The sequence below is a fragment of the Polyodon spathula genome, chromosome 1, assembly GCF_017654505.1.
Source record: "Polyodon spathula isolate WHYD16114869_AA chromosome 1, ASM1765450v1, whole genome shotgun sequence".
Classification (NCBI taxonomy): domain Eukaryota; kingdom Metazoa; phylum Chordata; class Actinopteri; order Acipenseriformes; family Polyodontidae; genus Polyodon; species Polyodon spathula.
This window is the reverse complement of record NC_054534.1, coordinates 39297276-39419814: the sequence shown is the minus strand read 5'-3', so window position 1 is coordinate 39419814 and position 122539 is coordinate 39297276. Positions and strand designations below refer to the sequence as shown.

The window sequence follows — 122539 nt, the reverse complement described above, 5'->3', positions numbered from 1 at the left end:
TATTATGAAATGAATGCCCATTGTGCAGATAATGATAATGTATCTGTACTGTACCCAAATCCTGTCCTATACTGACCAATGTGTCTTGTGAAACTGTTCCAAAACAAAAACACCTCACAACACATCCAGGCATGTGTCCTGCATGTCTTAACACGTACCTTGTCATGGGTTATTGCTTACATACAGTATATGGTGCAGAATGACGCTATTGAAATGAATGTATACCTTATACTAAAATAAATCAGAATCGTGTTCAAACATTGCTTATCATTATAATGTTTCATTATTATCTATAAAAACAAAGTAAACACACACCTGCATTATTATGTCATAAAAAACATTAATAAAACAGATGCTTGCTGGAATAGATGCTACCAGGCATGATACAACTTGCCCTTGGTTTTAGGTCATTTTTTTATTATTATTTTTTTTTTTTTATAGTAGCATACACTGATCATGCATTATGAAAGCTCAAGTTTAGTAGAGATGGGTGCCAAGAGGAAAAGAACCTGTAGCCCAGTTGGAGCACTGTTTCTTTTCTTATTTCACTGTGAAACAGGAGCTTTGAACAGCGCTTCCTTTGAACTGCAGCTAGAGTGATTCTGTAAAATTCCACACATCGGTAGATACTGATTGAATGAAAAATAAAATACCGGTAATAGACTGATTGACATGATGTCCTTAAAAATTTGGTCTCTGCTGTGGAATAATGCAGTAAGGAATCACTTGTACATGTTTAATTGTAAAATGTGGCTCTACCAGGCACATTGCGAATATGGTTACTTTCAGTGACTATGACCCATTAAACCACAGTAGACCTGTCCCTCAAGCTTGAATCCCAGCCTGAACTTTGCAAAGCTGACCCCGTCAAGGAACCAGCATCCACAGATTCATTAACTGATCATTTGCCTCTGCCACTTTCAGTCACAAACCAATGGCTTTTAAAACATTTGGACATCTAGTATGTGCTGTGCATCTAGGTTACCACAATTGTTCTGCATGTTATGTTTGTATATTATTTATTTGTGTGTGTGTGTGTGTGTGTGTGTGTGTGTGTATATATATATATATATATATATATATATATATATATATATATATATATATATATATATATTTATATTTACCCAAATATATTTAGTAATCCCCATTATTAGTATCTTATTACATCGTTCCCAGATTTTAGGGGTTCATTATTAGTTTCTTGTCAAACAGAGGTAGAATATAATAAAACAATTGTAATACTACCTAGCACCCAGGCATGTGCTGCATCCACTTTAAGTCCAGGGCCTGAGATATATATATATGATCGTTTTTATCAGACAGATTGTATAATATCACATTATTAGTTTAAATATTCTTATTTAAGTAAATATAATCAACAATATTCTGTATAAGACACAAGATGATTTTCACCCATTCAAGTTCAGGGTGAGCGTGCATCGTACAGCACTAGGTGGCATTCTGTAAGTACTGGCTGTTGTGCAAAGTCTTTCCCGTGGTTTGTGTCAGATCAACGCTAGACAGTTCTGAATATTTTGAAAAGCTGGTGAGGATCTTACGCAGTAAAATGTGTGATAAACCTTTTCCTTTATAAATCAATACATGCCATCAATACTACCGGTAAGTGATTGATATGAACAATAGAAGGTTTCACTGTGCTTTATTTTACAGTAAGATGTCGAGTGTGTGTTTCTTCTTATTTGCTACCATTGGATGGCAGCATCCGTCCATGTCCCTTAGGCAAGACCGGCAAGAAGGCAAATGTGTTAAGCCTCTGCAGTCCTGATTTTCCTTTAAACCTGCAATCCAGACAATTAAAAACACATTCCATAAAGAGCACTGCATACAGTAACACTATTAGGAAAACTGCAGAACAAAGCTTGATTCCTTCTCTGCCACAATATAAAAGATCCCTTCCACAAATGGCTTAAATAACTCGGAAGTGGAGACCCCACGAAAAAGATGAAGCTATGATTGTTCACTGCAGCCTCAGCACAGTTCATGACAAGTTACATATTTTATTATTTTTAGGGTAGCACAAACAGTTCTCAGGGTCGAAGATGAGTGTTATATTTATTAACTAATACACTGTACATAGTATTGTTCATTTTATCAAAAATGGTGAGGTTTTATATTCATAGCAATATCTTGTTTGGCTTATGAAATGCATATCTGAGAAGATTAACAATGTTCTGCCTGCTTTTAGGTGGAAGCTAGTAAGGAGGAATGGGAACTGAAATCGAAAGCAACATTTTTGCATCATCTAGAATTCTAGGATTGAGACATAATAAAAGAGAAAAAAAAACAATTTGAACCTAATTCTGATCTTTTATCTAACATCGTGTAATCAAGCAAGCTACAAAATGATATCGCAAAAGTCTACCGGAAGCCATAACAGTAGTACAGTATTTCAAGGTAGATTTCAAAATGTCACATTTTTCAATTTTGAATTTTTTTCATGAAGTATATGGAAAAATATGAGCTGCTCTGCTGCACGTAAAAACATTTAATTAATTACATTTGATAAGCAGGGTTTAAATCTTTAGCCCAGACAATGTACCTGAGCACTGGGGTTTAAAAAAGACTCGGTGTAAGCTTTTAAAAATGATTGAAACTTGCGAGAATAAGGCACGGAAAATGAAAGCTATGCATCTCAGTAGGATTTTGTGCTGCCAGGGTGAACTCTGTGTTAACAGCTGCAATGGGATGTGTCTGACTGCATGGTTGAGTGTGTGAGGGTGATGTTGGGAGGGTATAGGCAGGACGAAGGTGGAAAAAGTCTTGCAAGGACAATTCCAAGATTGGCATCACAGTTCAGTTAAATTAATTATGCTGTCGATATGTTTAAATTACTTAAACATTTCTTTGTTTAACAATTTCTTAAAATATGTGGAACCATTGAAAGCATTGTAAGTCTCTGAATTTAACTTATTTCAGCCGAACATATACAGAGCATTGAAAGAAACTTATCACTATTATAACACATTTATGTTCGAAAAAAAAGGTATATAAATGATGGACATTGACAATGTTTTTGGTTTCTTTTTAACCACTAGATCATTCATCCTTGACCATGACACTCTTGAGTAACTATGACTGAAGCATATGCACTTAATCACCTAACTAGTGAGATAGTTGAATGGACACTGGATATGGAGTGATTTCAGCTGCTGAATTGCAAGCTTGAATAAAAGCACTAAAGAAAATCACAGAAAAAAAACAATATGCCCGGTCTGTCAAGAGAGCAGCACCTTTGTGCAAACAGCATGTTGGAGGCTGGACTAGGGCACCATACTGGCGAGACAGTATAATCAGACACACTCTGCCAATGACAGGCCAGAAACTGGGAGACCAAGAGTCACAACACCTGCCCAAGACCAACAGATCATTTTGCAGCATCTTTGTAATGTCAATTGCTAATCAGCACAATAAAAAGTCACTGTACCTGCTCTAAAACAGAGTTTGTCATTTTTCGATCACATCTAGAGAATGTTATCCAGATATAACTGGTAAGTTTCTTTTGATGCTCAAATATAAGTGATACGTTTCTTTCTATGCTCAAACACAAGTGATAAGTTTCTTTTGATGCTCAATATATAACCACTTTCATACATTCAACTTTCCAATTGTGATTTATGTAAGATATATTCATTGTCATTTTCATTAAACTTAAACATCTATTTACATATATATTACCATAAACCATGCTCATCCTTTAATAACACTGTTCTCAGGACCCATAGAAACTGTGCTATCTGTGTTTGCCCTCATTTTGGGATTGCAAGTGCTGGTGAAATGGCACAATGGAGCAAATGGGAGTATCTGCAGAACAAACGCAGCCTTATAACAAGGAACACTGTATCTGATAATAGTTTTGTAACATCCAAAATTCAGAAAATGTGTACGGTCAGAATGTGCATTTCTCACAGTTTGCTACAAATATTGGTTTGCACATCAAGACTCGTCCCAGAGAACTGTTTGTGGAAGACTGTTCTTAACCTAGAAAATAAAAAGCCCCCACCGCAGAGCACATTGAAATAAAACAAAAGCAAAGGAAGTGACATCAACTGCTGCAGGCCTGCGTGTGAACCTGCAAGATGCCTCTGCTGTGCAAGTGCAGGAAATTAAATATCTCGTGAGGCATGGCGTGGAAGCCGGGCCGGGGCTTGACGTTGTCATAGTAATGGTGTGTCATGAAGATCCCATTGGGGTCCATAGGAAAACCCCAGAATCCGTAAAGGTGGACCTCTTCGCAGAGCTCCATGGCAGCTGTAACCAGCATCAGCCCAGTGCTCAGCCTCTTGGCCATCACCCCCTGCATCATCCAGAAGCGCTGTACGTTGAGCAGGTACTGCGGGTGGAAGTAGAAAACTGACTGTGGGGAGTCAAAGTCATCCAGGACATATTTGACCCTGAAGGAGACGTCTGTGTTGCGGGTGTTGTAGAAGGCGGGAAGAACCACGGACGAATTTTCATAGGTCTGCAGTACCTCATAAAAGGGCTTCCTCCATTTCTCCAGCTTCTGGAACCTGAAAATAAGAGCACAGCTTGGAATGGTCTATGCTAGACATGTATTAATTAATTTAATCATTTGTTTAATTCATTGCTTGTTTCTTTGGTATTTTTTCATTTATTTGGCATTTATGATTGATGACACCATCCAAAAAGGTAGCTCATCTAACCTTAATGCTTGAAATGGTAGAAGTCAACTTTTACACAGTGATAAATCTAGTTGTAGATACAGTCACGGAATTCAATTTTTTTTCTTCACTAGTACTGTAGTTAAAAATATCTGAGCCAAACAGGATAGGCGGACAGTTATGATGTTTGGAATAAGCACTCAGCCTTGAAGTGTAAGGAACTGTACATATATTAATGTATTAACACAATTCAATACATACACTATATACTCTGTAGATCTCAGTGCCCTGTGGTATGCCTTTTGCATTGTTACAGCCTACTTTATGTGGGAGAAATGCTTATTTTGTACTATTCATGGATTGCAATATGTCAAATTAATCATAAAAGAAGGAAATACAAATATGCTGACAGATACATTGATACACATATACTGTGGTACACAGTAGGTTGTATTTTTGATTAATGTGTTTTAAAAACCTATTTATTTCATTTTCAAAATGTTGCAAATGGTTTTCTTAATCATCTATACGGCACGATTAAGAATGTCCGAAAGTCATATACATGAAAAGGATGATACAGTATATATTTACATGCTGTATAGACACACTGGAGTATGTAAGACATACAAAGCTTGTATGTTTGTTTGTTTTTTTTTACTTGGGTAGTTCATGATGATTTCCCTTTAAGTACGATCCTATTGTTCATTTTGATCTAATGGGCTGTTCCGTGATGTGCAGAAGCTGGATTTGTTCAAGGATATTATAATATTCTAAGCCTGTAACGTCCTCAAGATAAACAGCTCAGAATAATTTTTCCACATTATATATATTGTGACAGGGCTGCGACACTGATAAATGGGTGTTTTGTTGCTATTTTCACACAGCCACATAATTTATTGTTTAATCAAGTCATTGTTTTATTGATCTAATAGAATGAGGGACACCTGCTTTTAATTTAATTTTAGACCAAGTCTAAAATGCCTGTCTGTGTCTGAAAGAAGGTATTATGACATTGGTTACCAGTAAATAGCTTAGCCGCAGGTTTGATGAGCTAGAACTTCATAATGTTTAGCTAAGCACTGTTTAGTGGAGTTAGGCTTTTGTTTTGTGTTCATGAATAAATAAACAAGCACCATCCTGCTTTTGAAAACTATCTGTGGCCATTTACACCAGAAGACAATGCGAAAGGTCCCGAAGAATGGCAAAGCATGCCCCATTTTGCCACAACATATACCTCCATTCTTTGCACAAAATGACACATATATTTATTTTTATTGTACTTCCTTATTTCTACAATATGCATTTACTGAAGCAATATAGAAACTGTGGTGATCACCTTCTAGATTACTGTCCATTCCCCTAGCAGTGAGCTTTTCTGGTCACTTGCCCTCTTGTAGGGGTATTTCAGTATCTACTCTGATGTAAACTTCAAAAATCACCAGCACTGGTTTAAGATGGCCAGAACTAGTGGTTTCCTGGTTCAGGAGACTTGATGCTGGTTGATAAGCTGTGGTTAAACTGACACAAGAAACATAGCTTTACTGTAAAGATCTAAAGACAACTTTACTTAAATAATCTATAGACTCACGTCCCAATGTGAACATCACTCTCCTGGCTGTGGCATTGCATCTATAGATTGGATGCTGAAAATTTTAATGGAAGGCTACTTTTAAAAATGCTTGCAGTGCATATCCATCTTACGTCATATGTCAATGTGGTCTATTTTTAGACCTTGGTTAATAATGTTAAAACCACTTCCAGGAAGCAGGGTTAATAAAGGATGTTGAAGTATTCCCACAACCAAATAAACACAAGGATTGTGCTAGCAGGAAGCAAGGCATGACATAAAGAAAGACCTATTCAAGGATGATATAAGGATAGGAATGGATTCCATGCATATATGAAATCCTTCCTGGTTCTTGTACAAACCCAGCATAGTTTTTGCTTTAACCTTGTACTGTATTTATACGCTGCATGTCTTGCTTGATCCTAGCATTTTTATTGGCATGGCATTGGATGAACTGCCATAATAATGTGTACGGCAATACATTAATAGACAGTTAATCAATTCAAGGCAATTGAAGGTAATTCTCTAAGTAAAGATTACAACGATGTAAATCTCTAATTTTAGTTGAGCTGTTGAGATAGATTTACATAGTTGTAATCTTGAGTATTGAAGTGATCTGAGCAAGTCTTTCTCCCTATCTCATATGCTATTATTGAATTCATTCTTCATACGTTACAATCATTGAGCCCTTCAAAGATCTCTCAATTAATTTCAGGTCTAGGAGAATCAAAAGAAATGTACTGTTGTGACAGAGAGCGAATGCATCCTAGTCAACAATCTCCCTCCCAACCTCTGAGGGGACAGTATAACCGGAGCAGAGTGCCCCGTAATGGATGGTTTGACAGTTCATTGAAGTGTCAGTCAGAAGATAGGGAGCGGGGCTACAATACCAGAAGTCATAGCCTTAATGTGGTGGGTATCAAATGCCCCCTGATAGTCTCCTGTCCATTTAATTGAATTTGGTGTGCTCTTTTTAGTGAGGTTTACTACAGGGTTGACCACATTGGCATACTCGGGGATAAATCATCGGAAATAACCGGCCAACCCCAAAAGAGACCTCATCTTGGATTTAGTTTATGGGATTGCCGCGTCCATCAAAGCCTGGACTTTGGTGGTGACGGATTTCACCTGCCCATGTCCCATAATAAATCCCAAATATTGCGTTTCTGCAAATGCACATTTACACAAGTTGGCTGTCAGCTGGGCTACCCTCAGAGACTGCAGGATGGCCACAAGCCTAGCCAGATGCTCTTACCAAGAGGAGTTGTAGATAACCACATCATCTACATACACACAATGTGGTTATTGATCCATTAGTCTCTGAAAGGCAGCAGGCGCACCATTTGGCCCAAACGGCATGTTTGTGAAATGAAACAGACCATCAGGGGTAGAAAATGCAGTTTTCTCACGTGATCTGTGGGCTAAGGGGATCTGCCAGTATCCCTTTGTTAAGTACAAAGTCGAGATGAACCTTGCCTTTCCCAGGCTGTTGAGAAGCTCGTCGACCCAAGGCATGGGGTAGGCATCGAACTTGGCAATAGCGTTTACCTTACGGAAATCAACACAGAAGCGGTTGGTGACGTCCTTTTTGGCAAGTGTCACAATTGGACTGCACGACTGCACCACTCACTTCTGGAAGGTTCAATCACCCCAAGTTTGAGCATCACCCATACCTCTTTGCTAACGCCACTTCGTCGACTATCGGGAGTCGGTAAGAACCGTGGTACCTGGGGAAGTGATAATGTCATATTCAACAATTTAGTCCTACAGGGCAAGTCAGAAAAAACATCCTTGAACATCTCAATTAACTTATACAGATCGCTCTGCTGATCTGGAAGTAATTGTTCCAACATCTGAATGCTCTGTGTACTATGGCCTCTATACAGAGTCCAAAATCATCCTCTACCTCGCTGACGGCTATAAATAAAGCCTTCCATGCCTGCCAGGGCTTCAATAAATTGGCACAGTAAATTTCCCGCTTATTGCGACGATTTGGCTGCCGAATTTCATAATTCACTTTCCCTATAGCCTGAATCACCTCATATTGCCCCTACTATGTAGCACACAGTTTGGATTCTGACGTGGGAAGAAGCAGCATTACCTTGTATCCTGGTCAAAAAGTCTGAATACATGCATTTTTATTACAATGCTGCTGTTGCCGGTGCTGAGCCGATTTGAGGTTGTCCTGGGCCAAACGAGTGACCAAATCCAGGCAATCACGGAGTAGGAGCACATGCTGCATTACATTTTTTGGACAAGCCTTTGTGCTCCTCCCACCCACCTCTCAACAGATTGAGAATGCCGCGAGACTGTCAGCCTTACAAGAGCTCGAAGGGGGAGAACCCTGTCAAACTCTGCAGCACCTTTCTCACTGCAAAAAGGACAAAGGGAAGGACCATTGCCCAATGTTTCCTCTCTTGGTTCACAAACTGTCTCAGCATCTGCTTCAATGTCTAATTAAAACGTTCCACATCCATTTGTGGATGATAAACATATGTCCGGATGGGATGTATTTTTAATATTTTATACACATGCTGTAACGTTTGAGACAAAAAGTTAGTTCCATGATCAGTCATTATCTCTTTGGGGCTCCCTCCTTTCGACATAATCTGCACTAGTTCTTTGGCTATTGCAGCTGCACTAGTGGACTGCAATGTAACTGCCTCCTAATATATACATATACAGTGCCGTGAAAAAGTACTTGCCCGCTGTCTGATTTTTTTGCATTTTTGCATGTTTCTGACACTGAATGTTAGCAGAGCTTCAACCAAAATCTAATATTAGATACAAGGAACCCTGAGTGAACAAATAACCCAAAATTTTGATACTTATTTCATTTATTTATTAAAGAAAGTTGTGAAACACCCAATGCCTTGTGTTAAAAAGTAATCGCCCCCTTAGACTCAATAACTGGTTACGCCACCTTTAGCAGCAATAACTGCAACCAAACGCTTCCTGTAGTTATTGACCAGTCTCTTACAGTGCTGTGGAGGAATTTTGGCCCACTCCTTCATGCAGAACTTCTTCAACTCAGTGACATTTGTGGATTTTCGAGTATAAAATGCTCGTTTCAGGTCCTGCCACAACATCTCAATGGGGTTTAGGTCTGGACTTTGACTAGGCCATTCCAAAACTTTAAATTTCTTGTTCTTCAACCATTCTGATATAGACTTGCTTGTGTGTTTCGGATCATTGCCTTGCTGCATGACCCAGCTGTGCTTCAGCTTCAGCTCACGGACGGATGGCTTGACATTCTCCTGTAGAATTCTCTGATACAGAGCAGAATTCATGGTTCCTTCAATGATGGCAAGTCATCCAGGTCTTAATGCAGCAAAGCATCCCCAAATAATGACACTACCACCACCATGCTTGACCGTTGGTATGAGGTTCTAACTCTGGAATGCAGTGTTTGGTTTTCACCAGACATAACGGGGCCCATGTTGGTCATAAAGTTCCATTTTTGTTCCAGAACTTTTGAGGATCATCCAGGTGCTTTTTGGCAAATCTGAGATGAGCATTCATGTTCTTCTTAGTGAGCAGTGGTTTCCGCCTTGCTACTCTGCCATGAATCTCATTTTTGCCAGTGTCTTTCTGATGGTGGAGTCATGAATACTGACCTTAGCCAAGGTGAGAGGCCTGCAGATCCCTAGATGTTGTTCTAGGGTTCTTTGTGACTTCCTGAATGATTTTACGCCTTGCTCTTGGAGAGATTTTGGCAGGACGGCCACTCCTGGGAAGATTCACTACTGTCCCAAGCTTTCTCCATTTGGACAATATGGCTCTGACTGTGGTTTGGTGGAGCCCCAGAGCCTAAGAAATGGCTTTGTAACCCTTTCTAGACTGATAGTCATCATGAACTTTTTTTCCAGAGGTCTTCAGGAATTTCTTTTGATCGTGGCATGATGTGCCTCTAGAACCTGTGTGCTGACAACTTCACTCTGATGGGAAGGGCCAAAGCTGTAAGGGCCAAAGTACATGATTGAATTTTTAATTAATTGTTTATACTGTGACCAGTCCCGGCAGTGGGTCAGGAGCATTGAATCTACCACAGCTGGGGGCCAGCTGTTGTCTTCATGGTAGGGAGGTTGGGCTGCCCTTTGCATTCAGTGATCTGGGCAGTCTGATTGCAGCGGGATGAGGGGTGACGGTGGAGGTGGAACCAATCCCCTGCAGCTTAGTGGAGAGGGAGGGGTCAGCAGGCTGATTGGAGAGGAGATCAGAGAGTCCTCGAAATCCTCCATCAGTCAGATTGTGGCTTCCAGGGTGGCTCGATTGTGGTGCCGTACCTAGGTTTGAGTCTAGGTGCCGACCACATGGCAGAAGTGCTCCAAGATGATGGCTTCGCCCATTTGTACCCCCGTGGGGCAAAGAGTGTGCACCATGTGGTCACACAACCGTAGGGCAACCACCCTAGGGCAGGTCTCTGGTGTCCACAGGTACTCCCTGAAACGCACCCAATGCGTTTCCCCCTTGATGTGAAGACTAGGTCATACTGGCTGGCCTCTTCATTGCTCATGGCCTGGTAAGCTACTTGGGCTTCCCAGATTAAGCAGGAGCCAAGCTGGCTAGTCCAGTATTCCCGAGGCCATGACATGGTAGTAGCCAGCCTCCTGGTCATCCTCTGTTGTCATCCTCTGTGCCCATGCTTTAGGGGGCGCCATCACAGGTCCTGCTGGTAGTTGGGGTGCATTTCTGATGCCGATCCTCTCGATCAGTGCCGCGTAGCTCTCCTCTCTCTTGCTCTCCGCCTCCTCTCGTCTCTGTTCCAGTGCTTCCAGCAGCATGGAGAGTGCTGTGATGTCCATAGTTCTGCTTCTGACAGCACATGTGGCAAAGAGGTTTGTCGTGCGCAAGTGTAGTTAGTGCAGTGTTCAGGAATAACACATACAAGACAGTGAAAGTTCAATAAAACAGCTCCTTTATTTGTCTGGGTTGCATGTCTTGCCTACATAATAAGCACGGGCAATGTGTATTGCTCCGTGCAAAACAAGGGTTTCTGTTCTGAAACAATAATTAACACACAACACCAACACCAACACGGTCACTTCTCCCAATAGCAAGCGCTCTTGTGCAGGTGTGGTGCAAGACAAACAGTTTGTGAAACAGTGGTGTAGTGTAGTCCAAGATTAGCAAAGACAAATGACAAACAGTTAGCACAACAAACAAAACACGAAACACTCAGTAAGAACATCAAAAGGAACAAATTACATCACCACATCCTGTTATACCCTTAGTCCCCTGTGATAGCTAGTTCAATCACGTCTCCTCCAATCCATGACTTACACATCGTGTACCGCATTAGGTCGATGACTTCGGGCATTGTGACTATGCCCCCTTCCTAGATGGCTGGCTTCGAACTGACACTGGAATGAACTGCCAAACCATCAAGTCCAGCACACACTGTTCCTGTTATGCAGCGCCCTCACAGGTCGGGAGGGAGACTGTTGACTAGGATTAATTCGCTCTCTGTCACACATCAGCACAAAACAATCCAGGTTTATTAGCCGTGAAATCATAAAAAGAAAATAAAATTGACAGATCTGGACAGTGCAAGCCATCGGGAGATGCGTCAAAAATCACACTGGGTATTTCCAGCAATGCATTTCATAAGTTTACCAAGCATCACCATTTTCTGTCAAATATTTACAATTAAGATTGTCGGCTAGGCGGTGTTTTAGCTGATGGACAGTACTGCAATAACCAATGGCTGTCCAGCAAAGCACAGCACTCTGACAAACTCATTAACACAGTCATTCTGCAAGCTTTTATTAAAGCATGTGTAACAGCTGCACAAATGGATTGCTTGTCTCTCAGTTCACTTTCTTGGTTTAGTTTAATGTGTCGCTTATTTTCTTTTATTCTGTCAGCATGAACATGAACAACTGAATATGCATGTGGATTTCTATTCTAATATCCTTGTGCACAAATGCTGCCCCTGACATTTTCACAAGACTGGGCACTTTACAACTAATAACAATGCTTTAATTATTCACAGTACTTTACTGCTCACGCAGTAATTCAGCAACTAAAACTGTACAGTTCCAGCTCACGCTCTCCTGTTTATTTGGAGACTGAAGGAAACCTAACTGAAACCATAAAAAAGAAAATATTATATGCAATAACAGCCACTGTACCTTTCAGTTATAATACTGGGATTTATAGTCACAATGTCTGTTTTGTACCCAACATCCGCTGCATACTCTTCAGAGATGGGAGGTAAGTTGCATCTATGGAAGAAAAGAAGAAAATGGAGTTACCACTTGGATCCCAAGAGATTAGGAATGGTGTGACAGGGCAGCAGTCCTGCACTTGTAAATAGTGGATTGGCTATTATCATTTCAGTTTGGCAGGGATGAGGTTAATTCCACATAAGCCCAGGGGTAACCACAGGGGTTAAATGGTACATCAGCGCTACATGAAAAATAAAACACAAACTATCCCACATTGCTGTTCCGTATGTATTTGGTCACTGCATAATAATCCATGTGCGCCCAAACATCTGCATAATGTCAAACTGCTATGTCCAAAATTACTATTCTCAAGCATCTCTTCTGAGCCAAAAAACATAACTTCCACATGTACCCTCACATGCGCTCTGAAACATACCAGTGCATGCCCAATGAAGTGTTGTATAAGCTATATTACCTCTGTGTTGAAACAAATTAGTCTGTGTGACAAACATGGTCCGGAAGGAAGGAAGGAATGTCTGTGTTGTGTAAGTGGTTGTGGGGAAAAGGAAACCCAAGATGGAGTTGCTCTCATTTTCAATTAATGAAGGGACCTACCCACAATTACAGCAGCACTGTTATTTTAATATACCTGCCCAAAGTCTTAGATATACTTCTAGCTGACTCAGGATGTTTGCAGAATGGACAGGTATCATATAAACTAGCAAATGAGATTCAGAAACGATGTATTTCCTTTTGGAATGAGGTCTTTGGGGACGATCTGACCTAAAAAAATAAATATTGCATTTTTTCATCCTTCGTATTTGGTTTTCATATGCTTTTCCTGACACAACACATGCACAATCATCTATACACCGTTGAGTTGGGAAGTCTCCCTATCAGTTTCTGAAAAATCTGATGTTGAAATATTGTCTTCCCTGTGTACAGTCACACTGTGTTGCTGAGGAAAATTTAAATTTAAACAATTAATGACACAACTTGGATATGGCAGTGGAACGGTATGTTTTTCTTTCTGTTTGTAGATTTTTGCTTGCCATTGTAACTGTGGTTGTTTGGGTGTTTTTGTTATTATACACCTTGGGGTATACAGAAATAACAAAAACACCCAAACAGACACAGTTACAATGGCAAGCAAAAATCTACAAACTGAAAGAAAAACATACCGTTCCACTGCCACAAGTTGCAGGGATTTACAGGCTGAATTGGAACCATGAATGTTATTATAATGGAACCTTATTATGCCGTATAGTAAATTATGCATCATGTGCGCTTTTATTGTTAAATATCAAAGTTGTGTCATTAACAGTTTGGAGAAAACTACAATCTTTAGTGAAGGTCATTGCCCAGGCTAAAGATACTTATTGTTTCTAAATTATGTTTTGTTTAACTCTTTATTTTGGCCCCCGTGCCTTGTTTATTTTTTTCTGTCCTCCACTACCAAACCCTGCTGACTTTTCTCCACCTAAAATACCTATCCCCTTCCCAATCCTCTTCCTTTAAACCTGATGACTTTGCCTCCTTAGTAGTGGACATTCAGAAGCTGCTCTCCTGATCTGACCCCCACCACCTCTCTCATTTTCAACTTTCATGCCACTATCCGACTCTGACCTTCGCTTCTTTCTCCTGAACTCTAGGCCAACTACTTGTGCCCTGGATCCCTTCCTACTTGTTTCTTCCAATCCATTGCCCCTGCTCTACTTCACATCTCTTTCTGCATCTCAAAATGCCTCTTAGCTATCTCAACTTGGACTCGTTCACACCACCTCAAACTCCACCTCTCCAAACCTAACCTCTTCTTTCCTTCTGCTTCCTCTCCCTCCTTTGACCTCTCCAGCTCAGTCTCCCTCGATTATCTCTTTTTCCATATCCTTCAGCTAAAAAAATAGTTACTCTTGACCCCTTCCTCTCCATCTCTCAACACATTTCTTCCCTGACACGCACTTACCGCTTCTTTCTTTGCAACATCAACCAAATTTTATATGAATAAATGCAATGTCTTGCACATAGAGTGCAAAGACATTAGAGGCCTGTACAATATGAACAGTAACAAAATAGAGGAAGTTATGTACGAGAAGGACTTGGGGGTATTAGTGGATGAAACTCTTAAGACAACTAGACAGTGCATAAAACACTATAAAAAGGCAAATAGAATGTTAGGTTATATAGCCAAGGCAGTTGAATTCAAATCTAGAGAAGTTCCAGGATTAAAAGGCATGTCATATGAAGAAAGACTGAAAAAGCTAAATCTATATAGCCTAGAAACTAAAAAGCTAAATCTATATAGCCTAGAAATCCTTCAGTCGTCAGCAAATTATAAAAGTATTTAAAATGGTCAAGGGAGTTAAATGGGGCATCCCCCTCACAAAAACCCTGGGGTAACTTCTGAGTTATTCGGGAACCCTCACAAAAGCCCTGGGGTAACTTCTGAGAATTATTTTCCACAGGTCACACAGAACAGAACCAGGGGCCACACGTGGAAGCTGAAGAAGGGCATATTCAGAACTAAGGGGAGAACGAGGTTTTTAACTGAAATGTTGGTGAACCATCGGAACAGGCTGCTGGACAGAGTTGCTGAAGCAGAAACTATTGGATCCTTCAAGAAAAGACTAGATGCTGTCATGAACAATACTGTATAACCCCCTCTGTGACTACAATAAGACCTTTAGCTAGCTGCCTGGAGGAGAGGTGGTCCGTCTAGCTACAGATTCCCACAGGTTTCATTTCCCCTACTAACCTGTTTACGTTTTTTAGTTTTTCCATTCCTGAGTGCTAACAGAAAACGCTGGCACCAAAGCGAGCGAGCACAGGTGGGCCAAATGCCCTTTTCTCATTCTTGAATTTCTCATGTTCTTATGTTCTTAAATCCATCCTTTTCTCGCTACTGTAAACTATACTGCATTTAAATGTTTATTTTGCATCATAACCCTGTACTGCCCTATAACACCTGTAAGTTGCCTTGGATACCCTGTACTGCCCTATAACACCTGTAAGTTGGCTTGGATAAAGGCGTTAAATAAATACATTGTTGCTATAACATGTTTCTTTCACAACTGCATGTTTGAGACCCATGTAGCAAATAGAAATGCAAAACAGGTATGACTTATGGAATTACTCTGGTTGCTACAATCACTATAAAAAATAAATAAAACAATTACAATATTTGGTCACAACCACAAAGCACTCTTATGATAATGAATGGTAAAAGTGCTAGACTCACTAATATTTAAGCTCTATTTAGTTCAGTCTGTTGTATCTCTGTGGTCAGTGAAACTGCATGTGGAAGACATAAAACACAATTAAATCAGGGCCTTTAGACTTTAGGTTTACAGATGTCATCACCTTTAAAAGCTAAACCTGTGAGTATGTATGTAAAAGGCTTACCTAAAAACAAAATCAGCTGAATCAATCGCCTTCCCACACTTGCTGTTCTTTAAGATTCCCCCATTGCCAATCACTGCACATTTCTTGAACTGGGACCGAGAGTATGGCATATCCTTAAGAAAGATGGATAAAATATACATCATTGTAAGGACAACCCTTTCACATAAACACTCTAACCATTGAGCCCCCACTCTTATTCATGTCACCATTTTTATTCACTCTTATTCATGTTTTGCTCAGTCACAGTATATCATTGAGTTGTCACCATTTGTCACGCCATATGTCACCATTTCTTCAAACATTTTTTTTTATTATACTTGCATTCAAGATAGGTAATACAGTAAGGAAGCCCCATATGTAATTGTGGCAAAGTGGTTAGCGGTGTGCAGGTGGTCAATAAACAGACAGACAATTATAATCGAGGTGCAATGTTGTTTTAATGTTTTTTTCTTTAAATCCAATGGCCTGATGGCAAAACAACAGTAAATAATAACATTGGTAATAAAGCAAAACAGTGGTGTGTATTGCTTATTTGTAATCCCCTGGTTGGCCACGAATGAATAACAGTCCCATTTTCAGTTCACCCACACGTAACACATAACAAACACAAACACCACTCCACAGTGTGTGCTCTAGTGCTCGTGGTGAATACAGTTCTTTAGTGTTAAACAAAAGTGTGACAGCTTCGGATCATGTTAGCCATCCAAATAACTACAAACAGTATTATTAACAACAAACAAAAACAAATAAAACACTCACGTTTCCCAATATAGGTTCTCCTTCTGGTCCTTTAATATATCCATTCACAAAGGAACAGATCACATCACTACGTCACCTTTTTATAACGTCACCTGTGACCGCTTTGTCAACGAGCGCATCCGCTCCTCCAATCCATGGAAGCCACGCCGTTTCTCTTCCGGGTCATTGGGTTCGTTTACCATAGCTTTGCCCCCTTTCTAGATCTAACACCAAGAATCATTCAATCTCTGTCACAATAATACATTCTGAAAATAAGAAAAAGATAATCTTTTGCTATTAGAACAAATAAGGTCTAAAATAAGTAATAAAGCAAAAAAAAAAGTAAATGAAAAACATATATCTGCGTCCCCAGTGGCCCATCCGGTAAAAGGAAAGCTGTTTGGAATATAGTGAAGCCAAGTAAGCAGGGTTTGATTCTTGCTCCTGCCAAGCTGCAGATTTTGTCTGGGCATCCGCAGGGAGCACTGCTGGGGTCTTGGTGCTCTCCTGCAAGGTTGTGGAGGAAATCAAATGGGGCTAGCTCTCCTGCTGCCTGCACTTCAGCAACCACCTGTGGTCAGGTGCCCAAATCAGTCCAGACGGACACTTCAGTAGGTGGCTTAGTATGATTTGCTTCTGTTGAAAGTCACATTTTGTTAGAAACTTTGGGCTGAACCTCAATAAAACAATGTTTTGTTATTCAGTCAGTGATCATTTACACTAGACCCGTTCACATCGGTTCACGTGAACCACTCAAAAAACAAATATCAGTCCACTTTCGACATTCAAGACTTCTTTATTTGTTTTAAATAAATAAGCTGAATGTGATGCATTCCTGAAAACAGCAATGTGCTGGTGATTTGTTTCACTTGTCACCTCTTGTTCCCGAGGTAGCTGACCTAGGGAATGTTTACGTCTCACTAGTATCACTCCTGATTGACTTGCTGTGGAAAAGGTCAATCTTCTATTGGTTACAAAAAACCCCAGAAAGGGCTGCCATACTGTTCTGGTATTATTTATGTTTTTTTTTTTTTTTTTTTTGTAAATTAGCAAATGCGTCATATTGCTTTCTTAATAAATTAACCTGACATTTAAATGCATAAATCTTGTAAAGTTAAAAAAAAAAAGAACACAGTTGCTAAGTTATTAGCTGATTACAAAAATCGTGTTGTGTAATTTATACGATAATTTCTGAATCTGCTTTGTGGTCAAGCGTGTACTTGTTTAGGTGTTTTTTTGTTTTGTTTTTGTTTAGAAGCACTTCAGGTCAAACTTTCCCTGGCAAAAACGTTTGTTTAAAATACACCTTTCCCTTTCGATTTAGTTTTGCAAACCTAGTTGCTACTTACCAAATGTACATTTTTTTGGAATATATACAAATTATTAAACTTTTTAACAAGATTTGAACAGAAGCAATATTAGTTATGTACTGGACATAAACGATCAATCGACTGAAAAACTATTAAAACAGGAAGATTGACAAATATGTTTATAATGATACAAACAAAATGATTATATATGAGATTAGCCTATCTGTAAAATAAAAATATTATTATTATTATTATTATTATTATTATTATTATTATTATTATTATTATTATTATTATTATTATTTTAAATACAGACTGTAAATCTCCTGGCATTGTGTTTATTTTATTTATTTATCTGTACATTTTTTAAGTGAGAGTGGTGTAGGAAAGGAATAGAAATAAGCAAAATAAAACAATTATTTTGTCTTTGCAGAATTAGATTCAGGTACTTCTACTGAGAACAGCCACCCAAATGACAGTGTACTGTATTGTAAGAACACACACTCTTTTTCAGATGCAAAGCGCTATGAGCTTTTCATGCAGCCATGGCAGCCTCATGAGAAATATGAATTCCCAAAGCAGAAGACATCAGACAGCAAAGCTGGGTCATTTAGGAGGGAATGGCTCACATGGTTTTCTTGGATGCTTTATTCAACAGTTGATGATGGAGCCTACTGTAAATACTGCATACTTTTTTTCGTAGAAAAACAGGATAAAATGCAGAAAAACTTGACAGATTATATACACGTCCTTTAAAAATATGGGGTTAAGCAGTTACACAACTGAAAGAATATCATGAATAATCAGAATTCCACAAAGAAGCAGTAATATTTGGAAATTACTTTGTATCTGTGATGCAACAAACTAAAACATTTGTACATCAGCAGTTTAATTCAGTTTATAGAGAAATAGTAAAAACAAAACAAAACATAAAAAAAGGAAGTTTTTACATTTTTTAAAACTATTTTCATATTTTAGTAACTCCAAGTATTGCTTATTATAGTTTTACTCTTTGGGCCTCATTTACTAAAGGGCACTAAATTTAGAGTTAGCGCGCACACAAAGTAGTGAGCCTAACGTGCATAATAAATCTAAATTTACTGCCCCATTTACTAACAGAATGCATTCATTTAATGCGCAGTGTTTGGCTAATTTACATACCATACCTTGCACAGTAAATGTATTGTGAGCAATAATTTAATGTGCATGATAATGTCAGAGACTTACCCATGCCCACCATGACATAAAAAGCCCCAGCAGTCCAGGCGTATCTTTTGGTCAGTACCTTATTGTGAAGGTGGAAGTGGCTTACACTGACCAAGACTGAGCGATCAATAAAAACAGCAGTCATCAGGGGGCAGGCAGAGGCAACATAAAGTGAAACTGCACTGCTTACCTTTCAATTTTAACATATATTCCTTGTCTGGTGTAAAAAAAAAGCCCTTTTACTTTCTCCTTTAATGCATACACAATAAAAGTCATGTTGTACAATGTCATCTTTTTCTTTTTCTTCTGCTTCATCGAGAAATATTAACTGATGAGATGTAGCCTCGATTTTCTTCCTTGTCGACATTGCCGCCCTGCAGAGGCTCCATGGATCGGGGTGACAGTGCTATGTGAGTCCTGTAAACCTGTCCTCTGTGGGAAATTTTATATAATTCCCTATGAGCGTTAGCAGGGCTTGTTTGTGTAAATCGCAGATTGTTAAATAGTTTGTAGTTCAAGCTGAATGACATAGTTTAAAATAAATAGTTAATAGCTAGCATACTCTAAAACAGGGGTGTCAAACATATGGCCCACGGGGCAATTTTTGGTGGCCCACCCATTACTTTATAAAATTGCGTTGTTGTATTGTATCGTTTCAGAATTCTTTAAAACAACCCACCTCTTTAATACAGGTGCACTGCACTTATATGGATCATGTTAGAGTGGAGTTCAGTTCATAACGTACTGAGGAGGCATGTCCCTGCCAAACAATATGGGTTTTAACATAGGTGGAGCACCAGGTAGTCTCCCCCTGGCAGTGAAGGCGGGAGCAGCAAGTAGTCTGCGGCAGGCGTGGCTCCTCTTCATGGGAGTAGAGATGAAGGGGCCTCTTTCAGATCTGCGCCCATGTAGTGGAATACCATGTCTGAAATGTCTGAGAGTGACACTGGGCGGTGTTGCTGTTCCCAGGCTTCCTATCGCTCCCCATCCCTGGCCCACAGCAGGTCAACCGCCCTTGGGAGAACCTCCCTAAGATCCACCTTAGGGTCCATTAGCCAGTCCCAGTTCTCCCTCGAGGGCGTTGGATGCTCGTGTTCCTAGTGCTCAGGATCCTCCATCGTGGCGCTGGATGCTTGGGCTCCTCCATCATGGGCATTGGAGCTTGTACTGACTTTTTCCCCTTCTTCCTGGGTCAGCCACTCCTCCCCTTCTTTTGGGCAGGTGGCTGGGATTGCGTTTTTTCCCAGAGGAATCAGTCCTCATCCGACTCCACCTCGCCCCAACTGCTAGCACCCCAGAAAAGAGGGTTTTCTTATGGGCACCCATCCCTGACATGCCTATACATTCTGCACCTCGCACCATGGACCCCCCCCCCCCCCCCCCCCCCAACCATCACCACCACCTCTCCAGGTTAGTTTCCGTTTCCTCTGGAAAGGGGCATTCGTTGGTGTAGTGTTCCACCACTTTGCAGTGCTGGCACCATGGACCCTCCCCCATCCTCTTCATTCAAAAAACAAACAAAAAAAAATTCTTCTTTGGAAGCACTGTTTCCCACTTCTTGACACCATATGTGACCCGGATGGCTTGTGGTGACGTCAAACCAGGAAGGATAATGGACACAGACAGAACTGGTGTATGAAAGCGCTGAAGCATGAGTTAATTTACAAATAAGATTTAAACACAAAACAAAACAAAGAACAAACAAAACGGCACTTTGGCCAAAACAAATAGACAAACAAATAATAACTAAAGCAAGTATTGTGCTGGTGTTGGACCAGCACGCGTAGCAATTATGTTTATTATTTTACCTCACCTTTCTCTCTCTTCCTCCCGTTATTCACTCCAGAACACTCCAACCTAGTATCAACTATGATCACACTATTTATACACCTATGGCTGGGGCCTTAATTTATCATTTAATCACTTATTCAATTCACGGCCACATTCCCACGTTTTTGCAGAGGGAATTATAACTTCCTCCCTGTCACCCATTACTCCACACACACACATCATACCTTTTTAATCTGCACATGAAGTGACTGTGAAATCCTTGTGCCTAAATACACATTTAAATCACCTGTGCTACATAACCCACACTCCCTGCACCACTACACCAATACATATAAACATAAAATACGCACAGGGACGGGACACCCCGCCACAGCATGTCTTTTGCATTTAAGATGTGCAGTTTAATACACACAGTACTGCTTTATTAGATACAGTTTTCTTGTTCCATAGGTAGATATTTTACGCAAATAAGGTACATCCGGGAGAGTAAATGACAATCACGGCAACATTTGTGAAAAACAGCTGCTGTTTAATTTTATTGTGTTTTTGTTGGCACAGCTGTTGTACAGTTTAAAACGTATAATGTATACAATTAATTACATTTAATAATAAACTTCAGTTGTTTGGCAGTTAAGCTTTCTCGTATTGTTTATATTTAAGGTAACTGTATGTTCACAGTTACCAGCAGCATTTCGAATTGTGTTTACTACATACTTTGCTTATAAAGTACTGATTTCCATGTCCCTTGGAGTCCGTTATAGTGGAGTGCACTTGAGTAACACACGTATTCAACATGTGCAGTCTGCACTGTATGAGTGACATTCCCATTAAGCCAATCACAGCTCACAGAGGTAGCAAAATAGCCAATCAAATAGCACACAGGACTGGTTTCCTCACGCACATAATTTTGATTAGGGTAGAGAAACAAAGGCTTGTTTAAACAATTTATTTTAATTTGTTTAAAATTTAAAATCAGTAGTGAAAAAAAGTAACTGGAGATGTCACGGAAGCGAAAGGTGGAGGCGGAACACAGAAGATTCCAAAATCGTTAATTTGATTTGCAGTGCAACGGCTGCAGTTATGAAAGATTAATATACCATACAACATCACTATGATACGCTGCACAAAGCAACGTATTTTGAGTTTACTCGAAATTAAAGAAGCTAGGAGTCTCATCAAAAGCAAAGGATTTTTTTTTTTTTTTTTTTTTTAACTCCAAGAAGCCATGGAAAGTGCAGAATTAAATTGTAAAAAAAAACTATCTGATGGGATTACAACAGAGGGTGCACCATGACTGAGCAAAAGGTTGGATTGGCTAGCAGAGTGCTGGAAAAAAGTTAAGAAAGAAATGACTTACACTGGATTCTGCATCAACAGGCATTGTGTGTAAAAGTTGCAGAATTAGAACACTTAATGAGCATTGTTATCAAGTGTGCGAGAAAAGAAGTCCTGACAGAAGTCATAAAATGGTACATTTCAAAGTGGTACTGTTTACTATTTCACATTTTCACAGCTTGTCATTAATGTTACATTTTGAATATAAATTAAATATTGAGACTTAGTATAATATACTCTAACATCTTTTTATTTTTACTGTTTGAGATTTCCAAAGAAAGTAAAATACTCTTCTATTTCCTCCATTGTATTACATTTGTGATATTGAGATTTTTTTATAAGTATTCTAGGAAAGCTACTTCTAGTTAATGTGTTTTGTATGAAGTAGTATACTTTAGTATATTTGAATTTATATAGACATTTTCACGTTCCTTATGATATAAATATATGTATATATTTTTCTACGGTGTGACGCACCAAGTGAACAGTCTTAACTCACCCTTGCTGCCAGAATTGTTCCGTTTAAATAAATTTTCATAACCAAGTAATTCAGCAAGATGTACTTATTTCGCGTTTGTGAGTCAGTGAATCAAACGAACAAATCTGTTGAACTGATTCACTAAACTGAATTAATTAAATAAATCGAGTTAGTAAAAAGAATCAAACTGCACATCACTGTTTTCAGGCTAGACAAATAGGTTTAAATAGCACGCCTATCCGTGGTTAAAGCCTGGTGTTCAAATGAACTAATTATCGCTCACTTTAATAAGCACAATACAGTTATTGACCTTTAGCAAATATGACGTGAACGAAGTTCATTTCATTACTCAAAGCAGGGTGCTCATTTAAATACAGTATCATGCATTACCATACAAATCACATATCACAATCTGATTACCATATAATTATATAATTATAAGAACTAAAAAGAAACATACTTATACTAAAGAAACATATTTATTATGGTTCGTTCAGCATTTCTAAATGTAGCATTATTGAGTGTATAATAGTTACGGATAATAATGAACTTAGTAAAATGCTTAGACAAAAAGTTATTATCAACAAGCACAAGGAGTCCTTGTTGGCAGCACAGACGCACAGCTTGGATAGCAACATATGTGTACATTAGCAAAGGAAAAACAAAATCACAAATGAGTCAATCTGACTTGGATTAGCTTTGATTAAATTAGAAGGAATTTGATTTCCTGCGGATTTTGAAGCGTCTCAGAATGGACTCTTTCTTCCATCCTTGATTAACCTCAGCAATCACCCATTCCTTTATAATTTTCAATGTGTAGTGACATATACAATAAGAGTACATTACCAATCCAGCTAGGATTATTGCCTAATGTAATTTATATGGACTTTCATTCCATGGCACCTAAAAACATTTGATATTATATTACTTTATTAAAAAAATAATTTTAAAAAAAGCCTGCATGTCAGGTTTGAGGTTTACAATTTGCACAAGGGGAATTCGGCATAAGAGAAGAGCACTGTGCATTGTTCAGAATGGAAACTAACCCCTCAGAGCATAAGGGGGCATTCAAGTATCACATCAAGTTTACATCAATCTCAGTCACCCCCTTCCCCCAGCTCTCATCATCCAATACCATCACAAGCTTAATCCCTCCACCAGCCCGCTTTGAGGCTCGCAACTTGTTTTTTCCATCTCTGATGTCAAAATAGCATTTTCCTACATCTTTACATCTTGGAAGACTCCCCTGACCCCCCCCCCCCCCCCCCCCCCCCCCCCCTAAAAGGGAAGAGTAGTAGTCAACCTTCATCATTACAGCCATCCCTGGAGTGATAATGCACTACTTTCAAAGACTTTGTACTATACTTGCATTCAATATATGTAATATAGTAAGTAAGCCTCAAATGTTATATACTCTGAAAAATATCATATTTTGTCATTACAACAAAGAAGGTATAAAGTAAGTAAAGTGGCTCACCCAGTAACATGCCAGCTATTTTGAATGCAGTGAAGCCATGTGAGCATGCTTTGATTCTTGCTCCTGCCAGGTTGCAGATTGTGCCAGGGCCTCCACAAGGAGCCCTGCATTGCTCTCCTGCTGGGTTATTTGTCACATCAAAATTTCATATTTCATCATTATTACAGCCTTGAACCCCTCGTAATGTATTACTTGAGAGTTCACTAACATGATTGCCTTGAGGGATTCTGACGTGAATATGGTCAGCAGAAAACATGAGAGAGGGAGCTTGGGGGTTCTTGTGTATCACTTTGAATGCAGTTTCTGTCATGTGACTGCACTCACTTTGGGAAACATTTTGAAGATTCCAGGGCTGATGTGCAGGATCCCGCTGGTGTCCACTTCGTAACGGAGCTTTGTTCCAAAGGGAGTGTTTCTCTGGGTGGTAAACATGAATGCCGGGGCATTGCAACATCGAGACAGAGAAGCTCTGAGGGAAACACACAATACAAACATGATTCTACAAGATAAACACATACCTTTTTGAGTTTACTAGTTTTTTTTTGTTTGTTTTTTTTTTGTGTGTGTGTTTATACGTTATAGAGATACAGCATCTGCCATACTGAGGTTTTTATGAAATGTTCAATTTTATATAAAAAAAAATAAATACAAGTAGAAATGTAACAATATCCTAGAAGAAAACACACCTAAACTTGTATAATGAAAAGTGATCATATTAAATACAAATATAATATTATTTCTGAGAAAGTACAATAATTAATGCAATAGAGGGTTAAATATCCTAAAAAGAATATATATTTTTTTCACTTTCAACGCCTCATACCCCATGATGCATACTGTATTTTATAAAATGGGTATTTAAAATACTCTATCCTCATTGGTCAAAACAGGTCACATGGGGGTGTTGATATTACAGCATATCACCATGGGTCCGCACTTTTTTCAAAAATGGGCAAATCACTGGCAGATATCAATATACTAGAATTTAAAAACAAAAACGGCAGACATATTGGAATTTATCCCAATAAACATGAAAGTTGAGATTTATGTAAATGTTGAACTTTTCGGAAACCGAAGTGTACATGAGATATTAAATGAACCTGAACCAGACACCAATGATTAATTAAATTAGTGAAAAAAAAAGCAAAAGTATTCAAATAAATTCAAAACTCGCCATTCTGATCGCTCTGTTCCTTCTCCCTGAACTACAGCGTTTCCCAATCCCATTTTGAAAATAAATAGTTTAAAAAATACCTCTTAAACTTTCAGCTTTTCACAAAATATTTAAATATATAAATAAAATATCCCTCTTAAAAGAGTCTTTGGTGTTGAAACATGTTTTGTTGTCGTTGCTCCCGTTGTCTGTTCTTCGGTATGTGTGCTTGCTGCCACTGGACCCACCCCCTTCGCAGCTGTGTGATCTGATGCTGAACATTTATAAATTCATCTCGACAGTTCCTGCCATGCCTTTTAAATGTGTCCAGGTACGATGGTATCATGTTTTCTGCTGTGCCCTGCATTGTTTAAAATTGTTCCTTAACACTGGCCCAGTAGTTCTCCACATTACCAAGCTGTAAATTGCAAAGTCAATTTGATAAGTAACCGGGTATCCCATGCAAATAATGTCTTTCTCGCCACTGTGAAGCTGTAGCACAAATCTGGTATGGATACATCCTGTTACTACCCCGGATAACAAAGGATTATTAAAAAAAAAAAAAAAAAAACGCACTCTCACCTGATACTACTGCAGGTCTTGTGAGGAAGGGTCTGCGTGATTTAAAGGCAGACTTATTTGTGCTGCATGATTTAAAGGCAGACTCATTTGTGCAGTTACTTTAAAATGTAATGAATAAACCAAGAATTACAAGAAGTGTAATGAATCAAAACTGTACTTTCAATGGCAATTTTCTATTCAACATCTGAAATTATTTTTTAATTAATGCATTTTTGTTTTTGTTTTTTTTATGTTTTGAGAGACTACTTTTCAGGCAGAGGTGGAAGAATATTTAATAAAAATACTTTTTTGTAAGTACTTTTTTTTGTAATGTTGGTTGATCCATTTTATAAGCGCAATAAAGCACTTCAGGGTGTGGGATAAACTCTAATATCCACACGCCCTGGGAGGTTAAAGCCACTCGGCTTCGCCTCATGACTTATAACGCTTATTAGAACATATTATATTATATTAGAGTGTATCCCACACCCTGTCGTGTCTTATTGCTTAAGTATTACATGCTGGATAACATGATAATGCCATTTAAGCTATAAAATGATGTACAGAAGGGTAGTGTAATAACGGCAAACTCAACCCTTTTTGCTGAATGTGCACAAAACTGGTCACTGTTTTAATGAAGCATTAGGCACTTAGTGTTATGATGTGGTAAATCACAGAATGATATGTGGACCACATGCATGTCCTGTAGCCATATCAGTTTACAGAACACATTTATAAAGGGGAAAAACCGACCACAAAAAGCCATGTAATGTGTGTGTGTTCAGTACGGCTACACACAGCATCAAAATAACGACCTATTTTATAAGACTAATTAGGTGAAGCAGATGATTCCGCAATCAAAAAATTTAAATACCCCTCACGCAATTAGCGGTGGAGAATTACACACCTCTCACAATAAATAGCGGGTTTGGGTCAACCCTGCGTGTGTAGGCTACACATTCCAAAAGAAAATGAATGGCACACAAAGACCTCAGCCTGGTACTAGCCATGGCGATGGGGATGCTCAGAAGTGAAAGCGGAAATTTACCAATATGGAAGTGGAGATTTTGGTACAAGCAGTACTTGTAACACATGAAGATGTGTTACAAGTTCAAAATACATCACCAGGACAAATGAACAAAACACAGAATGTGTGGGGGTTCTTAATAAACAAATGTACCACTTCAGAGTTTGTAGTCTAGGTTGCTTATACATTACGACACATCATCCAGTTACTGTGATTCGCATATTAGTTCAACTTCTTATTTCGTATAGAATAATTCTAGGCGTATAGACTTTTCAGACTTCAGAAACAATCAGTTTTATTTACTTACATTCATAGCAGTCAAACGGGTGGAAAATCCTTCCATTGTACAACATTATGTTCAACAACAAGAACACCATAGAGCTTCATACGAACAGTCTTCAGTTTAACTACAACTTATATCTTTTTAAATTCTTATGCAGTTACAACTCTCCAATTTCTTATGTATGCCTATATTTCTGACTCTATGTATCACTTTAAAGCATATCTGTATGGTCTATAATATAGCTATATTATTCAGATGTGCCTACAATCAGCTGTACTGTATTTGCTCTAGCTACAAAGTAACTGCGTCATCTGTCGCTGTCCTTTTTTTTACTGTTTCCTTTCAAACTCAAATTTAACACTACTGCCTAAACCATTACTGTTAAATACCAGAATGCCATATTACAAAACTTAAATTCTGTAGGCATTACTGAGATAACAGTGGAGGATGAGCCCTCATTGTATTACATGTATATAAGACTTTTTCTTCAGTATGCCTCAGAATATCATTCCATCTTTTCTTAATCTCCTACACTAAGAAGTAAAGGCTGTTGTTAGAACCTTGCTTTGCCATTGTGGAGAGACCTTTTTAGGTGTTTCTAAGAACCTTTTTTTACATGGATTCTATATTTTCTATTTGCAGACTTTCTTTTTTGTCATGTAAGCTATGAAACATGTATTGAAAACTGGAGTTTGCAAAACAATACGGTATAAAAAAATTAGCTCTTTGCAAAATGTTATTAAATGTTTCTTTGTCCTTGAAAGCAATGTCTCCTTGCTGCAGACACATCACCTTGCCTTTTATATAGCCTACTGTCTGACTGCGACAAATTAATGCCTGCTATTCAGTGTTCTTAAAATAATCAAGCAAATATGAGGCCCACATTACCGTCAGCTTTAACAAATTAGACAGAATATTTAATAGACCTCATTTGCAAAATCCCCTCCCAATTTTAGCGGTTTCGTTCAGAAATGCCCCAGAATTACATATGCATCAAGGGCTAAAGCGCATAGAGACATTGCCCCTGAAAATCACATATTTATTGCATGTTTATGCCATTGCATGTGTTATATAAATCCCATCCAAGAATTCAGATCCCTCATCGCCTGTTTTACGGTCATAAAACATGAGGAATCCTTTTATAAACCTGGGGCACAGAGTATAGATCATAAAGGCACAATTCTAATAATTGGTGAAGGCAAGCCTTTTACTCTGACTTACTTGAAGGCATTGGCCTCTGCCTTATTCATCTGCCACTTACAGGCCTGCAGACTCTTCCATCTGTCAAACAGTTCGGAATTCTTCACCCTGATTAGCATAGAAGGACAAAAACAAAGATCAGATTTGATAACACTGCCTTCATCAAGCAGTGGCATGTTGGGCTAAGAAACTAAGTCAAGAAGACATAGCTAACTAGTAGCACAGTTGCAATGTTAACTCTTGCAGTGGTCTTAGCTGAAGTGCTTATTTATCATTTTTAATTTCAGTGTTTTGGGTGAGAGAGGAATATTATAAATCAGAAAACAATGAATTACTCCTTTCACAAAATACAAGGTGGGATTGCTACCTGAACATCTATCTTGGTCATATTTGTTGTCACTATGTAACTTTAATGGTAAGTACACATTGAACTAAAGTGAGAACAATCTTAGTAATTCACATGAAATAACTCTGTACTTTTTCATAAGATTTTATTTATTTTAACTTACCTATTTAATATCATATAGTGTGTTTTTGTGAGTCTATTGTTGCTTCTATATTATTTACTAGGCTTAAGCCAATGCCCTTCTTTAACTAGGCTATTTCTGAAGAAATAAAAATACAACATTCTTATAAAAGCTGAATCTATGAGTTGGGGAGGTTTTGAAATGACCACTAGTGGTGTGCAACAATACATTTTACAAGCTCTTTCTTTTTTAATATTAATGATCCAGTATCACAGTTTAATCTTCATAGTGTTGTACATGTATTCTTTTTCAATTATAAACTATTTTATTTTACCTGCAAATGTTTTAGTGCTGTGTTTTGCTGTTCACTCGTTTTCCCATTACGGAGAGACCCGCTTACTTGTTAGGTTACCTGAGCAAATCATTCTTGCATTTCAATTTAAATCCTGAAAATAAAATTGCAGCCAACAAATTGCTACTTAAAAATAACACTGACTGTTCTTAAAATCATGTTTGTGACAAACATCTGCAAATTATTTAAGACATACATTTTAAAGGCCTCTGGTCCTGACCACAGTCAAGAATAAAAGGACAAATATGGACAAAATAAAAGAAACCTAAAAGATAATGTCTAGTCTACATGTACGCTTGTCAAAGAGATAGCTATTATAATGTTGTAGCACAAATATTAAAAATAACAATACACATTTATAACTAAAGAAACAACTGAAATGCTGTTGTTTCATTTCTTGCTGCCAAGTGACAGTTTGTGAATGACCAGGCTTCTGGTTAAGATAAGGGCACAAGATGACAGCTGAACACTGGTTTTAACCTTAATTCATTGTATACAATTACCTTTGCAGTAGGCGTTTTATGAAAATTTAAAAATGCCATTTTAATGGTGTCTAAGATAGTTCATTCATCACAGGGGTCACTGCGGCACATGACACCAAGGAGACTATCCAAGCAACTTGAGCAATTACTCCACTGTGCTACTGCCTGACCGGAAAGAATGAAGATGCTAATTCCAGGAATGCAGTCAATGATCCAGGAAGAGAGGAAATAGTACAGCAAGGTCCAATACATCTTACAGGCATTGTTGTAACTTATATTGCATTGTGATACTATCTATTTAAGTAAATACTCATGTATTTGTTAAATAGCACAGATGTATGATACATATAGAGGAATAGTATACAGGAACTTGTCACAGGATGGCTGAGCGATGACATCAGAACACATAGTACTGAGGGTGAAATGTGAATGCTTGCGCTGGTTTATTAAACAGAAAATAAAAGGCTGAACAGCCAAAACACTCAAAATAAAGGGCACAATGGCCAAACGAACAGGCAGGCAAACAAATAGTGGACAAACACTGCACAAACAGGTATCGTGCTGGCCCTCCCGCACGATAGCAATTGTTCATTCTTTTATTATAATTATTTCTCCTCTTTCTATCCCGTTCCTTCTTCCTGAACACACAACCCACAGTGAGTGAATTGTGCAACTATTTATACAGCTGTGCTAGGATTCAATTACTAAATAATTATTCACTTGAATCCCAGCACGTGAACTAATTTGTGCACTCCCCGTGTTCATATATTAATACACATTTTATCTGCATGTGAAGTGATTGTGCAATTCCTGTGCCTAAATACAACTATATATTTTAAAAACACTCTAAATGCTAAATATCCCACATTATATACAGACAGGGGCAGGGCACACTGCCACAGAATTATACACACCAAACTGCATGTCTCTATCTATTACAGGATATGCCTACTATTAACATTACTCTGGGACCTTATTGTAGCAGTGCTTACATTGAGAGGACCTTCACGTCCATGATTTCCTGCCTTAGCTCCTTGCATGATGTGGAGTTATACTCATAGGGCCCGTCAGAAAATTCAAAGTACCTGCAAAACAGAAAGAGATTACCTAACACTGTGAATTTCAACCTACAGCATTAGTGTACTATAGTAACAAGCATCCTAAACCAATGCAAATGCATCCAGAGTCAGCATGTTTTTACATTTAAATTGAAAGAATGCTTGACAAGTGTAGGTATATGCTTCAGATGCCTTGCTGGATGCCAAATGAATATTCAGTTCTCATATATGCAATCCCTGGTTGGAGGGTAGGAAGATAAAGCATTTGGATAAAGGGGAGTTGAGGGGGGACACTACCACTGCAGATAAGACAGTAACATTTTCTGTAGCAAAATGTTAGGACACTTAATGGAATTATATGACTTTCAATAATAAGACCACTGCAATTCAGTATTCACAGTTACTGTGACAGCAACATAGCACAACGTACAAAGTACAGCAGCCCAGATACACAACATGCATTTTAATACACAAATACATTCTGACACAAATAATGGTAAGCTAAATACGAATAATTCTAAATCCAATTTACGTAGGCATAAAAATCCTTCAGCTGTGTTTACATTTGTATCCTTTTAGCAACCATTTTCAATGATGTAATTCTTATGATTGGCTAGAATGTATTGCATAGTTTCTTTTCTTTGGCCTCTAGAAGTTACAAAACCACCTGACTAACTGCCATATTTCAATTATCTAAATAATGGTGTATCACATTAATGCAGTGTCAATATCCAATATCACCTCAAGGTCATGTAATTGTCAACACCACCCACTGATGTTTCTTATCACCACCGCAAAAGTGTTATCATCTACTTTTTTCTGACTCGAGGCCTATATAGTACACTTTAAAAAAGAACATACATCCAACTTTCATGGTAGACTGCGCAAAAAATTAATAGTTTCCATGTCAAACCTATGGCAACCTACCAAAGCACAACCCTGATTACTGTTCTATAGGCTGTTAAAGGGTTAAACAGACAAAGTTATTCAGCTTTGATGGCACACACAATAAAAAAACAGTAGTAGTAGCTATTTTCATAGTTTCTATCATCATCACAGATTAATATGCTTCCTGTTATTTAACACTACTGATTAAAAATAACTCTGTACTGCTGCACTGGTAAGACATATAGTATTTCAAGAGCATCTAACACAAGCTTTACTACCTCTAGACACCAGTAACTGACGGCCACTAAAGTTCATTTTGATTAATGACTTCCTTAGTTAAAAGATACCGAGTATAGGTCACATATCTGAGTAGTATTTTTGGAAGCTTTTTTAGTCATGGAACACATACTTTGGTGGTAATAATAAACACCATTGAGTGGTGTGAATAACACAGCCTGGCACTGATATTGGTTATTGAGAGTGCAGTACAAAGTTTGTCTTTATTTATTCAAAATACAATTAGACTGCAGTGGACACATATTATGCCATGTTTCTATCTGCACATTACCCCATTCAGTCTCATCTCATTCAAACTGGGGCTGGCGCCAGTTGCATCTGCAGTCTACAATCAAAGCCACAACGGGACTGTACAGAAAGGTCAAAGATGGCCTCTAAGGTTTTTGTTAATTTCTAATTTATAAATTAATTAACCTCCCACATTTCCCTTATATAATTAATTCACACCCCGCCTACATGTTTTTATGGGGGTTTTTTGTTTTCGTTTTTGCGTTCTCCAAATTAGACGCTCATGTGATATCTTCCTCCATCAGTGCGAGTTGGAGAGATTGATGAGAGATTTTTCTGCTGTGAGAAATTTAAAACCCACCTCTTGCATCCAGTGCATTGGATGCTCATTAGGTAACTTCCACAAATGTGGAGAGTGCAGTCATTAACAACATATTTAGTTTAGCAATACTGTAGTTTAGCAACACAGGACTAGTGAATTGATCTGTTAGGGTAACCTCAGGACATCTACTGTTACAGATTTTCACAACTATAGACCTTTGCTATAGGTCAAAATATCAGCTTAGTAAAACCATTTCGGGAGGCTGGAGTTGGGGCTCCTCCTTTATGTTATCCCACTAAAATACACTCAGGCAACCTTTAATTACTTGTCAGTCACCCTATTTAAACTGTAGCCAGCTTCCTAATTCTTGTCTTGCTTTTCGGTTTGCAGTTACCGCACAGACTTGCAGACCCAATTTTAAACAAAACTTTTTATATTTTCAATTGGTTTAAAATGGCTACTCACCTGAGGCAATTTTCATTTTCATTGGACTCAGAAGGCTGTCTTCCTTCAACAAATAATCCACAACAAAAAGTCCCATCAGGACATCTGATTATCATCCACTGATGGATGGTTTGGTAGAACTTTTCAATCAGACCTTAAAGCAGATGCTGAGACAATTTGTGAACCAAGAGCAAAAGCATTGGGCATCACCTCTCCCATACCTTCTTTTTGCAGTGAAAGAGGTGCCACAGAGTTCGACAGGGTTCTCCCCCTTCGAACTCTTGTATGGCCGACAACCTCATGACATCCTTGATCTGTTGAGAGAGGGGTGTGAGGAGCACAAAGGCTCATCCAAAAATTTATTGCAGCATGCGCTCCTACTGAGAGATCTCCTGGATTTGGTCGATCGTTTCGCACAGGACAATCTCAAATTGGCTCAGCACCGGGAACAGCAGCAACAAAAATGCACAAATTCAAACCTTTCGACCAGGAGACAAAGTAATGCTGCTGCTTTTCTCCTCCGAATCGAAACTATGTGCTAAATGGCAGGGGCCATATGAAGTGATCTGAGCTATAGGAAAGGTGAATTATGAAATAAGACAGCCCGATCACTGTAATGAAAGAGAAATTTATCATGTAAATTTATTAAAGCCATGGCAGGCAAGGGAGGCCTTATTTATAGCTTAGGCGAAGCAGAGGATGATTTAGGCCCCGGTCTAGAAGCCTCTACCACAAAGCACATTTTGATGGGGGAACAGTTACTTCCTGATCAGCAACGAGAGCTGCATAAGTTAATTGAGGAGTTCAATTATGTTTTTTCTAACGTGCCCAGTAGAACTAATTTTGTTGATATGCCATTAACACTCCCCCAGGTGTCACAGTGTAAGAGAGACCTTACCGGATCCCAGGAAGTCGATGAAGTGGCATTAGCAAAGAGGTATGGGTGATGCTCGAACTTGGAATGACTGAGCCTTCCACGAGCGTGTGGTGCAGTCTTATTGTGATAGTGGCCAAAAAGGACAGCACCAACTGCTTCTGCTTTGATTTCTGTAAGGTAAACGCTATTGCCAAGATCGATGTGTACCCCATGCCTCGGGTCGCTGAGCTTCTAGATAGACTGGGAATGGTTAGGTTTATCCCCACTCTGGACCTGACGAAGGTATACTGGCAGATCATATTAAACTGCAGTTCTAGAGAGAAAACTGCATTTTCAACATCAGAAGGGCTGTTCCATTTCACAACCATGCCATTTGGGCTTCACAGTGCGCCTGCTGCCTTTCAGAGACTGATGGACCCGGTTTTACACCCACATCGTGAATATGTGGCAGTGTATATTGACGATGTGGTTATTTACAGCTCCACCTAGCAAGAGCATTTGGCTAGGATCACGGCCGTCCTTCAATCTCTAAGGGTGGCCTGGCTGACAGCTAACTTGAGAAAATGTGCCTTTGCCAAAACAGAGACACAATATTTGGGATTTATAATGGGGAATGGACAGGTGAGTCCCATTGTCACCAAGGTCCAGGCTTTGGTGGACGCGGCATTGCAACAGTGGTCAATCCCTTAGTTGGCCGAAAAGAGTGCGCTAGCTTCATTTAAGTGATCAGTAGAACGTCAGGGGACTATGCCAGGCCCCCGCTTTCATTACACCAGACTTCACTAACAGCTTCATCCTCCACACCGATGCGTTGGATGTCGGTCTGGGTGCAGTCTTGTACCAAATGGTAAATGGAGTAGAACACCCCATCCTGTACCTCAGTAAAAAGATGCTCCCTCGGGAGCGCAACTACTCCGTAGTCAAAAAGAAGTGTTTGGCCATTAAATGGGCTACTCACTCTTTACGATACTACCTGGTGCGACATTCATTTGATCTCGTCACTGACCACGTCCCACTCAAGTGGTTAAGCACAATGAATGACAGCAATGCCCAGATAACTCGGTGGTATCTAGCATTGCAGCTCTTCAGGTATAATATGATCCACTGTGCAGGGAAAGAGCACCAAAATGTGGATTATTTTTCGCAGGAAGGGGCAGTAATGGGAAAGGTCCTTCGGCTCCACTGAGCAATGGGATATGTGACAGAGACAGGATGATTCATGGTGATAAATCTCCCTCCCAACCTGTGATGGCACTGTGTAAAGGGAACAGAGTGCTTTGGACTGGATGGCCAGACAATTAATTCCCAGGGTTAGGTGGAAGTCGACCATCTAGAAAGGGACCCCGAAGGGAAACGATGTGGCAGCCGCGGATTGGAAGGGTGGTTGCAATCGTTAACCCAGAGGGTGTGATTGACGGTACATAAGGGGACGTAGCTAAGTGATCTGCTCCTTTCTATGGTTAATGCTGAACTGGAAGGAGAATCGTATTATTATTGTGAGTGTTTTGTTTGTTTTGTCATGTCTAAAATCTACTTGTTTATTCTTATTAGTCTGCTAACAGGATCTGGAGCTGTTGCTACAGGCCAGCACTAAACCCGGACAACACTGCACTTGTTCATGATTAATTGTATTTTCACCACGAGCACTACAGCACTCACTTTGGACCGTTTTTGTGCTTATTCTTTCGGGACTGAACCCGTGGATTTAAATAGAGCAATACACATCGCTGTGTATTGCCTGTTCTCTTTATTGTTTACTGTTGTCATCAGACTTTGGATTATAAATAAACCATTATTTCACCAGTACTTTGTTCTTTTTCCTTGTCTTGAGCGCTGCACCTCTACGCCTGCGCACTGCAAACCACTTTGCCACAAGGAACCAGAAGTAGTCTATTCTCTCATCAATTCCGAGATCTCAAAGGGTTCACGTAGAGCCCATTTTCAACCCCTCCTTCCCTCAATTCCACATCAATCCTATTGAAGTAGCTACAAGGAAAATGTCCAGCAAGAAGCGCTCATCATTGACCTCTCTGCCCCTCGCAGCTTTTTTATCAGCAGCGTTAATTCTCTCATTCTATCGGATCAATTTTCTCTTCATTACATCACCATATCTGATGCTATCCATTCCATCAAAATATCTGGACAGGGTTCCTGCTTAGCTAAAGCAGACATTTCCAACACCTTCAAAGTCATGCCTTTACTCCTTTCTCTCTGTCATCTTTTTGACATCTGTTGGAATAGGCAATTTTAGTTCACAATAAAACTAACTTTTGGATGCTGTAGCAGTCCTAAGATCATTGATTCCCTCTCCAAAGCCATCTGCTGGATTCTACTCAATATTAATCGCATTCCTTTTCTGCTGGATTTACTGGATGACTTTCTCGTTATATGACCTCCATCAGACCCATCAGCCCCTCCAGCACTCTTAGAACTCAGGTTTCTCTTCTCAGCAGTCGGCGTCCCCCTCTCAGACAAGAAAACCATCGGTCCAGTTCACTGTCTTGAGTTCCTAGGAATAACTTTGGATGTATGACTTGAAGCCTGACTGCCTCCCGATAAACTGGAATGCATTTGCTCTCTCATTCAATCCTTTGAGATTAGCCATTCCATTTCTAAATGGAACTCCTTTCACTCCTGGGACATTTCAATTCCTAAAGGTAGGACATTTATTTCTCATCTTCTTGCTATCTCTACAACAGCTAAAAATCTCAACTCTCACATTAATATTAGCCCAGAAAGACATCAGGATGTAGTCCTCTCTCCTACAACCCTGGAATGGCCTTTCTATGTTTTACTTTGACTTCATTTCTGTTCCTCACTTCCTGGCCTTGGAGGTCGATCGGTTCAGCCTCACCTCAGCGAGGGTGGTTCTCAGAGTACTCAAAGGGAAACCCCCATTCTGTTGCTGAAGTCACAAGCACTTAGTCTTTATTCTAGTAGCCCCTTTACACAGGCCTGGCTCCTGCCTCATGAAATCTGCTTAATATCTTTTGAACATTGCACAGAAGTTTTTTAGTGTGCCCTCTCAAGCAAGTTATTTTTTGTCTGGCTCAGCAAAAGACCAAACTAATAATGGTAGAAAGCATAATTCATTTACAAACAAGTGTATGCAATATCACGTTCACATAGCAAAAATATCAGAAAACATTATGTTTAATAAGTTTAATAAGAAATGTGCAACTGTGTACACAGGCAGAGTTGTTGCCTTCCATAATAAGCAATATTAGTGGCACCTATCAAGCTGATTTTTATTTGAATATACAGCTCAAGTCAAAAGATCCTTACTAAACCAACTTTGAACAGTAAGAAATGGCAAGACACCAAACATGGCTGATCCATCTTTATAAAATAGTATAAGCAGACAAATAAAAACACAATAATGCACATAAAAACTTTGCAATGCTGAACTCTAGAACTAGAAAAACAGTTTATTTTTATGCAGGATGGTCATAATGATATGTACTGTCTATCAGTATTTTCATGTCTCCGTATTTGGCACGAAGCCAGATGGTTTATTACATCATTTTTGATGTACATACCCCCTGCACACATAACAAAAAGGTTACTGTGAGAAAGATATTTTTTTTCTTTGTATAAAGCTGTACTGGAGATATCTAAGTACTCATTTTCCCTAATGGATGACAAATTACGACCTGTATTTGGTGTTGCACACAGTGTATGGATCAGCACACAAAGACAGTTTGTGAGAGCTTTAGCAGCTGTTATGAATAGAGGCAGGGCAGAGGGCTCTTTCTTTTGTAGATATTCCACAGCTGAAAGGATGCCACTGTAGAGGCCCAACTCAGAAAACTTGGATTATTGGAGAATTATTGAAGTATTTCTTTGACCTGCACATCATAGCAGCGCTATTAAACATAAGCACTCTATAATTAACTTGCCTACACCATGAGCCACAATGACCAGTCCACTGGTTAGGGTGGAAGACAATATAAACTTCTCCCTTAAACAGAGGGTAAACCACAGAAAGCACACTTTGTTTTAAATGATTTATAATGTGATATTAACAATTCAATGTAATGTGTAAAGCTAAGGAATTCATTGAATTTTTCCTATTGTAACTGAATGTGTAATTGTGTGCTGCTGCTGTCTTCTGGGCTCCCCATTTTGAATGAGATGTAGATCTCAATGTGTTGTCCTCCTGGGTAATAAAAGATTTGAATTGAACAAACCAAGTGAGTGAAGGTGATGTACAGGATGGACTTCTATGTCAAGGCAGGCACAAATATTTATGTTCTATTTTTTTATAAGTTCAAAAGCAGATTATTAAGGTACAGTCCAATTTTAGGTAATTTTAAGTACCCTTTAATTAATTACACACTTGTATTATTTACAAATAATATACACATTAATAATGCATATGTTACAAAACAATGTCAAAAGAAATCCATTATAAATTTCAAATTTCTAAGCTTTGTTGCTGCTTGTGTCAATTTAGTGATATGCACTGTCAATATATCTGTCAGTGTTCCTGAATTTAACAATAACAAGTTTTGTTTTAATGTTTGAATTTAGCAAAAGTAGAGAATTGTTTTAAAGGTTGATTTTATCAACCAGTACCTTGCTGGGAAAAGCCACAGCAGGATTATATTGCAGCATTTTACAGAAGTGGCAAATCTCCTTGGGTTGCATCAATCTGAGGGGTTTCCCCAGTGCTGTAAAGTAATACAATCCAAGGGAGGTATATCCCAGTGGGTTACACATTGAGCAAATCAACTCCTTCAATCTTAAACTTAAATCTGACAAAAAAAAAGTTCTTGAAATCATAATTATTGGGCTGGAACAAGTGGCATCTATAAGCTAAGGGATGATACCACTTTATTTTTAACCATCTGCTATAAATCACAATCACACATCTATTAATGGGTTACAAATAGAACATGCAATTATTAATAAGAGGTTATCACAGTGCAACGTTACTGACCTAAGGCATTTTAAAAAAGCATGGGCCAGTTTCACAAAGCACTTCTAGTTAACAGTCTGCTCTTCTATAGAAGAAAGAAACTGAAGGACAGGAAAATGTTAATCATTCAATCATTTATACTAGCTGAACTGATTTGTTTAAAATATTGTTTTTTAATACAAGGAGAAACAAGATAGCTGGTTCACTGGCAGCATGCTAGCAAGTGATAAAACTAACCTATATTGTATGTTAATAAACTGTTATCAATTGCTAATATTTGTCAAATGCCTTTAATATGTGTATAGCTTATTAATGGATCCTAAAGTGTAACAGAAAGAATTGTATTTACAAATCCACTGATTTATCTCCCTCACTCTCCCTTCCCTTCTCTCTGCCTCAGCCTCTTTCTCTTCTACATTGCCATTCAGTTTGAAAATGTACCTGCTGTCCCCATCACTGGCAGGCTTCAGTGCTCCATCATCCGTGAAATTAAAGGTCCCGGTCCAATTTTCTGTTTCGTCTCCACTCTGCCAGCTAAACTGTAGCCCACTAATGAGAAAATGAGTCAGTTGGTATTTCATTAATTTACCTTTACTGCCCTTTTAAGAACCACACACATACAGTGTGACTCCGTGCCTTTCCTTTGCTATGTTTTCTTGCTTTCTTTGTTGAATCTTAATATGATTATTTGATACAATGTTAAAGACATTGTGTAACCCAAACTAAATGTAAAAAAAAATACACTGTAATCCCTTTGGCATTTGTAACTTGAATTACTATGAAACTTAAAAACATTTATTATTTATTTGTGTCCATTTATAATAATGCAACAAAATATTGTACTGTTTTTCTTAAATAGCAATGGGTGTGAAAATTCCATGGTGGGTTTTAGTGTTGTTTTCATTTTATTTTATTATTATTATTATTATTATTATTATTATTATTATTGTATAATGAATATAAGTAATAATATAATAATAATATTATTATTAGTACTGATACATGTCAAAAAGAATTCATCGTTACTCACACTTTTACCGTACTCCAAATAATATGAAATAATAATTATTATAATATTATTAATAATATAATAATATTATTAATGAATATTAAAGACGTCAATCCTTTAACTTCCTTCCTCCTTACTTCTGCAGTCAGGAAATTGAAGAAGGCTAAAAAGTTGTAAACATTAATGCTTGAAAAACAAACACCTGGGATGTGAAATAGGAACAAAATGGGAAACTTAAAGAAGAAAAATAAATAAATAAAATTACACAGCCGTAGCCACTAGTACAATAAATACAGTAAATACAGATGTGATTAAATCCATACACAATACTTCTAAGTATTTTGCAATATATTGCTATAAATGTAACCTGTATAATTTACATTGTTTTTAACCATGTGTTGCAAAGCAAAACTCCTAAATATTTGTCAGACATAGTAGACAGAGGTAGAGAGATGTTCAATAAGATAGAGTGAATGCAGTAAAGTGATTAAGTAATTAAAGCGGCTCCAAAGAGCCCCATTACATTTCTCCAACAACTACAATAAAACGAAGCAGCCAAACAATGGAGCTGCTAGGGAAGAGAAGCGTGATTTTAGACATCTGATTGCATCCCATATGCCACTAGCACAAGCATTTTAACTATGTTGCTATATATTACTACTACCATTTATAGCTGTGGGCTTGTAACCCTTATACTGTTCAATAACCTACCAACCTAGCTTTTAAGTAAGCATTGCATAGGTAAACAAAAAAACAACAAATCCCTTAAATCTTTTTTTTATTTATTTTTTTACTTCTATGTAAAAGGCGAATGTGCACTACAGTGGGCGCGGATACATATACATATACAGATATGCACATACATGTAAAAATATACTAGTAAATGCAGGCCTGGTAAACATAAAACAAATAAATAAATAAACAAATAAAAAACATGTAGTGACTTTGTTAATGGGAGTGTCAATTGGCGTCTCAAATGATCACATTCATCTGCTGCCAGTATAATGATTTTGTTAATGGATGCTGCCAATTCCACCCTTTCATTTGATTGACAGTGACTGCTGCTAATAATTGCTAAAGGGATCAATAACGGGTGAGGGGAGTGGCAGGATGGGTGCTATATATGTGCTATGCATAGAATGAAAGAACTAATGTCTGAACTTTACGAAACTACAGAATAGTAGAGCAAGGAAGTCTAGAAAGTGAATCTCCGCTAGAGTTGGATTTGTGGAACGCCGACTCTGATTTGATGAACTCTATTGCTGCTAAGCTGAAAGCTTGCCGAATCGCTTTATGTTCTATTGGTAACGTTGAACTTCATTATAACTCTACCTGCAGCGTCCTTAACAACCGTTCTGCAAAATCGTGTATCCTGTCCTATATTGCATGCTTGCTACCTGCGGGGAGGGGCTGGTTTTAGCTACATACGGGCGGATCACTAAGCTCTGGAGGGAGGGATAACTTGTACTACATTATAACCCTACACTACGTGTTTCAGTGAGAGGCTTTATGCTTTATTATCTGATTGTTGATTTGTTGAGTTTTGTTTATTATTTAACATATTATTTATTTATTGATGAGTTTTGTTGTCACATTTATTTTCTTTTATGCACTAGTCACTTTAATCGCCCCAATGAAAACACATACTCTAGGGAAATCTGGCTGAGCTCGAGTGCCCCCCTCCCCCATTGACAGCCAAGGACAAAAGATGGAGTGATCATTTTGCCTTCTTCCAAAACTGTTCATTTATTGGACATGGACATAACTGTATATGTCATCTCCTGAACAGTATTAGTAGTGGGTGTTTGGATATGTATGTACAGTCAGACTTGTAGGACTCCAGTCACATTTTTTGTGACTCGTACTCCAGTCACGGCCGCAAAAGACTGGGACGCAACTTGGACTCGACCTTCTTGGACTCGGACTCGAATATTAGGGCTCTGTAACTCGGAGATATTAACAACGAGTTAATATTTTCATTTTCTATTACACAAATAATATTACAGTTAATAGGAAACCTGTGCACAATGCAAACCCACCCAACAAAACATTATCCCATCATTGATTAGCCCTGTTGTCTTTGCAGCCGGTCATGGTAAGAAATTGGAAGTCAGGTAGGTTGCAGTATACACACACTGTGTCCCACTCAAATTCGACAATTGGGGTAGGGGGTTAACCCCATCCCCCACCCCCCACCCCCGCACCCCCCACAACTGTATGATGATATTGCAGACCAAGTTTTTTTTTTCCTCTTTTGCATTAAGTTCTATAAGGAATAAATGAGGTCAGCATGGTAAACAAGCAAGTACTTATTGCTATTTACAATTTAAAACTGTGTTCTAAGTTTTTTTTTTAAGCATTGTAGAAATACATTTCTAAAACTGCATTTAATTTTGAGTTTACTGAAAAAAAAACAAATGAAAAATAATAATCATATAAATTATAATCCTACTTTTAGAGCTTCTTAATTCATATCAGAAAGTCTCTGTGATTAAATATTCTACGCTTTGCTTCTAATCTCCAGTCGTTCCCAGTGCGCGCCATCACTGTTTGCAAGCAACGACAATGAATTCACCTGGCAAATTCAGTCGAAAATTGCTTACCGTCAGGCTTATAGGACAGGATGATTGATAGCAAAAAAAAGAATGACAGAATAAAAGAATAACACTTAATTTACCAAAATGAACATGATTTATTATGGATGCGTGAAAAACACATTAATACACTGTGCAGTGTCAGCTTAGAAATCTGTCTTGTGTGAACTTAATGTTTTTGCTCCATTATGAACCTACACAAAGGGGAAATACCAGGGGCGACAGGTTAAGCGGCGTTCATTTGCTCGCTGAACCCCTAGTCTCTTATTAATGAATTGCGCTTTCCTTTTCTGGGTGATGTGTGTTTCATTCCCTACTCTCACGTGACACTGGCACATCAGCAATGCCGTTCATCCCATCTGTTTAATGGTCTGAAGCTGGGCTGTGCTCCCTCAGAAATGCAAGTGCCCAAAACCTCCATGCACATGCGCAGTAGCAGCCAGCCATCAGCTAGGGCTGGCTAGAATTGGGTAAAAATGCCTGGATGGAAAGCAGCTGGTTGGCAAACACGGCGATCAGGCGATCAGAGTGCATGTGCCAAGACAACAAAAGCTATAACTTGCATCGTGGGTTAAATTTGTGGAAAGACAGAAAACGTTTCAGCTGTTTAAATATTAAAATAAAATTCTTAAGTCTAATTATCTTTGTCTAACTTTAATGTTATTTGTCTTATTTGTTCAACTTTGTTCTTTTCACCATTTTAATCTGCTTTATTTTGTGCCCTTTTTCTCTGCAGGCTGCTGCCCTCCAGCAGTGCTTTAAGCTCAGTATTATCTTGCTGTGTTTGGGAATTTTTATTTATTTTTTTGTTAGTTTACCGACCACTACTGCCTGTTTGAGATAATCAGTTATTAAATATACCTTACAGTAAATATGTATTTTAATATTATTTCTATAATATTTTATATTATTATTTTTTTCAAAAAAAATTGGCCATGAGCTGCCACTGTGAAAAACATAAACATAATGTTTTTGGTAAAAGATAAAAAATACATGATCTGAAAACAAATGAACTGAAACACAATCTTGTAAATGCATTATTGTATTACAGACTTAACAAAAGTGCTAATTCAATGAAAGTGAAACATAACGTTTCTGTTTTGCAAAACAAATAACACTATGTAACACCATTTTTGTTCCTGGGTATTAAGTGTTATTTCCTAATTGCTTACGCCTCATTATAGAAAATGGCTATTATTCCCCACAAACTTTGCTAATGTGACCAGGACAGTGATATTTCAAAATATCACTATTTCCAATGGGAAAAAGGGCAAATGTGTGTCTTTTCGTTCACATAAAGTCAGAAAAAAACAACATATGAATCCAAATTAACATGTATTTATACTAAAGTAATACAAAAATGACTACAAAAGATTTTAATCGTAAAGCTCGAAAAACTACTCACTTCTAAATCTTTTGTAGTCATTTTTGTATTACTTTAGTATAAATACATGTTAATTTGGATTCATATGTTGTTTTTTGTGAGGAATAATAGACATTTTCTATACTTTTGAGGCATAAGCAATTAGGATATAACACTTACTACCCAGGAAAAAAAAAAAAAAAAAAAAAGTTGTTACACGGTGTAATAGGACATTTACTGTTTAAGAACACAGTACAGTTCCAGCAATGTCTAAATCAGATTGGCAGATTTTACGTGAATTTAAATAGATGTTATAGTCAGAGGTGAAAGTAACTTTAATATCTTACTGGTGTAGTGTTATTTTCAGGTATGCATTAAAAAGTGGCACTCAGCACACTGCGCTTGCTCGCTCATGCCTAAACAACTTCCACTAAGAAAGCAGGGAAACGCCCATTCAAATCTGGTACGTTATGCTGTTTTCATTTGGTTACATTTTTAAAATTTTATTTATCATATTTTGACGTCATTTTTAAAGTATTTTTTCCATCATTAAGAAAACAGTATGTGAATATTTATCATATGCAATACATTACATTGGGTCTTGTACATTTTTTTTTTTTTACTTGTGCAACTTTGCAGTGGACTTCTCATGAATTGTTTTTTTCTTATTAGAGAAATTAATTGCCTCTTGCCAGTTTAAGTTTGCAAAAAAACTATGTATTATTAATGGTAAATGCACCTCCTTTGAACAATAGGAAACCACCCTTCAGATCGCAATTGACTGCACATGTACCAAAATATGACATTGCACAACTTGCAATCTGACATCGTACCACTTTCTGCTATTACACGAGTCAGGTTTGGTATGCATACTACATTCTGCCGATGTACAACTTTCTAACACTTCATCGGCGCTGTAGTACAGATCACAGCTTCTATCAAAGTGAGAAAAGCAACTTTGGCAGTAATTACAGCTGTGCGTCTGTTGGGATAGGTCTCTACCAACTTTACACATAGAGTTGGCAATATTTGACCATTCTTCTTTACAAAACTGTTCAAGCTCTGTCAAGTTCCTTGGGGAGTGTTGATGGACTGCAATCTTCAAGTCATGCCACAAATTTTTAATTGGATTTAAGTCGGGGCTCTGACCGGGCCACTCAAGGACATTTACCTTTTTGTTTCTTAACCACTCCAGTGTAGCTTTGGTTGTGTGCTTTGGGTCGATGTCATGCTGAAAGGTGAACTTCCATCCCAGTCTCAGCGTTCTTGCAAAGGGCAGCAGGTTTTCCTCAAGGACCTCTGGACTTTGCTCCATTCATTTTCCCTTCTATCCTGACAAGTGCCAGACTCCCTGCTGATGAGAAAAATCCCCATAACACGATGCTGCCACCACCATGTTTCACAGTATGGATGGTGTTCTTTGGGTTGTCACCTGCACACTTTGACCAGTCTTAGCCATAAAAGCCTGTAGCTCTTGCAATGTTGCCATTGGCTTCTTGGTAGCCTCTCTGATCAGTCTCCTTCTTGCTCGATCATCCAGGCAAGGTCTTGGTGGTGCCATACACCTTCCACTTCTTAATAATCGTCTTGACCGTGCTCCAAGGGATATTCAAGGCCTTTGATATTTTTTATACTCAACCCGATCTGTGCCTTTCAATACTTTGTCACGGCTGCCTTTTGAAAGGGCCTTCGTTCTCAAGGTTGAGTCTTTGCTTTGAAATGTACTACCCAACAGAGGGAGCCTACAGGAATTGCTGAAGGGGAGACAGGCTAAAGAAGGATTTTTAAGCCTTGACACAATAGAGACATGGATTGTGTATGTGTGCCATTCAGAGGGTAAATGGGCAAGACAAAAGATTTAAATGGCTTTGAACGGGGTATGGTAGTAGGTGCCAGGCGCGCCGGTTTGATTGTGTCAAGAACTGCAACACTGCTGGGTTTTTCACGCTCAACAGTTTCTCGTGTGTATCAAGGATGGTCCACCACCAAAAGGACATCCAGCCAACGGCAGGCCAGTGGTCGAAAACGGCTCATTGATGAAAGAGGCCAAAGGAGGCTGACACGCATTGTGCAGAGCAACAGACGGGCTACAATTAGTCAACTGACAATCCAGTACAACATTGGTGCCGAAAGACCCATAAAAGAATGCACAACTCATCGTACCTTGACACGAATGGGGTATGGCAGCCGACGACCTAACAGAGTTCCACTTCTTTCAGCAAAACACAAGAAACTGCGGTTGCAGTGGGTTAAGGAACAAAAACACTGGGCACTGGAAGATTGGAAAAACATTGCCTGGTCTGATGAATCTCAGTTCCTGCTGTTTCACACTGATCAGAGGACTATGGTATGGAGAAAACCACATGAGTACATGCATCCATCATGCCACGTGTCAACATTGCAGGCTGGTGGTGGTGGTGTGATGGTGTGGGGTGTGTTTTCATGGCACACATTGGGCCCCTTGATAAAAGTGGAGCAACGTTTGAATGCCACAGGATATCAACGTTTGAATGCCACAAGTGCATCCCTTCATGGCAGCAGTGTACCCATCTGCTAATGGATTTTTTCAGCAGGATAATGCCTCAAGCCACAAGGCTACGATTGTCCGGGAATGGTTCCACGAACATGACAGTGAATTCAGCTTACTGCAGTGGCCTGCCCAGTCACCAGATCTCAATCCAACTGAGCATCTGTGGGATGAGATGGAACGAGCTATTTGGAGTAGAGATCCCCTACCAGCCAACTTGACACAACTGTGGGAAGTATTGGAGTCAATATGGACCAGCATCCCTGTGGAACAATTTCGACACCTTGTAGAGTCCATGTCCCGACGAATTGAGACTGTTCTGATGTTTTGTACACTCAGTGTATATTTAAACCACTTTTAGTCAAGTACGTCAAGGTCATTGAAATCACAGTTGCAGCTAACACTTCCCTTGAGGAGATCAGATTTACTGAGGTACTACAATTAAACAGACTCATGAATAATGCATGTGGGAAACAGGTTAAAGTGCTTTTTCTCTTAGAGCCTTTCAAATGCATGTTTCAAAAGCAATGAGGCCTTTTAGGTAATTTCTGAAACAGCACAGGTGCTTTCTGCGGCTATGGGCTCAATCCGAGGTTCATGAGATTAGAGTCCTCAAGGAGTATTCAGGTGGTAAGATGGTCACCTGCCCAGGTGGATAAATTATTCTTTGCTTTCAATAAATTGCCACGTGGACCAAAGCCAGGCACCTTGTCCCATGATTAATGGCCAAGAGGATACAAGCTTCCCCAGTGTAACCCCTTTGATACCCTTGAGGCAGACCTTTAGTCGAGACCTTTATAATTCTTCTGTAGATTATATGTTGAATATACTGGCAGGCACATCTTCAGGGTGTTAAATTGTGCTGTTAATATTATTTGGTTTGTTAACACTTTTTCTTATAAAATCATGCTGTTTCTAATGAAGTAATATAAGTCACATTTTGAAGCTAACTTTGAAGCAAAATACATTTTCTCAGACGAATACAATGTAAAGGTAAAAAGTGTTTTGAGTTAATAGTGTTTTAAATCATTATATAATCTGTCACTGCCTTGAACCTTCTTTAGAGTAGAGGCCAGGCTGTTTTTAAAAAAAAAATATTTGTCATTTCTTGCTAAAGTTATTAAAAAAAAAAAAAGTTTTTTTTTGTATTTTTAAATAACATGAACAGTTATTTTTAATATGTATAAATTGCTGTATGCACATATACATCTGACACAGATTTTAAATGACCTCAGCACCATCACACGATCCATTATATTGATTACACTATGTCATGGAAACTGAGACATAGCTGTTTCCCTCATTCTACAGTATATCTGTTATGTGTCACACCCCTGTTACCCATTCCCTTAAAACTCAATCTTTCCTACTTTCACCTGAAGAAGAGCCCTTGAGGTCTCGAAAGCTTGTGATTAATTATTATTTAGTTAGTCCAATAAAATGTATCACATCTCCTTTCCTTTGTCTAACATCTCTGCACTAATTCATCTATCAACAACTAGACAGAATACAAATAGGTCACCAGAATTTAGGGTTGAATATGGAATAATAACTAAAGAGAAAATCCATGGGGTCAGTTCACAATGAGGTTCCATCATCTACCAGCTGCAGATCGCAAGAAAAACAGCTTCACCCAGCCAATGTGAAAAATTTGTATGCAGTGGGATCCAACACTGAATGGATAAAAGGTATGATAAGGGAAATAGAGAATAAATATGTCCAAGGCAGAAGTTGCAGAGGCTTTTCTTCAACCAGATATAGTAGCATCTAATGATGCTGTTCTGGCCTCTGAATATGTGGGCTCTGAATAAAGGCTTGTTTCAAACACTGTCAATGTGAAAATATGTAAATATTCTTCCAAATCCCAAAAGCTTGCTGGCCGTTTGACCTTTCAGACAAAATGTGCCCATGCTGCAAAATGCAACAGTGGAACTACTGGTCCCTAGCCTCTCACACACCACCCTTTCAGGTATGAAGATCGCCTTCTCCTGTCTGTATGAGGTGCAGAGTGGGCGACACCATGAAACAAACTAAAAAAGGAGTATATTTTAAAAGCATTTACTTCAGTCTTTAATTATTTGAAAAGACAAAAAAAAAAAATCAAACAATCGTAGAAAAACTAGGACACATATGTTTCAAGGCATCTTCAGCAAAGCTGTTTAATATTTGTATGCTGCTATGCTGTTTAAAACATGTACAATCATATTAGGACACAAGGGGACCACAACCACAGAACTGTACGGAGATCATGTAGCTCCTGCAGTGTCAAAATTAGTCCCTGACTGAAACAGCTACTGATCAGGATATCTGATGTTAGTGATTGTTCAGGTGAGATGCATGGGATGCATGGGATAATTTGATCATCTTGACCACCCTAATAAATCACCCTGCTCAAACAAATAAAACAAGCAATTTAGCAAGCAATTTCTGAACGGCACTGTCCAATACAAATTTCCACATAAGGTGAAATCATTAATAAAAAAACAACAACAACAAAATCTTCAACACATTGAACACCACAGGGCCTTGATGGCACATTAAACTGATAGTTCGGTTGTACTGACCTTCTTAAGGGCAACAAGCCAGGATATTTGAGTCAAGGTAACTGAACCACCAGTGCAAGTGCAAATATCCCTGTGGTTCTCAATGCGGTCTGTGATATTATAAATCCCTGCTACGGTACAAAGACTTAAATCATGCAAATGAAAAAGTGTCATGCTGTACAATGAATAAACATCAGTAACATAAATACAAAATATATGCAGAAACAACTGTCCTCCCTAGTAGCTCAGTATCTATACACAGATGTTCTGGCCTCAGTCTAGGAAAATGCTTGCCAGTACTGCTGATGTTAAACGTGATTACCCACACATACCTTATATATGCGATATTAATGCCACTAGCTGTTATGCAGTCATGCCTAATGAATACATCCTGTCAGGGGTGGCCAGAAATTAATTTAAAATTGAAACAGAAAGGTCAGCATGACCGTCAAGCCTGTAACCCCGTTACATGCACAAATCTGGTTTATATGTTACCCAGTTATATTAAAACAGTAATGCAGTATAATGAATAACTTGTGCGCCACGCATGTACTACACATAAACCTTAAATATACCAATGTACATTATTTATGTACATCCATGATACTCAATGCAAATTGATATGGTAATTTGTAAATTGAAAATTCGTTTTTCAGCGTGAGGGTTTTATACACATCAACGATGTATTTAAATTTATAATGATTTTAAGTAACTTTAAAAAAAAAAAAAAATCGCAGTAAATACGTATATACAATACCAGTCTATGATACTGAACATTATTTATACATTGTGCAATTAATTTAATTAAACACATGCTTACGAGTATGAAACTGTAAAATATACAGCAATACTGTGCACATGGTAAATTATTCTTTGTAAATATTCCAAAACAATAATGCTGTTCTTGTTAATGATCTTAAATCATTTTGGCAAGTACTTTGCAACTGTTAGTAACTAACCAGAAACTAACTTTTGTCAGAAGATACAAGGAGAGCTGTAACCACCTACCTCTTAATGTAGTTCTTCCCGTAGATGATCTGTTGCAACAAGGTTACGAGACCAAACGCACAAATAAAAAAAAAACAGAGAGATCTGTTGCCCAGCACATCTCTGCTCGAAGTGTCTGAGTACCCCATTATTCAGCCTATGGTTCAGACTTAAGTGTCCTTACTGTATTGAAAAGTCGAACGCATTGGATTCAGTCACGGGAACACGTGTTTAGCCAAGGTCGTCCTCTTAAAGGATTGCACTTTTAAAAACGCGATTTGTCAGTACAGAATCTGAGCATCTGTAAACTAGCATTGCTGTTTCTTCGTGTTCCAAAGCAGGTAGAGTGAAGCTGCGAAAATACTGCCAACCCCTTTCTTACGTCTCCTTGCCCTATAAGAGATTCGGGACGCGAAATCACGGCAATGGTATTACCGTCACACTAGCTGTTGAAAATCTTCTATGTCATCTCATCCAAGATAGACAGTAAAAACGGGCAAATGAGGAGCCTCAGTTACTGCATCACACTTGCAGCGATCTGCTTCAGGGACGCATCTCTCTCTCTCTCTCTCTCTCTCTCTCTCTCTCTCTCTCTCTCCTCTCTCTCTCTCTCTCTCTCTCTCTCTCTCTCTCTCTCTCTCTCTCTCTCTCTCTCTCTCTCTCTCTCTCTCTCTCTCTCTCTCTCTCTCTCTCTCTCTCTCTCTCTCTCTCTCTCTCATTCGGTTCAATGATCCAAATAGTAAGCATTTGGGATTTGCTATTACGTGTATGCATTATCGTGTGGGTGCATCACATACACGCCTTCCTAGAACAGTATGGCTGGTAATTTACATTTCACTGTCACTGTATTTTATATCAGGGTTTTAAACAGTTAGGAGGGCTGTAGCTTTTTAGGCTCACAAATGTCTTGTGAAGGTTTGGTCTATATTGTTCATTGGGTCTGTTCCTCTTTCCAATCTGTATAAACAAGGTCACAGTTGCATCTCTCCAAGGACAGCTGTTGGCACCTCCTGCATACTGATTTATTGCAGACCTAAGATATGTATGGCAGCGTGAAATCGTTGACTAATTTACATTATTCTGTGATCCTACTTACGTTTTCAAAGACTTTGATTGCATTTTCAAGTTGTCATCATCACAACAACAAGAACAGTAATAATAATAATAATAATAATAATAATAATAATAATATAATAATAATACGCTTGTACTATGTGTACTGTGTGTTTTTTTCATCATAATTAAGGTTTTCTTTATACTATACACAAGGCTTTTAACAAAGGTGGAGCGAGACAGCATTACAAGAATATACATCACAGAGCTGAGATTTGATCTATATTTTTTGTATTATCTTCTTAAGGTTAATATTAGGGTACAGTAAGCATTATACATGATTAATTACATCTCCAATCCATTTGAACAATAGAGAACTATGTTATACTATATTTCAGAGTTGATTTTTTGTATTTGTACTTAGAATGGGGTGTGAACTAAAATAAAGCATCTTCATACTGTAACAAAGCTGGAATCTTTGAATGGTCTGAAACATGGAGCACAGTGGATTGGTGCAAAGTAGTATTACCTGTAAGATGGTGGATATGTGAAGTATGAATCATTAATGGTTTCTTAGTTATAGCTGGAGATTTTAATGGCCACAAAATGATTCATTTCATTGGACAATAAACATTATGATGTCATCAAATCCTAAAGTGGTCTACCAAATGTGGATTACTGGAGAGACTGAACTGTTCCCTCATCAATGAAGCATTCTCTTGTTACTGCTTATGTTATGAACAGACTTCAGTCTCCAATGCTACCAGTCCAGCATTTATCATAAAAAGAGAAATTAATCACACATATTAACAATTCTATTTAATAAATACATAAACATAAATGAAGATGAGAGCCATTTATATAAATATCGATTCTTTCCTGTTCAAAAACTGCAAAAAACTAAATGGGCTAATCATTTCAACATGTGCTCCAATATTCAGATCATTAAAGTTAACTGATCTTGAGCTTACTTGAGACCACTGTTGTTTGATATTGTGTCTGTGTTTCCTGATTTCAGAGAAATCAGATGATTCTGACCTTTCATTCTATGCAGCGGAAAGGAATATCCACTAGAAACTGTCCTCAGGGCATCCAATGATTCTAGGGCATTTATCAAGCACTCCCACCTTTCACTTCCAGAGCTCGGCAACTCTACGAAATGAACCCACCCTGCCCCTAACCCAACCCCAACACCAACCCTAACCTAAAGCAAACCCATCTCTAAAGCCTAACCTTAACCCAATACCTAACCCTAACCCTAACCCGTAAGAATCGTCTGATGCCCTGAAGACACTTTCTGGTGGATATTCCTTTGTGCTGTGGGTAGAAGGGAACAGCATGGTGGCAATCATGCCATCTCTTCCCTAAAGTTTCCTTTTGCTACCTGCCAGCTTTTTGTGCTCTACAGTTCATACTTTATTCATGAACTAGTGAAGCTGTTTTTTCAACTACTTATCTTATTTAATCTGAGTGAGGTTGTATCAGGGTCAGTGCACTGGATTTTCTTTTCTACATCTGAAAAATGATATGAAATTGGGGGGGCTGTCTCATGTTAAATCTGGGCTGAGCTGAGTGGGGGATGGAGGGGGGTGATGCTGGGACATCAGTATCACTGTTGAGCCCTCTTGAGGTGTCGTGGGCTAGTCAACGAAACACTGAGGATGGAATGTGCCCACTTGAAGACCCCAGACATATATCCTACTTAGCTCAATCCAGACGGTTGTCATGCTGATGCGCTGGGGAGACCGCACTGAGTTGATCCCCTGAGACAGCATCGCAGCCGTTGTGTGTGCTGTTGCACTGGGGAGGCAAAATGAGCTGATCCTTGAAGCCAGCATTACACTTCAGCAATCAACACCAGACAGAAGGATATCTACATCATCAAATGGAAAACAACGCAAATGGATGGAGATGCAGATGGATCTCATTAGTTTACTGCAAAGCTATTTCTTACTTAGTGAGAGACGAGTTCAAATCAGCATGAAGTTCAACATCTACTCTCATGTAATGGATATCATGACTAACTGTGAATAGTGCAGCTGGCAACAAGGGAAAGACCTCATGACAGCATGGAGAGACAGCTGACAGGAGGAAAGAGACCCCATTGCGGCTGGCAAGGGTTAGCTAACCTTGTCGGCAGTATCCAGCTCTTTGTTTTCAAAGGTAAACAGGATGCTAGAGACACCCACCTAAGGCTTCTAAGAAATTAAAGAGAAAAATACCTCTAGAGTCTACGAGAGCGGGGGTGGAAGATGACTCAACGTTGGATAACACGGTTAATGACTTAGGAATGGAAATGGATATGAGAATGGAGAGCACTTCACAAAAGACTAGTTCAAGATCTGCAGTTAGAAAAGATATGGAACTCCAGGTTTGTGTCTGCAGCTGGAGCAAGGCAACAACGGTCAAGGGTTTGAAAATTCATCAAGGGAGAATGAAATGCTTGAAGGAGAAGGGACAAGGGCCTCGCATTGATCAGTACTTCTTATGAAGTCAGTCAAGTCAGTCGAATGAAATCCAACGACAGGAAGCAAATCACAGTTCGCAGGATATCAGCACCCCTGTCATAGATGTGAGGAGTTGCGAGGATACAACTAGTGATGAACCTAATAATCCTTGCGAACCTGGTCAGACAAATCAGAGAGAAAAGATTATTGGGCAAATTAACCAATAACATTAAATGAGCCCAAATGCAATTCAAGCCCACTAAATCAAGGAGCATCTCTATAATTAAAGGTAAAGTAGTGAATAAAAGGTTCTACATTAATGGTGAGGCAATACCAACAGTGTCCGAGAAGCCAGTGAAAAGTCTAGGGAGATGGTACGACGAGGATCTAAAGGACACAGTTTGTGTGGGAGAAGTTAGACAACAAGCAGTGGAAGGGTTGAAGAGCACAGACAGCGGTGCTTTACCAGGCAAACTGAAACTCTGGTGCTTTCAGTTTGGTCTACTGCCAAGACTGCCATGGCCACTGACTGTGTACGAGGTTTCCTTGACAACAGTTGAGAAGCTGGAAGCTTTAATCAGTTTATACGTCAGGAAATGGTTAGGAGTTCCACGCTGCCTCAGTAGAGTGGGACTTTATGGTAAAGGAATACTGCAGCTACCAATCTCTGCTCTAACTGAGGAGTTTAAGTGTGCCAAAGTCCGACTGGAAATGACATTAGTAGATTCACGCAACAGATGCGTAAGGGAGGCAACACCTGAGTTGAAAACTAGAAGAAAATGGACGGCAAAGAAAACTGTGGAAGATGCTAAGGCTGCCCTTCGAATCGGAGATATTATGAGGCAAGTTCAGCATGGAAAAGGAGGTTTTGGTCTCAGTTCAGCTCCTCCTACATCGCATAAGGCAACTCCAGCTCAACGGAGGAAGCTGGTAATCAATGAGGTGCAAAAGCAAGAGGGGATCAGGTGTGTAAAGGCCATTTCCCAGACCAAGCAGGGAGAATGGATGAGATGGGAAAGTGTGGAACAATGCAAGATTGGCTGGCAGGACCTATAGACAATGGAACAGAGCAGGATCAGTTTCAGATTAGCATATGATGTTCTCCCATCACCACAAAACCTAAACCTCTGGGTGGGTGAGGATCCCTCCTGTCACCTGCAACATTAAGGCACATTTTGACAGGATGTAAGATGGGACTTAGCCAAGGACGGTTTACTTGGCACCAAGACCAGGTGCTACAATGTTTGGCCTTAGCATTGGAATACAAGCGTAATCTGACCAATAAGTTGCCACCAGTTCCATCAAAGCATTACACACAAAAGACAATATTTCTCCATCCAGGAGAGCAACCACCAAGAAAAGGTGTTAAAATCAAGCCTCGCCCAGGACAACTGGAATCTGCTAGAGACTGGAAGATGCTGGCAGATGTTGGTCAATGGCTTATTTTTCCAACTGAGATTGCCACCACTAACCTTCGACCAGACATTGTCTTGTGGTCTGGATCAGCGCGCCTTGCTTATCTGGTAGAGTTAATGGTGCCATGGGAAGATGCTGTGGATGAGGCGTATGAGAGGAAGAAACTTTGGTATGCTCAACTAGCTGCTGAAGCGGAACAGCGAGGATGGAGAGGCTGAGTTTACCCATTGGAGGTGCGTTGTCGAGGATTTGTGGCACACTCTACAACTCGGTTTCTTAGAGAAGTCGGGTTCAGTGGCCAAGAGTTGCGTCGCACAGTGAAGAACTTATTTGAAGCAGCAGAAAGAAGCAGCAACTGGCTTTGGTTGAGATAGAAAGATTATGGATGGGGATCTCAAGCACAATAGAAAGAAAGCAACTCTGATGTACAGGTAAGTAAGCTGGGCTTAGATGAGTGGGGGATGGAGGGGGGTGATGCTGGGACACCAGAATCACTGTTGAGTCCTTTTGAGGTGTCGTGGACTAGTCAATGAAACACAGAGGATGGAAGGTGACTACTTGAAGACCCCAGAGATGTAATCTACTTAGCTCAATCCAGACAGTTGTCATGCTGATGTGCTGGGGAGACCGCACTGGGTTGATCCCCAGAACCAGCATTACACTTCAGCAATCAACAGCAGATAGGATATCTACATCATCAAATGGAAAACAACGCAAATGGATGGAGCTGCAGATGGATCACTGTTAGTTTACTGCAAAGCTACATCTTACTTGGTGAGAGCCGAGTTCAAATCAGAATGAAGTTCAACATCTACTCTCATGTAATGAAAATCATTACAGATGACACAAATGTGTGGGGAGTAGAGATGGAAACAAAAATATACAAAGGGATTTAAGTTTGCTAAGGAGTTGAGTACACATATGACATATTCAATTTCATGTCAACACCATCTGAGTAACAAAGGACTTTCTAACAGTATAATGACAACATGGAAGTTTTAAAAAGGCTGATAATATATGATTCATGGAACAGTAGAGTACAAGTCGAGGTATGCTTGGAGGTGGGAGGGAATCATTTAGCAGCTGTTACAAAAGGCAATAGAATTATGTGGGTTTTTTTTTTTTTTTGTAAAAAAAATGTGCGCTGTTGTCCAAGTCAAGTAACTTGTAGCCTGGAAACAGTCTGTGTGCTCAGCAATGGAATTGCAGGAATTAATTCAATGTAGCTACAGTTACTACTAGTGACCACAGGGGTAATTAATAAAACCTGACAGTTTCATGACAGTCCATCTTAATTTACTACATATGTTGCTTCTTTACAAAGAATAAAAGGATTTGGGACTTCTGACATCCTGTTTTCTTAATAATGTATTAAGTAACAGGTAGAATTCTATTTTATGTGATTTTGAAATATCTGTTAAAATACCCAAGATTGTCCATAATGTTCTGTTCAGTATATAGAGTAAAAGCAGTTGGTTTTTTTCACTACTGTAAATAGGGTTAACATAAGTCAAACAAGGTACCGTAGAAAAGACTGCATTGAATGTAGCATAGTGTAATCATGGTAAAACACAGGTAAGCAAGATCAATCACACATATAGTAAAACCATGTATTAAAAATATAGGGTGTAACCATTATAAACCACATGCAGCAATATGCAAACCAGGGTAGCCATCTTAGATGGGGGAGGGGGAGAGATTCATTAAGTACAATACAACAGACAGAACCACATAGAGACCAGCTCTTTCATTGTAAACTCAACTAAAATAACACCATGTAATGATAATACATCAACTGGTCAAATAATTTAAAATAATTACAACAATTAAATATATATATATATATATATATATATATATATATATATATATATATATATATATTATTATATATATATAATTTATGCACACATTTTTTTATTTGCAGCTAAAATGTAGTAAATGCTGATGGAGTTGCTGCATTTACAAACTGGCAAGTGACAGCAAGACAAAAAATACTAATCCCTGTTTAGCACTAATACCAATAATAGTATTATTAACTGATATAATGGCAATGATTGCATGACGGTAAAAGAAGAGGCTCTTAAAGTGGTCATATTAGTGGATTTGAAAAATAGGTACACATTTTAAGTACTGGTAGTCTGCAAGCATGGCCGTAAGTAGCTATGAGGACTGAGGTCGTGTCCTCAGTTGTTTTGTTGCATCATCAATGCTGTTGCTCATGTAAAAATTCTGGTAAAGTACAAAAGATTCCTTAATTTTCTCTGTTGGTTTGCAGTGGCTGAATAATAAATACCAAGCAGTCATATAAATACTGCCAGCTACAGCTTGAAACCTCATTTTGACCTTGGTAGAATGCCAGCTCTGGTTATGGTCCTGTTTGCAAGTATATTAAAATATATTGTTATATAGTGTAAACAATATCCATATGCAGCTTACTCCTATACTGTATAGGTATAAAAGTAAAATAGTCCCTGGGATAAAATATTAATGTACAAAGAAGGTTGATTAACTTATTTCCTGATCCGTTCAGCCATAACAGAATATTAAAGTACTGATTGCTGCACACAATAACGCTTACAAATTCAGTAGCATGAACAGAAAGGAAATACCTGCTACATATGTTAACTTTAACTACAGGGACATAAGCAGACAAGTACGGCAAATTATATCTTGGAGACAACCAGTAGAATTTTACATAATTTCTTGTTATTTTTAAGAGGGCAGAACTACTGCCACCCAAAGGAATAAATGCTTATTACATGTTTAAAGTAATAGGTTTAACCCTTTAGAGTAAGATTTCCCAATCCTGGTCCTGAGGACCCACTGTGTCTTCTCTAGTTTTCCAACTGAGTACTCAATCACTTAGTTAAACCCTTAATTGAACTAATAATGTGCTTAATTGGACTTTTTAAATTGTTCTCATCTACTAAAAAGTTGCCAATTTCAAGTTACTTGTAAAATTGTAGTGTTAACTTGAAATCTCCAACTGTTTAAAAGCTGAAAATAAGCTAATAAAAGCTTATTAAGCTAATGAATAGTCCAATTAAGGGTTCAATTTATCTCTCAGGTGGAAAGAAAACCTGAAGATACAGTGGGTCCACAAGACCAGGATTGGGAAACCCTGCTTTAGGGTGTCCTCAAAAATCAAAAACTGCAATTTGAACAAAACAGGGTTTAAAATATACTGAAAGGTTGAATCTGCTAAGGGCATGGTTGAACTAAAGAAATGAAATGGGATAGACTGAAAGAGCCACAAATGAATACCACCGTTGTATAGTATAGAAGATGGAGCCAGCACAAAAATATTTTTATTTTTGTTTTTTCTTTTTAAAAAAATACTTCATTGTTTACATGTTTGATGTTTTGTAATAACACTTTGTAGGTATTTGTTTTTAAATTTATTGCAATTACATTTTCATTGATTGATTGTTTCAAATTATATATTTCATTTTTTAAGATATATAAAAGAAAATCAAACATAACAAAATAGTGTTATTAAAAATTAAAAGAGGCACAATAAAGAACGCCATACATAGAAACAACTTACTCTGATCGGAACGACGTATTAAATTGCTGAAAAAAAAGGAAAAACTACAAATTAAATTCGTAGCAGTTTTACAGTATTTTTTCAGATTTTGACATTAACTTATATTCAACGAACACATAAGAAAGCAGGATTAAAATACAGATTTTAATATTCGAATATGGTTAACATAATTACTATAGAACGAGTTCCATCCAGGTATTTTAGAAAATTAGTTGAGTTGCCCCAATAGATAGACTAGTTGCTTGCAAAAACACACAGCTTTGACAAAGGGAACGTGTTTCTGTGCAGCACCGGAAGCAGACGGTATTAATATAGCGGAACTCTTGCCAATGTTCCGGTCTCTATCGTGTCAGCCTCCGGAGGAAGATGGTGGGTTTGAGAAAGCGGTGTACTTTTGGATCTTAAAACATCTACATGTTAACATGGTTTATGACACCAAATATGTGCCGCAATGCTAGAATAAGATATAGGAATGCGATATTCCTTGTTATTCCAGAGGATGGTTTTATGTTTTAATATTTTTAAAAGCTTTGAAGCGTACACGGGTTTACTGTGTCCCCCAACTGGTTGTGAACAAGCACCGAATAATAAACCCATTGAAGAGACCGGAGATGCAGTAGCGGTTTTTTTTTTTTTATTTGAATTTTGCTTTTCGATTAAGAGTAGTTAAAACATAAGTTACCCCTTGTATTGAATTTATAGTATTTTTGTAGTTGAATGACTCGGTCGATTAGGCCTGTTTTGGTAAATGCATGGTCTGCCGTTTCTTACGTCGGAGTTAATTTTCATACGCTACCTGCAGGCAATTAATGTGTCTGATACATGGTACAACTAATTGTTTTAAGTCTTTTCAATGGGGGGGGATAACATGTAATACAAATTCTCTTCAGTTCGTACCAAGGGGTGTTAGTATTTGGTGCCGTGTGTAATGCAATGATATACAAACCATATTGTGTAGAAAATTCCGATGTAGTGGTCCAGGTCTTCCTAAGTGCCAACATAGTATAAGGGGGGCAGGGAAGTCCGTTCTTAATGTGTCATTTATAAAAGTCTTATCAGTGATGTTTAAAAATAAATGTCTGAACATATGAAATCAAGTGATTCCAAATTGTTTCTGAGATAAGACGTTCCATTGCAATTACACAAGGTTTTTGTTAAGACACACTGCATGCAAAACATAATATTTACATTGTTTTCATTCATTATACAGACGAAGGGAACATCGTCATTCGGTAAGCGTCGCAACAAGACGCACACACTGTGTCGCCGGTGTGGCTCCAAGGCTTACCATCTCCAAAAATCAACATGTGGAAAATGTGGTTACCCCGCCAAACGCAAGAGAAAGTGTAAGTATTTACTTAGGCATGAATGTGCCTAAACAGAATGTACAATGAAGTATTGCACGATTGCTTGCCTTGTACAAAAACGTAGATATAACATGCTTGTTATTAATCCTCGGTACTTGTCATATTTATATTTTGCATCTGCAGAGTCAGGTCTGAATCTTTTTGGTTTGCACATCAAGTTTATGGAGTTTAAAAAAAAATATATTGGAATTATAAGCCAGTGACAAGTGATATTAATGTGTTGCTGTAGATCCTGGGATTTTTGACTGGTACTATGACCAATCAAATGTTATCGGTAAAGCTTTATTTGTGTTTTTACTAAATGGAATATAACATGTAATTTGTAGTTTTTATGTTGGTACAGCACTTCAAAACATGCTGACGTGTTTGCATTGCAGTGAGGGTGTTCTTGCAAATTGTGAACATGGTGTTGATGTGCTCGTCAATTACTGGGGTTTTGTACAAGACTCCAGTTGGTTTACTCTGTATACAAAGTTTTGTTGATTAGGAATACCTCTTTTTTGTTTCTGTACTACATGTAAACATCCAAGTGTTACACTGGTTTATAAAGTGCTAGATGGTCAAACTGACCATTGAAGTAGTTTTTCCCGCTGTGGGTCTTGTGGCTTAGATTCCTAAACAAATTTAATTTTTTTTTGTTAACAGACAACTGGAGTGCCAAGGCCAAGAGACGTAACACCACTGGAACAGGACGTATGAGGCACCTGAAAGTCGTGTACCGCAGATTCAGGTGAGAGATTAGCTCATTTAGTATTCTAGCAGTTAATGAAGTGTGGCCTGCAAGGATGCCCTTTGTGTTTTATTATTGTAAAAACGTAAATTGACGAACTTTTAATAGATGCGGTGTGCAGTCTAAAAAATGTACTTATAAAAACTTTGGTATAATTTTCTGACTAACAGTAAAGTGTTGTTGTTTAAGGTTTTTTTGTCTGCCTAACGTGTGTGAGCATGGGGCAAAGTTATTTACTGCTTTGAGTAGTTATTTGCCAGGGTCAAAAATAAAGGCCCTCTTAACCTATACAAACACTATTCTCTTAAACTATAAGATTATATGTTTGATGCTGCCAGACTGATTTACCCCTTTAAAATAGTTACATGCAAGTCCCCATGTGTGCTTTGTGAACATCCAATTGAACTGAATTTTGTAAGTTGGTTACCAAAAGCAATGCCCTGTTGGGATAGGATCTTGCTTTTTGCTTGTCTGTGTGATAATTGAAGGCGGATATTGCATCAGTACTGGAAACTAAACTGACACTATAGAATATTGGTTTGGCCATTCAGCTTATCGGTGATGTCTCAAAATAAATGTCTGAACAAATGATATCTCAGTGATTTCAGTGTTTTACTGAGATAAGCTGTAAATGCCATGAGCAAATGTTTGATGGATCTCTTTATAGATTAGTGTTCTAATAGCGAATGTATTTTGCAGGAACGGATTCCGTGAAGGAACAACCCCCAAGCCCAAGCGAGCTGCTGTTGCAGCTTCAAGCTCCTCTTAAAGACTTTGGTTAAATAAATGTTCTGTTTAAAAAAACAAAAAAACAACTTTGCTTGTATTCTCTTTATTGCTACTAGCATAACCATTAAGAGACCATAGGGTCAAACAAAGGTAACAACGTGATTCAGAGCAACTGGCATCATAAATGACATCTGTTTGAATGTGTGTCAGGTCCAATATATTTTCACACGTGGGGTTTAAAAGTAATTATATTCAAAGTAAAGCAGGTTTAAAAGGCACTGCATATCAACAGGACACAATACTGCATCTCCAGCCCTGCCCCACGCCTTGTTTGCTGTACTTGCCACATATCTCTACATAGTCGTGCATACTGATAAATCCTCGCCTGATCACTCGTTTTATCACCAAACTTCTCAATAATGTGATCCAAGTTATTACTTTACTATAACATCTCAAAAAGCTCTGCACTTGTCCATGATGTTCTTTGAGCACTGGATGTGGAAGCAGCTATCTTCTTTGTTTATGTCTGTGGTTTAGGGACTATGTGTGTTGCACAGATCCACTCTGCTTTTCAGCTCCTATCAGTCTCACTTGGCCATTGAAAGGTTCCCTCGGCTTTTTTCCAGAGAAAAAACTGTTAGACCTGTGCTTGATGTCTTTTTGATGGCGGACAGGGTCAAACATCGGACTGAAAAGGAAAATTTGTAATGTTGGGCCTGGTCCGACTTTGGACTGCAAAGGGTTAAATGTGATCCGTATGGACTCTTTTTTCTAACTACAGCAATCTGAAATATTTCTCACTAGTTAATTATTTAACTTAATAAAAAAAAATAAAAAAATGTAAAGCTGATATCAACCTCCACAGGAGCCAGATTGGTTTGCCTATGAGTGAACATTCTGGCAGTGGGGTTGAAATGTGTTTATATTGAGTGGATTTTAAGGTAAACGGCCATTCTTAGAGAGCCTGTAAGACTTTTTAAAAGTATTCAACAATGATTGCTCTGTATGTTCTTCGCCATACTGCAATACACAAATCAATGAAACAAAAAACTTACATGCTTTTTTACAAAATAATTTTTACAATGTAAACAAAAAAATAGTAACTAATCATAATGTGGTGGCACATCAATCTGATGAATCTAGTATTCAGTTCTGTATGATACAGGCTGATACGTGCTCTGAAGAGATCATAGCTATTTATGGATGGCTGTGCTGTGTGAGGGCTTACCATATTGCATCAGTCATGGGGTACAGAAGCATGCAAAACACAGGACTTGTATAATGCCGTGCTTCATTTGGCATGTTTGATATCCATATAATCCTTTCAAGACTACAGTGTAATGTAATAAGAAATGTCTTGCAGATTATGGGATTCAGCTTTGAAGAAAGTACATATTTTCTAATATACAGGGTGACTAGAACGTAAGTTTACCACATCAATGATATGAAACTTAATTTCTAATCACTCTGTATTTGAGAACATGCTTAACTTATCTTCCCCACCTGTACCTGGGTAGAGATCTTGTTAAACTGACACGCTCACCATATATAACACTCTTCTCAGTGTCTTACAATGTGATTCTTCTGTATACCCAGTGTTGGTGGTTGTGATACAGTAGAACGGTTAATGCAATCTGAAGTTGAATTGCCCTGAAGGACCAGTGTAGTGCACCTCTGTTCCAGGGCTAGGCTGTCTTAAAAGGACATTGACTTCAAAGTAATATGGCAGTATCTTTTCGACTCAGTGCAGCATAAGCCCAAATCAAATGTTTAAACGCGGTTACTTGTGATTTTGAAAACAGTTGTTAAAATGGATGCAAAACGAAAACATGCCTAATCCTACTTGCAGCTTAAAGAAACCATTAACTTCAGTTTTTCTTATATTGGTGACAGGGATGATCCACGTCCTCATGTGTCATTTGTTGTGAAGTACTGGCTTACGAAAGCCTTAAGTCGTCTGCATCTTGAGACACGGCATCGAGATTGCATTAGGAAATGACACAAGTTTTTACAGAAGAAAGCTGATCAATTAGCTAAACAGTAAGACGTTCTTAAAAAAACGGTCACTGTCTCAGAAGGAGAGGAATGTATCCTACCTGGTTACAATGCATATTGCAAAAAAACTGAACAACTGACTGTTCTCACTATGTTTGCAGTGCTTGATGTTTGAAAATTAAAACTGGTATTCATTATGTTGAAACACAATTTGAAATTGATACTGTAACATGGAGGTAAAGGAAGCAATCCAGGCAGGTATTGTCTCAAATGCATGGGTTATTTTACAAGAACGAGGAGTTCAACAAAAAAATAAATGCAATAAACAAAAACGAACACAGGATAAATAAAATGGCTTAATAAACAGGCAGGTAGCACACACAAAGCCAACAGTCTCTGTGTGTCTGAAAAAGGTTATCTCCCAGTTCCAAAACTGACACTTCAGCCTGCTTACATTTCTGCCAGGCTTACATTTCGCTCTGTAGTGCACGCTCTCCCAATCACAGGCATGCATTCCCCTCCCACCACCCATTATCTCAATGGATCCACATAGTCCATCAACCCCACGGGGGCTCTCCTGCAAAGGCTGCAGTCTCATTGTCCGCGTGAAGGGGACCCTTAACTTAAAAACCTGGGCTGGCTGTGTCGTGTGAGAGAATGTTAAAATCGCGGAAATTTTCTTTAAATTTCACAGCATTGTCATGGTTAAAGTATCGTATTTCACGGAATGTGCACAGAAATATAAAATAAATTGCATGTACAGATTTTTTTTATACAGCAAATATACAGATAAATGCACTGGCATCATAACTAACATCAAAGTTACTCAAGCACTTTACAATAGCTTGTGAAACACTGTTGTAATTAACAGCCTGTAGGTAAAGTGTATGTGCAAGGACAGCTTTCAGTTCTAGTAGGTCAGCTGCACGTTCAACACTTATGTCTTGCAAAACAAATACAATGTGTAACCCATACTAATCTTGTGCATATGTCGACTCAGCAGTGACCACTGACAAGCAACCAGAATGTTTTACCAATTCCATAATCTGCTTGTGATACTCGGCAACTTTAGGTAAGTATTCACATCTCAGCTGGGCTGATGAAGGAATAGCACCACCATTTGCTACACTCTGTCTGAAGAATTTCCGTTACTTATGACTAAGGCCCTGTGAAAATCGCAATTTCACAGTCTGCGCGGAAATCATGAAATTAGCCCAATACTGTGATTTTTACAATATTCTTAAGAAATAAAAATGTATTGCATACAAAAATTAATTAAAAAAAAAAAACGAAACTGTACAGCTCTGCTGTGTACCTGTGTGTAATGTTCACCTTGTACACAGTTCTGTGCATTGATTGTCATGTTACTATATGCAGTCTAAGCAGGAAATTAAAATACTACACACTGTAAACAAGAACATGGATGTCTCTAAAAAGGCTAAGAATGTGTCTGCCGCAGATCACGTAAAGCAGTATCTAGTAAGAGTTTTACACAGCGATGTTAAGTGCTTGCTCTGTATGTCCTGCAATGTTACTGTAGATCACTACCGAAACTCGTCTGTTGACAGGCATTTAGATTCACTGAAATGTGGAAATCCAGAGCAGTACTGCGACTGCTTTACTTGCAAAGAAACAAAAAACAGTGACTTCCATATTCCAAAAGTCCACTTATTAAATTTTGATTTTGTTTGCACAAATATCCCTTTTGAAAAATTGGACAGCCAAAAGTTACGGAAATTCTTCAGACAAAGTGTAGCAAATGGTGGATGATTCCTTCATGAGCCCAGCTGAGATGTGAATACTTACCTAAAGTTGCAGAGTATCACAAGCAGGAGATTATGGAATTGGTAAAACAGTCTATTTGCTTGTCAGTGGTCACACTGATGAGTCGAATGATGCACAAAATCAGTGTCTCTAGCTGCACTTGGAATGTCTCCCAGCTGCTGGTTCCATCGAAATCCGGGGTCTTCACTGTCCTCGCTGCTGGCGCTGCCCCTATTTTTGGAGCTCGCTCCCGCAGCCACACTCCTGGACCAGTCTCCTCCCTTGCTAACATCCACCCGAGAAGTGATGGTGTGTCGGCTTTGGCTGCGGCTTCCTCCAGCTATTCCTTCAATTTTCATGGCTTTCGATCCATCCCAACTATGATCACCAGTGTCATAACAATGAAGAGGAAAGAAAGAAGCGTAGAAGCAGCTTCTAAAGCAGCAAATCTTATTTAGCATAAAAGGGTCAAATAGCAATTCTGAAAACACCACACTCAACAACTGCTAGCACGCAGTCTGCTCTTTTATAATCCCAAACACTTCCACAATGTAATAACCAGGAGTCCCAGCCAATCATAAGGCTGCTTGCACAACCCACACTCGCCTAACTCATGCCAGTGATCACAGGGCGCCTCTCCCACGCATGGCAGGGTCAGTGCTGATGCAGAGTGGCGTGTACAGTCAGAGTAGGGAATCGGACTGCAAACAGGGAAACATCTTTGCTCACCTGTGAACAGCACACCTGTGGGGTTGTGCAACCCATTTCTGTACATAGCTCTGCAGAATGCAAACACAGTAACACAGTCCCACCTCCAGACCCTTTTTTACAATATCATCTGCTGTAATACAGTAATTGAGGGGTTAAACAAGTCTTCACAGTCTTCACAGTAAAAAAAAAAAAAAAAAAAAACAACAACAAGGAGGTTTAAAGTCATTTTTCACAAGCTTTGGCCATTTCAGTGCTCTCTGGCCGGCACGCTTCTGTGACTGAGACGTATGCACTGAGCTATCTGACACTGGCAGTAGTACACCCTTGACAAATTTGAGTTGAGTTTGGTTTCCATGAAAAGTGTCTAAATTAATAAAATACAAATATAAACATAAACCGTTGTCTTTAGGTAATATATAAGAGGCCAAGGACACTCCACCATAGAGTAAATGAACTTACTGGAGGGATGTCCTGGTTCCTTCTGGCCCCTCTACACCCCATGAACAGGTCTTACTTTCTGTATGGGATGGCACACTGTTATTACCAGTGTAGTGATGTTGTCCAATGAAGTTCACAGTTTCTGAAACATTAAAGTGAAGTACAGTATTAGTATAACCTCTGAATCACATATAGTATACATTGCACAGCTTGGTTCCACATAGAGAAAAGCAAATTGTGCCCGGCACAATAAGGACTTGAACGTTTTATTTAACAAACAATTTGCCATATTAATATAAGAGTCATCAAGCTGTTTGTCACAATGAGTACTACTCCAATATGGTATCATTTTCAGGTAACGATAGGGCGCCCTAAAAGTAGACCACCCTTTGGCATTTTCTCAACTGTGAGTCGATCACAGTGAAATTGGGAAGAATTGTAAAAATAATAATAATAAATGAGAAAAAAATGGAATCTTTCGTTTTATAAGAAGTTACTATTAACCTTTTGGTTGCATGGAGGGAACGACACTGATGTATTCGTTCATTCAAATACGGAATTTATTCTCGTGTGGCTTCCGGTTGTCTCCTGTTTCCTGTTTATAATAACGTCACTTCCGTCTGCCCGCTGTAGCTACAGGTAGTGCTCCTGCAGGAAGATGGCGACGGATAAACAGAAACATGAAGGCAGGGTAAAGATTGGACACTACATACTCGGGGACACCCTCGGGGTCGGCACTTTCGGAAAAGTTAAAGGTGAATGATGTAGAATGTTGGCATAAGAGCTATGAGGGTTTGCACTGCAGTTGTACATTTGCTGTGTGCATAAAAATTACGTTGCTGGCCCAATTCTTATTAAAACAAAATTGCCTGCGCATGTTTAAACGTGTACTACTTCATTTGATGTGTTTTATTATATTGTGGCAAGACGTTTGGACTTGAGTGGTTGCAGTCCTAATTTGGTTTTGCAGTTGTTACTCTACGCTAGACTTAAACTCCTATCTGTACTGCATAAACCAGGCAGAATTTTGCAAAATCATTGATGTATTGGTTCAAGAGTTATATTGCTCAGATATATGCGTTGCAACGCTTACCTTTATTTTAGATACTAAGGGAAACATGAAACCAGTTATAAAAAAATGATCGTTAATAATACGTGTAAAGATTTATTAAATTGCAAGCATGCTTTGAAACATTGAACTTTTTAATCGATATGTATTGCCAGCCTTGGTCGTTAGGAGCAATTAAATATTTGGTGTGGCCATTTAGAAATGTTAAGGCAATGTGTACTTGGGATGATTGTGCAAGTGACTGTGTGTGTGTAGTGCTGTTTGTCGTGGGCTGTGACAACAGGAAGTTTTGTGTCTAAACAACAACGTTGAAGAATATTATTAAAAATAAAAAATGTACAAACCCCATCACTTTTGTTGTGTTTGGTGAAATTCTCAGTTCTGACAAATAACAAGATTAATACAGTTTTTACTTTTAGACATTCGTTAAAAGTCGTGGTATAGTTTCGACCGCCATCCTAAAAAGAAACATTCTTTTGTGGCCATTTTAATTGCAGTACAAGTTACGGTGGGCGCTTCCATAACTATTGTGGGGTGATTACATTTTTATGTATCTTTTTTTCTGGTACTTTGTCTTAATTATTTAGTAGAACTATATTTTGAAATATCACTGTACAGTATCATTATGCTCCATTATCTTCTATGGCAAATGACCAAGCCATTCCTTGGCAACATTTAGATTTCTGTATCCCAGCCAGATAACTTTGGGGGGGGGAATACAAACTATGTGCAACTGAATGTCATTTAAATTTACTATTTGAAATACTGCTTGCAAAATATATCCAAACCAGTATCAGAGTTTAGCCTAGCTTTTCATAAATGTTTAAGAATGGTGATTTATTGACTTTGTGTTAGTTTCCTCTTGTATATCATTCTGCAACTGTCTGATGTGGACAGGCACTATTAAATAGTGCTTGATCATTTTGCACGCTCCAGTTGTCAACGGCCAGTGCCTAACATTTGCTGCAGGTCAGCTGAAATGTTTGATTGCTTTCCTCTGAATCATTAAATTCTAAAGATTCCTAGGCTACCCAGGGTGTCATAGCTGCAGCTGCATCCCATTTGGTTATAACTGACTTTGCCATTGGGAACAGCTTACCAGTGGGCAATCTAATGCCAGGACTAACAAAAATAGCTATTTCTGGTTTGTACACTAGATTGATTACTTAAATTGCTGTAATGTATGGGTCACAAACTCCTAAGCTATTTTAAGCATTTCCTTTTGCATGCAGTGCAGACTTATCACGTAGTCTATTACGATAGATGACGGGAAGGACTGAGTGGGCACAGATCGATAAAGGTATCCACACATTACAATAGTTGATCCTTCATAAAGATATTGAATTAAAAAAATTAAACCAGGTCACTAACCACTACTCTGTAGACTGTAAGAACCAGTTTCTTCCTGCAGTTACGGTATAACAAGATGCGTAAAATTCGCACTGGAAGGGTCATATTTGTGTGTTGCTCAGAAATTCAAACCAGTGTGTGCTCACTAATTATTTAGTTGATTGTAGTGGTAGGTTGTTAGGGTCTTAGTTGGAGGGTACTGTTTTCTGAGGGGGAAACACACTGGGGGGGGGGGGGGGCGGGGGGCGGGGGGTTTGATGCATTTAACATTTACACAGTTTCAGCTATACTCTACAAGGGCATTTTTTTTGTTATAGACCAGTGACAATAACAGATACTAAGTAGACTTGACTTCAGGTGGGCACAGGAAAGCGTGTCGGGATAGCCCTTCTATTTCAACCTGGAGAGAACACTATAACCTCCATTATTGAAATACTGAAAATAACAAAGTAAAGGAAGATCACTGTCCACAGCTTCTTGCATGTGCTTCAGTACTACTACAGTAGTCTCTGTATAGGAAGACCTCCTAAGAGAATATCCTTGTGATTTTTTTTTTTTCCCCATTGTAAATGTTCCGCCTAAAGGAACAGGAAATTTGCTTAACACTAGAACCACCCGATTTTCGAACTACCTAGAACCACCATGTGGGTCACTTTGAACCATACATTTTTAAACTGCTTTGTTATCAAAATGAAAGACATATTATCGGATACAACTGAAAAGATGTATTCATGAACATCACATCTAACATTTGCATTGCAGAAACACTATTTAAATGGAAAATTAAACATACGACTTTATTTTTAAAATGAGCGCATATACAGCACGACTACAAACAGTGAAAATATATAATAAAATACACATTTCAAAAGAAATGGGTATGTACATACTCCCGTATACAGGTGTAAACAGGTAAAGGTACACACAAAACTATTAACTTCATCATTTTTGCAATTCTGGCTATCAAATGCCACCTGGATATTTAATTCATATATTTAGGAAAAGTCAAAAACGGACATACACATACGATTTACAATGGAAGAATAATTAACATTTAAATGCAAAATGGGTCAAACTGACCCATATGGCGGTTCTAGTGTTAAAAGAACACTTTTTTTTGGCACCGGTAGGGATTCGTTCACAACTGAAGAGTTACTGTTTTGTATCCTGATAACTCATCATCAGACTTAAATTCAAATGGTTTATTCAGTCTTTTCATATGTGACTTGTCATCAAAAGAGAATGTCTTGAAGCACACTGATTGGTTTATTAAATCTTTCCAGAACACTGTCCTATTATTGCCCCTTTTTTATACTGATTTCCAGTGCGCCGCTGTTTCTCTTGTTACAAAAAGTTGGAAATTGTTCAAGCTCCTAAAAAAAACCTGAATCGGACACAAGTCGCTGAGCAATTTAGTGTTGTCCGTACTGTTGAGTTTCTTCACCTTTCTGATAAATAATTAGTGTGTGTCCTGAATCTTGCTCCAGTACATGATTAATCTAGAGCTGTTGCTGCATTTTTTAAATGTGTAGGGTTGCTGTGTTAATTTAGTTTGACAGTTAGGTTATTAACGTTAGTTTGTTTGTGGCTTTATTATTATAGTTTATTAACATATACTTGCCTATTGCTTTTCTATTATTTATGTCATTTGTTGACACATGTGCGTCATGACAAGCAATACATATATATTTATGTATTGTTTCATATTTTGTCTGGTGGTCAACTCTGTCTTAAAGAACACTTTGGTTACCTTGCATCCCAAGGGGTATTCTGTGAGCTGGAGATTACTGCAGTTAATTGTTTTTTATCTGTGCAAACTTGTGTAGCTGGTGTTGGAGGTGAGTAAATACCAAGTAATAATTAACAAAAACAGGATTCTGTTAGGGGTGGTATACTCTGGCATCTGGTGAGAGATTGTTTGAAGCAGTAGGCTTAATAACCCTACAGTGTAACACTCAAAAAGAAAAGTATCTCAAAAGAAAGTTTTTATTATCCCCTCTTTATTTATTTATTTTTATTTAGATTCACTTTACCAGAAACTGTTTTTGATGGGTTCATCTTGTTCACATTTGGGGCAGATACTACTATAATTATTATAATACAGATTTGTTTTCCAGACATAAAATTGTTTTTATTTGTAATGTTTTGGAGTACACCTGGGGTCAGTTATAATTACAATTACATAATAGTTTGCAGAAATTGCAATTACAATGCTATTTTTTAATATATTAGTTACAATTGTGCTGTAGTATTTTTGCATTTACAATTACACTAAGAAGTAACACAAATAGCTACATCCTTTAACATGTTTACTCTGTTTATTCTACCAAGCAGTGATCACAGGTACAAATACAGAAGCACACTATAGAACATTTTTTCAAACAAATGGGGTCACTAAAAGTGGTTGCAAATATGAGAAGAATGTTCACTCAATGTAAAACACAACATAGAACTGTGAATGATTATGTGTGTAATTCAACTGCAATTGATCACAAGTACAATTCCGCAGGTATGACAAAATTCAACTACAATTACATTATAATTAAATTACACAATTACAATCATAATTTACCTAGGTTTGTTTTGGAGTCATAATCGGTCTTCTTAAAATGCTTTAAGAAAAGTCTTAAAATACCTTTACAGTATGTTTGTAGCCTTTCAAGTTCTGTTGGGAGGATTTTGCTGGCATCTGTAGTATAAAACAGTTACAGAACAGGGAATGCTCACATCATTTCTGGTATTGATCCTGGTGAGAACCCCCCCCCCCCCCCCCCCCCCCCCAAAAAAAAAAAAAACAAAAACTTGAGTAATGTTGTTGCTGCAGCCCAGTACATATGTGATTTACCATGTAATTTATTGTACCTTGCCTGATATATTGTAAAGGGAAAGGGTCAAGTTGCCTTTAGATCCTTTACAAGAATGGTGTAGAAATAGAAAAATAATATGGGACATTACCTGCATTTAATGTCCATTTAGTGAGGCCACAATATTTAATTGGTTTTATAACCAGTAAATCATCACCTATAGTATTGTGACATGTTAGAAACAGGTGATACACACAGTTGTGCTTAACCTCCATAAGGTAACCTGGGGTCCGTTCGGACTTCACGGTGCTATTGTATCAGTTAATATGTGGATCTAGTGACTTGATTTTTGTTTCCTTTCAGGTAGCTGTCAGACACCCATCATATTACACTATACAAAGGATAGTTTTAGTCCAGGTAGCTTGGTTGAATTTCCCAAATTGTTTTAGGTTTGGAGTCCATACGGACACCAGGCGTAGTGTATTGTCAGGTCCAACCTTGTTGCGCACCGTAATAGCTAGCTTCCTGGTTTAAGGCTTGTTTGAAAGTTCAGAATTGGAGCTTTCCAATCATGTATGTCCTGAACATACATTCCTAAGCAAAACTACAGCAAACAGAAATTAAGGCTCGAGTCATGTGACATGAGTCAGATCCTAAGTTTTGTTTGTTGCCTATTACTTGGTCGCTTCAACAGATAGCATTGTGGTTTCAATGTCAGGCATGCTCGTAGGCGTACTTTCTATCACCCCTTCATTCAGTGCTCCAGTTCTGTGACGCGCAGCAAATATAACTCGAACTCAAACGTAAAGAGCTAGGAACACCAACTGAAAGAGGAGGCTTGGGGCTTTCCAATGATATCTCATGACATGTTCCTAGAATAAGCTACAGAATGCAGTGGTGCCTTCACTTGCTGGGAGACAGCTGTGCACATTTGGGGATCTTATCCATTTTGCATACCATTAACATTCATTAATTTACTGCAGTTGTTAGTTATATGTTGTTTTATTAATGGGGTCCTGTTGAACCCCAGGTTACCAGGAAAGTCAGTTTTCCGACATGTCCTTATGATGGTTAATTGCCTCATTTTTGGAGCCTGGGCACGTAGACCCTCATGAATTCTGAGATCTTCAGTGTAAATCCCTGCCAGCAGCTAAACTTTAAAATTGTACAATAATTCAGTGGTTCTGTAGTAGACCACTTGTTACAAATTCAATGTTGAATAACAGTGCTAAGACGTACTGTAACGAAGGACAAATAAGGGGCCTAGTTCAATCTAAGTTGTTACATTTTATACCAGATGTTGTAGTGGTTTATGAAATCCACTGGAAAGGTACTTTACATCCAACTGTTAAACAGTAGTGAGCACATAAAAGTACTGCACAGTATTATAAATTTGTTTCTTAAACCATATGTCCAATCCATTGTTTTGTTTACCAAACTATTTTTCTCTTTCAGTTGGAAGACACGAGTTGACAAAGCACCAAGTTGCTGTGAAGATCCTGAACCGACAGAAAATCCGCAGCCTCGATGTAGTTGGAAAAATTCGCAGAGAGATTCAGAACCTCAAGCTTTTTAGGCATCCACATATAATTAAACTGTGAGTCCTGACTTGTATTTAAATGGGAATGTTTATTAAACAGGTAACATTGGTTGACTTTGAGCATTGTACAGAAACATTACTGTTTATCCAGCTCTTTGTGGTATTGGATCAATATCGTTATTGGCTCAATGATGCAACGTTCTATTTACTGTGTTTTTATTTTTTTTACCGTCTGTGTTTTCTTTCAAGGAAACTGCCTGATGCACAATAAATAGAATATCAAACCCACGGTTTTATCCTAAGCAGCATTTTTGTTTGACACAGAGTACACAGCAGGGTGGTGTTGCCTGTCTAGTCATTCATAACAGTGATTTTATTAAACCATGGCATTGGAAAAACTGTATGTTTTGATATACTTCCCACACAGTTCTTTAGTAGTGGTGCTGATTACAGGTAAAACAGAACTTCCAAAGAGGTACAGCCTACTGTATAAAAATCAGCTCCCTATAGTTTAAAGATCTTGTTTATATAGGCATTGAACATAATGGTTTGATTTTAGAATTGCATGAAGTAATGTTATAATGGGATTATAACAAATGGGAACAAATGGGATGCAAGTGGTTTTGTTCCTGCTCGTGTTTTTGGTTGTGGATATTACTCAAGGCTTGAAATGAGCTAAATTAGGTGCACTGTATCAGTTTGTATGCAGCTACCAATGTTTGTTTGTTTTTTGTTCTAGGTATCAAGTGATCAGCACACCAACAGATATTTTCATGGTAATGGAATATGTTTCAGGTGGAGAGCTCTTCGACTATATATGCAAGAATGGAAAGGTGAGCAAAATAGAATTGTTTGGTAATCCAACTTCAGGCAAGTGTTTAAAATAAATTGTAAATGTATTTAAAATGTGATTTGTTATATGAATTAGTTGCCTTGTTTTCTGCTGGCAGCTGGATGAAAAGGAGAGTAGGCGTCTCTTCCAACAGATCATCTCGGCTGTGGATTACTGCCACAGACACATGGTGGTGCACAGAGATCTCAAGCCAGAGAACGTGCTGCTTGATGCACAGATGAATGCAAAAATTGCAGATTTTGGTAAGGGGTTTTACAGGACTATCGGATTTAAGATTGCACTAAATCTGGAATTACATACATGATGAAATATTGCTGAACATATTGAAAAATATATGTAACTGATACAAAAGATGGGTCTCGTACTCCTGCAGAAAGCTACGTGAAAGCAATTAATTGTTTTTAAGACCCTCTGATTTGAGACCCTCTAGGACACAGTGTAACATGATCAATAAGTGATATTGATGTCTGTTACCCGCTACAGCTTGGGAGTATGGATGTAAATTATAGAATAAAGTCAATGTTCACACTCTGTTGGTTATCGTAAACATGAGGGTTTGTTTTTAACTGACCTATCTATTTAAAATACATTATATATGGTACTTGTATTGTCAATATTAAAATTCTGTTGGCTATTTAAGAAGATGAATGAACAAGCCGATTATGCGAAATAGGTAACATGGTTTTGTATTGTAATGCCTAAGTTTTCACACTGTGATCAGGTCTTCCAATTTAATGAATAACTCTGCAGTCATTGGTCTATGTAGCTAACTAGTGGTTTCAATTACATTTTTTTTGTCTGATCCCCCTTTTTTTATCATCAGGTCTTTCAAACATGATGTCAGATGGGGAGTTTCTAAGAACCAGTTGTGGTTCTCCAAATTATGCTGCTCCAGAAGTTATTTCAGGAAGGTATGGAGGTTTTTCTTCTCTACTGGACTGTTGATTACTTAATGGTTTAAAACGGACCCCTGTCAATATCCTGACTAACGTTAAAATGTGTTGTATAGTTTGAAGGATATATTTAGCTTTTCAGTGCCCTACTGCATAATAACTAAAAGCTTGATCACCCTAGGTTTGATGGTTAGTCCGATGCCCTTTTTAGTAAACAAGGTCTGAAGACTGTACTGTAAAGTAGTGTGGGTGTATTGGAAATCGCAAACTTTTGACCTGTCGTTGACTCTACTCTGAACCTCCTGCTGTTAATATCTGACAAAACATATGGTCTTTATAGTTGGTGCGCAGTTGTATTAATATGATATGACATACTCCTTGGAGCAAGCTACCAGAGATGCTTTACTTTTGTTCTCAAAAGCTCCCATTTATAATTGATGGGGAGCTGTAAGTGTTTTAATGATCTTTTTCTTTCAGGTTGTATGCTGGTCCAGAGGTGGATATCTGGAGCAGCGGGGTGATCTTGTATGCCTTGCTGTGCGGGACTCTCCCATTCGATGATGACCATGTGCCAACCTTGTTCAAGAAGATCTGTGATGGCACCTTTTACACCCCACAGTACCTGAACCCCTCTGTTACTGGCCTTTTGAAGCACATGCTTCAAGTGGACCCCATGAAGAGAGCTACCATAAAGGAAATCCGGTAGGGTCAAATCAAGTCTATTGTGATGGTTATGCATGGTTGGGTAATTAGTTTGATCTCCAGCTGAGGTTGATTTCAGGGCTGGCTGGTTGGCTGCCTGTTTGGAACCCAAGTAAATTCTTTTACATTTGTATTAAAAATAATAATAATAATAATAATAATAATAATAATAATAATAATAATAATAATAATAATAATAATAATAATAAAAACAAACCACCTTGTCACTCCATCCAAAATAATTTGCCATTTAAATTTTATTTAGATTGGGTTTCTGCTCTCCAAGCAAACATCCAGTTAGTTCTATACTTTTACTGTTTCTGGTAATAAAGTAATATATACTGCTGGTTATTTTTAAAAAGCAAAAAACAAAACTGTGCCTAATTATTTTTCTTGCAGAGAGGATGAGTGGTTCAAACAGGAGCTCCCTAAATACTTGTTTCCTGAGGATGCAGCCTACAGCAACACCATGATCGATGATGAAGCCCTCAAGGAAGTCTGCGAGAAGTGTGAGTGCACTGAGGAGGAGGTGCTTAGCCTCCTGTACAGCAGGAATCACCATGACCCTCTGGCCGTGGCCTATCACCTAATCATTGACAATCGGAGGATCATGAATGAAGCCAAGGACTTCTACCTGGCCAGCAGCCCACCAGAGTGCTTCATGGATGAGCACCAAATGGCGGCCTCCAAGCCACACCCAGAGCGAGTGCCATTCGTGGTAGCTGAAGCGACCCCAAGGCCTCGCCACACGCTGGATGAACTAAACCCACAGAAGTCCAAGCACCAAGGAGTGCGGCGAGCCAAATGGCATCTTGGGATCAGAAGTCAAAGCCGACCCAATGACATAATGGCTGAAGTTTGCAGAGCAATGAAACAGCTGGACTATGAGTGGAAGGTGAGTTGAGATTTGTTCTCATCATAAATCTGTTAATTTAAAATGATAAATGTACACATATTTCAAAGTATAGTTGGCACACTTTATCGGGACGCCTCGGGAGAAGTAAAAATATCCTGCGGCTGCCCCAATTAAACGAGAAGTTTTTGAGGCGACCTTAGTCATGCTTTTCTTTTCTAAATGAAAAGAAAAAATAATTACATTACATCACATTATGATTACATATTAAATACATAATTTAAAGTATTTTTTTTTTATTTCTAAACAGAATGAATCTCTGTTTATGCATGAAATGAAAAATAATGGAATCACATCTTGTCTCAAGGCGAGGCACCTGCGAGGTTGACATGCCAGCCTTCTTTGCAACAGCAGCCTGAGAAACCTCAAGAATGCAATTTACGCAAGTCACAGTGTAATTGCGTACTCACTGCACTGTGCTACGCAAAATTCATCATTTGAATTCACTGTATTCCAATGAAACGAAGTAATGTCCCAATTAAACAACATAAATAGCATTGGTAGGAACTGTCTCCCACAGTTGTATTCCATTTAAGCAGAAATCGCTGTTATCGGTATCCTGGTTAGGCAATGTCAACTGTATATTAATGCTTACTATATTAAGTCTTATTTCTGCCTCAGAAGGCTTCTTTGTAATAAGACACCATAAATTTTGCCATTTCCACTGTGGGCAATGCCTTTTCCAAACGTGGCTAGCCTCTGAAGTTCTTGTACTGTGTCAAAAGATCAATGGGTGAATTATGGGATAGTATTGTACAGTGTTTTAAAAAAAAAAAAAACAATAAAAAAACAAAACATAGCAGTAGTTGTTGCCCGTGCAATGGATGCTGCAATTGGAAGAACGTGCATATTCTGCACAGTGCTGATTTAACTGTTTCTGGATTTTAGTCAGTCGTTATTGAAAGAATTTTCTTTTCTTTGTTCTCTCACTTGCTGCCAGAACTTCTTTTTTGGCCAAACACTTCTTGACAGCCATTGCAATAATGATAAAAAGCTTGATGTGTTGCTTTGTTCCCCTGTCGACTTCTTATCCTGCACACGTCTCCCTGCTACAGGATGACATAGTTCCTTTGTAGCCAGGTCTGGCCACATGGGGTACCATTTGGCAAACCAGGCCAGAAAAAGCAGCAGTTGCCGGCAGTGGAAACACCCTTTTTATAGGGCCAGTGGAAACAGGGTGTTGGTGACAGCAGTCCTTCTGTCCTGGAGCTCAAAAAGATTAGTACCAGATAATTGGTCATCTACACTAACGGAAACAGTTGGAGTTGGAAAAGATATATAAAATAATTATGTACATATCAAGGGAAGAAACAATACAAATCAGTATCTTTTATTTTTTTTTAATGCGTATCTTCTGGTTCCTTAGGTTGCAAACCCATATTATTTGCGTGTCCGGAGAAAGAACCCAGTGACAGGAATGTACACTAAAATGAGTCTGCAGCTCTACCAAGTTGACAGCAGGACCTACCTCCTAGACTTCCGGAGCATTGATGGTATATATGGGGAAAATAATGAAATCATTTTTTGAGGGAGGAATGAATAAGAGAATATATGTTGGGTTAAAAAATTATAAAAAGTGGTCATTTGGATAAAGAATATCTACTGTTTTATGAATATATTTAAACTTCTGCTCAGCAAGAACTAACCCTTGGGATGTCTTATCTTGTTTAAAAGGTGGTCCTTCAGAACACCAGTTAAATAGTTCCTATTTTGTGCGATTCTCTTACACTTGTATTGTGTCTTTCATGGAAAGCTGTTTCTCTCTCTCTCTTAATTAGATGACATGTCTGAGGTTAAATCTGGAACAGCTACCCCTCACCGGTCAGGATCGATTGGTAACAATCAGATGTCACTGAAGAATGGAGCTGGTGATGCCACGGTGAAAGGCGAAGATGGGTCTTTAACGTCCTCTTTGACATCGTCAGTTGACTCCTCAAGCGGCGACACAGCTCCAAGACCAGGGAGTCACACAATAGAGTTCTTTGAAATGTGTGCTAATCTTATTAAAGTACTTGCACGGTAAACTTTTTTTTGGCATTAGCCTACGAGTGTCTTTACAGCAATAAGCATGCACCAGATTCATGGCTTAATGCTTCCAGCGTGGATGTAGTTGTCGTTTTGTGGCACTGAAGCAGTTGGCCCCAGTAAAGCTGGGTCTAGCTTGGGGTGGGAAGGTTATTTAACTATAAATGCTAAGCCACTTTATAGTAATATAGATATTTTAAATTCATATACCCATTTCTTGCTCAAGAATTGAAGTATTAAACCCCAGTATTAAATGCAGGAATGTATTCCAATCATATGTATTGGATGACGGTGCTGCAAAATGAACACTCTCCAGACAGCATTGAAAGTGACAGTTTGATCTTTAGTTGGTATGCCATTTTGCAACACTGCAGAAATGTATTTCTGTGCAACATATTTCCCTGTAGGTTTTATATATAATGCATACATAGTTTGAATCTGAATACATGTATCAGAGCTTTAAATGGGGATCCAATATGTTTTTGAAAATATGGATTATATCGTATATATGGACGTGTTTTTTTTTTTTTTTTGCATTTTGTAATTTATATAGCTGGATATAACATTTTATCCTTGTACTGATGTGTTTGAAAAATCATTACAGCCAAATATTAGATTTTTTTTCTTTAATTTTAATCATACACAACTATTTTTGATAATGTTTTCCTTTTATGGTAAAAAATGATAATTTTTTAGGCTAAATACATACTTGAACTGGTTTCATCAAAGGTCATGACAGTTAACTTCCATTCCAGATTGTTATATAATAATATCACTGTTTTTATGTAAATTATTAGCCGCACAGAGAAATGTGCTTGTCTATAAATCTTCTAGATTTTGTTTTGTTAAAACCTTTAAAAGCCTGGCTAAATCAGTGGTGCCGCGTTTAAACCAATTTTGACCAACCCTGCTGAAAGTCTTAATCTAAAATAATTTTATTGTCAAGAATCATTTTTATGTAAGTGACAGTTGACAAAATTGAATTTCAGCCTTCTGTTTTTTTGCCTGTTCTTGCTTTGGCCTTGTTTAAAATTAAGCTTGAATATGATTATCCATTTACTTGATTTATTTTTAAAGAGTTTTTATCATAAAGGTTTGGATTTTTAAAGCAGACAGATCCATTTATATATATCGCCTTTTCTTTATTTTTCCATGGCAAGGACAAGCTAAATCCAGATGGATATAAATGATGCAGAACTTTGCCTGGGTTCATGCCTTTAACATATTCCGTAGGAAGCCCCTTGGTAGTTACTGAAGAGATCTTTAAAGAACTGTGTGAGGAATGCCAGTAATTATCAATTTTTCTCAGCAAGTTAGTTGTTACACAATTCCATCCTGTCCAGGAAAGTTACCCAAGTTCTGCTTTTGAAATGAGGACAACATTTTTTTGGTTTCTTTTTGTGTGCGTGTGTGTTGAATAATTTCAATTGAATTGGAGCTAAACATTCTGGGAGAAAACCGTTTTAACAGTTGAAGCCCTTTGTATATCTTTAGTTTTATACTGGTTAAATTTAATTGTATTTAGAGCTGCACATGTACTATGTGCTAGGAAGTTCTTTCAACTATTTTAGGCTATAAGAGCTGCTGTGGTTAACTTACATGTACGCTTTTCAATTTGACAAACAAAATCCTAAACCAGCCCTTGCATTGCTAGTAAAATACCAACTTTCTTCTAATTCATGCCAGTAACATTATGAATTAAGTCTGCGGTTCACCTGTTGTATTCTTGAGCATACGATCAGATGTGTAGTGGTTGACAATAGCAAAACATCCAACATTTATGCGGTTATTTTGTCAAAATGAACAGGCTCCCGAAATCATTTTATAAGAACAGCCTCAACAGTACTCTTTATACGAACTATTTTAGGCACGTCATCTTTATTTTATTTTAATTATCTTTTGTTCAAAGTTTTTATTTTTTATTTTTTTTAACCACTTGATTGACAGAAATATAGATGGAGTGATAAAAATAGGTGACCAGTCTCAAAATAATCATTATTTGACACATTGTAAAATTACTTCAATTGGGTTTTAATGTAAAGAGAACCTACATGATTGACCAATGTAATTTTTACTTTAGGGTGTTTTAAATCATTATGTGCATAAAACTGCCTAATAAAAAAAATTGCACCAACCATCTGCTTTAGTATGTCATTAATGTCGTACAAGTAATACTGCAAAAATGCATTTTGCAGAGTTATTCATCAGTACCAGCAATGGTGTACCTTTTCCCTTGTAACAATGAGCTGCAGGTGCATTTTTCATTTTACCATAATTTTGGTGTTGTCTTAATAGTTGTGCCACAAAAACGGTCATACTTTGTAGACAAACTTCCATACATGCTAGCAGTCCACGTGGTTTACACGTAAATTGTATGAAGTTTCAGTATACACTGCCAGGGTTTCCATGCAGTTTATAAACAAATTATCTCTATTGTCGTGAGAATGACTTGGCACGTATATATCAGGCAGTTTCCTCATGCTATAGGAAATGTGCAGCTAAACCATGGCACAGCTTAAGGGTGAGTAAATCATCTTGCCACGCAAATTATATGTGTCTTTTTTGTTGATTTTGTATGCAAACATGCATGAAAGCCATACCTTATGTTCACAAGACTTCAGCAGTGAAAATCCTTTTTGTGACATAACCTTGTGCAACATTCTACGCTCTCCCATTCACAGGGACACTTACAACATGGGGTATAATTGTTTTTGAGATATCATCCGCTCATCATCTAATTGGGGAATCTACAGTGGCTTGCGAAAGTATTGACCCCCCTTGGCATTTTTCCTATTTTGTTGCCTTACAACCTAGAATTAAAATTGATTTTTATTTGGATTTCATGTAATGGACATACACAAAATAGTCCAAATTGGTGAAGTGAAATGAAAAAAATAACTTGTTTAAAAAAATTCTAAAAAATAAATAACGGAAAAGTGGTGCGTGCATATGTATTCGTCCCCTTTCCTTTTAAGCCGCTAAATAAGATCTGGTGCAACCAATTACCTTCAGAAGTCACATAGTTAAATAAAGTCCACCTGTGTGCAATCTAAGTGTCACATGATCTGTCACATGATCTCAGTATATATACACCTGTTCTGAAAGGCCCCAGAGTCTGCAACACCACTAAGCAAGGGGTACCACCAAGCAAGTGGCACCATGAAGACCAAGGAGCTCTCCAAACAGGTCAGGGACAAAGTTGTGGAGAAGTACAGAGCAGGGTTGGGTTATAAAAAAATATCAGAATCTTTGAACATCCCACGGAGCACCATTAAAGCCATTATTAAAAAATGGAAAGAATATGGCACCACAACAAACCTGGCAAGAGAGGGCCGCCCACCAAAACTCAGACCAGGCAAGGAGGGCATTAATCTGAGAGGCAACAAAGAGACCAAAGATAACCCTGAAGGAGCTGCAAGGCTCCACAGTGGAGATTGGAGTATCTGTCCATAGGACCACTTTAAGCCATACACTCCACAGAGCTGGGCTTTACGGAAGAGTGGCCAGAAAAAAGCCATTGCTTAAAGAAAAAAATAAGCAAACACGTTTGGCGTTCGCCAAAAGGCATGTGGGAGACTCCCCAAACATATGGAAGAAGGTACTCTGGTCAGATGAGACTAAAATTGAGCTTTTTGGCAATCAAGGAAAACGCTACGTCTGTCACAAACCCAACACCTCTCATCACCCGGTGACGCATGGTGGTGGCAGCATCATGCTGTGGGGATGTTTTTCATCGGCAGGGACTGGGAAACTGGTCAGAATTGAAGAAATGATGAATGGCGCTAAATACAAGGAAATTCTTGAGGGAAACCTGTTTCAGTCTTCCAGAGATTTGAGACTGGAACGGAGGTTCACCTTCCAGCAGGACAATGACCCTAAGCATACTGCTAAAGCAACACTCGACACACCAGCGGAACCCATCCAACTTGAAGGAGCTGGAGCAGTTTTGCCTTGAAGAATGGGCAAAAATCCCAGTGACTAGATGTGCCAAGCTTATAGATACATACCCCAAGAGACTTGCAGCTGTAATTGCTGCAAGAGGTGGCTCTACAAAGTATTGACTTTGGGGGGGTGAATACTTATGCACGCTCAAGTTTTCTGTTTTTTTGTCTTATTTCTTGTTTGTTTCACAATAAAAAATATTTTGCATCTTCAAAGTGGTAGGCATATTGTGTAAATCAAATGATACAAACCCCCAAAAAATCAATTTTAATTCCAGGTTGTAAGGCAACAAAATAGGAAAAATGCCAAGGGGGGGTCAATACTTTCGCAAGCCACTGTACTCCAAATGAAATCCCCTGATAGTAAACAACGTAACTAAATCTATTATATCTGGGATGCAAGATTCAACAGACGAATACATGTGTTTGTGTTGACTCAAAACTTTATTTAGGCACTCTACAATTTGACTGATGAAAGAAAACATTGGTTTGTTGGAGTTCACAAAGATAAACTTTTTCAGCTTGGCACGGTAACATTTTCACTTCACTTTTTTGTTTTAATTGTTGAGCTTTTTGCTGCATTACAGACCTTCATTAATATATTTTTCATTAGCCCTTCATTAATATATTTTTTTATATTAAGGTTCCAGGGCATTTTGTTAGTGGCATATGTGCAACACACAAACCTTGTGTATTTTTATTTTAGTTTTTTTGCTATTCTTGTTCTACATTTCTTAAATACAACTTACACAAGTTTGGTCGCCATCACAACTTTTGGAAGAAACTGGGGTTCCCGTATTCTGCTGGTGATAATACCTCTCTGCACTTAACATCTTTTTCCCACTTCAGTTTATTAAAACATGTGTTTTTTTATACAGACTGATCTCATGTCACGTTCATAAATATTGATGCATCCTTTTAAAGGGAGAGGTAGCTCATTCAAAATTCTGCTGCTCGTCTTGTATTCTCACAACCTCGCTACTCTCATTCTACCCCTGTTTAGCACCCTCCAGTGGCTTTTTCTGCTCTCATTCAATTCAAAACCCTTGTTCTTGCCTACTGTGCTCTTTTTATATAGATATCTCTAAATGAACAGGAAGTTATTTTGAGATATCTTACAATGGTTTTGAGATATGTCTTCATCAGTGGCTAAAGATCTGGAACACCTGTTAATCTTCATTAATTATGCCAATAATTGGTGCAATGAAGTAATTAAGAGCTCGGGTGAAACGAAAACTGGAAGACCCAGTGGCTCTCCAGGACCAGGGTTGGAGACCCCTGATTTGGAGATGTCTGAAAAGTATTTCAAGATATCTTTAAAACATTTTGAAGTATCTTTAAATAATTTAAATATATTTGAATATGCATTTTATACATCCCATTTAAAGCTCCATTTAAAGACATCTGGAAATCATTTTGAGAAGTGCATTGTGTTTTATTTCCAAGGGACTACAGCAGCGGCAATGAAATCATGTTATTGAACCAATGTGTTTTCGTTCTGGCTGGGTTAATTACAACTATTAGGTAATTGATATTTCTTATACTGGAAAACATAAGGGATAGCTATAGTAATGTTCCCACATGCAGAAAATCAACAGTTTTACCTAGATATACAGTACATACAAATTAACATTACCACAACTGAGTTGAACCCACGCACAATCATGTTATTTACCTCGCTAGTACAGTAGAATTGGAAAAGCAGTGTGCAGTGCCTAGACTTCTTTCTATCTACAGCAAGTTGAACATTTAATCCTCAATTTATGATCTCAATCATGTTTTTTTTTTTTTTTTTTAATAACAACAATAACATGTGATATACAATATACATAGTACCTTTATTTTGATATCAGAAATATATATTTTTGATATCAGTAAATTGATGATTAAACAGCCCCTCATCTCTCCCTACACCGCCACCAGACTTCTCCGCTACCCCTGCACTAGAAGATCGGCTGTACTTCCTCAACATCCCCTGCCTCCAGAGCCCCACTCCTTCTCCACCCTCGCCCCGTAGTTGTGGGACGACCTTCCACTGTAAAACTCAACTCTTCCCTTCTGGTCAATATAGCACTCTGCCTCTAATGAACTTTAACGTGCACTTATCTGCTCCCTATTTTACTGGATTTAATTCTGCACTTAATCCAATCTGTAGTATTTTGTATTTCACTTGCTTTCGTATCTAATCCTGATGTAACTATCAGCACTGTTATCTGCTCTTGAACTGCCCCGATATCAAATCGTACTGTGTTTTGTATTTGCTCTTATTAGGACTGAAGTAATTGTACTTTGTATTTTGCTCTTAATTGTATTGTAATCCTTGCTATGTATTTTTTGTATACAACTGTAAGTCGCCCTGGGTAAGGGCGTCTGCTAAGAAATAATAATAATAATAATAATAATAATAATAATAATAATAATAATAATAATAATAATAATAATAAATCTTAAAACAGCGTGAGATAGGCCAGTCTATTTGGAATTTTCAAGACTTATAGAAAGGGACAATTAAAGCATTAAAACGTAGAATATTGGGCCAGTTGTACATTTTACCCTCCCCTCTTACACGATCCTTGCAATAATTTGCATAGGCTGATGCTGCTTATTTACACCGAGGAACAAACGAGTTACTGTACCTTTAAGAAATGGTGGCCTTGCTGGGGTACGAGTGGAAAGTTGAAAGTTCAGAGACACAACAACAGTAAGTGCTGAGCTGAATTAGTTCGTATCACACCTTTGTGTGTAGGAGGCATATACTGCACAGTTACACACAAAATACACTGTTGTTTTCTTTGGTTGTGTGAAGAATGTGATACAAAATAAAAATGTAAAAAAATGTGCGATGCACAGTGGATTAGCCTGGAGTAACATCGCAGCTTGAATATACTGTTAACACAACGTTGAAGAGCAGGATAGTGGTCTTAAACGTAAACAATACTACTATAGTGTATTATTTAGTGACCGAGTTTGATAGTGTTTCTGTTATAAAAAAAATTACAACTGGGCATTTCACAGACTGGTTTGGGAGCAGCTGTTTTATGTACAGTGGATAACATGAAGGAAGCAGCCGCCAAAATAGAAAGCTGCTAATAAGCGTTATTTATTCACTGATCCAAGAGATACTTCTTACGGGGCTGTAGCCAGCATGGATCCAGTTCTTAAGAAGCAGAGGCGGCGTCATTAAAAAGCCTTCCTGATCCATTTCTGGTATAAGAAACTTCTGAGTGAAGAAAACAGGCTTAGCAAGCATGAGTTCCAGTTAAATGATTTGGGATTTCCATTAGAGTATTAATTATATTTGACATACGGCAACCAACACGAGTTCAGTCACTTGGGGGTAAAAAAAAAAAAAAAAACACAAAGCTTTCTTTATTTGGTCTGAGTGTGTGTGAAAGAAGGTAATTTGTAATTCAAGGCTAACATTGTGGTTATCCAGTATAGTCCCACAGACAGCATTTGTTGAGTAGTTAAGAAGTGCGCACCAGAAGAATGACCACAGTGTTATCCAGATTAAAATTACGTTGTTACGCAATAGGTGTCAAATAAGTTCTGAAATTACAATCAAAACAATTAAATAACATTTTGGTATTGTACTATGGCGCTTGCAGTACTTGAAGTTTTACCAGTCTATTTACTTTCAGGCAGACATGTACACACATCTGTTTGTGTTAACTTTAATATTGCCCATTAACAGTCTTGGATGTAAGTAATTACTAGATTTTCAATTTATATAATAATGATTAGCTATATCAGAAAAAATAATGCAATTAGTGCTTTCTTTGAGTAGGATTTATTTTTTTTTTTTTCAGTATGTTTAACTATCAGTATATCATCTGTCACAATTTAGTTCAAAATATCTCAAAATGAACTGACAAATTAGAAACATGAATAAATAGTTTGTCCAGCATATGGCGCTATATCCCAATGCATGATATTTGCGCCTCGTCTTTAAAGCTGCAGTATCCTAGTCTGGAAGTGATGGGTGCGTTCACAAAGATCATTCTGCGCAGATTCTGTGAAGAATCTGACCAATTTAGCCAATGGGTGCGTTCCCAGTGATCATTCTTAGAAGATCATTGGCTAAATTGGACAGATTCTGCACAGAATCTGCGCAGAATGACCTCCATGAACGCACCTGATGTTTGTCTGTTTACTTCATTACTGGGGCTTAATATAAGATAATTCAAGAAAACATATTACATACAAGCATTTAGTAAACACTAGCCACTAATTAATATGACAAAGAGCAAAATACACAAGCACTTAAACAATGTAAAATATTTGTTCCAACAAAGGTATTGGCATATTTACATTACAAGTCTATAAAGTATAATTTAAAAAATATATTAATTTATTGAAAACCATTACACAGTAATTATGCTGTATTATAAAGTCAGCAGCAGTAAAATAAGTAATTATTTCCAACATCTGTTGAAGAAGAATGTTTTGGCAACCCAGCAGATGACGGTCAAGACAAAGGAGTTGGATTCACGTTTGAGAAAAGCACTCTTAGCAGAGAAATATGGAACACCAAAATCCACAATCAGATAGTGCTGGGACGAACACAGGATTTTCATGTTTGGATAGTCACTCATAATTTCAATATTAGTTTGGATATTAACCTTTTTTTTTTTTTTTTTTTTTTTTTTTTTTGTTGTGTGTGTGTGTGTGTGTGTGTGTGTGTGTGTGTGTGTGTGTGTGTGTGTGCGCGCCTTTATTTTACAGCAAGATCTTTAAAATAATGTAACGCATTAAAATAGAAAAATATCCCAGGAGTAAAGAATAAGTTGTGTACAGCTTACTTTACCCCAGTGAATTAACTACAAAACAAAGGATGCCAAGTAGCAGTTCAAGTTAAGCACTGTTTTGTTTATTCCCAAAATAAACACCAAATTTTATTTATTTATTTATTTATTTCATTCCTTGCCATTGATGTTTCTTCACAGTAAACAGTGGACATAGACACGTTTTCAAGTAATAACATGCGGTTTACTTGTGCCGTATAATAGCTGAACAAGCAAACAAAAAACTGAAACTTAACTTTAAACATTTCAAATAAAACAAACATGGAAATTACATTGTAAAATGAAGGGTGATGAAAAACGCACCCTTTTGGTTCTCGTTTATTACATTCAACATAACAGCAAAAAATGTACAAATCACTACACAACATTTCCAGAACGTTGGTTACTCTTGAGCGAGGCATTTCAGAATGATGTGCTTGCCTTTTTCTGTCCCATGAGATTTTGACTCGCTCTAAAGCAGCACAACACATTTTTGACCCAGATGACTTTCCATGGAGATCACTATTTGTGCGCGCTCATAATCCGGTTTGTTTACTTTTTGCTGTCTAAAATTTTTAAATAGAGGCTCAAGAGCTGCTGTGTTAATCCTGTGTGTTTAGTTTTTTTTTATATATCAATCTCACATGTCACACAGAGCTCTTTTTCATTTGCTGTTTTTTGAAACTCACACAACTTCTGGTGAAGCGGTAAATAAGTGCAAGGTACTTTTGTCATTTCTAGCGAGTACGAACATCTGATTTTTGTATCCAAATACATGTAAAAAAATATTTGCTCGAACATTCGGATATTTGTTCTAGCACTATAATCAGATCAATAATCGAGAAGTACCACAGAGCAAATTTAACTGAAACTCTTCAAAGAAGTGGACATACAAAGGCACTTGAATACAGAAGAGTTGTATGCACCTAGACCTTGCTGCAAACCACTGTTTTTAATTAGTAAAGCAAACCATCAAAAATTTGCTAATAATCATTATTTTTTTTGTATATATTTATTTGGCAGACACCTTTATCCAAGGTGACTTACAGGTGTTATAGATAGGGTCTACATAAATTACTCTAAATTTACATATTTTTCATGGGTAGGTTATGGAATAAAATTTGGACTTCGCAGACTTGCTTAAACATTAAATCAACCTAAGTAGATAATATTTCAGAGCACAAAATAGTGGAACTTGCTACCTTACTAATGTGGAGTGCTGTCATTTGTTAAAGACAAACATGCAACATCCCCCAGCTGCAGACATTCTCTGTCTCTGGTGTGAAGACTTGCTCATACATTGAGACTCTGTGTCTGCATCCACTGACTTGGTTGGAAGTATAGGCAAAGCTTTGCCAAGTTATATGTGGAAATGGATTAGAAACAGTCCGAAAACTCGGTTACCCAAGTGCATCTGGCATTCTTTAATACAGTCCATATATGCAGCATGTTCGTTGTCATGTTATTTGTCCCAACCAGGAATTTATTTTATTATATTATTATTAGTAAAGTCAAAAGAAAAAAAAAAAACATGTTCCAATCTGTCTGAGCTGAAAGAAATATGTCAAGACAGAAAGGGCCTAGATTTCATCCACAAGCTGTAACATATTGGTTAAGAATTATCCAATAAGTCTGAAAGTTGTAATAAAAGCAACAGTATACACAAAATATTAAAGTAGAGGTACCAATACGTTTGTCATAAAAGAATTTTTTTTTTTTTTTTTAAATGAAGATTATTTGTTAAATTACTAGAAATGATGTATTTTGCTATCTGTTTTATTAAAGAGTGGTTAAAGTTTACTAAGTGCTTGTCAGTAATCTGTTATCTTGAATTATGATATAATAAGCATAGGGTGTATGTCTGCGACTGTACGTTCTTCTTTTATATAGCCTTCTGTGAACTCTGTTTCAATATAAACCAGATCTTGTTGACCCCCCCTCGCCCTGAAATGTAATTTTATCTGCAGGAAAACAAGCCCCTCGCCCCACCTCTTAGAACCTGTTGTCGTTGCTCGATGTATGACACAAAGTACCACTAACAAAACCTTAGGTTTTTATGATATTTCCGTTTTTCTTTTTACATACCTCAATAAATACCCCCCCACTCTCCCTTATCACTACTTTGCTGTGTGAATGCAGGTACAGGGGAAACACTTCCACAAGGGAGTGGTGTTATTCTACAAACGACAGCAAATAAAAATGATTTTACCTTTCAACTGTTTTTTTTTTTTTAAAGGGGTGGTGCTGTAGCCTACTCAGCAGGGCCATTACCAGAGCTGACATTCTACTGAGGTCAAACTTACGTTTCAAGCTATAGCTGGCAGTAGTTATATGACTGCTTGGTATTTACTATTCAACCTCCAAATCATGTTACATGGAAAACCAACATAGAAAATTAAAGAGTATGCTGTACTTTACCAGAATTTTTACATGAGCATCAGCATTTATGATACAAAAAAACAACCTCTGTGTCCTTATAGCTAGTTATGGCCATGCTACTCAGTACTCACAAATGGAGATTAGACAAAGGGGCATTCAGAACAGAAAATAGGAGGCACTTTTTTACACAGAGAATTGTGAGGGTCTGGAATCAACTCCCTAGTAATGTTGTTGAAGCTGACACCCTGGGATCCTTCAAGAAGCTGCTTGATGAGATTTTGGGATCAATAAGCTACTAACAACCAAACGAGCAAGATGGGCCGAATGGCCTCCTCTCGTTTGTAAACTTTCTTATGTTCTTATGTTCTTTAAATAAAAATGATTAGTGTTTGAGTATATTTTATGGTTCATATTTATTCTACCGTAATCTTACATCTTGTACACTAGATATTCATTACATATTGTATTGAAGCAATACTGCCCCAGTGCTTTGGCCTTATACCCTGTCCCATTGTACAGTGGCGGGGTCATTGATAAAGAGGTGCTAAGTATAACGATCTGGTAGTGGATTTTAGTACAGCAACTTTTGCTGAAGTAATGTGCATTCTACAAATCAAAAGATCATATTTTCAGTGATATTTATAACATTCACACATTGTCAAATGGTTTCTGTTAACCTGACCTTGTGTGAATGCCGCCTGATGAACCTTCGAAGGTTCAGACCTACCTTCGAATTCCTGACTAACAAATAACCTTCGAACCTTTCCACAGCCCTACAGGAAATGAATGTGGACAGAGCTGAAGGCTTGTCCGAATCTTCCCTTTGAAACTGATTGGCAGAAAATGGAAATTCCTCCTTTAATCTATATGCAGGTGATACGGTTTTATATTTTGTAGGATCTTCCTGATATTTTGGCCAAATTGAATTACTACAGCATAATTATATTTGAATTCATTTTTCTTCTTAAACTAAACTTAATGAGAGCATTATTTACATTAAAATAACAATTAAAAGTGGATACCGTTGTCATCTTTTGATCTTTGTGGTCATAGCATGAATTAAAATGCATTTTTTAAATTGCAAGGGTTTTGACTGTTATTGGTAGTCATTCCATAAATTTTTTGGCTGCTGATGTGTGGAATGTTCTTCCAAGAACTACTTTTGTATCAGCTGTTTTTGGTCATGAAGTGAATTATTTGCTGGTGGGTCATTCCGAAATCAAACCAAAATCCAGAAAAATCCCTACTTCACCATTTTGATATTTCTTATATTTTGTGTAGTAGAAGATAAAGGTCAGGTATGAAACTAGGCCAGATATTTAAGCTCAATTATGAAGATTTGTTGAGATACACCCCCTTTGATGGGGGTGGGGGTAGTCATACTTGAAATGCATCTTATTTCAGAGTGATTTTGAGGATCTAAAAATTATATTAAGAATGTCAGTAGCCCTATAAATGCTTCTGTACAGATAGCCAGGTAGGTCTTCTATAGAATTGATTAAAAATAAGTACTACCGCTTTAGTACTTCTGTGTTGGTGGGGGCCTTAAATTTTTTTAAAAAATGCCCAATTGTCAAATTCCTGAATGATTTTTAAGTGTGTGTTACTTTGAAAGTATAGGAGATATCACTAACTTTCTGTATGCAGCTCTGTCTACCTACTTTACTGTCTGATTTAGCAACCTCTGTGGTGGAGTGTCTCGCCCCTATCGCCCCTATATATATATATATATATATATATATATATATATATATATATATATATATATATATATATATATGCTGTTTATAGTTTTATTGTTATTTGTCGTCTTATTGTTTGTGGCGCAGATGTAAAGCCGCAAAACCTTGTGAGGATGCGTGACTGATCAGCTACTGATTATCTAACTAGCTGACAGTCACGCATCCTTATTAAATTTGTACAGACTATGGCCGAGGGGTAATAAGGATATTAATTAATAGCTAGTTAACCCCTCGGCCAGAATATAAAAGCCTGCAGCTGTCTGCGCTCAGAGAAGAGGGTGTTTGAGAGTGGAGAACGAGTGAGGAGTGAGGAGTTAAAAGTATTACACTAGAGTAAACAATTGCTATACTTCCTGGCTAAAAACCAATACAATACTTGTTTGTTTGGCCAACATTCCTTTTTGTTTGGTGTTTTGTGTTTGTTTAAATCTTTTGTTTATTATTTAATAAAACGCTGAGCGCCATAGCGTCTCACCTTGCACCGCCATTCCTTGTTGTGGTTTTGTATTTCTGGTCTGACGTCACCCATGCATCCTTCCTGTTCACACCCCACAAAAAAAGGCTTCAGAGTGAAAATATTGAAAATGGGCTCGTCTTTGAAGGGCTGAGTTAACAAACTGACCTTTGGTGGGCTTATGGATGAGGATTTGAAGGACTTGTGGTAAAATAATTAACCTGGTAGTCTGTCTCCTTCTCAGTTTAATAAATATACAAAGATGAACAACACACATTTATGTTGTTTTGGGTTATATTGTACAATATTAGCAAATAGTTTAAACCATAAAACGTGTATAAATAAATAAATCCATGAAATTAAAAACCATAAAATGTGTATAATCTTTATATGCAAGCGGTTTGTCATAGAGCTGTAGAGGTACAGTTTACCTCTTATTTCTTCTTTGTTGCCATCTTTAAAAATGGATTCTTGCTAAGTTCTGAAACAAGCATTCATGAATTATACATGAGCGTTTGAAGGACTTGTGGTGAAATAATTGACTTGGTAATCTGTCTCCTTCCCAGTTTAATAATTCTCTGTCCAGGTAAGGCACCACCACTATATAAAGACTTTAATCAGTCGACAGCAAGTCACAATCCATCACAAGACTGAGACAATGTTGCCCCGCCCCTGGGTGTATTTCTGTGCTGTATGTTGCATGTAGTGTGTTAATGTTGGTGTGTAGTCATTGGTACACTGGATATAATATGGGTTACGATCAAAATGTATATTTGTATTTAGGCATGAGGATTGCACAGCACTTTACGTGCAGGTAAAATGTAATAATATGTGAGCACGGAGAATTGCACTTATTAATTCACGTGCAGTTGTACCGAGACTCCAATTGAATGATTGATTAGCAATCGAGTCTTGGTACAGCTGCATAAAAGCAGCATGTTTTCACTCACTCGGGGTTGTGTGTTCAGTGAGTGCAGAACGGGTGTGGAGAGGAAACAAGTAAAGACGTAATGTAAATTTATTTAACTCACCGTGTTTGTCTGTTCGTCCACTCGTTTGTTTGTCTGTTTAGTGTTAGTACGTTTTGTTATATTTATTTTGGCTAAAGTGCCGTGTCCTGTGTTTTGTTTGTCTTGCAACCTTTTATTTTCTGCTCTGTTTGATTATTAAATGCTGAGCACAAAACTTCACCTCTCTGTGTCTCTTCTGCGTTGGTTCCTGTTTCTGGTCTGACTTCACCCACTGCAGCCGTCTTTGTGACAAAGACTCATTAAAAAAAGTCATAAAACTAGTATCTGTATTGCCCATATAATTATAAGTCAGATTTCAAGAACATTCTGTCACACGCCGTTGTACCTGTAATTTAGATATCTGAAAATTGCATGGAATACCTTTTTTATACCACTGGAAAAAAACAAAAACAAATGGAGACCAAAATTTAAGTTTGTGTTAAATATGGCAGGACTGGGGTTACAATTCTCTCCCTGATAAAACAGGTGGAATGTGGCCAGGTGCTAATAGATTTATTGATTGTGAATTAACCCTGGCCATCTGCTATAAACAGGAGCTGAAAAGCCAGTTCCGTGATTCTTTTGTTATTTACAAGCCTGGAGGTGATTTGGAGATCCTCACAACAGTGTTGAACCAGGGTGTGTAGACCGGGATAACCATCAGAATAGGGACAAATATAGTGGATTTTAATCCCATAAAAGTATAAGTGGTGTATAAGGTGTATCAGAAAGAAAGCTGTTAGAGCAGGACCTTCCTTATAGTGGGAGCAATGCTTGGCCGCTGTTTTAGATAGCTTTTGTTTTGGTTAGCTGTCCCCCCCCCACAGGGTTTTGTTTTGCATTTTTGTATTTATTATTTTCGCTAATACTTCTGTTTGTGTATTCTCGTCTGTGCGCTAAGCCATTTCTAGTACAGCCACGTAGTTTATGAAGGAGCAAATCCACACTAGGGATGCCATTGCAATTGAAACTGCAACTGAATTACTTGTGCTGGTGTGTCAACCGCAAACCCTCTGTGTCTCTCTCAGTCTCTCACAGCGGATTCCCACAGCCCTCGTACACTTGGTCTGATTACCTTTTTTTTGGTCTTATATTTCCTAGTCTTGTCTACTGTCCTGGCAATTATCCTGATTATCCGTTTAACGAAACCTGCATAATTTTTGTGTATGATTTTCCATGCTTCAGATATACAGTAGTCTTGGTGAATCAGTAGTTTTGATTGGCTGAGAAGAACCAAATGAAGTTTAACTAACCATAATGGAAACCTGAAAATAATAATCTCTTTCAGTTTGTCTAACAAAAAATCCTCAAACTGCAGTACTGCAGTACTGTCGGGAACTGACTGGGTAATGTTTGTTTAGGTCTGGAACGCTTAAATGATGTAACCTCAAATTATGTATGGCCGTGTACAGAAAGTGGGCATGCCTCTCAAAGTATCTCTTTTCATGTTAAGTAGAACAGTATACAGTGGCTCTCAAAAGTATTCACCCCCCTTGGACTTTTTCACATTTTATTGTGTTACATGACGCAGAGAAGCATCCCCATAGCATGATGCTGCTACCACCATGCTTCACGGTAGGGATGGTGTTCTCAGGATGATGTGCGGTGTTTGGTTTGTGCCAAACATAGTGCTTAGCGTTGAGGCCAAAAAGCACTGTTTTGGTCTCATCGGACCATAGAGTCTTCTTCAACTTGGTCTCAGAGTTTCCCACATGCATTCTGGCAAACTTTAACTGAGATTTGATGTGAGTTTGCAACTCTCCCATAAAGGCCAGTTTTGTGAAGCACCTGGGCTATTGTTGCCATATGCACAGTGTCTCCCAGCTCAGCCGTGGAAGACTTTAACTCCTTTAGAGTTGCCATAGGCCTCTTGTTGGCCTCCCTGTCTAGTGCCCTTCTCGCCCCGATACTGAGTACGGCCTGTTCTAGACAGAGTCACAGTTATGCCATATTCTCTCCATTTACTGTGCTCCGGGGGATATTCAATGCCTTGGAAATGTTCTTATATCCTACCCCTGATTGGTGCCTTTGAAGAACCTTATTCCGGATTTGCTTTGAATGTTCCTTCGTCTTCATGATGTAGTTTTTGTAAGGAAATGGACCTCCCAGAGACAGGTGTATTTAACCTGAAATCATGTGAAACACAACTTAATTGCACACAGGTGGACTCCATTCAACTAATTATGTGACTTCTAAAGACAATTGGTTGCACCAGAGCTTATTTAGGTGTGTCATAGCAAAGGGGGTGAATACTTATGTAATCGATTATTTTCTGTTTTGTATTTGTAATTAATTTAGAACAATTTGTAGATTTTATTTTTCACTTTGACATGTGGACTTTTTTATGTTGATCAGTGACAAAAACTCCTAATTAAATCCATTTTGATTCCATGTTGTAACACAGTAAAATGTGGAAAAGTGCAAAGGGGGTAAATACCTTTGAGAGCCACAGTACATGAGAGTAGTGGCAGCTGAAAAATAGATGTCAGGTTGGTTGAAAATGACCAGTTCGTCAGTGCTGTTAGTATAGTCTATGTTACAGCTGTCTAGTGCAAAAAATACAAATAGTTATTGTTGATTTTAATTCACTTTTCATCAAACATTAACATGGCAAAGGAAAACACCCAAATTGTCAACAATTGGGTCTGATTACACTCTTGACCTGTTAAATGAGGATCTTTTGAACCTGCCAACAAAGATCTCCCGATTTATTTTAGAAACCAGTGTTTACTGTAACATTTTCAAGTGCTAAACACAGCTATTTAAACATACTGTACAATAATGCAATATAACACTACAATTCAAACCATGCTCTCTTATAAAAGTAGCTTTGTAGTTTGATTAACGACGCTTGTGTACACAATGTTTTACCTTATCCACTGGTCTTGGTTTGGCATGCTTTTGCTATGATATAATGTAGTAAACTTACATGCATGCTTATATCAGTTTTCTAAAGTTTGTTCAAATTAGTGTAGATAACCATCACTACACCAAACACATCACTCAGCATGGTCCAGGTGTGCTACAGATGAGCAGAAGTCTACTCAATAAGTGAAACAGAAATTGTGCTAATAGATTACTTTTTTTATTTCAGAAGTATTCACTGTCTCTATCCCCGCCCCCCCCTCCCCTATGCTTGTGTCCGCTTTCTTTTTTTTTGCTTTCAAATTACCCTCCGTTCGCTATTGCAGACGCACAGGTCCTCTTAAAGGAAATGTTGAATCCTTATTGGTTGTAACCTTACTCCGCCCATTATGCTTTGATTTGCTGGACTCATGATTTGCTATTTGATGTGCGTTAGCCCATGCACGAGACTTCGCAAACACAGTTATTTTTGCCCTAGCGATAGTGGCTGCACACATATTTGCTAAATAGGGCCCAACGTGTTCAGCCTGTGTTCTGGGAACATTTGAAGTCAAAAGCTGATTCATAAGATCAACAAACGTCATCCTTGTAGGGTGCTGCATGGATGCTTTTAAATGTGTTAACAAGTAGAGAAAAGGTTAAGCAGTCACTGGAATGATAAATCAGAATATACTGTATACTGTTTTCAACTGATCTTAACTGCCAAGGACATGTAGCCAGAGAGCTATAGATATTTTTTTTTTTCCGCCTAGTTGTCAATATCCAAATCATCATCCAAATCTTTCAGCAAATAATGGGATTTGTTATTTTTCACTATTCTATTGTATCCTGGATGTACTACCGCTTGGCAGGAGATTGGGTGAGGAAGTCGTTAATAGGTCATTGGCTTTATATATTTATGTCCAATTACATCTTGTTTATACTATTTTGCTGGCCTGTTTCCTGCTCATCTAATTCTGCTTTCTGAACTTCACATTGTGCACAGCCAGCCACATGTGCTGTCAAGGACAGAAGCTACTGGTGAATCAAGGAGATGAAAGTGCTATAAGCAGTCATGTATGAAACAGAGTGTAGTAATTGAATTGGTTTTTAGGGTTACTGTATTGATGACGTTTTTCTTGGAGATGATGTGATGCAGTCTCAGAAATCGGATTGGGATTTTTATTTTTTTATTTTCTTTTCTTTCTTAACAATGTTTTATTTTGAGGGAGCAGTTTATATATAAAATGTAAAGTATTTATGTCCAAAGAGTCCCCTATACACCACAATCTAATATTTCTTTAGAAATAAACTGGAAAAAATTATTTAGGAATTATCATAGTTGTTTTCTTTTTTGCTGTTTATAAAACAAAATTCAGGTTTACCCATGCAGAAAATTTTAGTTCTAAAGCTATTTCTTGTAAACTGTTGTCTGCATGAAAAATACCAATTCACACCCTGAGTGAGCTATAGCAGATCTTGAAGATGTAATTTATTACCTCTTAAATCTATCTCCTAGAGTGCACATAGAGCATAGCTATACAAGGATGTTGTAGTCAGACAACAAAGAAATTATATTTAGTGCAGAACTGAACATGATTGGACATCTATTTTGAAAAGCAAAGGACACATATTTTATATCCGCACACCCACATACTATTCCTTGTACCATTTCTATAAAAATCTGTTATCAGAAAGAACTGCAGTGCTATACATACAAATACGGTAAAAACAGCAGAATTAATTTCAGATGTATTTTACTAGTGATGAAATCTGAAACCCAGTGTTGTTAGTCTGCGGACATGTTCATTTCCATACACAGCCTTTATAGTTAATCTTCTGCTAACATACATTGTTTTACAACTTTGCCATATGTCAGTTGTCACATATTGTGTAACTGATGCATGATGCACAATGCCTCATTGTAATCATATCAGTACTCTAATGACTGTAGAAACAAACACCCACATGCTTATTGTATGCTTGCCTCAAGCACCTGGAATACATTACAATTTAATTTATTTTCTAAGTATACTTGGCAAAGGTAACTGGAGCTGCAGGATTAAGTTTTATCTACTAATAGTAAATGGTTTACAGGTTTAAATTAGGTTAATTGATGAACCTGGAAACAGCTCTAGAAACCTTCCACAATAAAAAAAAAAATACAAAACTGTTTTATTTTTGTAACTTGACTTTAAAGTTGGATGCATATTCATTATGTAAGAGGTTTTATTTGGGCTTAAGATGGGGGTGGGATTACAGTAAGCCAACCTAATGTATCCCCGGCAAGAGATACGTCTGTATGTGTGACACACTAGATCCAGTTGTGAAGAAACATGCTCCTTTTTTGACATAAGTTTGTCTGTTTATCACACTTACATGTTAACATATGCATACAGTGGATATTGGTCGTGGTGATTCATGGTGAGTATAACACTGACAGTCAAGACATGTTTTACATATCCATTGTAAAAGATGTATGTATGTATTATAAATCACATGTAAGAAATCAAACCATCAGAGTGAAGTATTTGCCAAAATTTCAGTGCATCTTATCCGGTCTACAGGTGTCGGCTCATGCATAGAATACAATCCAATATTTTTTAAAAGAAAAAAAAAAAACACTTGCATCTGGTACCTTTTGTAAAATTGATCACCCTACTAGCTTCACTCTTTCTTAAATTTTTTATGAACTTGACACAGTCTACACAAGTTATCCAGGGACTGTGGTAGTTTATGTTTTGCAAAAATAAATAGGATGTGATTGTAACAAGTTTACGATCACCTTAGTTAATCAGAGTGCAAAAACCTTTAATATCTGATGAACCATTGCTCACTGTCTCAGTCAATACCTATAAAATGTATGTTATCATTTACAGAAATATGAAGCATTGTGTGATAAGTACTGTAGTGTCCTGTATTCTAACCATTATTTAAATATTGGTTCAAAGGTTGTGTTACATCCCTCTTTACAGTGAAACATGTATTTTAAAATCGCTAAGTGGTCTACTAGGAAAATTGAAAGAACACCATCCCCCATGTCCATCACTGCTGATAACTCTGGCCACTATTCTTAAACAACTGTAAAATATTTGATGCAAATTTTTCACCTCTGTTTCAGTTTCCCCATAAAAAACAATAAGATTATATTTCCACATAGCATATATCAAGAACATTTTAATAGAGAAATATCTCAAACTTGGCTTTATAAACTTGCATGGGTACTATATTTTCAGTAACAGTGATAAACTTTAAAATATTTTTGTTAGTTTTTATGACAGTTTTTTGGTCATATGATGAGATTTTAACCAATCGCATGCCATAGTTTCTAGATATAGAGAGAATAATGTATGTATAAGAATATATTACTACACAATAATATGCCTCGATTAGATCAAAACTAACAATAAATATTTTGTGTGGTTTTATATTCTGACCCATATTATTATTTTATATATTTGCTTCTAGTTTAGTTTGGTTGTGTAAACTGTGGCGCGCTGCTATAGAAAATGCTGAATTCATAGTTATGTCTGCGCAGGCTATGCTGCTATGGTTGGGAGAGAAATTTGTTCAAAGTCATCGCTATTTCTGTTTGCATTATTTACAGGCGAGATGAAATTTGAAAGGTGTATGTCCAGGTCTTTATCAGATAGCCTGTGAAGTTTTCTCGTTTCTCCTACTGAACGCAGAATACGACATTGTGAGGTTATGTCAGTGTTCTTGTATTTTCAATTTCTTGCTCTTTTTAAAACGTTTGTCTTCCGCCATTGGTGTGGAGCTTGTTTTTTCCCCCAAATTGTTCATCTGTTTGTTTTGGATGTAGCCTATTATTGTCCACTTTACAGTTCTTGCTGTTAGTAATAAATGTGGTGGCTTTGACACTAAGCGGCACAGGCAGACACTGTGCACTGAAGGTGATGTACAGATGTATGAACGTAACTAATACCAAGATTGATTTTTTCCAGTTTAGGGGTATCTTGCCATGGTAACATAGAATATATAATGACTGTGGACCTGATGAAGACATATTGAGTGTCGAAATGTGTTGCTTTGTTTGTTTGTTTTCTTTTAAAATGTTTTAACAAATAAAAGATTGTTTTTTTTGTCTACGTAAAAACAATGTTTTATCGTCACCGGTACGATTCCCATACGACATATATATATATATATATATATATATATATATATATATATATATATATATATATATATATATATATACACACACACACACACACACACACACACACACACACTCAGGGCAACTGAATTGGAGTTTCTTAGGGCTGAATGTGAAGGGGCTGAGTCAGAGCACCATATATATGACTGTGCTTCTTTGCACAGACCATAATTTCAACATTTTAGTGGAAACTGTGTTTTGCCTGCTGGGATATCTTCTAGCTACCAATGCTTTAGAATGTATGGTTTTTCCACAAGAAACATTTACATCTAGCCATATATTTTCTTCAATATAATTATTATAATCTGCTTTAGCAACAACATATGCCATATTGATTGAAGAAGAGGGTGTGGAGTGAATGACTGTTATAAAATCTAATCTGAGCTTTTTCAACCTTTATTGTTTTATTATCCTACTCATATGCAGACGGAGCATGTGACCACTTTTGTACAGTGTTTGTGTGTGTATGTGTGTGTTTGACTGTGTGAGTTGTCTGAAGGTCGCAAAAGCTCAGACAAGTTTGCTTTTGAGATAAGAAGCTGCCAGTTCAAGGTCACAAGGCATGTTTCTGTGACATTCTTACAATCAGAGTCACATCAGAGCAAGCTAGAGAAAAAAAAAACTTAACCAAAAGTCTGGACTTTTTATGGGTATCTCCATATACTAATCCATAGCCACATCCTGTAGTCATCACGTTACCACGAACAATATTGCCATGAAACAACCTAAAACTCTGTACAATACAACCAAGTTCCAGAACCCTGTTAAAAAATAGCTGGCTCACAACATTTTAAGTTGGTCAAATTTACAAATAAACCTGTTAGTGGAAATTTCAGTAACTCGTTTTTCATATGACCTGGTTCTAGGCAAGAACTAGGAGATCTCCTTGATATAATGGAGACAACTTTACATCCCTTAAAGTTGTACATACTGAATCTAAAAAAACAACTTATGCAATTGTGATGAAATCTGGTTTAGACATTGTTTAGCGCAGTTTATTGAAAGCATTGGAATATGTTGTTATATGAAGAAACCTCTCTGTCTGTCTGTTTGCATACATGAAACATGACACAATGACACATACAGTCTGTCATTACACTAAAAGATTGGATTTTGTTATATTTATGTTCCAGGGAGGTGTATACTTAAGTATATTGTTAGACAGGAATTAAGCCCAATCATGCAAATACCACTATGGGTTATTTAGAAGGTGTCTGACCTAACATTTCCTCTTCCAATGAGAATTTGAGATTGATAGGAAAAAGTAGTGATTGTTTAACCTAGTTCTGCATTTTCTTAATACACTTGACATATTGTTAGTTCCAGTGAGATGTGCTCCTGATAAATAGATAACAGTGGCCATGTAATAAACCACTGTTGAGATCTACCTGCTTATACTCATTTAACATGAAACAAGCTCCTTCCTTGTAACTGTAGACGTTTTATTATCTCCTGCAGCCATTCGGTTTGTTATTTTCAAACCTTCTCCAAGTAAATGAAGAGACAGATGTGCTGGTGTCAGACTGAAAACTGTTCTCTTACAATCGAATCACTGGCCTAATTGTATCCAGGCAGTGCTGACTGTGAGTTTTAACTTGGCGTAAACAGTCACTTGCAGCCCCAGCACAGCAGTGATCCTATTTCTTCAACAAGACATTGGAGACTGCAGTTTCCAAACCCAGTACCCATTTAAAAAACAACCACTTAGTTTCTGGTTTATTAACCTGGTTACAAGCCTGGAAGTTTTACAGGAAAGACTGGCTGTTATGGCTTATTGAAATGGTTTCTCTTGGTCCTGCCTGAATCATCAGCTGCTTTGATGCTGCAGCAATGATCACTACCGACTAGTCACCAAGAATGTTGGTTTGGAAACTACTGCACTGCGGTGGTTTAAGTCATTTCTGTAGTATTGATCATTTTAAGTTATTTTCCTTCTGTTCAACTGAATAAATTGTGCTGAATTGACAGTGTTAAAGATATTCACATAGCACACTTTCTCACACTGCCCTTACAAATAAGTATTTATTCCTAACAGATTAAGTATTTAGACCTTTTATAGGATTGTGTCCAATTTTTTATTTTTGTGACAAACTTCAATGTTTGTCCTGGTCATTGTGGGATGTGGCCTGATTCACAAGGGCTAGTGTACTGTTAGTCCTCTTTTTGTAATCTGTACTGCACATTGACGGTTTTCTCCATTTTCTTTTAATCACCCAGCCTTGTCTTAAGAGGATAATTTAGGAATTCATTAAATTCTGTTGTTTCAAAGTAGACAACCTTCACTGCACTACTTTCAGCTTTTACATTTGCAGAAACAATGCAATTGTCTGTCCAGCTGTTTCTTCACTCTTGCTTTATGACACGTAAAGCTTGCTAAGTGAAAATCTAGTAAAAATATCCCTTCTGCATTTAGCATTAGTTTTTTTGTGAGGTACTACCATATCTGCTCCCAGCTTTTAGTATCTGCATCGAGAAACTTTACTGGTGCAGGGTACATCAAACAGTTTTCCTCCGCAGCAGAAACGACAATGCCTCCTATTGGCAACATGGTTTGTAGTGCGCAGGTATAGAGGTGATGCAGTGCTCAGGAATTATTTAAAATAACACAGTTCATGGTTAAACAGCTCTTTATTTGCTGGTAAATAATAATAATAACTGTCTCTACACACCAATGTGTACCGCTTAGTTAAACCACAGGCTTCAGTCCTGAAATAATAAGACACTAAACAAGACACACACACAAACACAACACGGTCACAAGTCCAGAGTGAGTGCTCTTAGTAAAAGTGTTGATTTACAGGTTTATACGTGCACAATGGTGAATTGTAGTGCAGGTTTAATTGTTGTCTGTTTAGCTACAGCTGTCTGAGTTTAGCCTTCTACAGTGACAAATGTAATAGTTTAATAGAGAAACAAAACACACAAAAACTCAAGGTTTCTTCATAACACAATACTCACTGATCCTTTCGTAACCATAACAAAGGAATCACGTCTCCTCCAATCCATGACTGACACATCGCCTACCGCATTAAGGCACTGACTTCTGGTATTGTGACTCTGCCCCCTTTCTGGATGGCCGACTTTCAACTGAGCCTGGAATGAACTGCCAAACCATCCAGTCCGGGGCACACTGTTTTTGTTATACAGCGCCCTCACAGGTTGGGAGGGAGATTGTTGACTACTCACACCCCTCCACTTTCAAACTCGCCCACATACATTGCAACACAGATCTTCCCCTGAAAGCTGTTGAGTTCCTTGTCACTATCAGATCCCAAGCTGCTAGGGTACAGAGAGTCACTGCACAAAACACAGAGCACTTCTGGGCATTAAGACATTGTCCTAGCTGAAAATAAGCTGTTTTTTAAATATATATATATATATAAGATATATAAGATAATATATATAATATAATATATATATAGTTCTCAAACCCCACACCTTAAACTTTCCCAAACAGAAATATATTTAACTTAGGAGCAGAGTGTATAGCATGGGCATTACCCAGCTCACCTCAGACATGAGCAATTGTTGTAACAGGTTATAGAATGTGTGTTCTCTCTGTAAAATGGCCTGTTTTTCAATTGCTTACACTGGATTAGAGACTGCTTGTTTGCCCAAGGCAAAACATCTCCAGCCCCACTTTAACCCTTGTTCACTGTATTTATAACATACCTCACATAGTCGTGCATACTGATAAATCATCTCCTGATCACTCGTTTTACCACCAAACTCCTCAATAATGCGATCCAAGTCATTATTTTATTACTATAACATCTCAAAAAGCTCTGCAAATGTCTCTGATTATTTCTGGGGGGAAAAAATCTATTTTATTACTATAAGCATCTCAATCTTTGAGCGCTGGATGTGGAAGCAGCTATCTTGTTTATTGTTAAATTTTTTCCAGAGAAAAAATGACTAAAGACTGGTGTTTGATGTCTTTTTGATGGTAAGGACAAATTGTAATGTCGGACCTGGTCCAACATAGGACCGCAAAGGGTTAAATATCAAAATATAATTGTTATCCAAAATTTCATTATGAGGCATCCCTGTAAGAAAGCTTACATGAGTTTGTCAACTTGGCGACTCTGCCCCTACTACTGCTAATATCTATAAAACATTTAAGATGGGAACTTCATATTTTCAGTGTTGTGGAATTTCTGTGGGCAAAATCTAACAGCACCATTAAATTGACCTATGACCTAATATAGCTGTCATAGGTCATGTGCCTTTTGAAGTTACACTTCAGAAAGACAGGACACTGTGAGTTATTGCCCAGATGTTTGATGCATAGCTGTATTCTTGTATTTCTTAGTTAAGTTACATTACCAGAGTAGTCCAGTAAAAATTAACCCTTTAACTGCTGTATTGTTTTAAACTCTGGTGATACTGCCCTCATGCTTTGTCATAGGGTGTGTGTAGTTTATACACAGTTGTGTTCTAAGATTCTCTCCATTACAGGTGGTGTCCAGTGAACATTAATAGTTTCAGTGCCACACTGTTTTTAACCTTTGGATATAGCAATGATACAATCTTTTTTTTTTTTCGCATTTCCATTTTACATGTTCACAAACCATTGTCTGATATGACACCCCTTAGATGAAGCTAACATTGGTACTTTGTTTTTGTTCTCATTTCTAGTTTTGGTTATTTTTGTAATCCTGAACCTAAATACTGTAATATGGATTTATTTTGCAATTGACAGAACAGATATAGCTGAAATACTCATTATATTGCTGCTACTGTATATTCTTAGAAGCATTTAGCTGTGTATTTATTTAGTCCATCAATGAACAGCAGGAAGTTGTTATCTATGTCGTAACACTGTCTTTCTGAACGGCCTGTTAGAGGTGCGTCAGCTGGAACCTATAGATTGCATTTATGAAGTAAAATAAATATTAATGAATCCCTAATTGTAAAAATAACCATATCAGGAAATTGAGCAATGTGATTTGATGTGTTATCATACTGACATTTCCTACCAAGGACATTGCAATTTGTCAAATCACAGTTTAATCTCTACTGTATTTATATTTGCCTATCGTTATTAGGTTTACCGACCATCTTTGATTTTCCTATATTTTTTAAATTGATTTATTTATTTATTTATTTTTTGCTGGCAGTCATTTAATCACCTGCCTTAATCTGAGTTATTTTTTAATATACTGATAAATAAATAAGTACAATCATAATTGATTACTCTCTTAATTGATTTGTGAGGTTATATTTTTTTCTTTAGTCTGAAACCTTTTTACAGAAAATAGAGTGCCTACAGAAAGTCTACACCCCCTTGAACTTTTTTTCACATTTTGTTGTGTCAGTGCCTCAGAGTTTCATACATTTAAATGAGGATTTTTTCCCACTTATCTACACACCATACTCCACACTGTTAAGGGGAAAAAAGCTTTTATTGAGAAAAAAATTATATATTAAAAATACAAAACTGAAAGTTCATAATTGGATAAGTCTCCACCCCCCTGAGTTAATACTTGGTGGAAGCTCCTTTGGCAGCAATTACAGCTGTGAGTCTGTTGGAATAGGTCTGTACCAACTTTGCACACCTGTGACAGTATTTGACCATTCTTCTTTACAAAACTGTTCAATCTCTGTCAAGTTCCTTGGGAAGCGTTGATGGACAGCAATCTTCAAGTCATGCCACAAATGTTCGATTGGATTTAGGTCGGGGCTCTGACTGGGCCACTCAAGGACATTTACCTTTTTGTTTCTTAGCCACTCCAGTGTAGCTTTGGCTGTGCGCTTTGGGTTGTTGTCATGCTGAAAGGTGAACTTATGTCCCAGTTTTAGCTTTCTTGCAGAGGGCAGCAGGTTTTATTCAAGGACTTCTCTGTTCTTTGCTCCATTCATTTTCTCCTCCTATCCTGACAAGTGCCCCAGTCCATGCCGATGAGAAACATCCCCATAACATGATGCTGCCACCACCATGCTTCACAGTAGGGATGGTGTTCTTTGGGTGATGCTCTGTGTTGTGTTTGCGCCAAACATAATGCTTTACATTTAGGCCAAAAAGTTAAATTTTAGTTTTGTCAGACCACAAAACTTTTTGCCACATGGCTACAGAATCTCCTGAGTGTTTTTTTGCTTTCTTCAAATGGGATTCAGGGTGGGCGTTCTTGAGAAATGGCCTCCTTCTTGCCACCCTACCATACAGGCCAGATTTGTGGAGTGCTTGGGTTATTATTGTCACATGCACACTTTGACCAGTCTTGGCCATAAAAGCCTGTAGCTCTTGCAAAGCTCTTGCAAAGTTGCCATTGGCCTCTTGGTAGCCTCTTTGATCAGTCTTCTTTTTGCTCGGTCATCCAGTTTGAAGTGTTTTGGTGGTGCCATACACCTTCCACTTCTTAATAGTCATCTTGACCGTGCTCCAAGAGATATTCAAGGCCTGTGATATTTGTTTATACCCATCCCTTGATCTGTGCCTTTCAACAACTTTGTCCTGGATCTCTTTTGAAAGCGCTTTGGTGCTCATGGTTGAGTCTTTGCTTTGAAATGCACTACCCAGCAGAGGGAACCTACAGGAACTTCTGAATTTATCCTGAAATCATGTGAATCACTACTAATTAACACAGATGGAGGCCACTTAACTTGGTGGGTGATTTTTGAGGCGATTGGTTACACCTGAGCTAATTTAGGATTGCTATTATAAGGGGGGTGGACACTTATCCTACCAAGCTATTTCAGTTTTTATTTTTAATTTAGAATATTTTTTCACTTGGAATTTGTGGGGTAGGATGTGTAGATAAATGAAAAAAAAAAAAAAAAATTATACATTTTAATTCCAGACTACAAGGCAATAAAAAGTGAAAGTTTTGAAAGGGGGTGTAGACTTTGTATAGACACTGTATATGCTGAGGTAGTCTGTATAAAACTATGGGATTATGAGCACTGAAACCCAGGATATGAAATAGTGAATGTGGAAAAAATCCGTACTGTTTTCACAATGGTACTTTTTAGACCTTATAGAGGAATACGAGTAATACTTGTTGACAACATTAAACAATACAGTTTATATTTGCAATAAGATACTTTTGGGCTTCACTATGCATTTATATTGTTGTACAACTGTTTATTAAGTGATAACCATCAAGGCAATTACTGAATTACATAAGTTGCATTATTTTTGAGTTTACTTTCCATGAGACAGTCTCTTGGTACTATGATGTCAGTGGGACCCTTTTGTGCAGTATATATAAACTGTATTATCAAAGAAAAAACTGGATTTGGAATCCCAAATGAGAAATGGCAGAGATTGCACTTTTCATATAATTCAAACTAATGCTCAACTAGACTAGCACACATACAGTAGCAACATTGTAAGAGATGCTATTATGCTGTAAATTCTTATTAGACTTGTCTGTACTGGACACAGTCAGTTACAGACATTAACTGTGGATTGCTTCATAAGCTGTTTTTTTGTAAAATATGAATTTGTATAATATCGTGTTTATAGTTTTCCCAGTATTCATTGTTCTTTTTAAATCAAAGTAGCTCATCCATGATTATATTTTTTTAGGTTCAAACTGCTCTGCAATTTGGGTCTTATTTCAATTGCTAGTTTGTGTATTGTCCTCAGTAAAAAGTATTAGTAAATAATTTTATTTTAAAATGTTTAATCTTGAATGCATTAGCATTATTGTTGTGATGGTAATACCAATACTGCCCAAATTTAAAATGCCTGCTTGTATACCACGATATACAGGCAGGTATTTTAAATTTGGGCTTAATTAGGTAAATGGAAATATAATTCCTGAAGGAAAACATTTCTGTGATGCTGGACCTCTTGAAGATACTTTTAGGGAGCAATGTCTTTTCCTTATTTTTGTCTACCCTGAAATGTGTTCTTTTCCAACCAGCAACAGCATATTCCAGTTGAAATAAATTAGACTAAACCCAATGCTGGCAATGTGTTTTTGGAGATTTTAAAACAAACAATAGCAACTGCTTGAAGTACTCCATACAACAAAAGTGTTATTTGCAAATCCTGTCAGTCAAGCATTCATTTGGTAAGTGTGTTCTTTGCTCTGGGAGTTTCCTGACAAAAGTGCTGTGCCTCAAGTTCCGAGTTACAGCCTCCCCCTTTTCACTATCTTGTGTCATTGTAAATACAGGGAACCTGATCAGTGTTTTTCTATGATTTTAAAAAAAGAAAACTTAATTCAACTTCGTGATGCATTTGGTATTTTATTTCTTACTGGTTGTTTTGGTATCCTAAGTGTTTTCTATACAAGGAAGGTGGGTCTAGATTAGGACATCATACCTCTAATAGTAGCAACATCACAGCCTTGTGCTTTAAACAGAATATTCTATAAAACCTTAACATGGAGAACCACTGTCCTCATCTGAATGGAAAGTATAGAACCTTTCATTTAAGTCAAGTAAATGTATTTTATTCATTTTAAGTGAACTGTTGATAAAATGGGTGCTGCCAGATGTAAGTGCTGTGTACAGTACGTGGGAGTAACTCAAAGGCTTGTTTAACATTACCCAAAGGTATGTGAGCAAATTGGAAAAAATCCAGAGTACTTGGTTACTTTTTCAGATAAGCTCTACTGATTTTATAGCATGTTTTTAAAAGTGAATTGAAAGGTGCTTTTGTTTTTTTTGTTTTTTTATTTACCTGGAACCCCCCCTTGTTCTCAGTTGTTCTCAGTGGCAGTGGAGCAGGCCATGCAGAGCTGAGAGTACACAATAGTACATTTACTTTTGTGATTCAGGGAGAAAACATGTCTGTATGTTCTACTTTTGGAGCTGTATTTTAGGCAGAACCTCTCACACAATTGGAATAAAACTTGGTATGACTATTCCTTAGAATCCTGAATTTGTAACACTTTTCATGGGCTCTGGCCTCTGTTTGGCTATTGAAAGCTATAGCATGTGACTATCTCTCCCATAGCACAGAAAATTGGTGATTTACGTTATTCCATATTGTACGTCATCGTGGTGATTTATTTTAAGGTTATCTGGACACTTTTATGTAATAATGAGCTATTAAGTGTCAGTCTGTGCAAGTTGCAACATTTAGTTATTAAAAAAAAAAACAGGTATTTTATTATCTGTTGAAGACTTTTAGTCTGTTTTATTGTAGCTGCTAATAGCAATAACATTTGTTCTTGCCTACTTTTAAACACTGGGAAGCAATCGGAAGGTGGGATGATGCTATCCAATTAACCCCAGAGGATGCTACTCTGTATGAGATGAAATCACAGGTACAGTAATAGCACACCTACGGGGGAGCTGTGCATTCATGTTATAGGAAGGGTGTTTATCAGTTGTCTATGCAGCATAAAGGTTGCCACTTTGTAAAAACAAATGTGTTCTTGTTCTTTTATAATGCTGATTATGTCATCACCCTATGAACACTCGGTGAAATTTGTGTAATCTTTATACTATAAAGCTATTTATCATTTTCACTTGTGTGTACTTGTCTTTTGCTTAGCTGTCAGGGGAGTCGATATACTGTTCAAGACTTAAAATATTGCTTTGGGAATCTGTATTTTAAAATGAAGTATTGAATTGTAACAATATTTATGATCTGTCCTTGGGACTAAAAAAATACTCTTTCAACACACACATAAACTCATTCAAACTGCTAGTATAGGTCTAGCTTGATAACACTGGTGCTCATACCAGCATGGTTTAAAAATGTGATAATTAAGAATTTGTTTAGACTACTGACAGTGGGATATTTAAAATATACACATTACCTTTTGTTGGTTACCACTTCTAATTCAGTTTTAATATACATGCAACATAATTTTGCTGTCTATATTGGATGTTTAAAAACTAATTTTCCCTTCTGAAAATCATGTTAATGGAAAGTATTTTTTCATTGAAAATTATTTATTCACAACAAGCAGTATTCAAAGTGTAGTGAACAGATTGCAGGTTATATGCTATATTTTGTGCAGATTTACACTAGCATTTGCAACTTTTTTAATGCACCTGTGGGGATCCCTGCTCTAGCCATAATCTGTACTAACTTGCTGGCTATTGCATCGGCACTAGTGGATCTCAATGGATCTGCCTCCGGGTATCACATTGCATAATCTACCATTACTAAGATATGCATATACGCAGAGTCAGAAAGTATCAAAGGACCCACTATGTCCATTGCAATGCGTTCAAAATGAGTGGAAATAATTGGCAGTGGAATCAAAGGGGCGGGGCGCGCTCGACCCGGCACGACTCGCTGGCAGTCTGGGCATGTGGCAACATATTTCAACACATCAGTATGAAGACCTACCCAATAGAATCGAGCCAATATCTGTTCCTTTGTCTTGTCAGCTCCGAGCTGCCCCACAAAAGGGATATCATGCGCCAGCCTCATGACCTTGGTCCGACAAGACGGGGAAAATAATAATTGTGTTACAGGTTGTCCTGTACCCACAACTAGGTTTACCCTATACAGTAATTGCCCCTTGATACGAAGTGTGGATATACTAGTGTCCCAGTGCCATCAACATCCTTACCTTCAATAGACCGGACCTGCCCCCAAGCATGCACTAGTGACGGGTGTTATGTTGGCTCCACACTATGTCTGCGTTTGAGTACCACAGGTCCGGTACATTGAGAGGGGCTGGAATAGCCTCTGCCCTAGCTGGCCCAGTAACCTCGCCCTATTTGTCACACTACGTTCCGAATCCTTTTGACTGGTGTTTGTTACCATTCAAGCACTCTCCCATCAAACCCCAGCCTTGTCTCAGTGATGCCTTCTCCCATTTTGCGGTCCTTCTCTATTTATTTGTTTTTCTTGGATGGAAAATAGGAGAAAACATTTCAGCTTGAAAAGGAAACACATCACCAATTCGTTCCATTTTCTTTTTTTCTGCCACGTTTACGTCTGCCATTATTTAATTAGAACATCTCTCTTAGTGTTATAAGATAGTGTACTTCATGCTTGAATACCTCTATTTAATAGACACTATGAAATATTAGAACTTCAGATTCAACTCCTATCAGGACAGGCACTGTTTTTGTGCTTCATTTGAACCAAGGGGCTTGCAGTAAAATGTCCAAAATAGTCCAGTACACAAAATGTTCCATACTACACAGCAGAACAATAAACATTAGTCTGCTGGAATAACACATTTTCTATGATATGATCACATATTTAAATTTATGGATGAAGTACTGGTATTATGGCAGTACAATCTAAAATCTATATTTTATAATCATCTGATAGCTGACAATTTGCCCTTGATAGAAAATAACCATGTAATGACCTTATTTCTGTAGAATTGTATTTTAAACTTGTAGGCAAGACAACCTGGCTTAACATTGGTTCTATGGGAAAATTAATTGAGATGTCCTGTATGGATAACTTCTTGGAACTAATGTCAAACCAGGCTGTCTTGCCAAATTTCAAGTACAGTGCTACAGAACGAGCTGTAGGCAAGCATTAAGTAGTTGTTTTCTGTGAATGGAATATTGTCACCTATCAGTTGATATAAAATGTGAGTGTTTTATAGAAATATTATTTTTTCAAAGCAGCACACAAAATATAGCTGGCCATTGTTTTTCAAGTCAGTAACAGATCTTTAAACCCAGAAAGAACATACCATTCTTTTTACATTTTTAATCCAGTTGAAATGTTTGATTGTACCACAAAAGAACATGACAGATACACAGTATTATTAAAGGTTAGAAAAAGAAGTAGGCCCATCTGGTCTTCCTAGTTAATTTATTAAATTAAATGTACATTAAAAATTTTAAAAAATGTATTGTTCTAAAAAAAAATGTATTAGAAAGGGCACAGTGGCACTTACATATGTTATTATAGAAAGAAATGTACTTTGAAAACTGGCATTTTCATTGCTCATTTGATATATATTGAGTTCCACAGTTAAGATTCAATGGATAATTTAAGTGGATTAGTTTTAGAAGGTGTTTAACTTCCTTATGACAAACACACATTTTGTATGGTCAGTTGATGTAGTGTTGTTCTGCATGCAATGGCTGATTGACACTTTTAGTTACACTCATGCTAAGGCCTGGAAAGGTATTAAAACCGTAAGCTTAAAGGTGAAGAATCTCCCCTTTACCAAATCAGTTCCAGTACAGTTTTCACCACCCCTTTTGCTTAACTGGTCTGCTGGCTAATTTCTGAGAGCAGCATAACTAGAAAACATTACAGCATTGAGGTTACACTACACTGTGATGCCTTGTAAGAAGTGTCAGGGAGGCTAGTAAAATTGAGTGATAGTAGTCAACCCTGTAAAATGGTAAAAGCATGAAAGGAAGTCAAATGAAGATCCTGGGGTGAGGTAACAAAAACGAGTACTGTACAGTATACCACCCGGGCATCTCAATCAAGTGCACTTCAGTACCTTAGTTTTATTTGCATTAACGTTAAGCCATTTAAATAGCATCATCTTGAATAGCTATAAAACATGAGACAGTTCACAGACTCAAGTCATTTTTGTTCTTCCTTTGCTCACTCTAACCAATGCCGTTGATTCTTTTTGTTAATGTACAGAACTTGAATGCTTTAAGCCACTGTCATATATAAAGGGATCCCATTATTAAGAGTGTATAATATGGAGAAACCATAAAAGGGTAGGAATAAAGCTGTTACCCAACCCTGGTAAGACTTTTAGTGCAGGAGGTATGTCAGATGTTCTTTTGTCAACATTACAGGAGACAGATGAAACATTAATAGGAGTGAATGTCAGTTGCAAGAAATTATTTTAAGCAAGTCGTTGTCAGCTGTAACTTGAAACCCATCTGAGCTGATCCTCTTTACCGTACATTACGTAGTGTACATTTGGGTAAATGTCAGTACAAAAAGTGTGGAACAAGAGGTCCAAACATTTTAATTAAACCTAAACAGAAAAAAAGTGATGGGTAGGACAGGTTACAGCAAACCAACATATTTATTTTACCATTGCCTCATCAGAATTATAAACACTGCTCTGAAAAGGCTGTGTGTGGCTGTTTGTGTTACCTCAGGCTTGTTGTTCCATCCACCCTTCTAGGTGCTGACAGTCGAGCAGGAAGTATTCCCAGCAGTCCAGGCAGCAGAGATGGCAGTGCGACTGAACCCCCGCTGGTAGAAGACTCGGCACACATTGGGAAGGGCACACCTTAACCTTGGAGAGGTTGCATTGGTAAGCACGAGTCCCGAAACTGATCCAAACCCACACTTCCAGGCCTGGGGGCATACTGAGATACAATGTGTCAATTATCTTGCAAATCTTGCCCACAGACTGTTCATTTCTACGACTCCTACTCCTGATGAGACTTGTAGTCTGAATTTTAAATTTACATGGTATCCCACCTTTCAGGTGTACAGTATAAAACATAATGCTAAAGACCCATGCTGACTTATTCAGAATATGTAGATTTTTTAAATACAGTGCACAAGATCAATGATAATAATGTTCAAGGTAGTTAAAAAAAGCATGTTAATTATATAGATGCAAAAACATCATTCAGCTTCTTTTTCTTTTGTTAACACATCCAATGCGTCATGTTGTGTGCCAGGTTTGGGATGTTGCTGTCCACCTACACACTACAAATTTTCTGGTGAATTAACCTTCAATGTGGCATTTCAGTTAGTCAGTAAGATAAAAAAAAGGGCCAATGTGCATTTAATCTCTACCTAGGTGCTGAAATAATCTTTTGGTTAAGGTTAGAGGTCTTACTTGAACAAAAAAGAATTTCAACAACTTATGTGGCTTAAAGAATAACCTTGGCTGCAGTGGTAAGAGGGAGAGGCTAAGTCACAGACCACTATAACTGTAGTCTTGCAGAAGCCAGTTTGTGAGGCTGTGGTGTGATGGGTTGAAATTCAGGATATTTGCAGCTTTTAATATTTTTGGATCAGCATATCTCTTGGGTCAGCATAAAGGGCAAGATTTAACATTCTTAGAGGAAGGCTTTCGCTAATGTGTCTCATAAACATAATTTGGTCCAGCAAATTAGAAGATGCTAGTCAGGAAATGTTGATTATTGTTACTAAAACGAATTACTTAGGACACAAAACAAATTCTGTCGTAGATATTTATCAAAAAAAAAAAAAAAACAGCCACTTTTCTGTTGTTCTGGTTGAACTGGGGTGAAAGGATCCACACACATTTGTATGTAAAGATAGCATCTTGAAATGTTTTGAAATATATACACAGTACATCTATGAATAACAGTTCAAGCTTTTCTTTTGTTTGGAGTTTGTGTTTAACAAATCATAAAGTGCGTAAGATTAAATCATGATCTACTTGATACCCTGTCTTCTATTCCTTCACTTCGTATTTAAGTAAATATATAGTAATCCCTCTCTGTTCAGTCCCCTTTTTGGTGTAATTAGTAAACACATGGTTTTAATATATGTGCATTCAAGTTAATACAGTGCAAACACACTTGTTGCAGGTCAGGCTGTAACAGGACAAGCAGCCCTGTACATTTAGTTGTTTATTTTTAGAACGGAGTTTGCCCCTCCACCTGTGTGATTTGTATTTGCTTATTTATTTATTGTACTTTTATTTATATGTGACGACGAAGCGCCCTGTGTTTCTTATTGTTTTGGAAATGTGTTTTTTAAATGACTTTGTAGCCGTGCCTCTCCCTTCATCATTGGAGAGACCAGGGCAGGATGCAACCGGACCTCAGCAGCCCCTGCATAGGTTGCTGAGGGGAGCACGGATGAAAACCGCCCAGCCGCAATTGCTGCGAATAGGGCCAACCCCTGCCCCACATCCAGGCCTGGCTCTCCTCCCGCCGTCGCCTCCCAAGGGTCCGCTGCTGCCCTGCCTCACAACGCCCAAGGATCCCCGCCTCGCACCGCCCAAGGATGCTACGTCTGCATCGCCTGGGGCTGCCTGGTGCTCCGCATCGCCTGGGGCTGCCTGGTGCTCCGCATCGCCTGGGGCTGTCTGGTGTTCGGCATTGCCTTGGGCTGCCCTGTGCTCCTCATCGCCTGGGGCTGCCTGTGGCTCCGCATTGCCTGGGGCTGCCTGTTGCTCCGCATCGCCTAGAGCTGCTTGTGTCTCGTTTATCCCCTAAGGTTGCTGAGGGTCCAGCTTTGCCTGGGGTCGCCGAGGGTCCCTCTTTGCCTGGGGTCGCCGAGGCTCCACTTCGCCTGGGGTTGCCGAGGGCTCCGCTTCGCCTGGGGTCATCAAGGGCTCCGCTTTGCCTGGGGTGGCCGAGGGCTCCGCTTCGCCTGGGGTGGCTGAGGGCTCCGCTTTGCCTGGGGCGGCTGCCTGGGGCCGCTACTAGTCCTGCAGGACCGCAGGAAGCACCGGGGCTGGTGCCTCAGGAAAGGGGGCTGCCGGCTACAAAGAAGGGGGCAGGAGGTCAGGAGACCAGCTCCCCCAGCCGCACTTTCATGGTAGGAGGAACCGTGGCTGAAGCCCCGGAAGAGGGAGCTGCCAGCCATGAAGGAGTGGGGGGAGGAGGACCTCCCACCATGGCCACCCCCACGGATTACTCCAGACCCCTCTTCCGGGACTTTCAGACTGAAGGGGGAGGTGGCCGTTGGGGCTATGTGTGCTTTGCTTTGCGCCACTGCACCGTACCCGTCTGTGTTCAGTTCCTCCTTCTGGTCTGAGGTCACCGTAACGCATTTCCTGCCACACAGGCATATAGGGCCTCTTGCACTAAACGGTGATAGATGACCCGAAATACTGCGTGATAAGAGAAACCCGTACTGCATGCAAAAAGGAAGGCGTGACCGCTCTATTCACTAATATAATAGTATGCACAAATACGGCAAGCTAAACAATTCATTTGCCAGTTATCATAGCACACGAAATGCTGCACGCGTTACACAACCTATATTTTATTATATGGGCTCTCCAAAGGACAGACAGTCCAGCTCTCACTTTGTCAGAATGACAGCAACCAAGGAGGCAGCAGCCGGCACCAGCTACATCTTCAGTGTGTCTCCGTAGGATGAAGGGAGGCGGCCCGGGAATGTTTTGCTTTGAGACGGTCAAAGCAGAGAAACAGAAAATAATTAACTGAAAACAAATATTTACTTGTTCACCTTTATCCCCCTGTGGTTTATTTTGAAGATACTCCCATACCCAAACGTTGGTTAAATATCAATGTGTTTCTTTTAAAGGGATTGCTAGTGTGCGGTTTATTTATTTCTTTTTTTTTTATTTTAAGAAACTTTAACCATCCAACTGCTTATCCGCTGATTTCAACGTGCTGCACAGGCTAGTCACAATTTGTGCAGTACTCACTGTTGTCTGTTCTATGATAAAAATACTGATGTTTTCAGGGCCTAAATAATTCTGTGCAATTCATGTGTTAAAAGAGCATAACTGTCTCAGCTGTTTTGGCAGTACAACGTCATAATGGAAGAAATACAGTATATCATGGGATTTTATACAATACTGTCTATTCCTACAACACACTTGTAATCAGAATAAAGGAACTTATTATGTAATACTGTTCACGTGCAGTCATCATTATGTACAGTATTACAACACCATATGTTAAAATATTGCCCTTAATCCACAAAACCAACTAAGTACATCCTATGTAGCCTATATTTTACATTTTATTTGTTGTGTTCTGTGGAACACGGCAATCATTTATCCTGGAAAAAAATAAATACAGTACCTGAAAGCAGATATACACGTTTATCATGTTTCCTACACAGCACTATTTGTGGTCTGCTCTATTTATATTGTGATTTAAACAGACACCGCCTGGTTTCAATAAGCGGTAAACTTAACACGCGCTGAGACACTTAGGAAAGTTAGCACATTTAAGTAAATATGGTTTTTATATCATGTCCCTCCCTCATGTTATTAGGGGAGAGAATTTAAATATGCTACGTTTTGAATACGCAGTGTCTTTTTCCACGCGATTCATTTTGTGTGCAGTCATTTGCTGCTGATTAGTGAGTATAGCAGGTGTACAAAGCACGCAGTAACAGGCAGGTGAAGTGGTTACCACTGTTTAGTGCATGAGGCCCAAAGAGTTTTGTGTTAACTGCCTTTTATTACACTTTCTTCCAGACTAGTCATCTATGACAGTGGAATTGGAGGCAGGAAATTACAGTGAAATGATTTTATGGGGTACACAGTCTAAGCGTTTACTGCTGTGCAGCTTTTGTGCCAGATTTCTTTTTTCAGATGGTAAAACAAAGTGGTAATGCTATAAATTAAGGAGATACTTGCCATCTACATATTTCATTTCATACCTTTTCTCTCCATTATTCTCTACTATTGTTTCTTCTAAGATCATTATTACTGTACTGTAATGCTACATTTTTTAAGTGAGGTGGTTTGAAAAGGTTCGCTGTTCAAACCACCCCGTTTCAGATATTGAACTGGTAAAAAGAGGACATTTTTGCTGGAAAATGATATTAAAAAGTTAAGAAATTAATTATTCTGAAAATAGTATAAAGTACCCAGTTTATCAAGAAATAATGATGCTGTACAGTATATAGGAGTCCTCTTGAATTAATACTTTGTTGAAATTATTGAGAGCAACATCACTGGATATGTTTTTCCCATTAAAAATAAACAAACAAACAAATAAATAAATACATGGTGTAAATGCGTGAATTTGGCTAATTTTCTTTTTAATTGAAGAAAACTTACATTGGTGTTGTTTGCTGGAATATAATTGCATACTTGCAATCAATGTTTGATATTAATTGTTTTTGTAGGGATGCAGGCTATACTGGAAATATCATTAAATATAAGACTTATTATACTTATGTGAACTGATATTAATTGAAGTTGCTATTAAAACATGCATTTCTTCCAAGTGCTTGAATTCGTGCATTGCTGTAGTATTGGCAATCAGACCTGTGCCTGAAATGGAAATTTGTTGTATGTAGATTACAGTCAGCTCCCTTTAGGAGGTTGGAAATATCATCCTCTTTGACTAGTCTCATTCCTGTGGTAAACATAAGCACACATCAGTGGTTTGGAATTGCTCTCTGTAATTCCATCCATCTGGGGACATTGTAAACCATGAGCGCAAAGCTTCAGTAAAACTGATGTTTCCTACATTGACAGTCTGAGCAACATTTTTAAATTAAAAAAGGAAAAAAATATATTTAGTGGATAATTGCTTGTTAAGTTTCTGTATTACTAAGCCAATACAGGTGCTAAGAATGTGTCTAGACAACCCAGAAACAACTTTGGTTTAGAGACAGTTTAATACAAATATAAAGCTACTGCTATGGTGTTTTTGCCACTGTAGCTCTAATACAGTAAGGCTGAATGACCAAATCGGTTTGAGAAGTACAAACACAAAAATAACATCCCACTACAGTTAAAACAACAGGAGATGTGTGAATAGAAAGTACAGCGAATGTTTAATTATAGGGATAGAATGAGTAGATTGTCTAACTTGTTAAAATGTCTGAAGTTATTAATCAAAATCTGTGAATATGATTTGATGTGAGTCATTCAAACAGGGATCCCTCAGGTAGCCTAGTAAGAGAAGGAGAGATTGATGTCAAATAATTTATGACATATATTTTTTATCTTAGTGGCTATCCATTTGTGAAAACAGCTTTCATTATCTCATGTGTCAAAATAGGTAGCAGGTATTGGAAAATGAAGGAAAGGGCCTGTATTTTACTGGAAAGTCAATAAATGTTATTTATTTGGTAGGAATATGATTTGGAGGGAGTAAATCAAAGAAATGTATTATTAGAACATCCTGCAACTTCATGTGGAAAAGAAAATGTAATTCATTATTACGAAAAGCTATATTACATTAAGTGAAAACACTGCATACAGTACTTGTTATCATTCCTAGAGTATGTTTTTCTATGTGCAACTACATGTTGGTATCACATTACTCTCTCTTTTTTAACATTGTAATTTATCGCAAGTCTTTACAATTGTAATTTACAATCAGTCTCCAGCCAACTGGCAGTTGCAGGCATTGACGCATTCACATTGGCATTTTTTTTTTTTTTTTGGGGGGAATTTGTGTTGGTTGCTGCAGATAAGCTCATTATGAAACTTAAGAGTTAACATAGTCTTTTTCTTTTCATATTGATATTTGTTATCCTAAACAACCTTTTTTTTTTTGCCACTGTAGCTTTAACACAGTGAGACTGAACAACCAAGCTTGTTTGCGAAGTAGAAGCAAAGTTTTTGGCACAGGACGAATAAACAAACTACATAGAACCTCTACAGTACTGTACCATACAAAAAAGCTTCTGAAAATAAGTATAATTAAATTGGAAACTTCTGCATGTCACACAATTCTTCTCAGTTTCACAGCTGCGCAGTGCTTGGGCCAGTGATAGCAGACAGGCAGGCAGACCTACCAGAAGAATGGACAGACCAGGGGGAGAGGGGAGTAGCAAAAAAACATCCATTTAACCATGAATGGCTGTTTTAAGAGTGACCCAAATCTTTTGTAAAAAGCTGAAAGTTTTTTTTTTAACATATATGTTTTCAGAATGGGATAAAGAAATCATGTAGTTCAGGAAGAAGGAGCAGAGTGATCAGACTGGCGAGTTTTCAATTGATTTGAATACTTTTGCTTTTTTATACTGCTTTAATGAATCATTGGTGTCCGATTCAGACTCATTCAATATCCAAAAGGTCAACATTTACAAATACATACAATCTCGTCAGTCATGTTTATTGCGATAAATTCCTGCCTTTTTTTTTTTTTCAAAATTCGATTGGCATATGGATATCTACCAGTGCCGACCCACAGTGATATGCTGACCCTAAAAATATATGTTGATCCAAAAAAATGCTGCTAACTTACCCAACCCAACAGAAACAGCAGGTAGCTATTCTTCTGAGGCAGGTTCTGATAACTAATTCCTTTGGCTTTGAGAATATTGTGTAAGGCTTGTGTATTAATTGCTGATACACATGCTAACAGTATAATAGTAGTTGAAGACAACTACGTATTTTTGTGTTTTTGAAAACAAGATCATTAAAACCTTACTTACACCACACACAGCTATTAGAACACCCCGTTTCTTCTGTTGTTTGGATTTGTTGTGCATATGAAATCAACCCACTGTGATTGAAAATCTTGGAAAATTGTCAAAAAAGGCAAGTTAGTGATTATTTAATTTAACTGATGACTAATAGGCCACACATGCAATTTGTTTAAAAGGGAACACATAGCCACAAATGGCAAAATGCATGAGACTTCTTAGAAGTTGTTTAAGGTGCCTAATTAAAGCACAAAGTGTTTTTTTCACATTTTCACATGATGGATTATTGTTTCTGTATCACTGATTGTTGACCTATTGTTTCTGTATCACTGTTTATTGACCCAGAGGTGATACAGGTAAGTATACAAAGGATATAAAAGATGAATTTGGAGGTGTTCCAATACATTTGCATACTATTACACCACTATGAAGTTTCAGTGTAAAAAAGACCAGTTACTGTTGTTGATCTGTGCAACAGAATATTGATTGTAGTATGCAAGCTGAACATTTATGTTTCCTAATTTCTAAACTTAAACTGTTACAAATGTACAGGAAGATTTAGGTTCAGCACCACAGAAGGTGATGTTTAATGTAGATTGATATGATTCTGGTTACAACAGGCTCACTAAGGAATGGTTTCTTGAACCAGCTGATAAAGCAGAGCCCAATAAAATAAAATTGTTCTGGTGGTTGTTATTGTATGTTTTACAAAATACACCATTGCAATTGACACTAATGGGTACAATTCCACTTTCAGAGAAGCCAGGATAGAGTAGGGAGGAAAAATGAAGGTGATCTTCTAGGGTAGGATTGAGGCAGAGTGACAAATCTGTGTGTAGAAGCTTAAACTAGAGCTGCCTGGACTAAATGAGCATAAATCCATGGAAGAAGGAAATAGAAGTGTGGCATCTTGTTAATGCTGTACACTACCAAAATCAATCTCTTTTTCTCTCTCTTGGCACACAGGCAGTAAAGAGTTTCCAGACAGCCATCTAGATCTGTCTAGTAGTGTGCCCCCTGTGGGAGGAGGACCTGTCTTGGGCCCTGAAGCTCAGAGACCTGCACAGAGCTGCTGAAGAGGCAGCCAGGCTGGAGGAAGAAGCTGAAAAGCAGCTGCTTGCTGCTCCTGAGCTCATCCCTGACTACGACTTTGAAAGTGACAAGGTTGTGGCAGCCTGCGTTGCCATAGCAGAGAGGCAAAAACAAGCTGAAAAAACCAAGAAAACTACCATCATCATGACTGCATCCAGCTCTGTAGAGACTGTCAGTGATAATAAAGACAGCAAGACAACACCTGCTGACCAACAGTTTATCAAAGCACGATTGCTGGACCATTAATCACCAGGTCACGGAGGACTTGCTAACCAGGACTACAATATATGTTGTCTCTTAAGTTAAGCAAATATTTCAATAGATCCACAACAGGGACATTCTAGCATCAGAATGTGCTCTCTGTTTTATCTGTGTGATGGTCTGTTTAGGGTCAAAGAGCAATTTGCATTTTTTTTGTGAAACATAAATATAACTTTTAATGTTACAAAACTAGTAATTATCAATGTTTTGTCTGGGTTAATCAACAACAGTTATCCCTATGTTATCTATGTGTACCTGAAAACCTTCCATTGATAGATTGTATATGTGTTTTGACAGAGGAATGTGCCTGTCTCTTCTCACGGTTTTGGGCACCTTTAAACTCAGCAGTGTGGAGCGCCTGTTTTTGGCATTTGAAAAGCAGTTTATCCTCAGCACTTCTGTCCTGTGAAAAACAAGACCACGAGGACCAACAGAACTTGGCAGTAGAGTAGAGTCAGGGGACTGAATGGAGTTTCTGTTCCCATTTAAGATCTTAATATCTACCAATGATAGCAATGTGATTCGAAAAATAAACACTGAGCCAGATCATTGAGGCCCTCTGTCTTGTTTTTCTACCTAGGAAAGAAGTATTGACCTAGTGTTTGTTTTGGGATTACTTTGGATGTAGTTGGTCATAACAGAATAATGATTGTAAGTTGTACTGAAACTCTTCATTAACTAGTATCACTGGTTCAGCCATTGAAATATGTTTAACCTCATCCCTGAATAGTTGATTATATATGGAAAAGGATAATACCAACTACTGCCTAGAATCTGAAGTGAAGGATGATTACAAGAAATACCTTGACTGCTGAGGAAGCCACTATCAAGCTCAACAAATGTAGTTCTTGTGGCATTGAGAAGCCAGAACTTGTCCCAGGTCGAAGGTCAACCTCACAGTAATCCATAATTCCAATATGAAGATTTAACCACAAGGGAAATAATGGCATGCAATAGCGATTCATTTATAGACAGGAATAAATGTGGTGGATGTGTCTTGCAGATTGTTGGTTGATATGTTCAATGAAAAAGACTCTGGGAACATCAGCAAGTCTAAATATAAATATTACATCGCTAAGGGGTCAGCTTTATGTTGTTTCATTATTTTTCTAAACATTTGCATGGTTTGTAGGGTAGCAGCCTGGGTATCCACTTGTGGCAGAGCAGAGCTCTGCCCTTTATAAATTGGCAGGGATGGGGTTAAATTCCCCTACCTGCCTGGGTTTATTGTGTTCAGGTGGCTGGGGTTGATTAGAGTAATTAATGATCAATCAGCACCCAGCCACCTGACATAAAAGGAGGCGCCAGCTTCCCATTAGAGAGAGGAGGGAGCTGAGGAAGCAAGCTGGTGTTTGTGTTTGCTGTTTTTTTGGTTTGCTGTTTTGTGTTTTTTTTTTGTATTTTCTGTTCCAGTGAAGGCATCGCCCAGCCTGGAAACCTTTATTTTGTAAGTTTTGCTTTGTTATATGTGTTTGAATATCTTTGTTTTGGCCCTTGTGCCCTTTTATTTTGTGTTTATTTATATTAAAAGTTTTTTTTTTTAACTGCAGTCTGTCTGACCCTTGGAGATATTTTGTGTGAGCAGTTTTGGTGGGAGACACCCTTATCACAGATGTCCTCCAGGAGTCTCAGGTTCCAACGCCCAAAAAGAGAAAATAGACTTAAAAATTTTTTGGAAAAAAATTTCGATAATAAAATACATTTAAAAAAAAAAAAAAAAGGAAGGCTAGAGAGATGGCTGCCAGGACCTGGAGGAGTTCCTCAGTGGTCTAGAGAACCAAGGCTGGTGCCTTGCCTGTGGGGAGTTTGGGCACCCGGTAGTGCGCTGCCCCTACCAAGAGGGAGAGGAGGAACTGGCCCAGGAGAGGAAGGTGAGGAGGAAGAGAAAGGGGAAGGGGAAGAGGAAGGC

At 38.0% G+C, this 122539-nt stretch overlaps 3 protein-coding genes, 2 non-coding genes and 1 pseudogene across 6 annotated transcripts; 5 read left to right on the top strand and 1 right to left on the bottom strand.

The window, feature by feature from the left end:
- Positions 1 to 3457: 3457 nt before the first annotated feature.
- Positions 3458 to 50232, bottom strand: st8sia5 (ST8 alpha-N-acetyl-neuraminide alpha-2,8-sialyltransferase 5). Of its 2 annotated transcripts, XM_041255411.1 has the most exons (8): positions 49719 to 50231; positions 39116 to 39223; positions 30632 to 30724; positions 28360 to 28446; positions 24439 to 24583; positions 15780 to 15892; positions 12345 to 12437; positions 3458 to 4532 (listed from the first exon to the last, which is right to left on the bottom strand). In XM_041255411.1, the coding sequence occupies exons 1-8, from the start codon at positions 49844 to 49846 to the stop codon at positions 4067 to 4069; spliced, it is 1233 nt and encodes a 410-aa protein (XP_041111345.1). In that variant the 5' UTR covers positions 49847 to 50231; the 3' UTR covers positions 3458 to 4066. The 2 variants fall into 2 exon arrangements, with proteins under 2 accessions (XP_041111345.1, XP_041111354.1); XM_041255420.1 differs by lacking the exon at positions 39116 to 39223 and having other exon boundaries at positions 49719 to 50232.
- An 8222-nt stretch (positions 50233 to 58454) lies between these two features.
- On the top strand, positions 58455 to 61072 carry rpl37 (ribosomal protein L37). The gene is made up of 4 exons (XM_041255398.1): positions 58455 to 58532; positions 59374 to 59509; positions 60176 to 60260; positions 60960 to 61072. Exons 1-4 carry the CDS (start codon positions 58530 to 58532, stop codon positions 61027 to 61029), a joined length of 294 nt encoding a protein of 97 aa, XP_041111332.1. The 5' UTR covers positions 58455 to 58529; the 3' UTR covers positions 61030 to 61072.
- On the top strand, positions 59213 to 59289 carry LOC121325994. The gene has a single exon (XR_005951403.1). It is a non-coding gene; the product is annotated as a small nucleolar RNA SNORD72 (small nucleolar RNA).
- LOC121325989 lies at positions 60810 to 60887 on the top strand. Its single transcript, XR_005951402.1, has one exon. It is a non-coding gene; the product is annotated as a small nucleolar RNA SNORD72 (small nucleolar RNA).
- A 5453-nt stretch (positions 61073 to 66525) lies between the features above and the next one.
- LOC121318564 (5'-AMP-activated protein kinase catalytic subunit alpha-1-like) lies at positions 66526 to 80175 on the top strand. The gene is made up of 9 exons (XM_041255371.1): positions 66526 to 66652; positions 72576 to 72717; positions 73400 to 73493; positions 73611 to 73755; positions 74337 to 74424; positions 74884 to 75108; positions 75508 to 76003; positions 77388 to 77514; positions 77800 to 80175. Exons 1-9 carry the CDS (start codon positions 66556 to 66558, stop codon positions 78042 to 78044), a joined length of 1659 nt encoding a protein of 552 aa, XP_041111305.1. The 5' UTR covers positions 66526 to 66555; the 3' UTR covers positions 78045 to 80175.
- A 21733-nt stretch (positions 80176 to 101908) lies between these two features.
- On the top strand, positions 101909 to 121851 carry LOC121319580 (annotated as a pseudogene).
- Positions 121852 to 122539: the final 688 nt, after the last annotated feature.

What these genes read in the sequence shown, in the direction of transcription:
- st8sia5 (XM_041255411.1), bottom strand. Translation starts at nt 49,846, where the DNA reads ATGGGGTACTCAGACACTTCGAGCAGAGATGTGCTGGGCAACAGATCT. An exon ending in GCCAGTGATGGGGACAGCAG is followed by an intron (nt 30,725 to 39,115) that starts GTACATTTTCAA and finishes TCTGTTTTGCAG; the next exon opens with GTACTTTGAATTTTCTGACG. An exon ending in GACGTGAAGGTCCTCTCAAT is followed by an intron (nt 28,447 to 30,631) that starts GTAAGCACTGCT and finishes TATGCTAATCAG; the next exon opens with GGTGAAGAATTCCGAACTGT.
- rpl37 (XM_041255398.1), top strand. An exon ending in CGCCAAACGCAAGAGAAAGT is followed by an intron (nt 59,510 to 60,175) that starts GTAAGTATTTAC and finishes TTTTGTTAACAG; the next exon opens with ACAACTGGAGTGCCAAGGCC. An exon ending in GTCGTGTACCGCAGATTCAG is followed by an intron (nt 60,261 to 60,959) that starts GTGAGAGATTAG and finishes TGTATTTTGCAG; the next exon opens with GAACGGATTCCGTGAAGGAA.
- LOC121318564 (XM_041255371.1), top strand. Translation starts at nt 66,556, where the DNA reads ATGGCGACGGATAAACAGAAACATGAAGGCAGGGTAAAGATTGGACAC. An exon ending in ATATATGCAAGAATGGAAAG is followed by an intron (nt 73,494 to 73,610) that starts GTGAGCAAAATA and finishes TTCTGCTGGCAG; the next exon opens with CTGGATGAAAAGGAGAGTAG. An exon ending in TGCAAAAATTGCAGATTTTG is followed by an intron (nt 73,756 to 74,336) that starts GTAAGGGGTTTT and finishes TTTTATCATCAG; the next exon opens with GTCTTTCAAACATGATGTCA.